At 39.3% G+C, this 136,771-nt stretch overlaps 3 protein-coding genes and 2 pseudogenes across 3 annotated transcripts; 3 read left to right on the forward strand and 2 right to left on the reverse strand.

The window, feature by feature from the left end:
- Positions 1-30,526: 30,526 nt before the first annotated feature.
- Positions 30,527-40,966, reverse strand: LOC120478410 (NACHT, LRR and PYD domains-containing protein 3). Its single transcript, XM_089128021.1, has 4 exons — positions 39,149-40,966; positions 38,378-38,551; positions 35,858-36,077; positions 30,527-30,735 (listed from the first exon to the last, which is right to left on the reverse strand). The coding sequence occupies exons 1-4, from the start codon at positions 40,879-40,881 to the stop codon at positions 30,565-30,567; spliced, it is 2,298 nt and encodes a 765-aa protein (XP_088984147.1). The 5' UTR covers positions 40,882-40,966; the 3' UTR covers positions 30,527-30,564.
- Positions 40,967-46,571: 5,605 nt separating this feature from the next.
- Positions 46,572-53,509, forward strand: LOC148964937 (52 kDa repressor of the inhibitor of the protein kinase-like; annotated as a pseudogene).
- A 1,926-nt stretch (positions 53,510-55,435) lies between these two features.
- Positions 55,436-92,850, forward strand: pamr1b (peptidase domain containing associated with muscle regeneration 1b). Its single transcript, XM_039670273.2, has 14 exons — positions 55,436-55,800; positions 63,065-63,241; positions 63,886-64,011; positions 65,474-65,588; positions 71,740-71,957; positions 77,810-77,917; positions 78,061-78,231; positions 78,413-78,601; positions 80,406-81,260; positions 83,246-83,431; positions 89,343-89,409; positions 89,599-89,831; positions 90,482-90,825; positions 91,057-92,850. The coding sequence occupies exons 1-14, from the start codon at positions 55,677-55,679 to the stop codon at positions 91,597-91,599; spliced, it is 3,456 nt and encodes a 1,151-aa protein (XP_039526207.2). The 5' UTR covers positions 55,436-55,676; the 3' UTR covers positions 91,600-92,850.
- Positions 92,851-98,904: 6,054 nt separating this feature from the next.
- LOC148964938 (uncharacterized) lies at positions 98,905-100,586 on the reverse strand (annotated as a pseudogene).
- A 3,066-nt stretch (positions 100,587-103,652) lies between these two features.
- Positions 103,653-114,725, forward strand: LOC120478382 (polyunsaturated fatty acid 5-lipoxygenase). The gene is made up of 14 exons (XM_039670242.2): positions 103,653-103,825; positions 107,642-107,837; positions 107,976-108,054; positions 109,288-109,395; positions 109,515-109,624; positions 109,767-109,939; positions 110,093-110,227; positions 110,349-110,552; positions 110,786-110,872; positions 111,997-112,166; positions 112,292-112,404; positions 113,229-113,320; positions 113,429-113,599; positions 113,977-114,725. Exons 1-14 carry the CDS (start codon positions 103,670-103,672, stop codon positions 114,154-114,156), a joined length of 1,974 nt encoding a protein of 657 aa, XP_039526176.2. The 5' UTR covers positions 103,653-103,669; the 3' UTR covers positions 114,157-114,725.
- The last annotated feature ends 22,046 nt before the right edge of the window (positions 114,726-136,771 follow it).

Genomic DNA, 136,771 nt, shown 5'->3' on the forward strand with positions numbered 1-136,771 from the left:
AAAGACACTTGCGTTTGGCTTTGCGCTGCATCAGTGCAAGATAGGGCCCTAAACCTCAACATTTAATGTTCCCTGAACTGCAAACATTTGGCTAAAAAACTCAAACCAAGGATATACACTGACTCCTGGTTACCTAAAAATGTAACACATAGGCTCAGATTATTCACAAACAAATCTCATTTTCTCAGCTTAAAAAGTAGCAAATACACTTACATTTTTAAACTCCAATACATTGTTCATTATAACAAAATACTGAACCTCAACACTTAAACAACTAAAATTCAACATGTATGAATACAATAAAACCAGTACTTAACACTTAATGGAACTCTTCATCTTCATTCTGAAAGTCTTGGGTCTGTATATGAGAGAGAGAGAGGAGAGAGAGAGAGAGAGAGAGAGAGAGAGAGAGAGAGAGAGAGAGAGAGAGAGAGAGAGAGAGAGAGAGGGAGGTGAGTTCCATAATTTTAATAATTTTTTAATCCAAAATGATATCACATGGCTTGACCTAACAAAAGCTAATTTTAGAAACAGAGCACAAAAAATACAGGATGACATAAAATAATAGAAAGGGTGATGAGTACAATTTATTGAAAGGAAAAAAAAAATAATGGCAAAAGAGCATGGAAGAGGAGTTCAGTATTCTAACTTTGAAAGGCAGTTGAGAATGAACATTAGAATGAATTTACCCAGCCTCCTGAGTCATTGCTGTTTGAACATGTGTAATGCATATATATATATATTACTCACCATTTTCAAATGAAATCCCACTGAAAGTCCATGAGCTTGCGCAAGAGGCTGGCGACGTGTGAATTAACAGTTCTTCTTCTTTTTTCCCTTTGCAGTCTTTGTCCCTTTTTCTGGATTTATACCCACAAAGCGTCTGGAAAATTATACACAGGTTAAAAATCTAGTAATTCACACAGACTAACAGCACAACAAAGACAACAAATATAAATTAACTTTCCTCAACATGCACTATCTTCTTGCCTCTGGGAATGGTGTAAGTTGCACTAAAACTTTCTAAATCAAAGTTAATTGCTAAATCCCATCACCAGACCTATTGGGACCATGCTTGAGCCACAGCTAGGCCTGAAAAAATGCAGAAGTTAACAGACAATAGCTTACCTCTGGATGAATTCAAGCGTGCAGGCTGCCTCCTCTTGATGCTGTAGGTTAAAGTTGTAAAAACAGGAAAAAAGAGACGCCAGCCCTGTCACAAAGGTGGACTGGATCCCTTCGCAAATTATTTGGCCCTCAAAGCTGAGCATCCAGCGCTGGAAGCGGCTTCCCGTTTCTCCTGAAACAGAAAAGTTTTAACGGTCAAATTTCTGTTTTAGTTTTCATTTTGAATACAGTTTAGTTTGATACCACTCTACATACAACACTAAAGCCAACTGTCCTTTCTAAAACCAACTTACCAAGAAGAATCAGACGAGGAGTTGCGGGTATAGAGAGTGAACTCTCAAGGTCAGCTGCAGTGGCACATCCCTAGGACATAGAACAAATTAAACATATAATTAATTACATAAGGCTACCACTAAGTGAGATAGATAGAATGGAGAGACAGGAAGAGATGGATAAAGAGACAGTGGGGGATACACACATCCTGAAACACATTGTCAGTTTCTGTATGGGCATGAACTTGTTTGTACTGCTCAAATACAGACTGACTCTGAAAAAGAGAGTTGAGTGTTTGGCCTATTGGGACATAATGGGCAAAGCTGTCCTTGCCGGCTTCATTTTGTCCCAGGCATATTGGAACAGGTTCGACATATTTAAATTGACTCTTGAAAACAGTCTTTCTACGTAGATCTGTTTTTAATGCGCGTGTATTGTGAGTTCGGAAAAGATCTTCTGCTCTCGGATCATCAATTAGCCCTAATTGAATCATCTGACGTAACTTCTCATCCAATTTAGAAAATAACTGAGACTGGCTGAGATCATCTATTGACTGCATATCTTCAATGATTGTCTGAATGGTGGAGGCCGGAAGCAGTAACTTTGCCTGTAGCTTAAGATAAAACAGAGCAAGATTCCTCAAAAAAAGTGAATCTTCAATATTTTCTGGGCTAAACTCCAAATGGTCTGCATTATCAGCAGCATCAATCTCCACATCACACTGCAAATCACTGTCTCCATGACCATGAGGACCACTAGATCCACTTACACCAGCCAGACCAATAACAGAATCCGTTAAATTAACCTCTTCACTTCTTTTATGTTTTCGTGACAAATGAGATGTAAATGTAGAAATCACAGTAAATGTTTTATCACATTGCTTGAAGGGACAAACAATAGTTCGTCCTTCTTTGATGTGCAGTTTAAGATGAGAGTAAAACTCAGTCAAGGAGTCACATTTGGCACGGCAGGAGGAAACATGACATGTAAGATCCACTAGCCTAATCGATCTTTGCTTAACAATACTATCCTGATGATGTCTGTAAATATGTCCCTTCAGACCAGCACATTTTTTAAATGTCCTTTGGCAATTAGGCATACAGCACTGCAGTACTAAATTGGGTATGTTGCTGTGAATGCTTATGTGCCTCACATAGGCCACAGAGGTGGCAGACTGTTGTCCACAAATTTGGCAAGAAAACATTATGAAAGCCAATTAGATTTTTAGAAAGATTAGCAGTTAATTGCTAGATTAAAGCAAGTAAGAAACCATTTCAATTTTCACCTGGTTCTGAGAAATACATCCTGGTATATCATCTTGAACAGCATTGTGATCAGCATTGACACCCTGCATTTGCATCTGTAATAAAAAACAATAAAACAACAAATTTAAACATCAATGTACAACTCAATGATAATCAAAACAGTTTTTAACAATAACAGGTTAATCATGTTGGAATTTGGGTGTAAATTAACAGAAACATTTAACAGTGCACATTTGTCCAGAATACGGTTTTAAGGTTAAGACGAACATTTGTTTTTATCTGGACGCCCTCCTGTGGTGAACTGTGTGAATTACACTGCTGTCATTTTACACATAAACATTTAAAGATTTGAGTCAGCGAAATAGATAAATCGACTCTGCAAGAATTCTGGTGTGTGTTCAAGTTCAAATGAATATTATTCTCTCCACGAGCCAAAAGTAACGTTAAGTTAGAGTATAATTTAATATTGAACCAAACATGTATGACGAGTCACGCAGGTCCTGTGCTCCTCCGCAGCTGTAAGACCAGAACCAGTACAAAATAGTCCGAATATAAACACTTATTATAGGTGTACCACAGTGATTCAGGATAAGACAAAGCACGATTTGGACAACTGATGCATGTACTCGCTCACTATATAACCTTTGAACATTTTGAACACAAAAAGTTAAGCACTAAAACTTTATAACAAGGCAACTTAGCCAGTCGCCCTCCTGTGGTGAATTGTGTGAATTACACTGCTGCAACTTATTCCTACAGCCGTGACTGCAGTCAGAGGAAAACTTTGAGTTACAATATTTTGTAATATTTAATAAATTGTTGGTTGCCATGTGACGCAGTAAAACATCTGGCAATTACCTTTCAAATTTTCTATAAATATATTTTACATCTGCGATCAGGGGCGGTTCTAGGGTGAGTGGACATCCGGGGCTTAGCCTAGAGAAATCCATGTATGGGTCACGATACAAGGAATAAACTTTAAATACAATTTTTATATTTTTTTATTTATTGTTTTTTTTTTTTTTTTTTTTTTAACAAGGTGGATCTTTCTTGCTAATTAAAATTAAAAATCACAATGTCACACATCCTCTTCTTTCCTTGCTGACTCATCTCAGACATGGTAAAATAGCAAGCTCAGCTCTATTATTATTTTAATAAATAGCATTCACTTAACAACATGATTTTTGTGAGAATATATAAAAAGAGGTGACTAAAGAATCTCTATAATAACAAAAAAAAAATCTTAACCCATTCTCCAAGCACACGTTACATTTTACACATTACATTTTACTTTATACATAATACAAACAGAAAGGCTAAAAGCCAAGTAGGCCTATAATTAAAACACATGGGTCTACACACTTATATTTTTGAAGGAGCACTTGTAGATGCATTTTACACAGCACTTACAATTTGCATAAATAATGGAGTGAGACTGATGGATCAAATATCAAATTTGGAATACAGAAATATGAAATATTGAAAAAATGAAAATGGTACTTCGTTCGATCGATTCGTTCAATCGATTCGTTCAAATCAGATGATTCATTTAGGAAAAAAGTAAGAAATGATTTTGAATGGTGGTCAGTGAATCGTTTACAAGCAAATTCAATTAATAAACACTGTGATGCTTTGTTTGAAACCATTTTCGTTAGCGAAATATTTTCTTTACGTTTGGCCATGCTGACCAAACATATAACGCTCTTAAAATGCGTGTGTGCGCGCGCGCACGTGCACGTCCTATTGACTGTGCTGCACAAAGTGTTCGACGATCAAAATGTAGCATATCTGACAATCTAAAGAATGAAATCTAATACTATGATTAGAAGTTACCTGCTGAAGCTGTTGTATCTTGTTTTAGTGATGGCTGGGGGTGTTTTACTTCCTTTTTTTTGGGGGGGGGGGGGGGACTTCGATACCATCCATTTTACTCATTCATTACTAACTTACACATCATCAACAAACACCTGGCTCCAAAATATTTAATTTCATTGGCTGGATCGTACAGACGCGTTGCTTCTCATCGATGGTTGGCCAGTTTACATGTCAGTCAGAAGCACTAGCCTGAATGGGCGGTTCTTGTCGGTTGTGAATGACAATGCGTATGTTGACGGACGCTACGATGCGAGAGTCGAGAAATATACATTTAATTAATTAAATTCTCTCAGTGATGGTGTGTACAATGCATGGAAATAAAAAACATTCGGGGCTTTACTGAAAACAGCCCCCTTAGCCCACCCCTATGCTGCGATATTCTTTAAAATGGAGTTTAATCGCCCTCCTGTGGTGAACTGTGTGAATTACACTGCTGCACCGTATTCAGACTCAGAGCGCCAGAGGAAAACTCTGCACTAAACTCTGCACTTACTTTGCATTTATTTCACATTGTTTGATAAATTATTAATTTAAAGCGAAATAGTAAACATTTTTAGAAAAGTTCGCTTTTGTTTAGTGGAAATATATTCTTATATATGTAAAATCAATTTAAAGACTCGCGTTTAAACGCCCTCCTGTGGTAAAATGTATTAATTACACCACTGAAACATTTTTTCTACAGCAGTAATTCTAGAGGAAAACTAGTTTGATTAAGAATTGTTCTTTTAAAGCGCAAAAGAATAAATATGCAGCGAGAACATTTTAATGTTATTTATTTTAAGTTATTTTGTGTTGAATGTAACAAAATGTGGACTTTAATACACGATGTAGTATTTGTTGGCAAATGTAAAACCTAAAGATGAAGTGACTTTAGTTTGCTGTCACCCGGTGTCTTATTTAGGCTTATTTTAGAATGCTCTAAATTACAGTTTTCCCCCATTCATTTCTATGGGTGCCCATTTTTGACCCAAATACAAGATTAAAGAGGGTTTTTTTCACCCATTTAACATTGTAGAATTGAGTCAAAAAAATAGTGTGTGCTCAGGAGGCAAACTTAGGAAAAGCAGCCAAGTCTTGTACCGCTCAGATCAAGGGAAGTATTTTTTACAAATAAATCAAAACTAGTTTGTGCACTGTTAATTATTTTCCTGTTAAATAACAGGAAATTACTGGCAGCAGGGTTACCATTATTTTCCCGTCCTTTTTAACAGTTTATTCCTGTTAATGTTTTTTACAGTGTTTCCCATAATGTTTTTGAACAGTAATTTACTGTGAAACACAGAAAAAAACAGGAAACAACTGGCAGCAGAGTTACCATTATTTTCCTGTTAAATTTATTTTATTTAGTAATAAATTTGTTTTATTTTATTAATAAATTTAGCATTTATTTAGTTATATTAATTATTAATATAATTATAATAACATTTATTAATTATTCTTAGTGTGTACCACTGATTGTTAAAGAGATATTATAGCTTGAGTTAATACAATAATAGGCATAATTCATCAGATAACACTTAAGAGAAAGAAAACTAATAGTTTGGTCTAGAAATTAACTTTTTTATTGTAATACAAACACACAAAATGTAGGAATACATGGCTCAGACCAATCACAGAAATATACTGTATATAATATATATGTTCATTGCTGACATCTGTGGAAAATAACAACTGTGTCTTGTCTTAAGCTAGCAAAGACACTTGCGTTTGGCTTTGCGCTGCATCAGTGCAAGATAGGGCCCTAAACCTCAACATTTAATGTTCCCTGAACTGCAAACATTTGGCTAAAAAACTCAAACCAAGGATATACACTGACTCCTGGTTACCTAAAAATGTAACACATAGGCTCAGATTATTCACAAACAAATCTCATTTTCTCAGCTTAAAAAGTAGCAAATACACTTACATTTTTAAACTCCAATACATTGTTCATTATAACAAAATACTGAACCTCAACACTTAAACAACTAAAATTCAACATGTATGAATACAATAAAACCAGTACTTAACACTTAATGGAACTCTTCATCTTCATTCTGAAAGTCTTGGGTCTGTATATGAGAGAGAGAGAGGGAGAGAGAGAGAGAGAGAGAGAGAGAGAGAGAGAGAGAGAGAGAGAGAGAGAGAGGGAGGTGAGTTCCATAATTTTAATAATTTTTTAATCCAAAATGATATCACATGGCTTGACCTAACAAAAGCTAATTTTAGAAACAGAGCACAAAAAATACAGGATGACATAAAATAATAGAAAGGGTGATGAGTACAATTTATTGAAAGGAAAAAAAAAATAATGGCAAAAGAGCATGGAAGAGGAGTTCAGTATTCTAACTTTGAAAGGCAGTTGAGAATGAACATTAGAATGAATTTACCCAGCCTCCTGAGTCATTGCTGTTTGAACATGTGTAATGCATATATATATATATATATTACTCACCATTTTCAAATGAAATCCCACTGAAAGTCCATGAGCTTGCGCAAGAGGCTGGCGACGTGTGAATTAACAGTTCTTCTTCTTTTTTCCCTTTGCAGTCTTTGTCCCTTTTTCTGGATTTATACCCACAAAGCGTCTGGAAAATTATACACAGGTTAAAAATCTAGTAATTCACACAGACTAACAGCACAACAAAGACAACAAATATAAATTAACTTTCCTCAACATGCACTATCTTCTTGCCTCTGGGAATGGTGTAAGTTGCACTAAAACTTTCTAAATCAAAGTTAATTGCTAAATCCCATCACCAGACCTATTGGGACCATGCTTGAGCCACAGCTAGGCCTGAAAAAATGCAGAAGTTAACAGACAATAGCTTACCTCTGGATGAATTCAAGCGTGCAGGCTGCCTCCTCTTGATGCTGTAGGTTAAAGTTGTAAAAACAGGAAAAAAGAGACGCCAGCCCTGTCACAAAGGTGGACTGGATCCCTTCGCAAATTATTTGGCCCTCAAAGCTGAGCATCCAGCGCTGGAAGCGGCTTCCCGTTTCTCCTGAAACAGAAAAGTTTTAACGGTCAAATTTCTGTTTTAGTTTTCATTTTGAATACAGTTTAGTTTGATACCACTCTACATACAACACTAAAGCCAACTGTCCTTTCTAAAACCAACTTACCAAGAAGAATCAGACGAGGAGTTGCGGGTATAGAGAGTGAACTCTCAAGGTCAGCTGCAGTGGCACATCCCTAGGACATAGAACAAATTAAACATATAATTAATTACATAAGGCTACCACTAAGTGAGATAGATAGAATGGAGAGACAGGAAGAGATGGATAAAGAGACAGTGGGGGATACACACATCCTGAAACACATTGTCAGTTTCTGTATGGGCATGAACTTGTTTGTACTGCTCAAATACAGACTGACTCTGAAAAAGAGAGTTGAGTGTTTGGCCTATTGGGACATAATGGGCAAAGCTGTCCTTGCCGGCTTCATTTTGTCCCAGGCATATTGGAACAGGTTCGACATATTTAAATTGACTCTTGAAAACAGTCTTTCTACGTAGATCTGTTTTTAATGCGCGTGTATTGTGAGTTCGGAAAAGATCTTCTGCTCTCGGATCATCAATTAGCCCTAATTGAATCATCTGACGTAACTTCTCATCCAATTTAGAAAATAACTGAGACTGGCTGAGATCATCTATTGACTGCATATCTTCAATGATTGTCTGAATGGTGGAGGCCGGAAGCAGTAACTTTGCCTGTAGCTTAAGATAAAACAGAGCAAGATTCCTCAAAAAAAGTGAATCTTCAATATTTTCTGGGCTAAACTCCAAATGGTCTGCATTATCAGCAGCATCAATCTCCACATCACACTGCAAATCACTGTCTCCATGACCATGAGGACCACTAGATCCACTTACACCAGCCAGACCAATAACAGAATCCGTTAAATTAACCTCTTCACTTCTTTTATGTTTTCGTGACAAATGAGATGTAAATGTAGAAATCACAGTAAATGTTTTATCACATTGCTTGAAGGGACAAACAATAGTTCGTCCTTCTTTGATGTGCAGTTTAAGATGAGAGTAAAACTCAGTCAAGGAGTCACATTTGGCACGGCAGGAGGAAACATGACATGTAAGATCCACTAGCCTAATCGATCTTTGCTTAACAATACTATCCTGATGATGTCTGTAAATATGTCCCTTCAGACCAGCACATTTTTTAAATGTCCTTTGGCAATTAGGCATACAGCACTGCAGTACTAAATTGGGTATGTTGCTGTGAATGCTTATGTGCCTCACATAGGCCACAGAGGTGGCAGACTGTTGTCCACAAATTTGGCAAGAAAACATTATGAAAGCCAATTAGATTTTTAGAAAGATTAGCAGTTAATTGCTAGATTAAAGCAAGTAAGAAACCATTTCAATTTTCACCTGGTTCTGAGAAATACATCCTGGTATATCATCTTGAACAGCATTGTGATCAGCATTGACACCCTGCATTTGCATCTGTAATAAAAAACAATAAAACAACAAATTTAAACATCAATGTACAACTCAATGATAATCAAAACAGTTTAACAATAACAGGTTAATCATGTTGGAATTTGGGTGTAAATTAACAGAAACATTTAACAGTGCACATTTGTCCAGAATACGGTTTTAAGGTTAAGACGAACATTTGTTTTTATCTGGACGCCCTCCTGTGGTGAACTGTGTGAATTACACTGCTGTCATTTTACACATAAACATTTAAAGATTTGAGTCAGCGAAATAGATAAATCGACTCTGCAAGAATTCTGGTGTGTGTTCAAGTTCAAATGAATATTATTCTCTCCACGAGCCAAAGGTAACGTTAAGTTAGAGTATAATTTAATATTGAACCAAACATGTATGACGAGTCACGCAGGTCCTGTGCTCCTCCGCAGCGGTAAGACCAGAACCAGTACAAAATAGTCCGAATATAAACACTTATTATAGGTGTACCACAGTGATTCAGGATAAGACAAAGCACGATTTGGACAACTGATGCATGTACTCGCTCACTATATAACCTTTGAACATTTTGAACACAAAAAGTTAAGCACTAAAACTTTATAACAAGGCAACTTAGCCAGTCGCCCTCCTGTGGTGAATTGTGTGAATTACACTGCTGCAACTTATTCCTACAGCCGTGACTGCAGTCAGAGGAAAACTTTGAGTTACAATATTTTGTAATATTTAATAAATTGTTGGTTGCCATGTGACGCAGTAAAACATCTAGCAATTACCTTTCAAATTTTCTATAAATATATTTTACATCTGCGATCAGGGGCGGTTCTAGGGTGAGTGGACATCCGGGGCTTAGCCTAGAGAAATCCATGTATGGGTCACGATACAAGGAATAAACTTTAAATAAAATTTTTATATTTTTTTATTTATTGTTTTTTTTGTTGTTTTTTTTTTTTTAACAAGGTGGATCTTTCTTGCTAATTAAAATTAAAAATCACAATGTCACACATCCTCTTCTTTCCTTGCTGACTCATCTCAGACATGGTAAAATAGCAAGCTCAGCTCTATTATTATTTTAATAAATAGCATTCACTTAACAACATGATTTTTGTGAGAATATATAAAAAGAGGTGACTAAAGAATATCTATAATAACAAAAAAAAATCTTAACCCATTATCCAAGCACACGTTACATTTTACACATTACATTTTACTTTATACATAATACAAACAGAAAGGCTAAAAGCCAAGTAGGCCTATAATTAAAACACATGGGTCTACACTTATATTTTTGAAGGAGCACTTGTAGATGCATTTTACACAGCACTTACAATTTGCATAAATAATGGTGTGAGACTGATGGATCAAATATCAAATTTGGAATACAGAAATATGAAATATTGAAAAAATGAAAATGGTACTTCGTTCGATCGATTCGTTCAATCGATTCGTTCAAATCAGATGATTCATTTAGGCTAAAAGTAAGAAATGATTTTGAATGGCGGTCAGTGAATCGTTTACAAGCAAATTCAATTAATAAACACTGTGATGCTTTGTTTGAAACCATTTTCGTTAGCGAAATATTTTCTTTACGTTTGGCCATGCTGACCAAACATATAACGCTCTTAAAATGCGTGTGTGCGCGCGCGCACGTGCACGTCCTATTGACTGTGCTGCACAAAGTGTTCGACGATCAAAATGTAGCATATCTGACAATCTAAAGAATGAAATCTAATACTATGATTAGAAGTTACCTGCTGAAGCTGTTGTATCTTGTTTTAGTGATGGCTGGGGGTGTTTTACTTCCTTTTTTTTGGGGGGGGGGGGGGACTTCGATACCATCCATTTTACTCATTCATTACTAACTTACACATCATCAACAAACACCTGGCTCCAAAATATTTAATTTCATTGGCTGGATCGTACAGACGCGTTGCTTCTCATCGATGGTTGGCCAGTTTACATGTCAGTCAGAAGCACTAGCCTGAATGGGCGGTTCTTGTCGGTTGTGAATGACAATGCGTATGTTGACGGACGCTACGATGCGAGAGTCGAGAAATATACATTTAATTAATTAAATTCTCTCAGTGATGGTGTGTACAATGCATGGAAATAAAAAACATTCGGGGCTTTACTGAAAACAGCCCCCTTAGCCCAACCCTATGCTGCGATATTCTTTAAAATGGAGTTTAATCGCCCTCCTGTGGTGAACTGTGTGAATTACACTGCTGTCATTTTACACATAAACATTTAAAGATTTGAGTCAGCGAAATAGATAAATCGACTCTGCAAGAATTCTGGTGTGTGTTCAAGTTCAAATGAATATTATTCTCTCCACGAGCCAAAGGTAACGTTAAGTTAGAGTATAATTTAATATTGAACCAAACATGTATGACGAGTCACGCAGGTCCTGTGCTCCTCCGCAGCGGTAAGACCAGAACCAGTACAAAATAGTCCGAATATAAACACTTATTATAGGTGTACCACAGTGATTCAGGATAAGACAAAGCACGATTTGGACAACTGATGCATGTACTCGCTCACTATATAACCTTTGAACATTTTGAACACAAAAAGTTAAGCACTAAAACTTTATAACAAGGCAACTTAGCCAGTCGCCCTCCTGTGGTGAATTGTGTGAATTACACTGCTGCAACTTATTCCTAAAGCCGTGACTGCAGTCAGAGGAAAACTTTGAGTTACAATATTTTGTAATATTTAATAAATTGTTGGTTGCCATGTGACGCAGTAAAACATCTAGCAATTACCTTTCAAATTTTCTATAAATATATTTTACATCTGCGATCAGGGGCGGTTCTAGGGTGAGTGGACATCCGGGGCTTAGCCTAGAGAAATCCATGTATGGGTCACGATACAAGGAATAAACTTTAAATAAAATTTTTATATTTTTTTATTTATTGTTTTTTTTTTTGTTGTTTTTTTTTAACAAGGTGGATCTTTCTTGCTAATTAAAATTAAAAATCACAATGTCACACATCCTCTTCTTTCCTTGCTGACTCATCTCAGACATGGTAAAATAGCAAGCTCAGCTCTATTATTATTTTAATAAATAGCATTCACTTAACAACATGATTTTTGTGAGAATATATAAAAAGAGGTGACTAAAGAATCTCTATAATAACAAAAAAAATCTTAACCCATTATCCAAGCACACGTTACATTTTACACATTACATTTTACTTTATACATAATACAAACAGAAAGGCTAAAAGCCAAGTAGGCCTATAATTAAAACACATGGGTCTACACTTATATTTTTGAAGGAGCACTTGTAGATGCATTTTACACAGCACTTACAATTTGCATAAATAATGGTGTGAGACTGATGGATCAAATATCAAATTTGGAATACAGAAATATGAAATATTGAAAAAATGAAAATGGTACTTCGTTCGATCGATTCGTTCAATCGATTCGTTCAAATCAGATGATTCATTTAGGCTAAAAGTAAGAAATGATTTTGAATGGCGGTCAGTGAATCGTTTACAAGCAAATTCAATTAATAAACACTGTGATGCTTTGTTTGAAACCATTTTCGTTAGCGAAATATTTTCTTTACGTTTGGCCATGCTGACCAAACATATAACGCTCTTAAAATGCGTGTGTGCGCGCGCGCACGTGCACGTCCTATTGACTGTGCTGCACAAAGTGTTCGACGATCAAAATGTAGCATATCTGACAATCTAAAGAATGAAATCTAATACTATGATTAGAAGTTACCTGCTGAAGCTGTTGTATCTTGTTTTAGTGATGGCTGGGGGTGTTTTACTTCCTTTTTTTTGGGGGGGGGGGGGGGGGGGACTTCGATACCATCCATTTTACTCATTCATTACTAACTTACACATCATCAACAAACACCTGGCTCCAAAATATTTAATTTCATTGGCTGGATCGTACAGACGCGTTGCTTCTCATCGATGGTTGGCCAGTTTACATGTCAGTCAGAAGCACTAGCCTGAATGGGCGGTTCTTGTCGGTTGTGAATGACAATGCGTATGTTGACGGACGCTACGATGCGAGAGTCGAGAAATATACATTTAATTAATTAAATTCTCTCAGTGATGGTGTGTACAATGCATGGAAATAAAAATCATTCGGGGCTTTACTGAAAACAGCCCCCTTAGCCCACCCCTATGCTGCGATATTCTTTAAAATGGAGTTTAATCGCCCTCCTGTGGTGAACTGTGTGAATTACACTGCTGTCATTTTACACATAAACATTTAAAGATTTGAGTCAGCGAAATAGATAAATCGACTCTGCAAGAATTCTGGTGTGTGTTCAAGTTCAAATGAATATTATTCTCTCCACGAGCCAAAGGTAACGTTAAGTTAGAGTATAATTTAATATTGAACCAAACATGTATGACGAGTCACGCAGGTCCTGTGCTCCTCCGCAGCGGTAAGACCAGAACCAGTACAAAATAGTCCGAATATAAACACTTATTATAGGTGTACCACAGTGATTCAGGATAAGACAAAGCACGATTTGGACAACTGATGCATGTACTCGCTCACTATATAACCTTTGAACATTTTGAACACAAAAAGTTAAGCACTAAAACTTTATAACAAGGCAACTTAGCCAGTCGCCCTCCTGTGGTGAATTGTATGAATTACACTGCTGCAACTTATTCCTACAGCCGTGACTGCAGTCAGAGGAAAACTTTGAGTTACAATATTTTGTAATATTTAATAAATTGTTGGTTGCCATGTGACGCAGTAAAACATCTAGCAATTAACTTTCAAATTTTCTATAAATATATTTTACATCTGCGATCAGGGGCGGTTCTAGGGTGAGTGGACATCCGGGGCTTAGCCTAGAGAAATCCATGTATGGGTCACGATACAAGGAATAAACTTTAAATAAAATTTTTATATTTTTTTATTTATTGTTTTTTTTTGTTTGTTTTTTTTTAACAAGGTGGATCTTTCTTGCTAATTAAAATTAAAAATCACAATGTCACACATCCTCTTCTTTCCTTGCTGACTCATCTCAGACATGGTAAAATAGCAAGCTCAGCTCTATTATTATTTTAATAAATAGCATTCACTTAACAACATGATTTTTGTGAGAATATATAAAAAGAGGTGACTAAAGAATCTCTATAATAACAAAAAAAAATCTTAACCCATTATCCAAGCACACGTTACATTTTACACATTACATTTTACTTTATACATAATACAAACAGAAAGGCTAAAAGCCAAGTAGGCCTATAATTAAAACACATGGGTCTACACTTATATTTTTGAAGGAGCACTTGTAGATGCATTTTACACAGCACTTACAATTTGCATAAATAATGGTGTGAGACTGATGGATCAAATATCAAATTTGGAATACAGAAATATGAAATATTGAAAAAATGAAAATGGTACTTCGTTCGATCGATTCGTTCAATCGATTCGTTCAAATCAGATGATTCATTTAGGAAAAAAGTAAGAAATGATTTTGAATGGCGGTCAGTGAATCGTTTACAAGCAAATTCAATTAATAAACACTGTAATGCTTTGTTTGAAACCATTTTCGTTAGCGAAATATTTTCTTTACGTTTGGCCATGCTGACCAAACATATAACGCTCTTAAAATGCGTGTGTGCGCGCGCGCACGTGCACGTCCTATTGACTGTGCTGCACAAAGTGTTCGACGATCAAAATGTAGCATATCTGACAATCTAAAGAATGAAATCTAATACTATGATTAGAAGTTACCTGCTGAAGCTGTTGTATCTTGTTTTAGTGATGGCTGGGGGTGTTTTACTTCCTTTTTTTGGGGGGGGGGGGGGGACTTCGATACCATCCATTTTACTCATTCATTACTAACTTACACATCATCAACAAACACCTGGCTCCAAAATATTTAATTTCATTGGCTGGATCGTACAGACGCGTTGCTTCTCATCGATGGTTGGCCAGTTTACATGTCAGTCAGAAGCACTAGCCTGAATGGGCGGTTCTTGTCGGTTGTGAATGACAATGCGTATGTTGACGGACGCTACGATGCGAGAGTCGAGAAATATACATTTAATTAATTAAATTCTCTCAGTGATGGTGTGTACAATGCATGGAAATAAAAAACATTCGGGGCTTTACTGAAAACAGCCCCCTTAGCCCACCCCTATGCTGCGATATTCTTTAAAATGGAGTTTAATCGCCCTCCTGTGGTGAACTGTGTGAATTACACTGCTGTCATTTTACACATAAACATTTAAAGATTTGAGTCAGCGAAATAGATAAATCGACTCTGCAAGAATTCTGGTGTGTGTTCAAGTTCAAATGAATATTATTCTCTCCACGAGCCAAAGGTAACGTTAAGTTAGAGTATAATTTAATATTGAACCAAACATGTATGACGAGTCACGCAGGTCCTGTGCTCCTCCGCAGCGGTAAGACCAGAACCAGTACAAAATAGTCCGAATATAAACACTTATTATAGGTGTACCACAGTGATTCAGGATAAGACAAAGCACGATTTGGACAACTGATGCATGTACTCGCTCACTATATAACCTTTGAACATTTTGAACACAAAAAGTTAAGCACTAAAACTTTATAACAAGGCAACTTAGCCAGTCGCCCTCCTGTGGTGAATTGTGTGAATTACACTGCTGCAACTTATTCCTACAGCCGTGACTGCAGTCAGAGGAAAACTTTGAGTTACAATATTTTGTAATATTTAATAAATTGTTGGTTGCCATGTGACGCAGTAAAACATCTAGCAATTACCTTTCAAATTTTCTATAAATATATTTTACATCTGCGATCAGGGGCGGTTCTAGGGTGAGTGGACATCCGGGGCTTAGCCTAGAGAAATCCATGTATGGGTCACGATACAAGGAATAAACTTTAAATAAAATTTTTATATTTTTTTATTTATTGTTTTTTTTTGTTGTTTTTTTTTTTAACAAGGTGGATCTTTCTTGCTAATTAAAATTAAAAATCACAATGTCACACATCCTCTTCTTTCCTTGCTGACTCATCTCAGACATGGTAAAATAGCAAGCTCAGCTCTATTATTATTTTAATAAATAGCATTCACTTAACAACATGATTTTTGTGAGAATATATAAAAAGAGGTGACTAAAGAATATCTATAATAACAAAAAAAAATCTTAACCCATTCTCCAAGCACACGTTACATTTTACACATTACATTTTACTTTATACATAATACAAACAGAAAGGCTAAAAGCCAAGTAGGCCTATAATTAAAACACATGGGTCTACACTTATATTTTTGAAGGAGCACTTGTAGATGCATTTTACACAGCACTTACAATTTGCATAAATAATGGTGTGAGACTGATGGATCAAATATCAAATTTGGAATACAGAAATATGAAATATTGAAAAAATGAAAATGGTACTTCGTTCGATCGATTCGTTCAATCGATTCGTTCAAATCAGATGATTCATTTAGGAAAAAAGTAAGAAATGATTTTGAATGGTGGTCAGTGAATCGTTTACAAGCAAATTCAATTAATAAACACTGTGATGCTTTGTTTGAAACCATTTTCGTTAGCGAAATATTTTCTTTACGTTTGGCCATGCTGACCAAACATATAACGCTCTTAAAATGCGTGTGTGCGCGCGCGCACGTGCACGTCCTATTGACTGTGCTGCACAAAGTGATCGACGATCAAAATGTAGCATATCTGACAATCTAAAGAATGAAATCTAATACTATGATTAGAAGTTACCTGCTGAAGCTGTTGTATCTTGTTTTAGTGATGGCTGGGGGTGTTTTACTTCCTTTTTTGGGGGGGGGGGGGACTTCGATACCATCCATTTTACTCATTCATTACTAACTTACACATCATCAACAAACACCTGGCTCCAAAATATTTAATTTCATTGGCTGGATCGTACAGACGCGTTGCTTCTCATCGATGGTTGGCCAGTTTACATGTCAGTCAGAAGCACTAGCCTGAATGGGCGGTTCTTGTCGGTTGTGAATGACAATGCGTATGTTGACGGACGCTACGATGCGAGAGTCGAGAAATATACATTTAATTAATTAAATTCTCTCAGTGATGGTGTGTACAATGCATGGAAATAAAAAAACATTCGGGGCTTTACTGAAAACAGCCCCCTTAGCCCACCCCTATGCTGCGATATTCTTTAAAATGGAGTTTAATCGCCCTCCTGTGGTGAACTGTGTGAATTACACTGCTGTCATTTTACACATAAACATTTAAAGATTTGAGTCAGCGAAATAGATAAATCGACTCTGCAAGAATTCTGGTGTGTGTTCAAGTTCAAATGAATATTATTCTCTCCACGAGCCAAAGGTAACGTTAAGTTAGAGTATAATTTAATATTGAACCAAACATGTATGACGAGTCACGCAGGTCCTGTGCTCCTCCGCAGCGGTAAGACCAGAACCAGTACAAAATAGTCCGAATATAAACACTTATTATAGGTGTACCACAGTGATTCAGGATAAGACAAAGCACGATTTGGACAACTGATGCATGTACTCGCTCACTATATAACCTTTGAACATTTTGAACACAAAAAGTTAAGCACTAAAACTTTATAACAAGGCAACTTAGCCAGTCGCCCTCCTGTGGTGAATTGTGTGAATTACACTGCTGCAACTTATTCCTACAGCCGTGACTGCAGTCAGAGGAAAACTTTGAGTTACAATATTTTGTAATATTTAATAAATTGTTGGTTGCCATGTGACGCAGTAAAAAATCTAGCAATTACCTTTCAAATTTTCTATAAATATATTTTACATCTGCGATCAGGGGCGGTTCTAGGGTGAGTGGACATCCGGGGCTTAGCCTAGAGAAATCCATGTATGGGTCACGATACAAGGAATAAACTTTAAATAAAATTTTTATATTTTTTTATTTATTGTTTTTTTTTTTTGTTTTTTTTTAACAAGGTGGATCTTTCTTGCTAATTAAAATTAAAAATCACAATGTCACACATCCTCTTCTTTCCTTGCTGACTCATCTCAGACATGGTAAAATAGCAAGCTCAGCTCTATTATTATTTTAATAAATAGCATTCACTTAACAACATGATTTTTGTGAGAATATATAAAAAGAGGTGACTAAAGAATCTCTATAATAACAAAAAAAATCTTAACCCATTCTCCAAGCACACGTTACATTTTACACATTACATTTTACTTTATACATAATACAAACAGAAAGGCTAAAAGCCAAGTAGGCCTATAATTAAAACACATGGGTCTACACTTATATTTTTGAAGGAGCACTTGTAGATGCATTTTACACAGCACTTACAATTTGCATAAATAATGGTGTGAGACTGATGGATCAAATATCAAATTTGGAATACAGAAATATGAAATATTGAAAAAATGAAAATGGTACTTCGTTCGATCGATTCGTTCAATCGATTCGTTCAAATCAGATGATTCATTTAGGCTAAAAGTAAGAAATGATTTTGAATGGCGGTCAGTGAATCGTTTACAAGCAAATTCAATTAATAAACACTGTGATGCTTTGTTTGAAACCATTTTCGTTAGCGAAATATTTTCTTTACGTTTGGCCATGCTGACCAAACATATAACGCTCTTAAAATGCGTGTGTGCGCGCGCGCACGTGCACGTCCTATTGACTGTGCTGCACAAAGTGTTCGACGATCAAAATGTAGCATATCTGACAATCTAAAGAATGAAATCTAATACTATGATTAGAAGTTACCTGCTGAAGCTGTTGTATCTTGTTTTAGTGATGGCTGGGGGTGTTTTACTTCCTTTTTTTTTGGGGGGGGGGGGGGGGACTTCGATACCATCCATTTTACTCATTCATTACTAACTTACACATCATCAACAAACACCTGGCTCCAAAATATTTAATTTCATTGGCTGGATCGTACAGACGCGTTGCTTCTCATCGATGGTTGGCCAGTTTACATGTCAGTCAGAAGCACTAGCCTGAATGGGCGGTTCTTGTCGGTTGTGAATGACAATGCGTATGTTGACGGACGCTACGATGCGAGAGTCGAGAAATATACATTTAATTAATTAAATTCTCTCAGTGATGGTGTGTACAATGCATGGAAATAAAAATCATTCGGGGCTTTACTGAAAACAGCCCCCTTAGCCCACCCCTATGCTGCGATATTCTTTAAAATGGAGTTTAATCGCCCTCCTGTGGTGAACTGTGTGAATTACACTGCTGTCATTTTACACATAAACATTTAAAGATTTGAGTCAGCGAAATAGATAAATCGACTCTGCAAGAATTCTGGTGTGTGTTCAAGTTCAAATGAATATTATTCTCTCCACGAGCCAAAGGTAACGTTAAGTTAGAGTATAATTTAATATTGAACCAAACATGTATGACGAGTCACGCAGGTCCTGTGCTCCTCCGCAGCGGTAAGACCAGAACCAGTACAAAATAGTCCGAATATAAACACTTATTATAGGTGTACCACAGTGATTCAGGATAAGACAAAGCACGATTTGGACAACTGATGCATGTACTCGCTCACTATATAACCTTTGAACATTTTGAACACAAAAAGTTAAGCACTAAAACTTTATAACAAGGCAACTTAGCCAGTCGCCCTCCTGTGGTGAATTGTGTGAATTACACTGCTGCAACTTATTCCTACAGCCGTGACTGCAGTCAGAGGAAAACTTTGAGTTACAATATTTTGTAATATTTAATAAATTGTTGGTTGCCATGTGACGCAGTAAAACATCTAGCAATTACCTTTCAAATTTTCTATAAATATATTTTACATCTGCGATCAGGGGCGGTTCTAGGGTGAGTGGACATCCGGGGCTTAGCCTAGAGAAATCCATGTATGGGTCACGATACAAGGAATAAACTTTAAATAAAATTTTTATATTTTTTTATTTATTGTTTTTTTTTGTTGTTTTTTTTTTAACAAGGTGGATCTTTCTTGCTAATTAAAATTAAAAATCACAATGTCACACATCCTCTTCTTTCCTTGCTGACTCATCTCAGACATGGTAAAATAGCAAGCTCAGCTCTATTATTATTTTAATAAATAGCATTCACTTAACAACATGATTTTTGTGAGAATATATAAAAAGAGGTGACTAAAGAATATCTATAATAACAAAAAAAAATCTTAACCCATTCTCCAAGCACACGTTACATTTTACACATTACATTTTACTTTATACATAATACAAACAGAAAGGCTAAAAGCCAAGTAGGCCTATAATTAAAACACATGGGTCTACACTTATATTTTTGAAGGAGCACTTGTAGATGCATTTTACACAGCACTTACAATTTGCATAAATAATGGTGTGAGACTGATGGATCAAATATCAAATTTGGAATACAGAAATATGAAATATTGAAAAAATGAAAATGGTACTTCGTTCGATCGATTCGTTCAATCGATTCGTTCAAATCAGATGATTCATTTAGGAAAAAAGTAAGAAATGATTTTGAATGGTGGTCAGTGAATCGTTTACAAGCAAATTCAATTAATAAACACTGTGATGCTTTGTTTGAAACCATTTTCGTTAGCGAAATATTTTCTTTACGTTTGGCCATGCTGACCAAACATATAACGCTCTTAAAATGCGTGTGTGCGCGCGCGCACCTGCACGTCCTATTGACTGTGCTGCACAAAGTGATCGACGATCAAAATGTAGCATATCTGACAATCTAAAGAATGAAATCTAATACTATGATTAGAAGTTACCTGCTGAAGCTGTTGTATCTTGTTTTAGTGATGGCTGGGGGTGTTTTACTTCCTTTTTTTGGGGGGGGGGGGGGGGGGGACTTCGATACCATCCATTTTACTCATTCATTACTAACTTACACATCATCAACAAACACCTGGCTCCAAAATATTTAATTTCATTGGCTGGATCGTACAGACGCGTTGCTTCTCATCGATGGTTGGCCAGTTTACATGTCAGTCAGAAGCACTAGCCTGAATGGGCGGTTCTTGTTGGTTGTGAATGACAATGCGTATGTTGACGGACGCTACGATGCGAGAGTCGAGAAATATACATTTAATTAATTAAATTCTCTCAGTGATGGTGTGTACAATGCATGGAAATAAAAAAACATTCGGGGCTTTACTGAAAACAGCCCCCTTAGCCCACCCCTATGCTGCGATATTCTTTAAAATGGAGTTTAATCGCCCTCCTGTGGTGAACTGTGTGAATTACACTGCTGTCATTTTACACATAAACATTTAAAGATTTGAGTCAGCGAAATAGATAAATCGACTCTGCAAGAATTCTGGTGTGTGTTCAAGTTCAAATGAATATTATTCTCTCCACGAGCCAAAGGTAACGTTAAGTTAGAGTATAATTTAATATTGAACCAAACATGTATGACGAGTCACGCAGGTCCTGTGCTCCTCCGCAGCGGTAAGACCAGAACCAGTACAAAATAGTCCGAATATAAACACTTATTATAGGTGTACCACAGTGATTCAGGATAAGACAAAGCACGATTTGGACAACTGATGCATGTACTCGCTCACTATATAACCTTTGAACATTTTGAACACAAAAAGTTAAGCACTAAAACTTTATAACAAGGCAACTTAGCCAGTCGCCCTCCTGTGGTGAATTGTGTGAATTACACTGCTGCAACTTATTCCTACAGCCGTGACTGCAGTCAGAGGAAAACTTTGAGTTACAATATTTTGTAATATTTAATAAATTGTTGGTTGCCATGTGACGCAGTAAAAAATCTAGCAATTACCTTTCAAATTTTCTATAAATATATTTTACATCTGCGATCAGGGGCGGTTCTAGGGTGAGTGGACATCCGGGGCTTAGCCTAGAGAAATCCATGTATGGGTCACGATACAAGGAATAAACTTTAAATAAAATTTTTATATTTTTTTATTTATTGTTTTTTTTTTGTTGTTTTTTTTTAACAAGGTGGATCTTTCTTGCTAATTAAAATTAAAAATCACAATGTCACACATCCTCTTCTTTCCTTGCTGACTCATCTCAGACATGGTAAAATAGCAAGCTCAGCTCTATTATTATTTTAATAAATAGCATTCACTTAACAACATGATTTTTGTGAGAATATATAAAAAGAGGTGACTAAAGAATCTCTATAATAACAAAAAAAATCTTAACCCATTATCCAAGCACACGTTACATTTTACACATTACATTTTACTTTATACATAATACAAACAGAAAGGCTAAAAGCCAAGTAGGCCTATAATTAAAACACATGGGTCTACACTTATATTTTTGAAGGAGCACTTGTAGATGCATTTTACACAGCACTTACAATTTGCATAAATAATGGTGTGAGACTGATGGATCAAATATCAAATTTGGAATACAGAAATATGAAATATTGAAAAAATGAAAATGGTACTTCGTTCGATCGATTCGTTCAATCGATTCGTTCAAATCAGATGATTCATTTAGGCTAAAAGTAAGAAATGATTTTGAATGGCGGTCAGTGAATCGTTTACAAGCAAATTCAATTAATAAACACTGTGATGCTTTGTTTGAAACCATTTTCGTTAGCGAAATATTTTCTTTACGTTTGGCCATGCTGACCAAACATATAACGCTCTTAAAATGCGTGTGTGCGCGCGCGCACGTGCACGTCCTATTGACTGTGCTGCACAAAGTGTTCGACGATCAAAATGTAGCATATCTGACAATCTAAAGAATGAAATCTAATACTATGATTAGAAGTTACCTGCTGAAGCTGTTGTATCTTGTTTTAGTAATGGCTGGGGGTGTTTTACTTCCTTTTTTTGGGGGGGGGGGGGGGGGGACTTCGATACCATCCATTTTACTCATTCATTACTAACTTACACATCATCAACAAACACCTGGCTCCAAAATATTTAATTTCATTGGCTGGATCGTACAGACGCGTTGCTTCTCATCGATGGTTGGCCAGTTTACATGTCAGTCAGAAGCACTAGCCTGAATGGGCGGTTCTTGTCGGTTGTGAATGACAATGCGTATGTTGACGGACGCTACGATGCGAGAGTCGAGAAATATACATTTAATTAATTAAATTCTCTCAGTGATGGTGTGTACAATGCATGGAAATAAAAATCATTCGGGGCTTTACTGAAAACAGCCCCCTTAGCCCACCCCTATGCTGCGATATTCTTTAAAATGGAGTTTAATCGCCCTCCTGTGGTGAACTGTGTGAATTACACTGCTGTCATTTTACACATAAACATTTAAAGATTTGAGTCAGCGAAATAGATAAATCGACTCTGCAAGAATTCTGGTGTGTGTTCAAGTTCAAATGAATAGTATTCTCTCCACGAGCCAAAGGTAACGTTAAGTTAGAGTATAATTTAATATTGAACCAAACATGTATGACGAGTCACGCAGGTCCTGTGCTCCTCCGCAGCGGTAAGACCAGAACCAGTACAAAATAGTCCGAATATAAACACTTATTATAGGTGTACCACAGTGATTCAGGATAAGACAAAGCACGATTTGGACAACTGATGCATGTACTCGCTCACTATATAACCTTTGAACATTTTGAACACAAAAAGTTAAGCACTAAAACTTTATAACAAGGCAACTTAGCCAGTCGCCCTCCTGTGGTGAATTGTGTGAATTACACTGCTGCAACTTATTCCTACAGCCGTGACTGCAGTCAGAGGAAAACTTTGAGTTACAATATTTTGTAATATTTAATAAATTGTTGGTTGCCATGTGACGCAGTAAAACATCTAGCAATTACCTTTCAAATTTTCTATAAATATATTTTACATCTGCGATCAGGGGCGGTTCTAGGGTGAGTGGACATCCGGGGCTTAGCCTAGAGAAATCCATGTATGGGTCACGATACAAGGAATAAACTTTAAATAAAATTTTTATATTTTTTTATTTATTGTTTTTTTTGTTGTTGTTTTTTTTTAACAAGGTGGATCTTTCTTGCTAATTAAAATTAAAAATCACAATGTCACACATCCTCTTCTTTCCTTGCTGACTCATCTCAGACATGGCAAAATAGCAAGCTCAGCTCTATTATTATTTTAATAAATAGCATTCACTTAACAACATGATTTTTGTGAGAATATATAAAAAGAGGTGACTAAAGAATCTCTATAATAACAAAAAAAAATCTTAACCCATTCTCCAAGCTTTTACTTTATACATAATACAAACAGAAAGGCTAAAAGCCAAGTAGGCCTATAATTAAAACACATGGGTCTACACTTATATTTTTGAAGGAGCACTTGTAGATGCATTTTACACAGCACTTACAATTTGCATAAATAATGGTGTGAGACTGATGGATCAAATATCAAATTTGGAATACAGAAATATGAAATATTGAAAAAATGAAAATGGTACTTCGTTCGATCGATTCGTTCAATCGATTCGTTCAAGTCAGATGATTCATTTAGGAAAAAAGTAAGAAATGATTTTGAATGGCGGTCAGTGAATCGTTTACAAGCAAATTCAATTAATAAACACTGTGATGCTTTGTTTGAAACCATTTTCGTTAGCGAAATATTTTCTTTACGTTTGGCCATGCTGACCAAACGTATAACGCTCTTAAAATGCGTGTGTGCGCGCGCGCACGTGCACGTCCTATTGACAGTGCTGCACAAAGTGTTCGACGATCAAAATGTAGCATATCTAAAGAATGAAATCTAATACTATGATTAGAAGTTACCTGCTGAAGCTCTTGTATCTTGTTTTAGTGATGGCTGGGGGTGTTTTACTTCCTTTTTTTTTTGGGGACTTCGATACCATCCATTTTACTCATTCATTACTAACTTACACATCATCAACAAACACCTGGCTCCAAAATATTTAATTTCATTGGCTGGATCGTACAGACGCGTTGCTTCTCATCGATGGTTGGCCAGTTTACATGTCAGTCAGAAGCAATAGCCTGAATGGGCGGTTCTTGTCGGTTGTGAATGACAATGCGTATGTTGCAGACGCTACGATGCGAGAGTCGAGAAATATACATTTAATTAATTAAATTCTCTTAGTGATGGTGTGTACAATGCATGGAAATAAAAAACATTCGGGCTTTACTGAAAACAGCCCCCTTAGCCCACCCCTATGCTGCGATATTCTTTAAAATGGAGTTTAATCGCCCTCCTGTGGTGAACTGTGTGAATTACACTGCTGCACCGTATTCAGAGCGCCAGAGGAAAACTCTGCACTAAACTCTGCACTTACTTTGCATTTATTTCACATTGTTTGATGAATTATTAATTTAAAGCGAAATAGTAAACATTTTTAGAAAAGTTCGCTTTTGTTTAGTGGAAATATATTCCTATATATATGTAAAATCAATTTAAAGACTCGCTTTTACACGCCCTCCTGTGGTGAATTATGTGCATTACACTGCTGTTAATTGTCTCATTTCTGTTAAATCTCTTTATTAAATTATTTGCATTGATTAAAATCATTTGATAAATAATTGAAAACATCTGGCAAACATGTAGTTTAATATGAAATATATTGATGGATGTATAAACTAAGGGAAAATTATGAAAAATTGATTGTATCATTCTCTGTGTATGTATACTGCCTCCCGATTTGTTAAAGTAAACAAATACATTATATAATTTTAAAAAGTCCAATGTCTTGATCGAGCTGTGGTGAATTCATGTGAATTACACTCCAGTTAATTATTTCTAAAAAAAATTCTACCTACTTCTAGTTAATTCAAGTCAAAGAAAAATTTGCATTACATTATTTTACATTGATTTCATGTTAAATAAATCGTTCGTTACCACATGAAACACATGACCCCTTTTATTTATATATTTAGTGGTATAATAATTGTACATACTTTTAAATTTGAATTGAAAACGCTCTCCTGTGGTAAAATGTATTAATTACACCACTGAAACATTATTTTTTCTACAGCAGTAACTAGTGAGGAAGTTAAGCAGAGGAAAGCAGAGAAAAACTAGTTGATTAAGAATTATTCTTTTAAAGCCTCGTTGATTCAGACGTTTTAATAACAGAAAAAATATAAGCGCAACAGAATAAAATATGTAGCGAGAACGTTTAATGTTATTTTAAGTTATTTTGTGTTGAATGTAACAAAATATGGACTTTAATCCACGATGTATTTGTTGGCAAATGTAAAACCTAAAGATGAAGTGACTTTGCTGTCACCTGGTGTCTTATTTTGGCTTATTTTAGAATGCTCTAAATTACAGTTTTTCCCCCATTCATTTCTATGGGTGCCCATTTTTGACCCAAATACAAGATTAAGAAGGGTTTTTTTTTCACCCACTTATCATTGTATAAAAATGTGTGTGTGTTCAGGAGGCAAACTTAGGAAAAGTAGCCAAGTCTTATACCGCTCAGATCAAGGGAAGTATTTTTTAAAAATAAATCAAAACTATTTTGCCCACCTTTGTCCAGAATACGGTTTAGAGTTAAGACGAACATTTGTTTTTATCTGGACGCCCTCCTGTGGTGAACTGTGTGAATTACACTGCTGTCATTTTACACATAAACATTTAAAGATTTGAGTCAGCGAAATAGATAAATCGACTCTGCAAGAATTCTGGTGTGTGTTCAAGTTCAAATGAATATTATTCTCTCCACGAGCCAAAGGTAACGTTAAGTTAGAGTATAATTTAATATTGAACCAAACATGTATGACGAGTCACGCAGGTCCTGTGCTCCTCCGCAGCGGTAAGACCAGAACCAGTACAAAATAGTCCGAATATAAACACTTATTATAGGTGTACCACAGTGATTCAGGATAAGACAAAGCACGATTTGGACAACTGATGCATGTACTCGCTCACTATATAACCTTTGAACATTTTGAACACAAAAAGTTAAGCACTAAAACTTTACAACAAGGCAACTTAGCCAGTCGCCCTCCTGTGGTGAATTGTGTGAATTACACTGCTGCAACTTATTCCTACAGCCGTGACTGCAGTCAGAGGAAAACTTTGAGTTACAATATTTTGTAATATTTAATAAATTGTTGGTTGCCATGTGACGCAGTAAAACATCTGGCAATTACCTTTCAAATTTTCTATAAATATATTTTACATCTGCGATCAGGGGCGGTTCTAGGGTGAGTGGACATCCGGGGCTTAGCCTAGAGAAATCCATGTATGGGTCACGATACAAGGAATAAACTTTAAATACAATTTTTATATTTTTTTATTTATTTATTTTTTTTTTTTAACAAGGTGGATCTTTCTTGCTAATTAAAATTAAAAATCACAATGTCACACATCCTCTTCTTTCCTTGCTGACTCATCTCAGACATGGTAAAAAAGCAAGCTCAGCTCTATTATTATTTTAATAAATAGCATTCACTTAACAACATGATTTTTGTGAGAATATAAAAAGAGGTGACTAAACAGTCTCTCCAGAAAAACGCGATTATGCGATCGCTGAATTCAATGCAAATCAGCCAAAGTCCGCATATTTATGCGGGGGGGGGGGGGGGGGCGCATTTTTTCAAATACGCCGCACTTTCGCCGCATAAATTGCCGATTTCCGTCCAAAATATGTGGGGTTTGCATAATTTCATAATCCTCGCATTTTCGTTGCAAAAAAAAAAAAAGTCACATGTATCTTAGCAGAAAGTTGAAAAATGTTGCGTTTGCGTCACATAAGAGCAGCCATTTTCCCCTGTTTCCATGGGAACGTTATGAAGTGACGCAATTACGCGACGCCAGACAGACTCACGGAGGCAATCGACATCTCACAAATCGAACTTGTATAACTGTCTGTCGAACGTTCTACTGTCACATTGTTACTTAATAAACAACATAAGATAAAAGTAATAGCATCAAACAGAAATTACCCGCACACATGGGGTGTTCGACAGTTCAACAGGGAGCGCGCAGCTCTTAAAGGGGCCACACCTTATTTACACTCTTACAGTCTGAAATAAAACAAGATGAGAAATTAAATATTCCCAGCACTTTCTATGATGTAGTATGCTTGTTTATCAAAGGAAGTAATAAGAAATGACTCTTATATTAACAGGATGTTGGGGGAATCACTTTTTTTTCTCTTTTTCATCAAACCGCAATTTTTGCAAGTTCCCTCAATTTTTGTAAATTCCAGCAATTTCATCGCATAAAATTGCATAAATATCCCACATATTCCATCGCATTTTTAAAGAAAACTGGCCGCATAATCAATCAATTTTTCCCCGCAACAATCACAAAAAACTCCGTGTTTTTCTGGAAGGACTGAATACTATTGTAAATGTTAAATATAAATCGCAAATTTTTTCACAAATTTTTGGAAATTACCACCACAAAATCAGTCATTTTGATCGCAAAAATCACAAAAAAAAATTGTGAAATCCTGGAGGGACTGATTCATCTTCTCGAGATGTTGAAGCCAAAAATGATCCTTAATTTTGTATTCATTGTCCACACAGTGCAGCAGCTAGCAGACCTACAGCGGGCATTCTAGCGTCCTCATAGGCTGCTCTGTGGAAGCTGCACAGCCTACCACTGAGCCCGACGTGACGTCACGTCCAATCAAGGGCGCTCACGCCCTCACAGCATCCTAGACCGCCAGAATGGGCGCGGCTTAGCGTATATAAGCAGGGTCTGAGGCTGTTTCTCTGATTTTCATCTCTTCAATAGAGGTGGGAAGATAGATACTAATATCGATAATATCGATACCAACGTTGGTATCGGTATTGATCGATACCAACGCAAAAATATCGATACTTAAGTTTCAGTTTCTCTCGTTTTGCGACCTGACCGTGTTTGTCAAAATGCTGCTGCTGTCACAGAGCAGAGCAAGCTCTTTGTAATCCTAGTGCTGCTCTCGTCCCCCTCTCCTGTGTTGTACCGTCACGTGACTCACCACTAGCTAGCGTGCTCCAGGACTACCACCAGTCAGACGCGCGTGGCCGCGCATTTATAGTCTACAGCAGCACAATCAGAGACGGAGAACTTGTGACTTTGTTTATTTAAGAAAAACATCCTGAATAGAAGTGCACTAAAGAAGAGAAACATTTTTTGTTTACATGCTACTTCAAAAGAGAATTTGTTTTTAAATTTTTTATATTTGTGAAGTAATCATTTTGTAACTTTGTTTAAATAAAATAGAAGTAACCAAAAGTTGTTTCTGAACAAAAGCTTTTGTAGTACTGATTTTAACTGATTAATAACCCAAAATACAAATCACAAAAACAAATTAAAAGTCATGAAAATTCATTTAGATTTAGGTTGAAGAGGCATCCACCTTAAAGTCCCTGTGAAATCAAAATTGAACCTATTTACTTTGTTAGCGCATATTACTAGTCTTGTGGTGAACAGTTAATCTGTGCAAGTAAAAATATATTAAAAAATGTTTTACCTTGGTAATCTTTAATCAAAATCTGAAAAGTTACTTCCGGTCTGGAACGGTTTCTTTTTCTGATGACGTAGGTTTCACAGCTTGGGTGGGGAAACGCTTAACCACTCCCCTCAAACCGAGAGGAGGAGCGCTAGAGTAAAACCCTGCCCTCTGTTCAACATTCCCTTTCACTTGGAAACGGAACAGCACTGGAGAAAAATCGTTTGCAACTTCCGGTTCACGGGGACTTTAATTATTAAAAAGTATCGGTATCGGTATTGGTATCGGCGATACTGGCCCTGTATTTACTTGGTATCGGATCGATACCAAATCTAGCGGTATCGCACACCGCTACTCTTCAGCGCATCGCTGGATGTTGAGAAGCTGCCGCCGTTGAAACAGCGACAAGCCAGCTAGGACAGTGACTGAGGAAGCCGGCCGTCTTCACCACCTTCAGCCTTCCGAGGCAAGCTTTGCTATCCTGCGACGTATTATTTTACTGCATTACCAAGCATCTAAAAGAGTCGAGCGTCTTTTTAAAGATGCCTCATACCGCCTGCGGCTCATGCAGAGCCTCGCTCAGCGTCGGAGACCGCCACATTATTTGCGCTCTCTGCCTGGGCCAGGAACGCGCTGCTCTTGCCCTCTCTTCGGGAGGATGTGAACATCGCGAGGAGCTTCCGATGTCGACCTTGCGGGCTCGACTCGAAGCATTCCAAGATAAAGCTGTCTCTCCACCCTTTGTTGGACAGAAACGCCGTTCTCAAAGGCCGCCAGAGCATGTGACACGCTCCCTCCCACGGTCCCTCCCTCGAGCCACGCCCTCGCCTTCTCCGCCTCTTTAACTTTTGAGAAAACTTTTACTCTTAACTTTTTTAAATGCAACACGAAGAACATATTAAATTTCTTCTACAAAAGAAGTTATTAGCAAGATGGTAGAAAACTGTACATTTCTACAAACCACCCACTGCCACTTACACCAATAACAGAAATAAGCACAGTTACAATAGCTAAATATGTGGAAGAGTGTCACTATAGAGAGTGAGAATGTTGTATTGCAATAGGTAGCACTTCAAATTCAATGCAATATCAAAACTAGTCAGCGCATTATTTGTAACTGAAAGGGTTCAATGATAATGTGGTTATGGTTACATTTAAAATTGTTACAAAATAGATGTGTGAGATGATAAAAACTTATGCCATTAATTGTACCCAGCATATATGTAAAATGTTACCTGAGAGATAAAAAGAGTGGGAGAGAGAGAGTGTACAGAGATCCAGAGCAACAGCTCCAATCAGCGCACAGACCAACTGCAGGTCGCTAAATCTGACACAGAGACACTGAGGCATCATAAACCCTAAATCCAGCATAGAGGGGTTCAGTGAATGTGGTGTGTAATGTGTCTATGTGTGTGAGTGTGTTTGTGCCAGAGATGCTGTAGAAGGACAGAGTGGCGGATGGCCAGTCCAGATACACTCCTACTCTGACAAACTAAACAAGTTTCACAAATATTTGATGAACAGAAATCGGGGGGAGGATATATCAAAAGTAGCACTCAGTATCTGGTGTGTCCAGGGGAGCTTTACGCCCTACAGAGCATCAGATTGGCCAGTTCTAGCGGTGAGATTTCACCTCACTCTTCACCAAGGCACTCGCAACACGTCTGGGAGGACACGTGGGTTGACCCTTCAAGGATGATTAGCTGCCCTTCTGTCTCCCTGCAGCACTATGTTAAGTGTTTTACAGTACACACACTGCAGTTAATTGCTGTGTTCTCATATGTAGTCCTCATGCCTCCTGAAGCAGGTCTATGGCATCTTCACACAGGTGATCAGGGGCCATGGGTATCTTGGCTCAAAGTCAGAGTCAGTGGAAAGGTCTCTTTAAAATTATTGGAATTGTAGTAACACAATTATTTCTGTAGTCTTCCAAAGGTCCATGTGCAATAAACTTTGTTTAAATCATTTCCAATAAAGACCTAACAGCTAATTTGGATTTTACTAAATTATCTTTAAAATACAGAATCATAAAATGGGATGTTTATTTATTTTTTTGCCGAGTTGTATATATTACTTTATAATATATTATATTTATATACATCTTTTATATTTAAAGTGAGGGTTATGTTTAGAGGTCGGGGTTGAGTTAGGGCATATTAAAATATAACCACCTGATGATAAACAATAGAACAATTATTCCAATAGTCAAACAATTGGAATGAGATGTCTTCAATAATATAGTCATTAACAAGTGTGTGTGTGTGTGTGTGTGTGTGTGTGTGTGTGTAAGTGAAAGAGAAAAGTCCTACATTTTCTCAGTCCTTGTTGAATTCTGAAATGTTCTCCATGATCCAAACTATAAAGAGACGTACAATGTTAGTGAGAACTTCAAAATAAATGGGTATTTCTCAATATGAGGTATTCAAAAATGGAGCCAAATAGAGAATTATTTTGGGAATACAACGTGGCATGAGATCGAAGCACAAAGAGACAGAGGTCAACAACAATAAACTCTAGTGTCACACATGTGGTTGTATCAACACACACAAAGAAGATGATGTAGGTAATATTTAACAATTTAATATTGTTTCTGCATGGTTATTGAAAAAAAACTAAAAATGAAAGTTTCTGAAATATGTGTCACAAAACATACTAAATGTGTGTCCACAAGACTTTTGACTAATGGATGTTGTCGCCTAGAGTTTCTACTTAAATGATCTGAAAATCATCCTGCCTAATCATTCACATAAAACAATACATTGATTGCAAATTGCATGCAAATTGTATAATTTTCAAGGTAAACATTTCTAGTAACTATGCAGTTAATTCTCATACTTTATTTTCAGAAAGTTTCGGAATATATCCTCTCCCCAAATGTGTCACTAATAAAAAACAATAATGTATAATTTAATGAGAAGGCGTATTGACCTATTGAGATGTTTCTTACATCTACTTTGTACATATTTTTTTTGCTATTTTATTAAAAAGTTTTCTTACTTAAATCAACAACAATTACAATTTTAACAATATTTCAAGTGTAATTTTTCTTTGTAAAAAGTATGCATTTTATCATACGTATTTCAAAGTTAAGGATTTATTCATTTGAATGTTGGAACAAACACTATAAAAACATCTTAGTTGATAATTCAATATACTTTATTTATGCCAAAACATCGCATACTATATATTTAACATATGAGCAGAAATTGGTGAACAAAAGCTTATTTGATGTGACAGTAGTCTTTTTTACAGTAAGACCTATCTATCCAAAACTAATCAACGAAATCTTGTCTAAACATTCATATTTTGTCTGTTAAATATTCCTCTGTTTTTATGATATATTAGCAAATAAATGTTATTTGCAGTTTAATACGTTGCTTATATAGCACAGATGCAAGCTGTTCTGTAGAAAACGATATCTGTGCAGTTCACACATAGACACGCAAATCATTTTTAAGCAGTCTTTTTGCAGTTTACAGACACTATTGCATATCGCGCTTAGAACAAAGCACTTAAGAATAAATGACTTACTACTCCACCTCAGCTGGATTCGTTGCTCCTCGAAATGAAACTAAACCGGCACCGATTATTATTACAATAGTATTATTCCTCATAGTGTCGTGAAGTACATGAGTCTGATTAAACTTGATGTGTTTTATCCAGCTGATGTGGGCATTGACACGTTTGCATCTTGCCTCAGATTATTTGTGTTTTATATAGCGCGCTCTCAGTGAGTGTGGTCACATAAGCACTTTATAATGAGCTGAAATGAGAATGACATCTTTCATACAGATTGCATAAACTGAGAATATTTGTTTTTATATAAATTACTTAATTTAAAATAAGAGAATCCAAGCTTAATGCCTGTGTGCCTGTATGCCAGCGTGACTGACTATTCGCTGAGTTACAGTTCACTTTCGGGTGTGTTACAGACTTCACATTGAGAGAGATGGCAGAACGCGCCATCTTTTTCTCTTTTTTGATAAAAAGCAGAACACTTTGTTTTTATTGTGAGTATACACAAAAAAATAGACGCTTAACAGGATCGAATGATGTATAACACTTATATGTAAGATCAAAATCAACAGAGTAATTTGAGTCTCTTTTGCACAGATAAGAAAAAAAAGCGAGCTGGTAATCGCTGGCACGACCACCGACCCCAGAGGGTTAAACAACCTTGAAAACTGTGTACGTGGGAGAACTTGTGCTGTTTTAAAGAGAAAGGATGTTCAAACCAAATATCGATTTGATTTTAGATTTCTAATGTTAAATAATAAATACTTGTTTTTGAGAACGTCTACACAGAAACTTTTGTACGGTATTGTATTTATACATATTCTTTAATTTATTTCACTCAGTTTCACTGAGATTAGCAGTAATACTGATCCTGTGTAAAACCCTGATTCTGTCCGACATACTTGAGTATCTGCAGAGAGTAGTGTTGTCACGGTACCAAAATTTCAGTATTCGGTACCAATACCAGTAAAAATTCACGGTTCTCGGTACCAATTTCGGTACCAAAGCTTAGTTTAAATTTACATATATTTAAGTGTTTATCACGATTACAAGTATGGAAACTGTAGCCTACATTTGCATTATAAACACTTTAGAAAAATATTAGATAAAATAACCTAAAATAAACAATAGTATGCACTAACACATTTTTTAAAGTTGTTTGTAAAGTTTTAATCCGTTAACATTTATTTAATGCACAATGAATGAAGTGAACAAACATGAACAACCAAGTGTTTGTATTAAATAACATTTACAAACATTAATTAATGTTGTAAAAATACATTGTTCACTCAATGTGTTGATGTGAACTAAGTAATGTTGATGAATGGTATCTTACTGTAGCATTACCAAACTATAGAGGAGATAAAACATGTTTTATTTGACTTGACTGTACTTTTATTTAATCTAAAACTGCATTCACATTTAATTTTAAAAAGGCTTTTTAAACCTGCTGACTCTGAGTTATAAAGGGGAGAATACGCCTAGAACTGGCACTGACATTAAATGACATAGGGATGCGTCGATACTAATACCAGTAGTATAAGCCTACTCTGGTGTCGGGTGGATACTACTGTGCTCATGTACTCGTAAAACTACCCCGAAAGCACTTTAGAGGCCGTTCACATGTCGCGCGTGTTTTTTATTATATTTTTGCGCGTGCTTATTCTTTCCAAAGCGCTTGCTCTCACGCGGCGTCTGTCGTTGCTATGCAACGAGTTTTTATTATGAGCGCGCTTGCCTCGCGCCTATTTTTGAAATTGCGAATTTGCATGTAATCGGCCTCTTATGGCGACGTGACATTAGCCTTATCCAAAATATTTCCATATGTGGCTCTTTCCTCCTTTCGTGTCAACAAGTGGATTACAGAGAGAGAGCCATATCAGCGTTATGAAGAGGACGCAACTGTGCACCTTTCAGACAGCGCGTCTAAAACTGGATTAACCTGGTACTCGGTACCTAGAAAAGCTGGTACCGTAACATTTTTTTTTTTTAGTACCGACTTGGTACCGAAGTACCGAGTTGTTAGGGGTTAACAGTTAAAGGACCCAGAACCAGATATGAAGAATGAAGACCCGGAGTCGGAATTATAAAAATTAAAGAAAGTTTTACTGAACATAGTTTGCCATTTCATCAGCAGAAGTCAGCTTCAAGACTCACTCAGGAGTTCGTAGGCCGCCCCCCTTACAGTTACCACAATCACAGCAGTTATACCATTTTCAAGGTCTAAGCTACGTCATTGCTTACACGTTGAATGATTCTCATTGGCTACGATATAGATAAACACAGTAATTTTCCACACATATACAGATAGATGAAACATATCTCCATCGATGAGGCACGTCATGACCTTCCAGGTCATAGATTTGGGTTGCTGGCGCCATTGTGTCCAGAACAACAACTTATTCAATCTCCAATAATGGCAGTGGTTCCTTAACCTGCAACTAAGAAGACTAGCACTGAACTTTAGTCTAACTGGAGTAAGACTTCAACAAAGAAATAGTGCCTTAAACTGTTGGACTCAATGACCCCTTTATGTTTTAACACTCAAACATAAACCAAATCCCTATTTCCCTATTATTTTCACTGTTACTGCATTCACATAGGACACTAGCAAATAGGAGCTCCCATCAAGGCTGAAGAGAGTCTGAGCGTCTTATTATCAGTTAAGTGTACCAAAACATAATGGTAAAACATTCACTCGTTTGGGAGAAAAACAGATAACATTTGCTTCTCAGAAAGCAAATATAATAGAAAGAATACAGTTTAATATAACAATTAAAGTTCAATAAAGCAATGCTCAATATAGCTTGACCATCTGTACAGAGAAGTATCATATGTGTTGGACATATGTGTTCACGACGCCTTTATGATCCATAAACCTTTCTCCTGAGACCAGAGAAAGAGACAAATGGCCTTGTGCACCTAAAAGAAGCTGGTGACTTGTGCATGTACATCAGCATGCATTTAAGAATATTATTTCACAAGCAAAAGCACAAAGAATACATTTATGTCAATAAATGATTAAGTAACAATAAACATACTTAATTATTGATTTTATAAAAGAAATACATAATCATTCAAAATGATATTATGAAATATATACTGAAGAGGCAAGGGATTTTGACCACCCCTTCAGAGTTTTTTGACAACACTAGCAGAGAGCAGTTTGGATCCTTCAGTTTGTCAGAGAGCAGCTGGACTCCTGATTGTCCTGGGTGATTGTAGCTCAGATCCAGCTCTCTCAGGTGTGAGGGGTTTGAACTCAGAGCTGAAGACACATAACCACAGCCTTCCTCTGTCACCATACAGCCTGACAACCTACAGACAACACAAAACAGTCAGATAATCTTAAACACAAGATTAAGAATTGAAGTGAAGACTCAAAAACATTACATAGACCTGACTGGACCTGGCTTGACATACTGATATTTTATTTAGAAAAGCTGACAAAACATGGGAAGTGGGTCTTCTGTGTCTAGATGTGCTACCATCTTATCTCACTGTCATACCCTGTCATAAGTGTCTGGCATGTTGAACTGAACTCTGAACCTTTTATTTTCTCGTTATGACCACTGTAACAGAGAGGCCAGCATTCATCCTGCTCTACCAGAGAACTTCCCAGAACTTCATTTAGACTCTGGTTCCTGCGGTGTAAACACACCGAGAACCACCCCAAAGTCCCTAGTTCCTAGGGTGGAAACGCAGCTTTAGTTCTACGTTTTCCTGGTTGCATTCGCACCGTCAGTAAGAACTCTGAAGTAACGTAAGCCATGCTTGTTGTTGTGACATTTATTTTGACGACGCAGCAGACCTTTAATTTAATGGCACTGAGAACACAAGAGCCACAAGATTTAAAAGATCCAAGATTTATAAGATTAAAGGAACACTCCGACTTTTTGGGACTTTAGCCTATTCACCTTACCCCCCAGAGTTAGATAAGTCCATACATACCTTTTTCATCTCCGTGCGTGCTATAAGTCTGTTTGACGCACCCACCGCTAGCCTAGCTTAGCACAAAGACTGGATGTGAATGGTTGCAGCTTTCATACTAATCCAAATGAGTGACAAAATAACGCAAACGTTTTCCTATTTACATGTTGTGGCTTGTATAGTCACAGAGTGTGCAAATATCAAGGCCATATGAGACACAGACATCTTTTGACCGTATAAATACTATATTTTCTGAAGGGGAAGCACTGCTACTTGGGCAGAGTGATAACAATCACCTGAGACGCACCGTGACGAGGAGCAGAGAGTTCGCTTCGCTCAGCGTTGGAAAAAAAGAGTCAGCAATTACTAACGTTAGATAGAAAAGCAAGGTTTATCATGGGTGTTTGCTTTATTGTATGAGCTGTGACAATAAACAGGGGAGACCAGGTAATACAGTACCATGTTTCATTGATTTCCAACCAAAAACGCACCCAGATTTATAAATATCACATGAATAAATAATTATTATTACAGGAATCAATATATTTTAAATGCAATTTATTAGCTGAACCAAATGTATTCAACAGTAAATTGCCTATATAATATACAGTATTGCATTACTATAGGATAGAATAAGGGGAAAGTAATAGCACAAATTGTTTTTGCACAATGAACTCACAGCCTATCGTACCCTTTTGCACGCTCAAGTTCGTTATTTCCATGGTTATTTCAAATTTAGGCTACTAGGCGCGCCGCGCGCAGGGTGCAAGTTCAACGCGGTATACGCGCTCGTTTTTTTTTCCCAAGCGCGTCCGCACCGCATCAAGATAAAAACATATTCATACCCTAATCATATAATAGTGTCACTAACGTTACATTAGCTCTGGCTAATGGCACTGTTACAGTAGGTCATCTAAAAACATAACGGAACACTTACCTCAGCCGCAGGTGATCCACTTGTCCTGTCTGTGCTATCGATGGGATGGCCGTATCCTTCAGCACATTATGGTCCGTGTGGCAAATTCCATTTTTTCAAAATAGTCGTCCTCATTGAAATGTACCGAGCAAACATAATGTCCCTTGATAATCTTAGGTGTGTTTGGATAAATATCCAGAGTAAGTTAGCCATTTCTTCATCCAGTCAGCGTTTTTAGTTGGAATTCTGTGAAACATGGTTACCTCCCCTGTTTACAGTCGCAGCTATTTACAATAGAGCGAAAACCCATGACTCTAAACTACGCTTTTACTATTTATAAATTGCTGACTCTATTACCCAAACACCGAGCGAACTCTCCGCTCCTCACCACGACGTGTCTCCGGTGATGCGGTTATTACGCCGTCAAAGTAGCAGTGCTTCGCCTTCAGAGAATAGTTCCCAGGTTTTATACGGTTAAAAGATGTCTGTGTCTCATTTGACTTTGTTATTTGTACATTATGTGACTATACAAATCACAACATGTAAATAGGAAAACGTTTGCGTTATTTTGCCACTCATTTGGATCAGTATGAAAGCTGCAACCAGTCACATCGAGTCTTTGTGCTAAGCTAGGCTAGCGGTGGGTGCGTCAAACAGACTTATAGCACGCACGGAGATGAAAAAGGTATGTATGGACTTATCTAACTCTGGGGGGTAAGGTGAATAGGCTAAAGTCCCAAAAAGTCGGAGTGTTCCTTTAAATGTTACATACCTCAGTTTCTCTAGCTGACAGTTTGGACTCTTCAGTCCGTCTGAGAGTAGCTTCACTCCTGAATCATGCAGGTCGTTGTTGCTCATGTCAAGCTCTCTCAGGACACAGTTTGAGGATTGTAGAGCTAATGATACAATTTCACAGGACTGATGAGTCAGATTCAATTCAGAAAGACTGAAACAGACCAGAGCACAACAGAGTTTCATGGTATCTTCAACAGGCTAATAAGTCAGTTATGGTCTAAAAAAATAATAATAGCAGAACAACTGCTGCTGTAAAATATAAAAGATAGACCTTAGTATGTATACCACTATACTAGATGGATTCATGTATAGTCTTTTATATTGAAAATGTATTATTGATTTAGCAATTTTACTTGGTAGTCGCCGATGTGATGTCGTAATGGGCTCTATGCATGGTGAAGGTGTAAGGATGATCAATAACTTCCGCCGATCGTAGAGTCCAATGCAATACCGAGAATTTATATTGAATTTTATACTCCATGATTATACTAAAGAAACGTTAGTCACAAAAACAGGCAAAACAGACACCCCTCATTGTGTTTATGCTTCTTTTTAAAATTATATTAAATAAACTATATAAAAATTATATTAAACTTTTTTAACTAATTTAACTTCAAACGTATGAAGTTTCGTTTCAAAGACGGGAGGCCAGTAAATCTTGAAGATTTTACTGATTTTTATACTAAGATTAAATCTACTGACAGACATATAAAAAAAACTTTTGTCTCATAAGTGAGCACAAACTCACAAAACTTTGTGGCAGTTGATCACAACTGGTATCAGCCTTCTTCTACCCTCATCTGATGTGTTGTATTTCTTGAGGTTCAGCTCATCCAGCACCTCCTCTGACATCTGAAGCATGTAGGCAATTGTTGAGCAGTGAGCAGGAGAGAGTTTCTTCTCTGAGTGTTTATCTGATTTCACAAACTCCTGAATCTCTCTGGACAGAGTCTGATCTTTCATTTCCAGCAGACAGAGGAACAGATTGATGGATCTTTCAGTGGGGAGTCCATGTCCATATTTGATTTTCTGTTTAATATACTGTGTGGTTTCTTTGATGCTCTCTGAGCTTTTAACTGTGTGTGTCAGTAGATCCTTTAAGAGTCTCTGATTGGACTCCAGTGAGACGCCCAGCAGGAACCGCAAGAACAGATCCAGCTGTCCGTTTTCACTTTTAATGACGGCATCTACTGCTCCTTTGAGCAAATTATGCAGTGCAAAAAAGGTTAGTGTCTCCATAATAGTGAACAAATTGTAGTAAAAAACATAGAAAGCTGCAAGAAACTCCTGAAAGCTAAAATGAATGAAGCTGTAGACTTTCCTCTGATGAATCACAGATTCCTCCTTAAAGATCTCAGTGCAAATCCCAGAATACACTGAGGCGTCAGTGACGTCTATGCCGCTCTCTCTCAGGTCCTCCTCATAGAACATCACATTGCCCTTCATCAGCTGCTTGAAAGCCACTTCAGCAAGTTTCACAATCACTTCTCTGTTGGACTGCAAGACCTTCTCTGGATCTCTCTCTTCATACTTTTGATTCCTCGAGTTGATCTGAATTAGCAGGAAATGGATGTACATTTCAGTCAGTGATTGGGGGATTTCTGCACTCAGATCTTCTTCCAGGAGCTTCTGAAGCACAGTGGAGGAGATCCAGCAGAAGACGGGTATGTGGCACATGATGTGGAGGCTTCTTGCTCTTCTGATGTGAGAGATGATTCTGCTGGCTTGATGCTCGTCACTGATTCTCTTCCTGAAATATTCCTCCTTCTGGGTCTCATTGAATCCCTGAATCGCGGTCAGACGGTGGATGTATTTGGAGGGGATCTGATTGGCTGCTGCTGTTCTGGAGGTGATCCAGATGAGAGCCGAGGGAAGCAGATCTCCTTTCATGAGGTTTGACATCAACACACCCACTGATGAAGACTCAGTCACATCAGAAACTTCCTGAGCGTCTGAAAACATCAGTGTGATTCTGCTTTCATGCAGACCATCAAAGATGAACACAACTCTACACTCCTCATAGATCTTTGAGTCCAGATCTTGAAGTTCAGGATGAAAGTCCAGCAGAAGTGTGTGAAGACTGTACCGATGATCTCGGATCAAGTTCAGCTCTCGAAATGGAAGCACAAACATGAAATCTACATTCTGATTGGCTTTCCCCTCGGCCCAGTCCAGAATGAACTTCTGCACAGAGACGGTTTTCCCGATTCCAGCGATGCCTTTTGTAAGAACAGTCTTGATCTGCTGTTTCTCCTGGTGTCCTGGTTCAGGAGAGGCTTTAAAGATGTCATTGCAGTGGATTGGAGTGTCTTGTGAGTGTTGTGTTCGGGCTGATTTCTCCATCAGTAAAACCTCATGCTCTTCATTCACTCCTTCACTCTCTCCCTCTATGATGTACAGCGGTGTGTAGATCCTGTTAAGATGGGTTTCATTCTCTTGGAATTTGGTTCCCTCATCTAAGTTCTCATAATTGCTCTTCATTCTGGTTTTGAGTTGGTTTTTGGCTCTCTTAATGACATCATCCACTGATTCCTGCAAGTCTCCAGTCTGCAGGGATGCAGTGCATGTCGGAAAGGTTCTGTCAAAAAGACAATGATATTATGATATGAATGATTGAGTTTCTGACATTTTTTTCCTATGAAATGCAGTACAGTAAAGTAGCTACTACATGTGTATACTAACAAAGGGTCAGAGGACATGGGACCACTGAATGAAAGGGGTCGATTCATGGTACTCCTCACAGACACACCACTGGGTTCTGGAGACTCGTCTCTTCCTCCTGGTGATAATGACAAGAGACAAACAAAATTACATTATACATATTAACTGTAGGGCTGCATTATTATTCACAATTTACAATAAATCACACTTAAATCGAGTTGGCTTATCGCGATTTTGAAATCGCAAAGGCTGCAATTATTTTTTTATGCACAGCTTGTCATTGATGTCCGGTTCTTGAAACTCTGCTCCTGAAAGCACTGTGAGTTTGAGACACTTTTAACGTGCATTTGAAAAAGCCCCATTCGTCAAACATCTTTCCAAACACAAGAAGCATTAATGAACCTCTTGTCCAACAAAAGACAACATTTAATAACATGCTTTTACTCCAAACTCACTTCATAACGACAGTTGGGCATCCTTCTGTTAGATGATGTGGCTTTGACACAGAATGAGGTAGTCGTGTGTTTATTAGTCTTGTTTAATGCAGAGGGGTGCCGTATATTTGGCGTCTCTGCGTGAGACTCCTTTGGCGTTCAGATGGAGCAGCATTTACTATGAATGGAATAAGTATGACAGCATGATCGCAAATCAAATGCGTTGGCGTGTCTCAACGTCTCTCAGAACAGCTCTACCAAACCAGCTCTAGTAGCCTATGATCAACTAAGAGGCATATACAATTTCTTCGAAATTGTCAATTTAAAACATCATTTAAAATCACTGCAAGAAGAAACTGAAATTCCCGTGCACAAAATTCAGAAGCAGAAGAATGTGAAAAAGGAAAAATATTTTTTCAAAGAAGTCACTAGGTAAATGCACAAGATGTGGATACAAACACGTACCAAAAGAATGCCCTGCATACGGACAAATATGCAAAGCCTGCCACAAAAATAATCATTATGTAAAGAAGTGTATGACTCGCGCACAAACAAAGAAATAACTAAGAATTCATTGAATCGATCAAGACGATGAAATGTTGCTTGGAACCATTGAGATGAACAGTGGACCGAAACCCTCAAGGTAAACAAGCAAAAGCTGATTGTAAAGATAGATACAGGTGCAGACTGGAATGTCAGACATAGATTGACAGAATGACATTAAAAAATCACGATATAAACTAGTGACGTATTCAGGCCACAAGATGTCGCCCTTGGGTCAGCAACACCTTGAATGCCAGTATAAAGACAAGCTATACACTCTTGAATTTCAGGTCATAGAGCAAAAAGCCTGTGCATTTCTGGGAGAATCATGCAACACTTTGGGAGTGCTAAAAAGGATGTATGAAATAACAAGAGACACATCAAAAGATATTCTGAGTGAATTTGAAGATCTGTTTACAGGACTGGGTTGTGTTCCAGGGGTCCACCACATTCAGACAAATCCTGAGGTCATGCCAGTGATTCATGCACCCAGGAAAGTTCCAGTGGCCTTGAAAAACGACATTAAAAGAGATCTGAAACGTATGGAAGAGATGGGTGTCATCAAAACACAGACTGAGCCAACAGAATGAGGAAATAGCATGGTGACAATAGTAAAACCCAACAAGATTAGGATATGCACCCTCAAGATCTAAACAGAGCAACACGAAGGTAACATTATCCTCTTAAAACACTTGAGGAAGCTGTTGCAGAAATGCCCAGAACCAAGATATTTTCTGTGGTGGATGCAAATCAGGGATTCTGGCAGATCCGCCTGGAAGATGACCGTTCCAAACTCTTAACACACCTTTAGGGAGGTGCAGTTTTACAAGGCTTCCTTTTGGGATTTTACCCAAAGGTGTTTGTCTCAGCATCTGGAAGGAATGGAAGGAGTTGTTAATGTAATGGGTGACATTCTGGTGTGGGGAGAAGACAAAGACTGAGGAAGTTGTTAGAAAAAATGAGAAGCATAAACCTGAAACAAATGCAAGATTGGCCTAAGTGAAATCAGCTACATAGGTCACGTGCTGAGAAAAGAGACTGAAACCTGACAATGAAAAAGTGAGAGCTATTCTTGAGATGCCGGATGGTGAGATTTGTTCCAGGAAAAGAGTTGCACATTGTGTATGCATTGAGCAGAGCTTACCTTCAAGAGCATTGCACTCAGGACAGCAGAGAAGAGGACGAGATACAAGTGAGTTTTATATTTCAACAACTACCTGTTTCAAAGGAACAAAAGAACAGTTTCAGGCAGCAACTTTAGAGGATGAGGAACCGAGAATAGTCAGAGAAGTGGTTCAGTCAGGGTGGAAGACAAGTACCATAATCTATACCACAGGGCTGGACTTTTAGAGAGGGACTGAGTTACACAGATGGACTGTTGTTCAAACATGGAAAACTAGTAGTGCTGATTACCTCCTCTGTGTGGACTACTTTACCAAGTAGCCTGAAACCACTAAGTTAAATGATATGACAAGTAAGCAAATCATTGCGGTTCTCAACCAAGATCTTACAATGTTTAAACACCGGACAGTCGCATCTTCAGAAGGAATAGAAGAGACTTGCTGAAAACAAAGGAGACAGTGTGTCCTTCACCTCCAACTGAAGCTGTGGAAGACTTACCTGTTGCTTCACCAGAGCAGAAAACATCTTCTGTGAATGCCAACAGTTGTCTGAATTGTAAAATCATTGGTTACCGTAAGCCAATCACATAACGCAATCACGTCTCTCTCCAACTTAAACAACCTCCAACCTCCATTTAAAATGTTTAACAAACACTCTTCTTGTTCAGGCTTCAGTTTGCAAATGCCGGGAATATTCTCCAGAACAGTGCGAATTACATCCCGTATCTCCATATCTGCGATCGTTTTCGATTTCCCTAACCTAAAATACATTCTTAAACTCGGTGCTTAGCGTGTACGTCACAGCTCTCGGTCCGCCCTCTGTTCGTTGATTGGCCGGCTGAAACTGAGAGATAGGTCGCTTTCTCATACTGAGTACAGAAGCGAAATGAAATAGAGCGAAAGTACGAAGTCTGACGTAGTCAGGCCAACAGATTTACTAAATCGTGTTAAACTGTGTTTGTGTGTGTGTGTGTGCATTTATTACTTCCTCTATTCATGACTTTTATGTTTACAAACAGGAAGAATGTCCAGAACCACAACACAAAATGTCATCTTTATTGTTTTCAGTTACTAGGAGTATGCAATGGAACAGATTGTTGTCATGTAAGCTATTTAATATATTGGTATATATATATTTAATATATTTTTGCTTTTAAGACTAATGCGTTGGTCGGTTGTGAAACATTTTGTGACATGTCGCTTTCCCTCTCTTTCACCAGCAGAGGTCCTCGTGGAGCTCGGATCTGAAAAGCTTTGAGTTCAGAAAGCTTCCCTTCGCCAGCACTAGTAATGAAGTCCCCAGCAGACAAACTGACAGTGCAGCTTTATCTCCCAAACATGATCAAACTTAAAACAAACAAAGGCTTGGCAATCATGGCTTGAAGAACATGTACTTACCAAACAATGGTTACACAGACAATACTGGACAAGACATGATCACAGGACAAAACCAGGAACATGACATTGGGCATGAATACAAAATAAAAGACATGAACACAAACAAAACCCAAAACAAACGGTGATAGTAGGCTAAGAATGTTGCATATACATTTTTCCTTAGCCTCAAATTTTGTTTAGGCTAGCTTTACGCCTGCCCTTTGTATATAATAACAATAGCTTACTACGTTGAAAAAAAAGTATGTATGACTATTAGTCTATAATATTTAATTATATATAACAATTAAGTTATTTTAACAAATATTATAATATAAAACATAATATTTAAGTGTAAATGTTAAAAGTGATTTACTTTGACTGCAATAATCAGCATTTCGTCAGTAGGTAGTCTGCATATTAAACAGCTGAAATGAAGATCTATCCCATGTAAAAAATCAGCCAGTTTAATACAGTATGACAGCTTACATGAAGAATCATTTCTGAACTTACCAGCTGTTTAAATATTCGCTGTAAAGAGGTTTAAAGCTCCGGAATGGAGAAGAGGTACAGCGACTGCCACTGAAACTAAATATCCCAAAACACACGACGTCCACTTTCATTTACAACCAGAAGTAGGAGGTTCCTGCAGATGAAGGCAAATAATGACAAGAGAGTGATCATACTCAATTAATGATAACACTTATAATTGTGATTGATTTTTAATAATTAAATCATTTAAATTATAGCAGTTTTTATATATCAAATATATTTATAATATTCGTTATTACATGTTTTTTTAATAAGATGTTAGTATATGTTCAAAGTCATCAACCTGCAGCTGAGTGGTTTGTGTCTGTCAGCTCCGTATTGGTTTCTGTATTGAATTTTATTTACTATCATTCTGTGTTGTTTATATTGCATATTATATCTTACTCATCACCACACATTAATCTGACATCGCTAGCTTCTATCTAAACCTTTATAAGTAGCACAATAAGCTATTAATTTCACTAGCGTGAACAACACGCTAGTAGCTCGCTAGCCTGTTAATGCGCCCTCTATGCCTGTTGTCTTAATTTTTTTTTTTTTGCGTGCACGCGCTCGCGCCACCCATGCCTGTGGTCTTTATTTATTTATTATATTTTTTTTTTCAAAGAAACAACAAACACAATTCTGTTTTTCTGACGGTAGACTTTTATTTTGGAAGACGTGGAAGCGTTTGACTGTTCTTTCAGTGCCTGAGAAAAATGTCGTCATTTAGACCCCGTTTACACCTGGTATTAAAATGCGATCTGTATCCAGATAAGTTATCCGGATAATAAGTACTGATTCCATTTACACCTGGCCACATAAATGTGTTTTTGCAAAACGGATATAAATCTGATCTTCACCTCCTGCGTTATATGCAGATTTATTGGATTGCACGCCACCAAAAGCAACAGATCTGAGCGGCATTTTATTGATCATCAGCTAATTTCCAAATCCGAGACATCAATAAGAGAGAGTGGCAACAGGCCTGGTAAGATAATTTCGTTTCTTTACTTGAAGATGTGTTAACTGCGTCTGTGACTTACTTTCACTTTTATTTGCGATGTTTGCACGTTGAATAGACGCTCAGCTGCTCATCTGCGGTGATGCGTGTCGCGTGTCGCATCTGACTAGGCTATAACATGACATATAGCCTATATAACACGCTCTCACTCGTTTATTTTTTAGCATTTTTGGGAGGAGTAAAATATACATATGTGGTTTCAACAACCAGATTGCGTTTACACCTAGTAAAGATCCGGACACAATGCGAGCCAGACTACCTCCAGATGTGGTCAGGCAGATCCGATCACGATCCGATCACAACGCGTTTACACCTTGCATTAACATGCGTTTTTTATTATCCGGATAACTTATCTGGATACAGATCGCATTTTAATACCAGGTGTAAACGGGGTCATAGTATCTACGGTAAAGATGAGATGTTGTTAATGTCAAGTTTTTATGTCAGTGTCATTATTCTAAAACAAAACTAGATCAAAACGAGATGGAGGAGAGCAACCGAAAGGAAGAGGAGAGAGATGAGAGGGAGACAGAGGAGGAGGACAGAGAGCTGAGGAACTTCGATGAGGATGACATTAGTGATCAGCAGGGCAGCGAGAACCCTGAGGAAGGGACTCTACATCATTTTGACCCTGTGAGAATAAAGAATAAAATAATTAAGGAGGAGAGACTCACAGATGAAGATAGAGCCAGTTTGCTCCAAAATAGATGGACACCACCAGAGCAGCATAGCTATCCCTATCGGACATTTGCCGCAAAACAACAAAAATACAATGTCCAATGAGAGAAAAAGTATGAATGGCTTCACTACTCACCATTTGAGGATTTAGTATATTGTGCTCACTGCCTCAGCTTTAATAAGTTAGGGCTAGGTTAGGGTTAGGGCTCAAACTTTAGTTTTATTACAAAGGGCTTCACTGACTGGAAGAATGCTGTGGGTGAAAAGAGAGGTTTCATCCCAAGACACTGTTTAACAGAAGGACACAGAATAACCACAGAAAGGGCAGAAAACTTCCTTTCTGTTGTCAAAAAAAGAGAAAGGATATTAGTTTAATTATCAGCCAGAAGTATGAAGAAAAGATCATTGCGAATCGTAACAGTCTTCTATCTATTATTGACATAATTGTGTGTCTTGGCCAGCGAAATATAGCATTCCGTGGGAGCTGGGAGGGGGACAGTGAGAATGGAAACTTTAACCACCTCGTTAACTGGAAAGCACAATTTGATGTGGCCTTAAAGCAACACATGCAGACTGCACCCAAAAATGCAATATACCTTTCCCCGCAAATCAGAATGAGCTAATTTAATGAGTGACGCTAATCAAAAGGATAAAGGCAGCCAGGTACTTCACTGCATTAGCTGATGAGTCCTTGGATACAAGTAGGACTGAACAGATGTCCATATCTGTCCATTACGTCGATGAGGAGGAAGAAAACCTAGAGATAAAGAAGGATTTTCTCGGCTTCTGTCCCTTGCCCAAACAAATAACCTCAGCCGTTCTCAATCAGCTGACAAAGTGGGGTCTTCGGACAACTTTCCTGAGGGGTCAGGGCTATGATGGGGACGAGTGGCAAGGAACTGTTCCCCAGGGCAGAGTACACCCATTGTAGGAGCCATGCTCTTAATTTGGTTGTGATGCATGGCTGTTCTGATCTTCCTTTAGTGAGAAACACAATGTCAATTGTAGAAAAGATTGCAGTATTCTTCTCAGCCACAGGGGCCAGGAAAGATGGCCAGTACAAGAGAAGGGCTACCAAGAAAAGCTGGGATCCCATTTATGTCAGACACTAGATGGGGTAGCAGAGCAGACACACTGAGTGCTTATGTAGACCATGGAGGCCGAAGTAACCACCACTTCTGGAAAGGCCAGTACTCTCCGGCATAGTATTGGGACATTTGAGACCATCATTACTGCTGTGATAGCCAAAAGAGTGCTGAGTTATATGCTACATCTAACCAGACAGCGGCAGTCTACCAACTTCATACGAGGAGGCAAGAAATGTACGGCAAGTCATAGCCAACCAAAGAAATGAGCAAGGATTCATGTTTTCAAAAAGCCACAGCATTGGCCAACTCGGTTGATGTGGTCTCAGCAAAGCGTAGAGTGTCTGTAAAACAGAATTACAGATCAAACATATCCACAGAGTCTGTGGAAGACCACTATTGGGATTCGGGTGAAGCTCTACTACCCCTTTTTAGATCACATAATTAGTGAGCTGGATGAGAGGTTCTCTGAAAGTAATGAGCCTGCATTACTAGCAGCTTACCTGGTGCCGAAATCTTTGAAGAAGCTCATAGAAGAAAGAGAGAAAAGAATGGTAAAGTGGTACCATGAAGACCTTCATTACCCAAACACAGTAGAGCAGGAAATACAATGCTGGAGGCATCATAAAGCTGACTCTGAAAACAACACAGATGGCCTTCTTCCCCAACATCCAGTGCATGCTGAAAATCTTCCTTACACTTCCTGTGACAACATGTGAATGTGAAAAATCATTCTCTGCAATGTGAAGGCTCAAAACATGGCTGAGATCTTCCATGTCTAGTGAAAGGCTCACAGGACTGGCGTTGATGCATGTTCATCAAAAAATGAAGCTGGACAAGGAGAGAGTCCTTAGATGGTGGGATGCCTCTGGCCACAGGAGGATACAGCTAGCCTTCAATGGAAAGGTAAGGCATGTTGTATAGAGTGTACTAGTGTCACGTTGTGGGTTTTGTTTTGCTTTGTGTATCACGTGTTTCCTTGTTTGTCATGTGATCCTGCCATGTGTCTTGTCTTTTGTTATGATTTTGCTCAGTGTCCACAGGTGTTTCTTATTTACCACACCCCCTTGTTAGCTTGATTAGCTTGTTTTGTCTGTGTATTTATACCCCTGTGTTTCAGTTGTTGGGTGTCGGTTGTTGTTTAATGTCACTCGGTTCCTGCCTGTTCATCTGTCCTGTTCTGAGGTCCCTGGATTATCTGTTAGTGTAATTAATAAAAGCTTGCGATTGGATTCACTCTCTGTTTCGTTCCTGACCGGATGTGACAGAACAACCGACCTCCAAATGAATCCAGCAGCACAGATTATGTGTCTACGTCAAGGAGATCAGTCCTTAGGGGAGTATATTATGGACTTTATTAAGCTGGCACCTGTCTCATCTTTTGATGAGGTATGCCTGATGGTATTCTTCAGAGGAGGGCTATCCGAGCCACTCTACTCCTTTATGCCACTCCATCACCCTAGCTGTAGTCTGAAGGACTATATCATCCAGGCTGTTTTGCTGAACGATTCTCTGTCCGCCAAGACCGACCTGCCGGAGCTCAGCCCTGCCGAGCCTGCGCTCACCGTCAGCCCTGCCGAGCCTGCGCTCACCGTCAGCCCTGCCGAGCCTGCGCTCACCGTCAGCCCTGCCGAGCCTGCGCTCACCGTCAGCCCTGCCGAGCCTGCGCTCACCGTCAGCCCTGCCGAGCCCGAGCTTTCAACGCTGGTTTCGTCCAGCTCTCCAGAGATTGAATGCTCTTCGCCGCTGGTTCCGTCCAGCTCTCCAGAGATTGAATGCTCTTCGCCGCTGGTTCCGTCCAGCTCTCCAGAGTCTGAATGCTCTTCGCCGCTGGTCCCGTCCAGCTCTCCAGAGATTGAATGCTCTTCACCGCTGGTTCCGTCCAGCTCTCCAGAGACTGAATGCTCTTCACCGCTGGTTCCGTCCAGCTCTCCAGAGACTGTATGCTCTTCACCGCTGGTTCCGTCCAGCTCTCCAGAGATTGAATGCTCTTCGCCGCTGGTTCCGTCCAGCTCTCCAGAGATTGAATGCTCTTCACCGCTGGTTCCGTCCAGCTCTCCAGAGTCTGAATGCTCTTCGCCGCTGGTCCCGTCCAGCTCTCCAGAGATTGAATGCTCTTCACCGCTGGTTCCGTCCAGCTCTCCAGAGACTGAATGCTCTTCACCGCTGGTTCCGTCCAGCTCTCCAGAGACTGTATGCTCTTCACCGCTGGTTCCGTCCAGCTCTCCAGAGACTGTATGCTCTTTACTGCTGGTTCCGTCCAGCCCTCCAGAGACCGTCCAGCCCGTCCAGCCAGAGACCGTCCAGCCCGTCCAGCCAGAGACCGTCCAGCCCGTCCAGCCAGAAACCGTCCAGACCGTCCAGCCAGAGACCGGCCAGACCGTCCAGCCAGAGACCGTCCAGACCGTCCGGCCCGAGACCGTCCAGACCCTCCAGCCCGAGACCGTGCCGACCGTCCAGCCCGAGACCATCCACTCCCCATCTGCCCTTCACCCGGGGACTCAACCCAAATATTTTTTGGGGGGGGGCCCAGTGTCCCAGCCACGGCCGCCTGAAGGGCTCTCACCGCCGTGGCCGCCCGAAGGGCTCTCACCGCCGTGGCCGCCCGAGGAGAATTCACCGCCGTGGCCGCCCGAGGGGTCTTCACCGCCGTGGCCGCCCGAGGGGTCTTCACCGCCGTGGCCGCCCGAGGGGTCTTCACCGCCGTGGCCGCCCGAGGGGTCTTCACCGCCGTGGCCGCCCGAGGGGTCTTCACCGCCGTGGCCGCCCGAGGGGTCTTCACCGCCGTGGCCGCCCGAGGGGTCTTCACCGCCGTGGCCGCCCGAGGGGTCTTCACCGCCCTGGCCGTCGCCTGATCCTGCTCCGCCCTGGCCTTCGCCTGGTCCTGCTCCGCCCTGGCCTTCGCCTGGTCCTGCTCCGCCCTGGCCTTCGCCTGGTCCTGCTCCGCCCTGGCCTTCGCCTGGTCCTGCTCCGCCCTGGCCTTCGCCTGGTCCTGCTCCGCCCTGGCCTTCGCCGGGTCCTGCTCCGCCCTGGCCTTCGCCGGGTCCTGCTCCGCCCTGGCCTTCGCCTGGTCCTGCTCCGCCCTGGCCTTCGCCTGGTCCTGCTCCGCCCTGGCCTTCGCCTGGTCCTGCTCCGCCCTGGCCTTCGCCTGGTCCTGCTCCGCCCTGGCCTTCGCCTGGTCCTGCTCCGCCCTGGCCTTCGCCTGGTCCTGCTCCGCCCTGGCCTTCGCCTGGTCCTGCTCCGCCCTGGCCTTCGCCTGGTCCTGCTCCGCCCTGGCCTTCGCCTGGTCCTGCTCCGCCCTGGCCTTCGCCTGGTCCTGCTCCGCCCTGGCCTTCGCCTGGTCCTGCTCCGCCCTGGCCTTTGCCTGGTCCTGCTCCGCCCTGGCCTTCGCCTGGTCCTGCTCCGCCCTGGCCTTCGCCTGGTCGTCTGCTCCAAGTCTGGTCCTGTTCCCCTGCACAGACTTGGCCCTCCTTCCCTCCCCCAGGACCACCTCCGCGTCACCACCCTCTTGAACTTGTGTTTTGGGTTTTGTTTTGGGTGTTACACTAGGGGCGTCGGGAGCCGCCCATAGGGGGGAGGCTATGTCACGTTGTGGGTTTTGTTTTGCTTTGTGTATCACGTGTTTCCTTGTTTGTCATGTGATCCTGCCATGTGTCTTGTCTTTTGTTATGATTTTGCTCAGTGTCCACAGGTGGTTCTTATTTACCACACCCCCTTGTTAGCTTGATTAGCTTGTTTTGTCTGTGTATTTATACCCCTGTGTTTCAGTTGTTGGGTGTCGGTTGTTGTTTAATGTCACTCGGTTCCTGCCTGTTCATCTGTCCTGTTCTGAGGTCCCTGGATTATCTGTTAGTGTAATTAATAAATGCTTGCGATTGGATTCACTCTCTGTTTCGTTCCTGACCGGATGTGACAACTAGTCATCCAACATTCATTTTATTTATCTTTTTTATTTTGTCATTTCAGTGAGCCAAGGATTGAAGAGTCCACACACACACACACACACACACACACTATAGCAAATAGCCTGTAAATAGTTTGTAACATGTCTGTAAAATGTAAAACATAATATTGAATAAAAAATTATTTCACAAACATCTACATGTCTGTCTTTTTTTAAAGTTTAGGCTAAATGGAGTGTATGAGTTGCATTTGTGGATGTTATTATAGCACAAATCTTTACAGATCTCCCCGGACCTCACTAATTTTCAAACCCTGGTTACGGCCTTGCTTGTAATGCTGCCTGAATCATACACTGTTCGATCATTGGCAGAGGACAATGAACACACACCCTCACCACTGGCTCCTCCTCATCCGCTCGTCACCACGGTGCCAGCTTGGTCTCTTGGTCCATTGGTGTCTCCTGGTCTCCCGTTCCATCAGATTCCTCCTGGCCTCCACATCTCCCGGCTTCACCTCTGTCGCTTAGTCCCCAAAACTCTACCAGGATTTTTTTGGCTGCAAGGCCCAGGTCAGTCCAGAGTTTGTGGTGAGGTAATAAGGCAATATTAAATACATGAAAAAAGTTTTACACATATATACACACACTACTCCAAAACATCTATAAGACTTATCGGCGACATCACAGATGAAGTCATGCAGCCTTCAGATAATTTGTATAAGGATTTCCAATTTCAGACCAAAAGGGAATTTCTAAATAGACATCAAGCATGACCCCTCAGTCTCCATAGAGAAGCAAAACAAACTTTAGTGGGTGAAACATCTGTTTATTCCATTTGCCTCTGGCTGTGTGTGCAGTGTGTTTGAGTGTGTTATGAATGGGGAATGTGTGTGTATTTTGTATATAAAATCTCCTGTTCTCTGGGCTTTTCCTCATTGTATCGTGTCTGTGGTTTCCATTATTTCACAGACATTTGCAAAACACAGCATGCCAATACAGCATGCCACAACACTTAAGAAGGGTTCCAGTCCAGCATTTCTTAAAGGCAAAGCACTTGAAGACAAACAAATAAATAAATGCTAACACTTTAAAATAATCATTAATCTTAGATCTCGATTACTTGCTTTTAGTAGTACTTAGTAAGAAAGACATTTCCCATGTCCCGGAAATTTCTATAAAAGGGATAATCCGTCGTTTTTTCATGTTAAACTATGACGAGTTGATACATATCTCTCTCAGTGCATGCACTTAATCGCTCTGGCGCGCGAGACACTTTGATGGTACTTAACTTAGCCCAGTTCATTCATTAGGATCCAAGCAGAGAAGCGACCAAACATCTCCACGTCCTAAGCATGGGAACTGGAACTTCTAACGTCAGCTGCAGTGATGTTTTACCTGCCTTTTACTTAGAAGGCAGGACATATTTTGCCATATTGCAAGTCAAAGTTTCTCCCATTCATAAGTAATAGGAGTGAACTGTCATTCTATTTCTTTAGTGTTTGCCAAAACCGAAATGTTTTCTCCAAAATAGCTGGATGCTGGAGGAATATATGGAGGGCTTCCTTGAGCTCTACAACGAGGCATGTTGGGATGATGAAACACTCAACCATCTCTTCTGGAGAGGAATATCCTTGGTGCTATTGGGGGAGGATCACTGTCCTTTCACTGAGTTCGCCGACTACACCTTGCAATCCTCCCTCCCTTTAGTTGTTGAGGACAGCAACAACATCTCTGACTCCAAAGCACATGTTTTTTGATAGAAGTGATCTCTCTGCCTTCTCCAGACAGGACTCCCCATCCTGAGCCACAACGCCTGAGCCTGCCACGAATATTGAGCCCAAGCCAACTCCTTGCATGGACCAAGTGCGAGAGCTGCCTACCACAGTGGAGCCAAACCTGCCAACGTATCCGTCCAGGAGCTAGAGCCGGAAGCCATCTCTTTGGCCAGAGCCAGTCGAGGATCGCTAGCTCATCAACATCTTGTCTCCATCATGTTGGCTTTGCGTAGTCTCTTGAATTTCCTAGATGATCCACTCCCACCCTGTCACCTGTCTAACCCATTGTCCTTTTTCACCGATGGGGTCCAGTCCCGAGGGCTCACCTGCTCCGCTGGTGTCGTCCAGCTCCTCAGCTCTGCCCCCACTGCAGCCTCCCACCAGCTCTCCGGCACCGCCTCAGGTCTCCTGTCAAACAGCCAAGCTCTACAATATGGATCCCCTGACTTCATCTCAGCCTGTTCACCCCTTCATCTTCACCAGGTTCCTCCTTTCCTTCCAGTCTCACCCCACTCTACCAGGCAACTATCTTTGCCTCAATCACCCGATGCGGTGGTGTTCCCTTCTGGCCTGTGACTTCACGATTGGTAGTTGTCATCACGCATTTGCAGGGTCTCCACTGTCGCTTGATCCGTCTCCGTTTGTTGGCCCCAGGCTCTGGTCAAGAGACCCATCAGGGCTCCGCCTTGGCCTCCGTCAGTGCCGCTATGGTATTCCCATTGACTGACTCCTCCTGTTTTGTGTCCTACACCTGCCCCTCATCCTCCTCCGACATCTCCTCCCTCCTTCCCTCCCTTTATCATTATCACTGTACTGTTAGGTTTGGTGCCTTAGGTGAACTGTTAGGGTTCTGTCTTGTTTCATTGTGTTATTGCTCATGTGTCTTGGTTTAATGTAACCCTTTTAGTTTAGTCTTCATTGTGCCTTAGTTTACTTTCTGATTACGTTTACCTGTTTCTCATTTGGTTTCTTTGTTTACTTGTCTATACATACTCCCTGTTCTGTTCAGTCCTTTGTCGGTTCTCATTTTTTATACATGAGGTTAGTGTATGTCTCCTCTGTGTATATTCCTGATTCTACTCTCTGAGTTCATTAAAGTTTAAGTTTTCCCGCAACATGCGTACTTTGCTCACTACCACAATGTACGGACCATACAGAGAACCCTCTAGAGCTACAATAATTTTAAAGTATTAGTATCTACTTTGACTTTACTTAAACTTCAAAGCAGCACTTTAACTTAGATGCAACACCCTCAAACATGCACTATCTATCTTGCGGAGTGCACTGAAAATTATTTTTGCAATCAGGTTTGTGCGTGTGACCAAAAAAATATATATTTCTTAATCAGTTATTTTTGTTTTATTTTTTTATCTTAAATATCTGAACATCCTAAAAACAAAATAAATGTGCTTAATTACAAAATTAGAACTCATTGGTAAATTCATTTTTCTTGTTTTATATACAAAGCAGACTACACTTTGTATGATTCAAGAATTGTTTATTTTTATATTTATTTATTAAAACATTGCTAATCAATGTTTTTGTATCATTGAATATAATAGAAATGTGTGTGTGTGTGTGTGTGTGTGTGTGTGTGTGTGTGTGGTTTATGGGACATGTTATGTAACAAAAATGTCCCCACAAAGATGGCAATATCCAAAATCCTTTCCTTTTATGAGGAAAACAGTAAATCATACTAACTGAAGTTTTTTAAAACATGAAAACCCAATGTGTGTATGTGTGTGTGTGTGTGTGTGTGTGTGTGCGTGTGTGTGAGTACGTACTTTTATTCTGTAACAGTAAGTGTTCTAACAGCAGAGCTGATGATTAGTGCAGACTCTTACAAAGCTGGACTCTGAAACCTGAAACCAAGGGAGGGGAGAGAAACAGAGAAAGAAAAATCTCAGAAAGAGAGAGACACAGATAGGAACTTTCACTTTTGAGTATAGAAGATTTAAAGAGACAAAGAAGATGTGCTGAATGTGTAAAGAATGCAAGAGGTTTGGGACAGAGAGAAACTGAGGGGAGTATGCAGAGCGAGAGAGAGAGAGAGAGAGGGAAAATGTGAGTCAAGAGGGAGGGAAGTACAGAGGAGAGGTGATGTAAAAGCAGCTGAGCTCAAAGAGTAAACAGAGCTTCAGACTTCAGCATGTGTTTATCTGTCCCGCTGCACGGCCGCAGCCAGCGGAGCCGTCACAACCCTCTCTCTCTGCCCGGCTTCACCCTCCTCATCATCTTCCTCCTGTTGGCCCCGGGGATGGCTTGGCCTTATGGTAAGTCCATTTAATTGCTTTCAAAGAGTCATGGAGAGTCACACTCTTTTGTTGTCTGAGAGTCAATGTCATGAACTGAACTGTTCCTCTCTATTTATGTGTTTAATTTCTACTCTTTCTCTCTTTTTTATGAGGTACTGTATAGAAACTGTTCCTTGCGATTGAAAACCCTGTTTAATGTTACAGTTATTTGTTGTTTTGCATTCCCTTAATGAATTATATTCTCTTTTGTGATGCTTTAATATCGTCCATCTGATTTAATGTAATGTGAAATTTTAAAAACTGAATGTCAAATTTCAATGTGGTCAAAAGGCACATATTTAAAAGTGAAATTTGTCAACTCATATTAATGAACCCTTAAAAATCTGTGTAAAAGACAAGACAAGATTTTCCTGGATTGATCTTACAGACCCCAAGATGCTATTCACACTGAGACTCTTTCTGCCTCAGATAAAGAGACTCTGTATTCCTATGCTCATCGCCCTTCAGGAACAGATCAGGCAAATAAAATAAAAAAGTAAATTTTCAATGAACTCTTCACATTCACATCCACACTTTGAAAACAAGTAGGTCAATTAAAGGTCATGCCTTACCTCAAGAATACACTGGCGGGACATTTATAGAGTGCTACATTTGCACATAACATTCCCCAGCAGAGGCTAGTTAGGCAACAAAGACATTCATATTGCGCTGTGGTTTCCTCTATGCGTGGGTGAAAGTATACAGAGCTCAGTGGTGGTTATTCGGAGTGAGGGTTTTTTTGTTCCATGGCTGCTAATCCGTTCAGGCCTGTGGCATATCCAACTGCTATCTGAAAATGTGAACACTACCATGTCAAGAAACATTGATATCAATAGATGCTGCAGTCGCACTGCATTAAACTCAATCAGGGATGATTCACTTTGAATTATTACGCTTGCTAAAAGCACAGTTTGTTTGCGAAAACATCATCTCTAATTCCTTAAATTGTGTAGATCAGGGCATATATCTTAAGGAAAGAGTTTCTCAGCCCTGTTGCTTGAGCTCCAGCAATGCACATTTTGTATGTTTCCCTAATCAAACACACCTGATTCAGGTCATCCGGTCACTGGTTAAGATCTTGAATTGCTTTAACAGAAGAATTAGACATTTAGAATAGTCCAGGAACAGTAGGGTGACCATATTTTGATTACCAAAAACCAGGACACTCGGCCCAGCAAACACATGGGCCAACTCAAATGATACATGAAGTTTACTCAAAGATACCTTATTAATTTCAATACATTTAAAATAGGTTATGCCTCCTCTGTATGGATAGAAAATTGTTATATGAAAACAGGACAGTTGGTCACCCTAAGGAACAGGGTTGAGAACCAGTGCAAGGAAAGGAAACCTCTGGGTCGTATTCAGAAAGTTGATAGTTCTCTGACTGCAAGTACTACCCGAGAACTGCCAAAAACAATGCAATTATATATATATATATTTTTTTATTAAGGAAATATGGAGTAATGAAGAAAATGGTTTTTGCAGTGAGGGAAGCAAACCTATTATTTTAATCTTTACTAGAAATTGGACAAGAACCTACTGACGGCTAGACTGACGGCATTACAATTCAATATAGCAATACTTTGAAAGTTATAACTGCATGTGATTCTCTCTGTGAGATAAACTGCTCTTCCTAAACTCTGAAACTCCTGTGGTCTTTTTGATAACACACTGAAACCGCCCACACTACTGTTCCCTGTTTCTCTGAAGAAAACACACACAAACATGAGGTCATCGGGCGATTAGATCAACACACTGGAATATTTACTCTCTTCCATGTCTAATGAGCATAAAAGTGTATTTTGAATTCACTCAACCATGCAGACTAAACTTATCCTGGACGTTTTGTTGTTGTTTTTTCCCTCGTCTGTGTGCGTGTTACAGTTTGTCACGTAAACCCACAAAAATGTTGTTGTTCAGAAAGTTTTTGGGGGAGTCAGGGGTTGTGAAAGATTGTAGTCAGCTGAGCAATGTTTTCATCCAGCTTGATTTATTGGTAAAGAAATGATTGGAAATCATTTCAACACCAAAGCACCTCAAGAAACTACCTTTAAAGACTAAACAGCAACTGTTAATTTCATTATGTTCTCCAAAAGAATTCACATTCATTCCTGAGACATCCCCCTGGAAATACCAAAGAAAACCTGGCAAAGTTGTCTCAAAGCAACACTCCGGCTTTCCACTGAAGGCTTCACGTTTCTGGTTCTCTAGAGGAGAATGAATCCACCATAACACAACAAACAGCTGTTACCATGGAAAATACCACAGCGTCTACAACTGCACTACAGTCTGACATCATGTAGTGTAAAGCAGGAGTGGCCAGCCTGGAGGCTTCTCTCGGTCCCAAATCTTTCTCAAAGCTTCAGTTCCAACCCTGATCCAACATGACCTTCCACATAACCCAGAAAGCCTTGATTGGCTGATTATACTTGTGTTTTATTAGGCTTGGGGTTGAACTCTGCACCATGGTGCTCCAGGAGCAGGGTCGATATAAAGAAAGATCCTCATATAAAGTACTGTAAAAGCAAATACTGTAAATACTAATCTAAAATATTTTAAACAACAAGTCATTTAGTCTTGTTGTAAAGTATTGCCATCTAATTTCCCTTACAAACACCTTTTGATGATGCTTTGCTGAACTAATGTGTGTTTCTGAAGTGTTGGCATCTACAGTATATTTCCTCTAAAAGAAGCGGCAGCTTTTGCTCGCTGGATATTCTGCTACCGACTCGGACAGAAAGGGTCGGCACTAGCAATAGGAAGAGTAGGCAGTTGCCCTATAGCAGAGGTGTCAAGCTCAGTTCCTGAAGGGCCACAGCCCGGCCCGGTTTACCTTTAGCAGTTAGTGGTCTTCAAATGAGCCTGACGGACTTGATTAGCTGGATCATGCCAGTGTAATGAGGGTGAAAGCTAAACTCTGCAGGGCAGTGGTCCTCCAGCTGACCTCCACATTAGGGAGGGCCTCCATTCATATTTGGTAACCCACCAACTAAGACAGGTTCTTTGTACATAAGATTGTCACTCACAGATTAACAGATAAGACAGATTCAATGAGGGTCCCACTCTCTGAGTGCGAGGTGGGGGAAGCGTGCATTAAAAATGACCAAAAACTTTACTGTTTGGATGTACAATTTTTTTTTTTTTAATTTAGATGCATTTCCTAGTCTAATATGATCTCAAAATGGAGCCTTGACAGCATGTAACCTGACATGTGCTAATGTCTCCTTCACTTCCTTGTTGCCAAAAATGTCAAGCATGTGATGTAATATGATAATACTACATTTATTTTGGTTGAATATTATTATAGTTTTTTAATGCAATTTTCACTGTGTAATTTATAAATGATGATACTGTACACCATAGATGGTAAAATGTATGTATTGCTCTTTATACTATATGTATTTATTTCTAGATTTATTTATCTATTTTTTTGGAGATGAGGTTTGCTACAGGACGAGCCAGATCAACTGGACAGTGATTTTTCTCGATTCTCATCTTTATCAAATACATTAATTCTTTACTTTCCTATATTTTACATTTATTTATTTATATTTGGGCTCCTAACTAACCTGATTTACTTTTAATAAAGTATTTATGTACATTTATGAAACTTATTGTAAAGTGTGAAATTTCTCCATTACCTGATGTGTAAATAATGTTTGCAATTTAACATAGCTGAGGAGGACATTGACGAGCTTGCAAACCAGGAACAAAAACTTAACTTGGCAATGACCTGGCACATTGAAACATGGAACTGCAACTTACTTCGATAAACGACCAAGAAACAGGGCAAACATGAGGGCTTATACACAAAGACCAATGATAACAAGGAACACCTTTGAACAGTAATTAAGACAATTACCCAATGACAACATAGAACATATGACAAGACTCAAAACTAGACATGCCATTTAGGCCCTTTACTAACATTATTGATAATAAAAGAGCACATTGAGGAGAAACACTGGACTTATTGTAAAGCAAAAGTTGCTTAACATTTATTTGCTTTACCCATAAATCAACCATAATTAAAACCATACAAACATGTCAACATTTTCTGAGCCAAATCTTTAATACATAATGGGAAAACTGCCAAGCCATCATTGCTGCCAGTTTTGCACAGACAAAATTGTAAAATAGACTGAAATTGTACATACAAAGTCCTTAATTTGTCCCACGTTGGCCGTCTCTTGAAATAAAACGTTCAGTGAGGAAGGAAATATTCCATTTGTTTCCTTCATGATACATAGATTTTTAGCAATGACATAAAAAACATTCAAGGCAAAAATGTTCCTAATCTTCAAAGCGGATAACATATACATGTGTGTTTTATAGTAGTAAGTTTTATATTCACAAAAAAATCAAACAGCTGATTACTGACACAGATTATATGTATGGCCATATATAAAATACGGCCATCCACTGAAAGACTACGAGAAGGAGTCCTCGAGTCAGCCACCTGCTGTCCTGGAGCGATAGCACCTTAAAGTGTCATGAAACCCCCTGTTTTAGCCTGGTCCTTCACACCTCCACCACCAGAATAAAGCAGCTCGGGTAGTCTTAGGTTGCCCTTTTAGGACTAGTGTTAGAGAATTGAATACTAGGTTAGCTTGGTTAAGTGTGAAAAGTAGACTTAATTATAGTATTGTTAACTTTGTTAGGAAAATTATTGTTACAAAAATGCCAGTAATACTACACAGCAGACTGTCTCTCTTTAGTACTGTACATCACTATTCCACTCGTCAGTCAACTGGGAGTCACTTTTTGTTACCTCTGTGTCGAACTAATTTTGGACAAAAGATGGTGCTGTATAGAGCAATGGTGGCATGGAATTCTCTTCCTCAGTTTTTGAATTTGGGAATAAATACAATGAATTTTCGTAAAAGATTAAGACTTTATTTATTTACATTTGAATAATTTTTGTGTTGTTCCTGATATTGAAGGTTGAAAAAAAACATTGTGATATCTATGAACCCTACGACTACTGTGTATTGTGTTAAGGTATAATGTAGAGCTGTTTTGTTGTTGTTTTTTGTTTTGTTTTTTTTTGTGTTTCTTAGTACGTTGCAGTGTTGTTATGTATGTATGTGTACACTCCTTCTTGTCTACAAAATGTATGGTTTTATGTTAAGAATATTTTTTGTGTTGAAGTATAGACCCCAGGAAGAATAGCAACTGCTTTTGCAGTAGCTAATGGGGATCTTAATAAACAAACAAACAAACAAACAAACCTCAAAGTTGGAAAAAGTCTCAAAAAGTGGGAGTTGTTCTTTGAATTGTCGGCCAAACACGGTGAAACACGGTGCTGGTTCATGTTTGGAGCACTAGAGTATATGAAATACGTGAAACACACTTGCTCTGCTCAATATGAACTGCGTTGTGAGCATTGTTGAACTCATCGCAGCTCTTCCGCGCAGTAACTGTTCTCATGCACGCAACGCATATTTGAATTCTCCGCTGTAATGCGATCTCGTGCGTAATAATACAACGCAGTGATTGGATTGAACAAGCTCTTTCTCATGAATAAATGCAGAGATTATCTCGACAGTCAGCTGACGTAGAATCGTGCCACAACCAATCACACACTCCGATGGCGCTTCTACCTCACATTCCCTGACGTTGCTTCGACTTTGCTTTTCAACGAAATTGAACGGAAAAAATGCAAAAATAACCAATTTCCACTTATTTATAAGATTTCTGAGTGCTGTTAGTGTTTTCAGTGATGTGCAACCTGTACATCACATCTAAAATGTGTTTTGGGGTTTCATGAATCTTTAAAACCTGGGCTGGTTGACCACCTATTCCAAATGCTGCCAGTGGGAGATACCACATGCACATACTGTATGAACAATACTTGGACTGTGTGCTGAGGCTGAGCTATGTGCTCTGCAACCTGCCCAGCCCACGTCCAGCATCGTCAATTCTCATTCGATTTACCCCAATCTCCTCTGAACACCTCCCTAGTCCTTCCCCAGACCTCCTCACCCCGGCTGCAAGTTAAGAGCCAGCCCCTGTGGCTGACATGGACCACAGCCAGAGCCCACCACAGAGTCAAAGCTGAGTCTGACCAGGTGTGTGAGCGGGCCCATTGTCTGTCCCGGAGCCTGAACCTAACTTCCAAATACCCACGGATACTAAGCACGAGCCCACTGCAGACACGGAGCCAGAGCCTGTTGGCATGATCAGGTGCGAGAGGTCCATCCCTATAGGACTTTCATTGGAGCCAGATGGCACAGAGAGCTTTCCCATCAATCCTCTTTGATTTCCCCACGGTTGGACTATTGGATTCCCTGGTCACCTCCTGTTCCCAAGCCTTCCCAAACCTCCTCCATTGATGAAACTCCAAACTCCTTTGTTGCCGCTGGTTCTGCTCGGCCCCGTGTCTCTTTCATCGCTGCTGGTTCTGCCCAGTCTCCCTCTCCCTCCTTCTCTGAATACACCTTCAAGCTCCTTGGCCCTGCCTTCACTGATCCCATCCATCACTCCTCCTCTGGTTCTGCCCAGCTCTGCCTCCTTCCCTCCAGCTCCACCATTGTCCTCATTGGCTTCACCCCGATCCCGTGAACCAGGGGTTCTGCTTTGGCCCTCCAGTCCAGCGGAGTCATCCTGGGTCTTTGTCTCCTTGGCTCTGGCTGGGTCTCCACCTCTCCCACCTCCACTTCAGTCGGTTGTGCTCCTGACTCCTCTCTCCGTCTGTTCCGCCATGGGTCTTCATCCTAATGACTACTCCCAGTCCACTCCCTACAACAGCAACACACTTGTCATCCAATCACAGTCCACACTCAGGCTCAGACTCCCACATTCCGGGGGGGGGGGGGGAAAGCTTTTTTAACATTATAAATATGATTGCTGCCACTTTTGATTACTTTATTGCGTCCTTTCAGAATAAAAGTAGGCTATTACTTCGCTTTAATTTCTTTAAAATGTAGTGTGTAATGTTACAAAAGCTGTATATATCAGATGCTATTATTTTGAACTATGGTTTGTGTGTAATGTGACATTTTGTGTGACCTTAAACTTTGTTTTAGAATTAAATTGTACATAAGGTGAAGCAAAACAAACGTGTTTATGTCTGAGAACCTTTTAAACACACATGAACCTGAAATGACATACACTGTGTGATACAGTACAAATATTTTGAGTGTTCCTGTAAAGAACCACTGAAGTTCTGAAGTTGGCTTTTAACTGGTAAAGTTACAAGGCTATATTAATTTTGATGATATTGTGCGCTGCTTGTTAGATTACAGGTTCCTGTACAGCTACTGTCCAGGGCCCGAGTGGAGTGTGATGTGCAGGGGATGCTGTGAGTATGATGTCATCCGCTGTAAATGTCCTCTTCAGGGGTCTCCCGTGGGGTACGCCGTGCCCTGCTGTCGTAATGCGGTGAATGAGTGCGATCCCTGCATCATACATCCAGGTGACCAGAGATTTCTCAATATTCTCCTCTTGTGATGTATGTCTTGGTTTGTTCATGGTTTTTCACTCTTAATGGCTTCAGTTGATCCTATATTTTTAATAATTTTGGTGCTCACAAGCAATCAAACCCCTGGCAGAAATATTTTAGTCCATCCTGGTTTATGATTTGTTGATTTTGTTATCATTTTTCTCTGGAACCTTGTAAACAAAGAAAAGAGTCAGTGCATTCCTTCCATTTGGATTTAATGGTTAAAGGATTTTTTTCCCCCTGAGCAATAATGCTGGTCACATTCTAGACTGTGTGATGTCTATAAAGGATTTTACAGCAACAGGAAAATTAAATTGTCTGGCCTTAAATATGTCTGTACATGCGAACAGCCAGATGTTTGTAATCTAAAGAAATGCCTGAACTGCTGTTTACAGTCAGAAATGTGGATTCAGGCTCAAACTTTGTCAGTAGGTCTCATAGGTTCTCCTGTCTCAAAGTGTCAGAAACATGTCTTGGCCAAAATGTGAGGCAGCAGTGCACCATTCATACAAGAAAATCACGCAAGCTCTTTGCATCTTCTTTGCTAGTTCATAAACCTAAATCCCAATCTCCAATGCCTCGTTCTAAGTCTAGGGCTTCTGCTTTTTCCACTTCAGGCTGCAGCATATTTGAGAACTGCAAGCGCTGTAACAACGGCACATGGGGCCCGAGGGACGATTTCTTTATAAAAGGGCAGTACTGTGCAGAGTGTCGCCCAGGATGGTCCGGTGGGGATTGTTTAAGTAAGTTCCTTACAATTTGCAGTGTTCATGCATTCAGAGTAAAATTCATCTGGGAATTTCTTTCTCTGGAACATGACTGTGAAATGCTCAGTCTTTGCTTGCTTGTTTAAAGATGATTTGTGAAATGCTCGTATTTTAATGCTGTTTTTCCGGGGCTAAACCGGCCGTGTTGAAGTAGGCGTTGATCTTCTTCTGCGGTGGTGGGGTTTTATCCGCTTTGACGTCATAGTTCCCCACTTTGAAAAACGAGTCGTTTGCAGAGGCTGGTGTCAATAAAAGCTTTTATTGGACTAACAAGAACGTTCTCAGTTCTGAAACTTACAGGATATTCTTATAATATCATGACCTCTTAGATGACAAAAGCTTTAAGGAAAATTTGATTTCTCAGTTCATCACCCCTTTAAGAGATACGGTGTACAGTCATACCACTTATAACAGCATTTTAACATAAATAATTATGGGGATAAGAGATATAGATTTCAGATTAAACTGTTTTAAATTCGTACCTGTTTGTATCTTATAGTAACAATAGTCACAAAATGGCCGCCGCTGCGTTTGTACGAAACAAGAGAGAGCGAGTACACGATACTGGATTCGTGAATTCGACTGAGTTTTAATGTTTTATTTGGTCACTAAATGCAAAACATCCACAAGCGTATAGCTCTGCTGACTTCAGTAACCCGGATGAGCCTGTGTTTCTGTTTTCAGCGTGTACCGCTGGATGGCACTATTGACCAATCAGAATCAAGTATTCCACAGAGCCGTGAAATAAGCGTCATTATTCTTAATCTCTTTGCTCATATTCACTCATATTCACCAGCTGAGATGTAAAAACATACAAATCTTCCATGTGGAGCAGCTTTAAGGCTAATTCACACACACACACACACACACACACACACACACACACACCGACAGAAGCCGACCAGCGCTGCCAATCACCAGATTAGTGTGTCACTTCTCAGACATTCCACAACCCAACCAACACAGACTGAACTTGTTCAGCTGCCGAAAAACAAGCGCTGAGCAATGCCGACAGGAGCAACACGTTGATTTGACACAACTTGACAAACGTCCTCTCCAAAGGGAGTCAATCTCGCCAACAGAAAACACCTTGTTTGTTGTCCTGCCATTTGTTTCTTTAACGTTACTCACATTATTCACCAGATTTACATAAAGCCACCTGCTGCCTACTTTGGCTCGCCATCAAACAAAGGTAGTTATGTGTCTGAACTGACGTCATAGTTAGCTAAATTACAGTAGTGTTTACACTCGCTGGTGAGGGGTGTTCTGACACACCCTCTAAGCAGTAGACCAATCACAACAGACTGGGGGCAGCTGACCAATCAGAGCAGAGTTTTAAACGATAATGTTTTTGTACCTGGACAGTTCACAAAGTTGAGTATTTAGTTTTTTTCTGTGTACATTTGACATCAATTTGACTATGTCTCTACCTTTTAAGCCTGTGGAGGGATGATTCATAAGAGGCAGGGTCACCTGGTGCTGGAGAGTTACCCAAACAATGCCCGCTGCGAGTGGACGCTGAAAGTGGACCGGCCTTACACCATTGATCTGAGGTGAGATGAGAACTAAAATTACACACACACGCTGGGTTTTGCATGTTTTATGGGACTTTCCATTCTGTAACCTTTTTCCCCAAATTCTGTAACCTTCTTTAAGTTCACTTTTTAAACCTCTTTTCACTTCAGCAATAATTTTCCAAGTGTCTTCTTTGAGAAGAGATCAAACTTCAGTCTGTGCTCTAAAGAATACAAGATTTACCACAGTTTAAGTTGGAAATTTAATTTTTAGGTCTATGCTCAAAAAGTGAATAAATGGATTATAAATACAGCAAAAATATAATTTAGTACCATAAAATCCCCTAAAAATACAAAATGTTAAATAAAAAAAATTATCGACCTAAAATATAGTAACTTCATTAAAAAAATTATAATTCTGTCATTATTGACCGACACGCGAAGAGGACCAGAGGGCAATATATATTTAACCCTAGACCTACCCATCAGAATATTCGTTGGGAGATTTTGTCTTCAACTTACAGTAATGAACACCTGAATTCCCCCACACACAGACGTTATCTTAGCTATGGGAACATTCTCAAGGCTTCTATATACAGCTAATATAAATACTGTTACTTAACCCGAACAGAAAACGTTCGGCATTTTTACAATTAAAAAATCTGTATGCATTGCATTTCAACAAATAAGAACACCCCCAAACTGAGTCTTTTAGCTCATTCCCAAGTACAAATTTGTCCCCTAAATATGGTTTTAGGTAATTAGGTACATGCGCACACACACACACACCAAAAACATGGGGAAACAATTTACTTGGTCTTAGTCCTATCTTTCTAGTGAGTTGAAAATCGTGAAACACTGAGAGAGCTGTTTTGTTTACACTTTTTTATGGGACGTAGTTACAGTGGCCCTCATTTATCAAAAGTGCGTACACCTAATTTCCAGCGTACACCCAAACCCACGGTGACTTTGAGATGTATCAGTATGGACCGTACGGCACGCTCAGCTACATGTACGCACGTTTTGAGTTACTGCGGAAATGCGCAGAAGAACAATTCCAAACACCACAAAACATACTGACAAACTAAATGATATCATATATTATGACCCACTGTAAAAACAACATCAACATAGTAATTATAAACATGGACTTCTATGTTTAATTTGTGTGACTTTACCAAAGCATTTGATTTGTAAGCATATGTATTCGTTCAGTTGCGAGCCTGTGCGCTTTACTGGCGTTTCAGGGTTAGACCCGGCAGGTGCACACAGACTCGGTAATGAAAGGCGTTCAATGACCAAAAAATAATTCAGACTTTTTACATTCTTCTTCTTTCAAATAATAATAATAATAATACAAATAATAATAAAGACATTCTTCTTCTAAATAACAATAAGCGTCTAATGACGATCGTTTTCGGCCGCGGGATTTATTAAGGGCAGGTATCGCGTACACCTGGATTTCAAAGGAATGCACAGCTTCATAAATCAGGTGGTGAGAGGAGTGTACGCATAATCTTACGCCAACATATACGCCTGTTTCTACTCATAAGAGCTGAGTTAGATTGATTAACTACAAGTATTTACTTTAGAGTTGGTTTAAGGTTAGTTACTTGTAATTGTGTATAGTTTAGTGTTATTACTATGATATGTACATGTAGCATGTAACCACGTAACTTTAAAGTGTTAACGCTGTTTTTTTAATTATTAAATAAAAAATACAAGTTAACAGTAGCTTGTTTGCACTAAAAACTGTCTTTAAGTTCAAATCTTTATTCCATAAATGAATTCTCTTTGACAGACCTATGGAACATAGCAGTCTCTTTCATGCTCAGACAAGACTTCGGTGCCAGCAAGCCTTATGTTTTCAGTGCAAATGACAGTTTACAATCCTAATGATTATCCCATCGTGGATTCTGCCGGCACTGGGAGCCTGTAGCTCTTACTGAACGAAACCTTGCAAAAACATACATATTTGTAAGTTTAGACAGATCTAGAAATGTACAATATGCACTATGTACAAATGTACAAATACTGCCAATAACTTTCAACAACACAACTGTATATAGATATTTTTGAGCCGCTTATCCCTCTCCTATCTCTAAACCCAGCCACTTGTTTTATTATCCTGATCCACTCATATCTCTTTGAGCATATATCATTCGAAATATGTGTCGCAGTTTCCACTCAGAGGAGTATGGAAAGCTATACAACTTATCATTCCTTACTTATGGAACCAAAGTTACATACAAAATATCTTCTGAAGACACTCGAGCCAAAGCCTTAGAGGAATCTCGAAGGGACCTCTTCCTCATAGACCTTCGGAATAGCACCTCTTACCCAATGCAACATTCTTTGCTTGGTAGACACAAAACCTTTGCTACGACCACCAAAACAAACAAACAAACAAACAATTAGCAAAACTTGTGAAATCTTTCACTCTTCTGTGACACAAAGGTTGGAGGAGAAGAACTGCAGTGTGGTTTTTCAACAACTTGAGCAACCTTGACTACATTGGGAGCAAAATCCATACAGGGTGAGCTCATGGATAAATCACCCATTTTAAACCGGGCATGGCAACTCTGGCCCTCGAGACCCATATCTGTGCCTCTACTGGAGGCTGACCATCTGGAACGGAGCCCTGAAATGACACAACAGCAGGGGATATCCGACCCATGGCCGGGTCTAACACAAGGGGCCCGATGTGAGCAACAGGAGCACCACCTGTCATAATTACAGGGCCATAAACACCCAAGTTGTGGCCTGACTCTCATACTCTGAAGGTAAAGTTACATGGAATGTGAACTACTCAAGTTAAGACTTTTAAGCATTCTGAACATAATAATGTAATGAAAGAGAGCAAAGGATTGCTGTTGGTCCCATGTTTTACTACATTTCCATCTAACTTTGGTTACAATTAACATCAGATATCCAACAGTTACAGTGGTGAGATATTGCAAGAGAGCAAGATAAATCTGTAGACTTGCTTATCATAGCTTCATGTTCCAACATCGGATCCCCAAAATCCTAACGCATGTGGTGTCTCGACAGCTGCAGAGCTAGAGTAACTGGGGAAAACTGAAGCCAAGAACAAAGTCCTTTCATCCTGAAATTCCCAGACAGTATGATAGCCTACACTATTAAGAGTGACCTGAGTGTGTTGCACACCAAGCACTTATCACACTTATCATGTGTGTCTTCACTCATAATAAAGCAAGGACAAGAAACCTCAAACGTACAGAATTGCATCGCTTTCACCCTGAAGAGTAATAATCCACTGGATGATTCCGGAGAATAAGAAAATAGAAAATAAACTCGTTCAGATAGATCGCCTTCCTGAGAAGATGAATCTGAAGAAAATCTGAGTGGATGCAGATTGAATGAATGATATAGATTTAATACACACACAAAGAGAAAACACAAGCAACACACAAATCTATGTAACGTTAACACGAGACAATGAAGGGCAGAGGGCTTAAATACTCAAGGCTAGGTGATTAACGAGACAAGGAATAGATGTGTAACTCATTAGGGACTTTGGCAACTAATGAACAAACTAGAACAGAGCCAAAAACTAACTCTGAAAACTAAATAAAACATGATTGTGACATCACTCCCCTGAGGAGTAGATTGAGGAAGACACAGAAGAGTCGACGACCAGGGAGGAGATGAAGGTGGAAGGAGTCAGAGCGGAGACGAGGCGGGAGGAGCAGGAGGATGACTCCCAGCAATGACATGAAGGTCCACGGAGCTGCAGGTGGAGCCAGAGCGACGATAGACCAAGGTGGAGCCAGAGCATTCATTTGCACATAGAGTCTGGCATCGCTCCATTGACGAGCATTAACTTCCTTGTAGGTCCAACCAATCGCTGACGTTTTGTTGTGACGTAAGACGACTCAGACTGGCACACGACATCAACATCATCGTTCTCAGCCACTCCCTCTGTTCTCTGATTGGCCCGGTAAAAAATGACCAGAGAAAACCAAAGAATACAGCACAATCCCAGACGTAGTACTGAAGGGAAGTTTTAATTGAGCGGAAGTATGTAGGAGGGCGGAGCCAGGCTACACCTGCACCGCAAATGTTAATGTTTTTTTTTCTACATTAGTGGTATATTAATATATTAGTGGTTCATCCGCAGGATTTTGGACTCTGCCCTCCCCAAACAGAACCATCCTGTGCCTGGAGTGTCCCAAAAGTCTAGAGTTGTCTAGATACCCTCACTTTTGATCTCCAAAACAGTTGATATAGAGTTGTATTGAGTGCAACAGTCAGATGAATCTGACACATTCAGGAAGTCTGGCAGGAGTTAATCACTCGCCCGCTGCGAGGAAGAAACGAACGTCATGTCAGTGCTCCAACGTTTGAGAGCCAGGAAAACATTACCTCTCCATTCTAGAGAAAAACAAGACAGCTTTTGTCTTGAAACCTAAATTGGGATTATTGAAAGACAAGAAATTTTTTTTTAAATATACTTTGTGTTCTCTATTTATATTCTACCAAGTTTGCATAAATAACATTTTTATGAGAGACGAGATGATAAACGGGTCAGGAAAGTAGTGGGACACTTGTGTGTTTGATTCTAGTGAATTGTAATAGACATAGTGTGCGCTGCCTTTCTCGTCCAGAGTGCAACCGCTTCTGAGGCTTCATGGTATCTGTGTTTTAAATGATCTTACATCTCTGAAGTTGTGTTCCATTCGACAGGGTCCCTACGCAGTGTTCACTGCTCGCTACTCCCTGAACACGGTTTATCATTTGAAGTGGACTTCACTGACTTCCTGTGAAGTGATGTATCGATGTTCCCTTATTCCCTATGCCGTTTTCAGTGCCCTTCGAACTGAACATGTTTGTTCCCTTCGAATTGGAATCTCACTTAAGATGGAGAAATACCCTGTGAAGTCCACTTCGCAGTCCACTTACGGTCGAATGGAACGCACCTCCTTAGACCCCATTAAAATGCGATCTGTATCCAGATAAGTTATCCGGATAATAAGTACCGATTCCATTTACACCTGGCCACATAAATGTGTTTTTGCAAAACGGATATAAAGCCGATCTTCACCTCCCACGTTATATGCAGATTTAATGGATTGCACGCCACCAAAAGCAACAGATCTGAGCTGCATTTTATTGATCATCAGCTAATTTACAAATTAAAGAGTAAAGACATCAATAAGAGAGAGTGGCAAAAGCCCTGGTAAGATAATTTCCTTTCTTTACTTGAAGATGTGACTTACTTTCACTTTTATTTGCGATGTTTGCAGGTTGAATAGACGCTCAGCTGCTCATCTGCAGTGATGTCATATCTGACTAGACTATAACATGACATATAGCCTATATAACACGCTCTCACTCGTTTATTTTAATATATAAAATATACATATGTGGTTTCAACAACCAGATTGCGTTTACACCTAGTAAAGATCCGAACACAATGCGAGCCAGACTACCTACGGATGTGGTCAGCCAGATCCGATCACAACGCATTTACACCTTGCATTAACATGCGTTTTTTTATTATTCGGATAATTTATCTGGATACAGATCGCATTTTAATACCAGGTGTAAATGGGGTCTTAGAGACAATTCCACATTTTATAAAGCACATGTAAAAACAGCAACGTTGACCACAGTGCTGTACTATATAATAAATAAAACAATACAATTATTTCAAGCAAGAATAAACACAAATTAAAACCTGTACCTAAACTAAAGACCCGTACCTACGGCAACAATGCCTCGTCACTCATATATGATTAAAGCTAACGTAAACAAATATGTTTTTAAATGTCTTTTAAATGCACCCAAGGTTGGTGATCGATTAATATAATCCCGTAGACTTTGGGGTGGCTACCGCACATACACGGTCACCTCTAGATTTTGATTTAGTCCTAGGAACAAATAGGAGATTTTGCATATGAGATAACAGAGATCTGTCAGGAATATATCAAGTCAGCAACATATGTAGAGGCTGTACCATGCAAAAATGTAAGAACAAACATGAATACATTCTTGGGTTGACCTGACTTACTGATGGAAATGATTAAAACCTTTACAAACCTTCCCACCCATTCGGTGTTACTGAACTTGTAGAGAATGCATTACGTCACTGTACCTGTCCATCGTCACGCAATCACTGCACATCAGGCCTGAATCCCGTCCTGAACATGTGTTCTCCGTGTCTCAGGTTCATGATGCTCAGCTTGGAGTTCGAGCACAGCTGTCAGTATGACTATGTTGAAGTGAGGGATGGAGACAGCTTGAGCTCGCGTGTGATTGGTCGTTATTGTGGAAATGAACGACCTCCTCCAATCAAAAGCACTGGCAGTTCCCTGCACATTCTTTTCATCTCAGATGGTTACAAGAACTTTGATGGGTTTTTTGCCACCTACCAGGAGAGCTCAGGTAAGACCAATTAAAGACAATATTATCAGTGCGCTCTTTAAAAATATAGTTCATTACATTTGCTTTCAATCATTTAGCAGATGCTTTTATCTGAAGTGATAATACCATAGGCGATTCATCTGAAAGAGGAAATACTATTCTGAACGATGTCTGAAGCTTTGTATTGCTAGTATAAACTGGAACAGGGAGAGATTAAGGAACAGTGGGACTAAATGAAGAGTTCAGATGCAAAAGCCTCTAAATGCCATTTGAAATTTTCTTCTTTAATGATGATTTTTATCAAACTTCATCATTAAAGAAGAAAATTTCAAATGGCATTTAGAAGCTTTTGCATCTGAACTCTTCATATATAAGTTTTTCAGCAGGATGCAGTTTAATGTTTGTGGAAGGGGTGAGTTTTGAGCTTGTTTTAGTTATTGTTATCTTTTATCTAACCCTAACCTTCACCAGTGTAAATGCTCTTGTCCATTCTTGGATTTAGGAAACTGGTATTCTGAACAACATGCCTATAATACTACTTCGCTGCATAGATATCTGTTCAACAGTCGAGGCTAAACACTTTTGCTGGGGCTGTTAAGAGGGGAAAAGAGAAATGAACAGTCCAGTCCAGTCCAAAATGAATCTCCACGGCCAGAGATAAGACTCCAAAGAAGCTCAAAGGAAATCCTCAGCTCGCACGCCACCAGCTGAATGATTCCTCCAGACTCTGTAAGGTCATGAGCTCTTCTGTGGCAGATATTCACTCACCTAAAGGATTATTAGGAACACCACACTAATACTGTGTTTTGACCCCCTTTCGCCTTCAGAACTGCCTTAATTCTCCGTGGCATTGATTCAACAAGGTGCTGAAATCATTCTTTAGAAATGTTGGCCCATAGTGATAGGATAGCATCTTGCAGTTGATGGAGATTTGTGGGATGCACATCCAGGGCACGAAGCTCCCGTTCCACCACATCCCAAAGATGCTCTATTGGGTTGAGATCTGGTGACTGTGGCGGCCATTTTAGTACAGTCAACTCATTGACATGTTCAAGAAACCAATTTGAAATGATTCCAGCTTTGTGACATGGTGCATTATCCTGCTGGAAGTAGCCATCAGAGGATGGGGACATGGTGGCCGTAAAGGGATGGACATGGTCAGAAACAATGCTCAGGTAGGCCGTGGCATTTAAACGATGCCCAATTGGCACTAAGGGGCCTAAAGTGTGCCAAGAAAACATCCCGCACACCATTACACCACCACCACCAGCCTGCACAGTGAATCAGTCGGCCCATTCTCCTCTGACCTCTCGCATCAACAAGGCATTTTCTCCCACAGGACTGCCGCATACTGGATGTTTTTCCCTTTTCACACCATTCTTTGTAAACCCTAGAAATGGTTGTGTGTGAAGATCCCAGTAACTGAGCAGATTGTGAAATACTCAGACCGGCCCGTCTGGCACCAACAACCATGCCACACTCAAAATTGCTTAAATCACCTTTCTTTCCCATTCTGACATTCAGTTTGGAGTTCAGGAGATTGTCTTGACCAGGACCACACCCCTAAATGCATTGAAGCAACTGCCATGTGATTGGTTGATTAGATAATTGCATTAATAAGAAATTGAACAGGTGTTCCTAATAATCCTTTAGGTGAGTGTATAGTCCTGCTGTACTGTCTCCAGTGTGAAGTGAAAAGTTCCTGTTTGCTTGAGTGCACATCCAAGCCAAAGCTTTGTTCAAGGGTTGCTGAATGCGTCTCTCAGACACTCAAAGAATTCATTCAAGAAAGAGGAAACACATGTAACCATGCTGCATGATAGTCCCGTTATACAAAGTCTTACACGCACTGTGTAGATATTTAGTATCAGGTTTTGTGGATGATGTGTGCATTACAGCCAATGCCCAAAATCCCCTTCGGCTGCAGATTTCTCCAGGCCTTGCCTTTACAAGCTCTCCTAACACCGCCAACACTTCAGCACACAGAGCAACTAGTTTTTGATCAAGGCCATATTTTACAATGAAGCAGGAAATATATTTTTATGTCTCACCTGGCAGAGATGAGAATTAAATTAGCTTGACTTTTACACCCTCTAGTGGATTGAAGTATCGCACAAGTACAGGGAAGAATTGAATGTCTTCGTGGTTGGACACATTCTCAGGTAATGTGAGAAAGGAGCACTTTTCCAAATCACGCTGAACTTCAGATTCGCAAGTTTTCTTTACAAAAAAAAAAAAAAGAAATCACTGACACTGAGATTAGAACACTTACTTTTAGCAGCGTCCACATGCTTTTGTCGTGTGCACATGCTGCATGATGTCCTCGGTGAGCAATAGAAAAACAAGCTCTACAAATGTCACATCTTAATTTACTTGGCTGAAATTTATGTTCAGTTAGCAACACGCTGATAAGACCTACGGGTGAGCAAATGTTGAACACGTTCATGGTGGAAGAACATCTGAGCTGGGAAACAAAAGTGCAGCTGTTTGCATTGATGGGGCTTTAGCAGTGACTAAGTCGTCAGCCGGACACAAGCCTTAAATCTTAAAGCCTTAAAGATCACAGCCATTCGTTGTAAGCTCTAATGTCATGCATGATGTGTTGTAAGCAGTTCATTAAGCCAAGACTGCTTAATTCCTGTCTCATAACTAAACAGTGCACAAACATATGAGGCAGCTGATCGGCAACTATTCCATGGTCATGCCTTTTTATTGGAGCAGCACATAAACCTGACCTGGCACTGTTCTTTCCTGACCAACAGTGGAAACTGGCAAATACTGGCCTACCTTACAGGCATTTATAATAGTCTCAGTGGACTACGTCTGTATTTAGCAGTCTTATTTTCCAAAATTGGAGGAAAGTGACAAAATAAATGCATTCAGGAGTTTCCAAATCCATCATCATTTTTTGGACACAAACGTAATTCGAGTGGACTTCATTCTCAACACCATTAACACTCACCTCACACAATTGACCAATGGCTAAGCCACGCCCTCAAATGCGATGAGCCAATCACGGTGAGCAGCTAACCCTCTAACACTCTCTGCTTCCTTGTCCATTGAAATGCATTGCAGTTAGTCAGTTTTCATTCGTTTTTTTAAAACTTAAAATTTTATACTTAAATTTGTAATTTTAAGTATAAAAAGGTCAAACGGTGTGCATGGGGTAATGGGGCGGCAGTGGCTCAGTGGTTCATGTAGATTGTCTACAAACCGAAAGGCTGGTGGTAAGGCTGCCGACTAATCTCTCTCGCTATTGGCGGTTCTATGGCGGCTATGGTTGTCAAGGAGAGACACCTCTGGCTGAATTTATCAGGCATCAAACAAAAAGACAGGGCTTTCCTCCTTGATTTGTCACAGTCGTCAACAGGTTTCAGGAGGTGAAAAAACAGTCAGCAACCTTTGAGCAAAATCACCCTCGCTGCTCAAATCCTAAGAAATCTGCTTTAAGTGGGCAGCCACAGCCATCCACCAGCTCAAAAAGAGAGCGTCGCCTCTAGAGCCCCTGCTCAATGAGCATTAGGGCATAGACAGCGCTCTCAATCAAAGCCTCAACAAAAGCATGGCAACCTGAGGGCCATCTTGCAGGCAAAAAAGGCTTCGGGAAGAGATTCATGCAAACGTAGGATCTCTTCGGGCTGCCCCGATCGAGGTCGTCTGCTCCGCGTAGCCCAAAGGAAATCAATGTCGCGTTCCGACGTCAAGTGCACTTCGGGACACATCAGTTTCCAGTGAACGAGTGCTGCACTGTGTTCCTCCACCGGGCAGGGTGTTCGGGTTTTACTTCATAGTTCTTCAAGAAGATAATAGATATTCAAGAGGTTCAAGATCCTCACTATTCCCATCATCATGAATCAAATTCAATCCGAGGATTGGTTTTTCACAATAGATCTGAAGGATGCCTAATTCCACGTTTACCAAATGAATGGATGCAGCTCTAGCTCCACTGAGGCTTCAAGGTATTATTGTTATTATTTTGACGACTGGCTTATTATGGCCTAGTCACAAGTGCTGGCAGTTCGGCATCAAGATGTAATCCTTGCCCGCATCCAGAGCCTGGGGTTGAAACTCAACACAAAAAAGGCGTTTTGGCACCAGCTCAGAGAACCACATTCTTGGAAGTTGTGTAGGACTCGATGTGGGCACAATTGTCTTCTACAAGGATCGAGTCCATCCTGGCCAAGGTGACCAGGATAGAGCTAGGCCAAGCCATCAATGTGAATTTTTTTTGAGAGTGTCAGGGCTCATGGCAGCAACGTCCAATGTCAATCCATTCGGCCTGCTGCACATGAGGGCCCTGCAGTGGCGCTTGAAAACCAAGGGGTTTTCCCGGAGGGAAATTGTTGTGTCACACAGAACCACATGGCCCAGTTTGTCGGGAATTTGGGTTGAATGAAGAGCAAGGACTCAAGGATGCGGAGTAAAGGGCTTTATTAAATAGCAAGATAAACGAAATAATAACAAACCACTCTACAGGAAAAAAAATGTGGCAGCTGGACTAGACAAGACTAGACAGGATAGAGCATGTAAACACAGAAAATAGGAAAGTAAACCAGTAGGGGAGAGCAGGTGGGGCAAATAAAGCAATAGTAGCAAGACGGGCATGTTTAAGATGATAAAGAGTGGAGCACATGGCTTTGTTTTGTTTGTTTATTGGTGCCACACAAAACAACACGAACACGCAGCCAATGAGAGCTTTCACCGACTGCAAGTCCACACTGAACATGGCAACATGTAAGCGAACGGCCCTATGAAACACCCGACCTGTGTGCTACTACAGCACAAGACAACAAGAAAGCATGCAGCCGATTATAAAAAGCATTGTCCATGTTGGGACCCTCGGTAACACTTTATTTTACGACCCGCAAACAACTGTGTAAGTACACTGAAATTACGGTGTACGTTTCTGTAATTATAGTGTACTTACGTGTAGTTATAAGGGAACAATATGTTAAGTTTGGGGTAATAAAGGGGTAACAAGCAGATATACAAATAAGCAAATTATTTAATTAGTTAAAAAATAACAGGTACTTATTCTGTTAATATATTCCAGACAAAAATTGTACGTCTGTTTTTTATAAAACATATCACATTTCTGGCAAAATATGTTCTTGTGCAATGTTACAGGGTAATTTTGACATCTGTGGGTTAAAAATTACACACACACACACACACACACACACACACACACACACACACACACTATGATAAAAATTAAATTTATTGGCATTTCTTACTAGATTACTTTTTAATCTAGTGTTTTTGCTTTGATTTTAATTTAGACCGTACCATGTGGTAATTAGTACTTACCTTATCCCATTGAATTGCAATGACACTTAAATGTCAGGGCAAATATACTGTGTAATTAAAACGTTTTTGTTTTGTTTTTGATAGCAGTACCTTTCTCTGTAATTATTACAGTGCATATAGTGTTGTTTCGTTTTGCAACATAGTAAAGCGTTTGTTACCCCCTTGTTCTGCGTAGTTACAGAATAAGTGTAACTCCTGCGGGCTGTAAATTAAAGTGGTGCTTGTTACCCCTTTATTACCCAAAACTTAACATATTGTTCCCTTATACCTACACGGAAGTACACTATAATTACAGAAACGTACACCGTAATTTCAGTGTGCTTAGACAGTTGTTTGCGGGTCGTAAAATAAAGTGTTACCGGACCCTCATATTTCGGACGACTACATAACATCTGAATAGCAGTTTTCTTGCTAATGATCATTGCAATTTTGTCTTTCAAGAAAACTTATTTTGATATCCTGCACAAATTAATGTATATACTGTTGTGTATGTTAAGGTGTGTCTACAATATACAATGTATTAATGACGGATAACTGACATGTAACTGTATCTATTTGTGTAGAATGCAGTTCCTCTCCATGTATGCATGACGGCACCTGCATCTTACACTCCTCTCATTCCTTCCACTGCGCCTGTCTGGCTGGATATACTGGAACGAGATGTGAACATGGTGAGAGCAATCTTTTTAAGAGAGAAATGTAACATTTAAGAGGATGCTTATCCATGTGTAACAGGGCTTAGGTATAAACTTGGATTGCAGCTGATTTGCCGTTGTTGGTAACATGTTACATTTGTATGTGCATGATCTCTCAGTGCTTGAATGCAGAAGGCCTTTGATTCCAGCCCACGGGACTGCAGTGCATCTGGATGTAAGGGTTGGAGGACATGTTCTGTTCCAGTGTGACCCTGGATACACATTAAATGGTTTCCAGATGGCCGCCTGTCTGCTGGATGGGTCATGGAGTACACCAACTCCACAGTGTGGTGAGCAACTGAAAACTCATTATGAGGTATAGATGCAGGGCTGCAGGGCAATAATAATAATGATGATAATTCAATTCAAATATGTTTTAATCAGTTTCTCTTAAAAAGTGTCATCATATGCAGCCTCTATTCAATATGTGTTCGCTAATATAGTTGAAGGATGAATGTATCTTTTCACCAGTGCCTGACCACAACTGTGGCATTCCTCCAAAGCCAGAGCATGGTGATCACTTCCTTGTTTATGGACCAAATGATATACTTATTGCTACACAGTATTTTTGCTTTAAGCAATACAAACTGAATGGAGCCCCTCAGAGAACCTGCCTGGGCAACAACACTTGGAGTGGGACGGCACCAACCTGTGTCAAAGGTACTGGACTCAGAATTTAGCTAGAAATCTATTTATTGAATCTTAATTAGTATTGGCAAATTAAGTTGTTATTGCTGTTGTTTCTTCAAGAGCTATAGGTCCAGAGATGAAGTTCTTTAAAGTCTTCTTCTGGTGGCACTGAACTACTAAATCATGCTTTAATTTATTTTTTAACTGAAATTAAAACCATTTCTTTGGACATTTTTTGGCAAATCTGTGGGTGACTAGATGGCCATTAGTCACTGCTTATTACAACTACCTATGCTCTCAAGCATACAAGATCTTCACTTGCTATGTTTCCATCCACCTACTTTTATGCATCGGGGTATCGCATAAAAAACACTGGATGAAAACTCTAAAAATGCACTTTAAAAACTTTGCACTCAATTGAGGAAGATAAAAAAATATCCGATAACAAAACCATAACTACATAAACTACGATGGAAACACACCTATCGATGATCAAATAAGTCACGCGAGTTTGCATGACTCGTGACATAAAATCATTATTGCTATATTTATCATTAGCGTGTATGCTAGGGTGACCACCCGTCCCGCGTAGCGCGTGCGCGCACAGCGTTTGAAGCCCAATTCATGCGTCCCGCAAATTGAGACCGCGTCACGCATAATCAATGCTTGCTCAAAAAAAAGTCGGTCACTCTTTATCCTCGAGACGCAGGCAGCGAAACGTTGTGCCTGAACACGTTCACGTTCATGAACTTGTTCATATTTTGGGTGAACTGAACGTATTTTTTAACTGCCTGTCCTGATGAACGTGTGAACTCGTTCATTCTGGTGTCGCACGCTCTCTCAGTTTAACTTCGTTCAATGGGGTGCCAGATTTCTATAGAGCCTTCCAGGCGAACACCCTGCTAAAACTCACCGTAAACAGGGCTCAATATGTAGCGAAAAAACACCAAATCTGGCAACACAAACCACCAGCCGTCGACAAAGGCGTCGTATGATAATTTAAACGGATTTTATAACGAGGTCGGTGAAGATGGGAAAAATCTTACATTTCTGTGTAAACTTGAACTTAACTAGTTCATTTTAAAATGTGTGAACTGAACTTTGAACTAGTTCATGTAGAAAGTGAACTTCATCAAGACTGGTTGCCACTCCCACGTGACCTGCTGACTAGGTTGATGTCAACTTTTTCATTGTTGTCATGACAGCGCAGCTTCTCATTCAGTGAACCTCTGGAGTTGTGAGTTTAGACTTTTTTTCGACTTTTTTTTAAACTGTTCCTGTGGTGTTGTTGAGCAACTATAATTCCTGTTAATCCTATAATTTTATACTTTTATTGATTTAAAGTGAATTAATTGTAATAAAAATAAATAAAATTAAATAGCTAAAGTAAATCGTAAGTGGAGTGCTGTCAATTCATTGAATGTTCAAAATATTCATCTTTATTTAGAAAACAAATACACATTGGTTGGCCTATTCATGAGAATATATCAGCAATTATACATGTTTAGGGAATAGGGCATTATTAATGCATGTGCTAAGGTATGTGCTTTTTTTTAACAATTATTTATGTACAAACAGTAAGGCAATAGTAACAATTCTAGATATGGGTAAACCTCTATCAGAGTCTGCCCGTGGGGTGGGGGCACCGCTGCGCCAAGCAGTGTCCCACATTGTCCCTCAGAAACATACCCCTTGTCCCCCCTTGGGCTTATTAGCAGGTGGTCACCCTAGTGTATGCTAGGTCTGGTTGCTATTTTATTTCTGTATTTTCATGAGCACTTTTTGTTGGTAGTGCAGTGCTTTTATTAATCCTTTGAATTTCTTCTACTTACAGAGCTGGACATCATTTCTGGAGCAGATAATGAACGAAACAAAGGCAAAGACAAACACAAACATACTGGACAAGATGAAGTGGGCCATTCCAAGAACAAAACTTCAGAAGAAGAAGAAAATGAGTCAAACCCAGACAAAGATAGACCAAAAAAACCTCCCGCTGGAAATGATGATGGGGGAATAGATGTAGAGCTGGGAAAAGATATTGGCAAAGATATTGGGAGTAAATTTGTACAAAAGCCTAAAGTTGAAAATAAGGAGACTGACAGCAACACGATTGGAAAGAAAGAAACTGGAGGGGATAATGACAATCTTAAACTCCTTGACAAAGATGGACACCTAAATATTAGAGAAAAAGATGGCAGTCCAAAAAAAGATTTGGACATGGATTTCATAGATATTATGTTGATAGACAATAATCAGACAGCAAAGGACAAAACCAAAGATGGCGGCATGGACAAAGGACAAAAAATAACCGATGGACCCCAATACACCATAAGCCTGACCGAGGATGAGAAAGAAAACATTCTTTATGAAATAGATATCACACATAGAGGGAATAACACTGAATTTTTAAATAGGAATGACATAGAAGAAAATTTGGGGACACTGCTTCAAAAAGAAACCAAAGAACTCCCAACAGCTACGACTGGGAATATCAGCTCAGGAGTCATACCTACAGCGATCAATAACAGCACAGCAGTCATACCTACAGTGATCACAACTACCGCAAGAGTGGCTACGAGGGTTAAACCTATGGAAAAGGTCAAAGAGGATACAGTAAATGAAAAGACAGAAGAGCAACTTTTGCAACAAGAAACAAATAGAGAATCTCAATCAAACCTAAAGAATGAAGGTGAATATCCACAAGCATCTTATTGAAACTCTATGAACATCTTTACATTCATTAGACCGTTTCTTTGAGTTAGAATGAAAACAAACACTATCTATACAGAGAAATGAACGCAACTGATAATATGTTAAGTGCTGGTTGAACATGTGTGAGAATGATATGCAAACACACGCTGACTGACGGGGAACACGTTATCCTTTAATTCGGACCAAATGCAATGATTGAAGGAACATATTATGGTCCTACTCCTTCCACAGATGATATATATATATATATATATATATATATATATATATATACTGTATATATTTGGGTGTGATGAGATTTCTTGTCGAGTGAAAAGCGATATCTTGCGATATAGCCATGGTGGAGCGTGAGGGTGAAATTAGCATAGAAAATACACCATGGCCTCCACTGTTGTTTCGCTGTTTTTATAAAAATAAAAACCCTTGTAAGCTATTGTAAACGTTTACTCTGCTCATCCAGCAAGAGTTGCAGTCGCACACAGGGCAGTAGGAATCACAGTTCACTGATCGACAGAGCTATAGACGTCCGATCAATGCCTTATCTTGTAGAATGTATGCTCAACACAGCTGCTCCCAGATACACAGAATACGTGCGATCGTGAATCCCAAAGAAAAAGTCAAACGTGAGCTAATTAGGCTGCATACAATAGCCTGTCTCCCAATATCAAACCCTCTCTGGACTGTGTAGTTGTGGCTCTGGTCTCTGAGTGCACTTTGAATATTGAGAGAGTACTTTGATTACGGTTTGCAGTTAATAAGACTAAGAGAAAACTTTATTTTATTTTAGTTAGTGACACAGTTTTTATTTCTTTGTTCAATTTGTGGAAAGGGGTTCAGTTAGGAAGTTCAATCAGAAGTTCTGGAGTTCATGAACAGTAAGGTCTGAAGAGACTCATTTGAAGTCATACTTGAGAGAAGCCACTCAGTTGAGTTTGTGGCAGAACCTTTTTACAGTGCTTGTATATTGTTGTCTTTCAATACTTTTGATAATTCATACTTATAAAGTAGAACTAAAATTACATTCATTATAAGATTATTTGTTAAAATATTTTAAAAATGCTCCTGCAGACTATTTTTTCAAGTCATGATTTTTGTCATTGATGATTTCTATTAAATATTATGCATATATGTATAAGTATATATACACATTTGGACCGCTCAAGATAGTGATTGCTATCAGGATATTACGAGACTTTCATCCAGCATAACAAAAACGGTTTATGTAGAGAATCGCCTATTGCACCTTTAATTAGCAATAATTCAAAATTAAAATACTCAGCACACCAGGTGAATATAAAACGCAGGAGCGAAATAACCACTAACCAAAGACGTAGTGATAGATGTAGGAATAGACTAAACAGCAGTATACACTGACTAAATGAGTGAGGGGCAGGTGGACGCTAGGTCGACTAAGGAAATAATCACAGGAACTGGGAACACATAAAACTAAACCAAAACTGAACAAACCTGACGTTGGTTAACGACTAAAAATAGTCGACCAAAAACATACAACACAACCAGTTTTGTCCGATTCCCAAAGGAAATGAAATGATCCCAAAAGTTGATCGTAGAGACCATCGGTGGCAATCTTTCTACAATCTACTTAGGCTTACAATGCTTTTGAGAATTGCAGCCCTGACAAATTAGCATTAGAATTGCATTTTTTCCCCCACCCCAACTTCTCATTTCTTAATTCTTTCTCAAGGTTTTTTATTTTAGTTGATACGTGGATGAATATGTTGGGTGTTATCCAATGTTTAAAACTCTTGACTGGACAGATAGTAGCCTCTGAACAGTCATGTTAATGGGACTAATAACATGCATAGGCCACACATAAGTAATACACATGCTTTGAGCACTGTTACTGTACTCAGATCACCCAAACCCAGATAACAATAACCATTGAAACCATTGCAATGTTTACATTTTCCACTCTCTCACACTTTCTCTTCTCTGTCTCAGGGGGTGAAGGGAGACTGTGTCCTCGACTGGCACCATTGTATCATGGTTACTATGAGTCAGTACCTGGCCTCACTCCTGAAACAGTGGAGTTCTTCTGCAACCAGTCGTATGCTCTGAGTGGCAGCCATCGCAGGACGTGTCAGACTAATGGCTCCTGGTCTGGCATACAGCCTGTCTGCATTAGAGGTCAGTGCAGTCTTACAATTTCTCTCTTTCAAATGTATAAAAGGGGGAAATTAACTACGAATGAATTGGAATAATTGAAAAACACATGATTAAGAGCCATTATGTTGAATGTTTGTTTTGATTCCATTGTTTGACACTGTGGGTCTACTTAGTATATACTGTAAATGAATACGTATAAATGCTAAATGAAGTCACAATCACCTTGTTGAAAGCCCACCAGCGGATGGACATTCTCAAATCATTCCTAGTCCTGAAATTGACACGCAAGCTGGTGTTGGGATGTGCCCATTGAAACACTCTCGGCCTAAGGACATGCCACTGGGCTTTCTGTATGCACCAATAAAAACTGCTGGCTTGGGAATTCCAAATTTTGGGACCTCAATTCCATTACTACTGAAAACTGGATTAGGCAAACTCCTCTCGCGAAATAACTCCATCGAAAGAGCCCTGACTGAACAACCATCTTTTTAGACAATTCCGTGCAAGATAAATCTTGGTTGGTTGGTAAAGAAACTGCAGAGGAAGCAAAGACAGAGTGGACGAAACAGCTGGATGGGAAAAACTGAATCAAGATGAATAGAACAAGTTATCACAGGCTCGAAAAACTTAGCAATGTCTTCTGCCGTCTTCATTTACAGAGGTTTTAACTTTGCGGGGTGTGCTGAATATAAAAGCAAAGGCTGCCAGAGGGAGGAACAAGATGTTGGAAAGATACAAGATGTCAAGAGGCCTGACACACAAATGAGACATTAAATCACATTCTCTAGGTGTGTGAAGTAACCCACGATGCAAGATGGACCCGACATAAACGGGTAGCAAAACAAATGGAGAAAATTCGGAGGGTAGAACCTATAATAATAACTACGAAAACAAGCTTCATAAAACCTGACATAATGGTAGATGACGGCTGTACCCTTGATGTATCCATAGTAGCAGTTTGTCGATGGAAAACAGTTATAAGTTGAGGATTGTAAAATATGGCTCCCCAGAAATCGTCGCTGTTCTTTAGTCATGGACTGGAACCAGCGCCCCGATCGAACGCCACCCAGCGATCATATCAAGTAGGAGTCTGATGTATGGCCCTTCAGGGGAGATGTGTGGCCCTTCAGTTCCACAGGTCTCGCCTGGAAATACTATGATCTATATACACGAGGAACTTGAAAACTTACGGAAAGTACCTTGGCATCATTCTAGATGACCTGCAAGAGCAGCGACGACCTCGCCACAGTGTACTATTAGCACCTCTTTAGGCGTCTCAGGCTCAAGTGGAATGCCATTGCCACCACTAATGATGGAGACTTGATAACTTGATGTCAATTGCCAGAGAGTAAGAGAAGTCATGTGTATGGAGGGAAGCACAACATATTTTTATAGTGTCAGGACGTGTGCCTGTGGGATTACAAAGTGTTTGTGTATCGGAACTGTGAGTTTAAAATGACATCTTGAGCTTTGTTATAAATAAATTTGATAAACTCAGTACTGGACTGGAAGTGTGTGTTGTTTCTGATGTGTGAGATCGAACAACACCTCAAATGCCTGCTATAGACTGCAATTTCGACAATCCTGTAAGATCATTACAAATATCAGGGCAACATGGTCTGATGTCGCTTCACATGGTTCTGCTCTGCACCAACCACTTTAGTGTCTGGTTAAGTTAGACTTTCGCACTGAAACTTACAATGTGCACCCAAGTGTGATAACAGACTAAAATACGGATTTTCACTTTAAAATAACTGATAAACGGGTGTAGATTTGGGGGTGATTAGAAGGTTATTATAGACAGAGACTTGTGGGCAAATGTTTCCCAGATTCAAAGATTACTACACTTTTCATAAGTAATCCTGAGAATTTTTATGACCACAGACCAATCAGGACCTCTGTAAAATGTCTCACCTGAAAGACTATAGTGTGCAGTGTAACTCTACTGAGGCATGAGGACGTACAGCGAGACGCCTCCTGTTGGCCTCACCCGCACCTTAGTTTTCCCAGCAGTTTCCAGTCCAGATACTGACCAGCTCAACCACGCTTAGCTTCGATGGGAAACCAGGCGAGGGTTACAGAGCGATAGATATTGGCAAATGTAATTGAATTAAAGGGGTCATGAACTGGCTTTTTAAATTTAATGAACTGGCTTTTTAAACATAAGTCAACTTATGACGTTCGCTTGGTTTTTGCATTCAAAAACATCCAAATGAACCAGTAATAGGCTATTTTCTACCCTAGTTTTGAGGCTACCTGAAAACGCTGGGTTTTTATGGGCGTCTCGCACTGAAGACTTGGAAGTAAACGCCCACTGCTGTGAGTAGGGGTGCACGATATTGAAAAAAAAATTATAATGCGATATCAATAATGAATATTGCGATATCGATATTAATTTAGATATTTTTAAAATATGAAAAATTACTAAAGTTATGGGAAAACGGAAAAATATATATTAATAACAATTAAAACAAATTCTTAGAACTCAAGGTTTATTTCAACAGACAGTCATATTGGACTGGTGCAACATGAATAAATAAATAATAACCACGTCTACTACAGAACAGGACATGTTTTACTGGTTGTACAGTATAAAATAAATAAATGAGCATGTTAATAGAACAGAAAATGTTAGAAAAAATAAAATGAATCCAAAAAAAAAAAAAATGTCAAGAGAAACGAGGCCCATCAACAACCGTGTATCCGCCTTTAGAGGGCAATTTGCACTTTCCCCGGCAACTCACAGGTAGACTACAGATTGCAAGTCAAAAAGACAAGCATGTCAACCATAGCTGGTCTAAGACGTGAACGATGAGCCGTTGTTCTGTCGATCTGTCCTACCTTGTCAGATTTTCCTACCGTAGCGCAAAATTATAGCCATATCTATCGGTTCATACTACCTCGTCGTAAAATCCTACTGAGCGTTTCTGCTTCGCGTCTGTGACTAGTACATAAAATATTTCAGTGTAACTTTGCCGAATTTTCTTATTAGGCTATGTTACGGTGATTTTACAGTGAAAAGTAAGTTACCTCTTCAGATTGTCCTATGAAATAAACGGTAGGATGATTTTACGTTGCAAAATACCTCATCAGATTGTGCTACCAGTATGAAATAAACGAGTAGTATGATTTTACAGTGCAAAATGCCTCATCAGATTGTCCTACCAGTATGAAATAAACGAGTAGTATAATCGTGTGTGTGTTTATATTTTACACCAAACAATCAAATCAATTCGCCGCCAATTCATCAATTTAATGTGAGAGTAAACAGTTCTCATTACTGCTATTATATCTTTGTATAGTAATAATTGACATAAATAGTGAAAAAAGATCTCGCGCAAGTAGTAAAATATTATGGGCGTGTTGTTCAGCGTGACAAAAATGACGTATTATTGATGTGCGCATGCGCAGTAAGCCTTGGTAGGACAATCTGACGGGTAGGATGGAATGTCAGAACACCGTCACTATGTTTCCCCCTGTACTAAATGTTCTCTCTGATGGGGAACTAGTTGCAGGAATACACAGATACTTTCTTGCCAGCTTGCTCAAAGTGGGGTAGCTCGCTTTGTGACACTTCCACCAGGTTCACTGTCAATGGAGGGGGTGAGGAGGTAGCTATTGAGCTTTTTATCAAAAACATTTACCTTTCTTGCGATTTCTTTCATCTCTGATTGTACCCTGGTCGTGAGAATTGGGACGCGCTCCTCACTGATATACTTAGTTTTAAATCTTGGATCCACAAAGGATGCCATGTCCAGCAGATCTTCTGTGGCCTGATCCCACTTGGCATTCAGGTACTGGAGGATCTTTGATTTGATGGACTAGGTGAGCTCAGTGTCCTCTTCATCTCGAATCAAAGCTTGAGTGTTGAGAAGATGAAGGACCGGTTTAACAGAAGATACACTGACGTAGCTCTTCCCCGACAGTGCATCAGTGAAGTCCGGCAGGGGAGGGGCCTTGTTGATCGATTCGAGAACGTCAATGTCCTGCCATGACGGTATCAAGTGCCTGTGGTTCTTGTCGGCCGAAAGAACTGAAGCCACCGCCTTCTGCTGCTCCAGCACCATTTCAATCATGTGCTGCTTGGATCCCCATCTGGTTTGGCAATCTGTAACCAGTGCTTGCTTTGGAAGGTTGAGCTCCTTCTGTGCCTCTGTCAAAGCTCTCCTCTTCTTCCAGGAGTGAGAAAAGTGGCCCACAATCTTTTTGCACAGTCAATGCGAGCATCATCTTTAATTGCGTTTTCTAGAACTAAAATGAAGTAAAGACAAAATCAGAATGTTATATGAAATTTTTTCCTAAATAAACACCAAGTCATCACCAGTGGTGGAGAGAATTACTCTGTTAGAAGTAAAAGTCCTGCAAAAGTATGCAAGTATATCATCAGGTAAATAGTTAGTGTTAAAGTAAAAGTCCTCAAAGCTAAAAAAAATCATCACATTTTAGAAAGTGTAAAGTTGTGTGTTTAATGGTCTAATCATTTCAGGTGGACTTATAGGCCGTTATATGGCTGTGTGTAGTTACATTTATAATAAAACATTTTAATTTATGAACTGTTTTGTGTGCAGAAAAAAAGTAACAAGTAACTAAAGTGGAGTAAAAAGTGGCATGAAAAGGAAAGACTCAAGCAAAGTACAATTAATTCAACATAGTACATGTACTTGAGGAAGTCTACTTAGTTAAATTCCACCACTGCACATTAAATGTATAGCAGTTTGTATCTATTAAAACAAGTTATAGCAACACATACTAGTGAAAAAGAAAAAAAGGTTTATTTAAATGGGTCTATTTTTTTCAGTTATTGCAATGTATCATATAAATTAAATATGATTGTGTCAGCTTCGAGATCTATACAATATAATGTCAGTGTATACACTAATAAAAATTCTATCCCTTATACATTTAATGAAAGTAACAAATAATTTAAGAATTACCAACAGCATTGTGCAACAGGTCCAGGTGTCCAAAACATTGTAGCCTCTGCCATTTGTTGAGTTCTGCAGCCTTCTTCACATTGCTCCCGTTGTCAGTCGTTATAGCCACCTGATGCTCTGGACGCAGCCCCCATGAATCCAGCGCATCCCTTAGGCCAACGGAGATGTTTTGTCCCGTGTGGTCCTTGGGGAAGTAGGATGTCTGAAGGCATTTGCTGACGAGTTCATACTCGGGCGTAATAATGCACAGTGAGACTTATGTACGGTTCCGTAGTGCGACTGGACCAAAGGTCGGTCATGGATGAAAAATATTCAATCTTTCCGACTCCAAACTCTGCCTGCACCACCTTTCTGCACTGTTCATAAGGTTCCGGGATAGCTATCTGTGAGAAATATGTGCGGGATGGGATTTGGTACCGTTTGTCTACATCCAGAAGCTTCTTGAAGCCTTTATTTTCCACTGCGTGGATGGGCATCATATCTTTGGCCAAATAGTATGTTATAGCATTGGTGATTTCGGTATGCCTCTTTGAGTTTTTCTCGTACTTTGTGCCACCAGCAAAAGCACTCGCTAGCGAGACGGGGCGCATTAAAAAAAGAAAAACGCATAATTATCGCGAGACTTTCGATAATGATATCGATCGAGCGACGTAATATCGCGATAACGATATTGATTCGATATATCGTGCACCCCTAGCTGTGAGTGGATAACAGTTTTGCATATTATAATGAGTTTCGACTCACCCGTCGGTGCACTTGGGGGAAATTATTTTGAAAACGTCCAATGTTGTAAAATGGCGACCGGAATGATTCGCCCATACATGTTCGACCCTTAGATGTCAAAAGCTCAAGATTTCTTAGTTCATCACCCCTTTAACAACACACATTTTTGAGAAACCCAAGATATTTAGAATACTACAACTCAAAGTATTTTCATAAATACTGCACTGACATCGGTATTCATAAAAGCTGTGTTTTGTTTGCATTCTTATTTACAGCATGCCGAGAGCCCAAAGTATCTGTGCTGGTCAACCAGAGAGTTCTTCCTCCCCACATCCCTTCCAGGTACTATTTCACTCCATACATCAATGCATATGCAAATTTAGTTTTACTGGTTTTCCATTAAATAATGTGATATAATTCTCCCATTCCTTCCAAAGCCACACTTTCAAATAATACAGTTTATGTAAAATGTGAACTGTAAACTTCCAGGGTGCTGGTAGCATTTCATTTATTCGGTATGTTTCTCTTTAGGAAAACACCTGTGCATAAGTTTTATTCTTCTTCTGGGGCAACCAATTTCTTAAGGGAAGTGTGGCCCACCCAGACCCCTTTCAGCCTCCCCCCACTCCCACAGGGCTTTCACCATCTCTACACACACATTGAGTACGAGTGTATGTCCCCGTACTACCAGCACTCTGGAAGTGCGCGCAGAACCTGCCTGAAGATGGGGAAGTGGAGTGGACGTCATGTCTCTTGTTCACCAGGTGAGGGCACACATGACCCAAAACATACAGCACTGCAGGAGGTGTAGCGGGCGCTGCTGAAAGGATAACTCATTCAGAAAATCTTTATTCATTTAATCACCCTCACATCCTTCCAATCCTGTATGCCTTAGAGCAGCCTAAAAGCACCATAAAAGTAGTCCAGTTATAACTTGTGCATTATATTCCAAGTCTTGCTTCATGTTTGCACATATTCAAAGTCTTGATGCACAAGATCTCCTACAACAAGTTTACATGCATCCAAGGATAAAAAACACCTTCATGCTCTCATAATATACATATCACATCACCACATTTTTCATTGATTCTCAAACGACTCAACAAATCCAAATCCAGTCTCTCTAAATCTCTTCTTTCTTTGAACCCTAACCCAAATTTTGTCCCCACAACATTGAACATTTCTAGTGTTACTATCCTTGTGGGAACATTTGGTCCACAATGTAGGGAATGCACACTCTCACACACACAGGAAAATGCATGAGGTAGTGAGGAAGTAATAAAAGACTGTATTGAGATCTCCATAACAATCCAAATCCTCAAAGTGCTCTTTTATTGATAACTTCCATAATCTGTCAAGTATTCCTTGCTTTTGTTTCTTCTCTTAGTTTCTTTTCTCTCTCTCTCTGTGCCAGTGTGTGGGAAGCTGACGAACTTTGACCCTCAGAACCCAGCAGAAACTAAATGGCCCTGGCTGGCTGCCATCTACCGTTTGCCTGTTGCAAGCAAACTAGGGAAGTTAAGTGTGACAAGGACAATGGGGAAAAGCATTGGGCCGATGGAAGAAGAGAGTGACATGGATGGTTGGCAGCTTGTTTGCAGCGGAGCCCTGGTGAACCAGCGCAGTGTGGTGGTCGCTGCCCACTGTGTCACAGAGCTGGGGAAGTTATATCCACTTGACACGGCCAAACTCCGAGTCGTGCTCGGCAAACAGTATCGCAGCGATCTGAGGGTGACCAAGGGACTGCAGCGATTACGGGTCAGTTTGAGGAACACCAACAGCTAGAAGTTTGGACATTGTTTATTATTGCTACATTCCACATTTTATACTAAAATTTTATATTTACACACAATTTAAATCTCCAAAACACTGCTGGGGGCCTCCAGGACACCCTGGCCTAGAATACAGCTCTCTGTGTAATAATCATATGCTGCCAAATGTTTTTGTACATTCTGTTATTCACTCCACGTCTCATCTCTGATTGGCCAGGTTTCCTCCATCACTCTCCATCCAAACTATGATCCCCTGGTGCTGGACTCGGATGTGGCCGTACTGAAGCTCTTGGACAAGGCTCGTATCGGAGAACACGTGAAGCCGATCTGCCTTCCGAACGCTCAGGATCCGGTAGAAGACTCCGGGCCGGGGATGGTGACAGGCTGGTCCCTCGTACCTGACCGAGAGGCTGGAAATGTTGAGAAAGCACGCGTGGGCCGTGTGATTCTGGGCGATATTGTTCACTGTGAGCAGCAATATGCCAATCACGGTGTTCCTATCAGTGTGTCTGAAAACATGCTGTGTGGGCGCCAGGGTGCGGGCGCTGGTCAGTCCAACATCTGCCCTGCCGACACTGGAGGGATTCTCATCTTCCCAGTCTCCAGTCCCACATCTCCACAAGGACAGGGTTCACAAGAGTGGAAACTTTCAGGGTTGGTCAGTTTCGGATATGATTCTTCAAACTGCAACCCAGAGCTTTACACCGTGTACACTAACGTTGCTAATTTTGTCAACTTTATAGAGGGGAATATGACATAGGCTGACATGCAATATTACATCTAGTCTCTGTCTCATTTATATTACGTCATGCATTTCCTTCTATCCCTTATAATTCTGCATAATGGGGTAATGTATACACTGGACGATGCAGTGCACAGATGTATAGGACATGGACTTGTACTTTAAACATTAAGTCCGAACACAACATGAACATCTGCCAGCTCTTTCTACAGTATGTGCTGGCCTCGACTTCTCAGGTGATGTAAAATGAGTCACATCTAGTGATAGTTGGTTTGCCTATAAATCTTTAAATTGTACATAAATTGTAAAATTGTATTTACGAAATGTAATAAGCATTATCGAAAGGTGTACATATTTACATATAATAACATATATTGAGTGTAACTCATAGTAATATGGACTGCAGTGACATTGTCTCTGAGGAGGCAAGTGAAAAATAAAAGGGGAAATAATTAACACAACAAAATGAAAACTAATCAAAATATTACAACACATTTTTCTAAAATGACAGTTCATCTGCTACAATTTTAGAGCTAATTCTTAGAAGTCGTTAAAGTGTGATCAGAATATGAGGAAAGCAGCGCCTCTATTGAGCTAGGATTGGCCTCTTGTCCGAATCTAAATAAACTGGAAACCGTTTTAGCAAGCGTTCGTCTCAGTTCAATGAATTGATGTACTTCATTGCCTGTGACTACTTCTGATGTCTACAGAGGATGTATTGTGTAATGTTTCAAATAACAGTGCAAGTTAACACTCTCATATAATACTTTACTGAGGTCCATGATGGAGGCTTGAGACTCAAGTCGATTATCTAGTCATTCTTATCTAATCGAGCTGACTATCAACTTGACATGACCATCTAACCAAATTGGGACCTTTTTTTTTTGCCAATTTTTCTTTTCAAAGCTAAAGAAATGAATCTGCAGCCATCTGCATGTTTGAAGTGAATAGAAACTGAGGCAGTATTAAGGTGATGGAGGCATGCTGAGATAAGTAGCTGTTTAAAAGCCCTTGTGATGTGATGAACATTTGAATCTTCTTTTAATAAAAAATGTAAAAACTTTAGAATATTAAGCAATATAGAATTGGTTGCTTGTTGGTAGTGTAAGGTAAACGTTACTTTAACCAGAAACTGTGTAAGTAACACCAGCATGTTCTTTATAGACAGGTTACAGTCAAATGCATATGCATTCGAGCAGATCCATGCAAATGTCAACCTTAGCATGAAAAAATAAAGTTTTTACCAAACAAAACCCTTTTTAAACCCTTGTTTCTCCCTCTCTATGACATTTTTGGTGTTAACCACTTACGTGTTTAAGCCTGCCTTTCACCTTCCCAGTTTTCCTCTTTGCTCATGTCATCTCTCAAATACTAAGTACTTAAACCTTCCTCTTTTCCACTAAACCATCAGGAAGGCTCAGTTTCCTTTTTAACCAAATTTTAAGTAAAAGTGATTCACTGATAAGTCATGGTTGCAATCAGCCATAACAACAAAATAAGAAGGAATTGTGGCAGAACGACGCAGTGTCTCGTTCCCTTCTCAGGGAACAAGGGTTATAGTCATAACCCGAGACGTTTTCAAGTCTATTTAAAAGAATGTTGCGGTCGATATAGTATCAAATCCAGCACTAAGATCGATTAATCGTGTAACACTAATATATAGATACAACCACGATCGGATGATAAGAGCAGATCATTTGTGACTGCTGTCTCAGTACTATGATGACTGAAAATCCTCGCAGATATCATTTCTTTCTAAAAAGGAATACAGTGGTGAGGATACTGCTTTTTCTAGTATCTTTGACAGAAAAGGCAGATTCGAGATTGGCCTGTAATTGACTAATTCTGTAGGATTAAGTTGCGTTTTTTTAACAAGCGGTTTAATCATAGCCAGCTTATAGGTTTTTGGTACGTATCCTAGAGACAAAGATGAATTAATGATATTTGGAAGAGGATTTGACGTTTGCATAGTTATAATTTTGTCCCTGATATTATCGATCTTATAAGTAAAGTAGTCATTACTGCTGTGTTTCTTGGAAACTTCTGGGCTTCATTAGTTTAGTCACTTTTTCAAATAATTACCTAGGATTATGTTTATTTTCTGAAAAATACCTCTAGTGAAATACCTCTAGTTTAGTTTTCTACGCTCCATTTTTCTGGCTGCTCTATAGGGGCCCGAGTGTGCTCGTTGTACCACAGCGTTGGACTATATTCTTTAATCTTCTTTAAGTGCAGTGGAGCAACTGCGTCTAAAGTGCTGGAAAAGAGAGAGTTAAAAGTTTCTGTCATGATATTGAGTTCTTCTAAGCTATCAAGGATTCTGAGATGATGAAACTGATTAGGAAGATTATTGATAAAGCAATCTTTAGTGGCAGAAGTTATAGGTCTAACATATTTATAACACGGAGTCGGCTTCGCAGCCTTGTACAGGAAACAGGCAGGGATACACTCGCAACACGAGGTAACATAAACATCGACCGACAAAGACTGAATGGAACAGAGGGAATTAATACATGGAAGAATCAAACATAATGAGGTGCAAACAGGTGAAACAGATGAAACAGGACGCTGAACGGGAGGCTGATGAGGGAGTGAGTTCAGGTGTGCAGACGAGAGGATCATGGGAAGTGTAGTGCAGGAGACGCAGACAGGATGGTGCAGACGCAGACAGTAGCCAGCAGAATTCTCAAACGTGATTTATCATTTACACTATATATTTTTACACTAAGCACCAACACTTCAAAAGAAGTATATTTTGAAGACTGTATTTCTTAGTGGTTTTGAAAATATTCCTATAAATTACAGCAACACCTCCCCCTTTGCCTTTCAGACAAAGTTCATGTTTATAACAGTAATGTTGCGGGGTGGACTCATTTAAAGTTATGTAATCGTTTGTTTTTCGCCAGGATTCTGTCAAACACAGCACATCTAGGTTACAATTTGAAACAATATCATTAACTATGAGTGATTTTAAAGTAAGGGATCGAATATTCAGCAACCCAAGCATTATTGTTTGCTCATCTGTATTATATATTTTTTTTATTTGTTGAACATCAATTCAATTTTTAACCTTAGATAGGTTTGGACCAGGGCCGGATTGGGACCCATTTTCAGCCCTGGAGTTTCATGCCTTAGACCGGCCCACTTTAGTTCACGACTGACTATGTTAAAATAATGTAATTAAAACCTCAGAATATAAGTCTGCAATAGACACACTGTTCTCTACAGCCTTGTAAATTAATTCATTTTATTTTTGAAAAATATCATCATTTCCAATTCAATGCAAAAACAGAAGCCTAAGTTCTGCTTCACAGTGAAGATTTATTAGAACAGTAAATAACAGGATAGTATCAGAATCTATTTTCTTTCAGATTTAGTATTCATAAATATCCAAACATTGAAATGAAGAAAAAAATAATAAAAACAAATATATAAAACAAAATAAAAAATAAAGATTAAAATAAAATGTTTTTTCCTTTGCAAAAGTTTAGCTTCAAGCAAGGAAGGACAACCCTAAAACAGGCCTGAGGAGAGCACTGGTCTCTGCAACTTTATCTATCACAGTGTCATTGTCCAAAGACATGAGAATTTCTTTCTCAGTGCACATGAGCATGAATGCCTCAAAGTTCTTCTGGGTTAAAGTGCTCCTGAGTCTGTTTTTTATGAATTTCACTGTTGAGAAGCTTCTCTCACAGGCTACTTGTGTGATGGACAGTGTTAATAGCAACTTGTAGGCAAGTCCAATCACATGGTAGGCATCAGTTAGAAGATTGTACTGAGATGAACACAAATAACACAGTTTTTACAGGAGGAACGAGTTTTGCTCTCTAGTTCGACATCCTGCAGTTCCATGGAAGGATCCTCATCACCTCCTTGTGGGATTTCACTAGCTGTCCTAACAACGTAACCCTCCAGAGGGGACATCTTTAGTCTGTTCCACTGAGATGTTGTCTCTGCTAGTACAAGATTCAAAATATGTGCATAACACCAAATATGAACCTGATTGGGGGAATGCTCAGAGAGGAGTGTAGACTGACCCTGCATATTAGCTGCACCATCTGTTGAGTTGCCCACACATGTGCCAATGTCAATATTAAGGTTCAGTAGCACTTTTCCCAGAAGCCCTACAAAATGCTGGCCAGTAGATGACTCACAGTCTACCAAAGCAATCAGTCTTTCGTGAATGACATCTGTTACATATCGAAGTATAATTGAACACTGGTCTTTGGAGCTGATATTTTGCGTTGTGTCAATTTGAACTGAAAACATGCCAGCTTGTCTCACTTCTTCTGCTATAGTCACCTTTATCAGTTGGCTAATGACATCCACAACTTTATTTATTGTCTCTTTTGACAGCAGAGTAACTAGTGCACCTCTGCCTTTTGCACCAGTTTCATGCTGTTTTTTGCTGTTTTCAATGCAATTATTAACATGCTGTTGGAGGCAAATGTCAAGAGTAGAATCAACTCCAGGACGTTACCATGATTAACAGCAATGTTTTCTAAGCTAAAGGCTCCCTCTTCTTTATCTCCCCTGTAGCTAAGCCCACATTTGCCTATGACTTTAAAGGGTTAGTTCACCCAAAAATGAAAATTAAGTCATTAATTACTCACCCCCATGCTGTACCAACCCCGTAAGACCTTCGTTCGTCTTCGGAACACAAATGAAGATATTTTTGATTAAATTTGAGAGAACATGCGCGAGAATTGCGATCTGCTTCAACTACTTCAGATCGCAATTCTCGCGCATGCGTCGTGGAAACCTAAGGAAGTCTCGTTTCTGGCCTACAAGGAAAAAAAGGAATAGTCGAATAAACTCGTTATTTTTGTTTGTTTTTTCGCACAAAAAGTATTCTCGTTGCTTGATAAACATATAGTTGAGCCACGGTAGTCACTTGGGATATTTAAACATTTTCTTCATTGACTTTCTGGGCCGTCAAGAGGCAGTCCCTTAGGCAGCCAATGTGGTAGTTATACAGCTCTCAAATTTAATCAAAAATATCTTCATTTGTGTTCCGAAGACGAACGAAGGTCTTACGGGGTTGGTACAGCATGGGGGTGAGTAATTAATGACTTAATTTTCATTTTTGGGTGAACTAACCCTTTAACAACGTCCACTATACGCTCCATCACCTGACGTTTCTTTTTCACTTGCTCAGCAAGTAATGACATTTGGTTGCCAGTCAACAGGCTTTTCACATCTGCCTTTTGTACTTTCAGAAAGTAAGCATCTGCACTATCTCTGTGTGTCTTACTTATTTCATGTTCCACTATCCTTTGGTGAATGTGTTTCCAGTGTTTCATGCCTCCCTTTATGAAAGGTCCATCACTTACTAAAGGTGCAAATGCCAAACAAACTGAACAGTACAGAGATTTTTTTTTTTTCACAGTAAGTTAGCCACTTGTGGTTTGTTCCATCTTTGCTATTGAAAACCTTTGGTATAGGAACATTTGGATTTTGTTGAGGATGATAAGAAAAAAATTTATGTATATCCTGTGACTGAGGTCGAGCAAAGTAATCACAACTATCAACAGAATCATCTTTATCTGCCTTGTGGTTCTGGGTTCTGTTGTGGAGTTGTTGCCTCTGCTATCTGTCCCTGAGTCGACTCTGCTCTCCCTTTCACACTTCCTTCTGTATCCCTAGACTCGAATGCACCTGTATTTAATCACAATTAAAGCATATTGTAATCTTTAACATATTTGACATGGAAAGCACATTCAAATTAAATTGAATCAAATCAAATCAAATTAAACGTTTCCAAATGGCAAAATATGCAGGCTTAATTCATATTACTTTTATCCTATTCCCTTTCAGTCGTGGGCTTTGTATATTCACTATTATCTGATTAAAAACATAATGGGTCATGTCACTAGTAACACCTGGGCAGTGGGCATATAAAGTTGTTATATCATAACTAATGTGATCACTGCAAAAAGAAAAGCTTTTCTTACATAGTATTTTTGTCTTTTTTCCAGTCCATATATATATATATATATATATATATATATATATAAATAAATCTTACATCAAGATGAATTTACTAAACAAGTATGAAAAAACATCTCAAAATTAAGTGATTTTTTTTTTTTTTTACTTAAAACAAGCTATGGTACATTATCTACCAATGGGGTAAGACATATTGTTGTGTTAAGCAACAACAAAATCACTTAATTTTTAAGGGGGGGTTCTCCAGAAAACAAGACATAATTTCTTATGCCATTTCACTTATTTAGTATGTATATTGAATTAAGAATATTAGATAATATTTAGATATTTGAACTGTAAACAAGTAAGAAAAACTTTTTTTTTCCAGTGATAATGTTTGCTTCACACACTATGATACAACAGCAGCTTACCTGTGTCTTTCACAGTGAGAGGATTAACGTTAGTCTCTTCACAACTGGGTCCTGGCTCTGTTTCTGACACTAAAATAATTTTTTATATATTTATTTCTCACCACAAAAATCTCCTTTTTACAAAGCTTTCAAATCAAATCAAGGCAGTTTCATTAATTTATTGCTGAATCATGAGGTATCATTAATTATCTAAGGGAATTTTTCATTGAGCAGGGCTCTTCATTACTAATAGTTCTTCTGAATGACAATCCTTCCTACCTGCCCATTCTGATGTGTTAGGCTCATCATGACTGGAGCTTGGTAACGTTACTGTGCCTTGCTCTTCACTGTTAGCAGCAGCAAACTGGACTAGAGACGGCGGCTGCTGAAGAGCTACAAGAAAAAAATTGATACATGAACGGTGGTTTGCAGACAACGTTGTTTTGCACAGTCGCTGGCATCTTGCACTGCTCCTAACTAAACTTAACGTTTTAGCTTAACTTACCGGCCTCGTCGTCTTCGTTTGTTTTTTTGAGGAAAAATGTGCTCAGCTTAGAACATTTGGCTGCGTCAGTTTCCAAAGCTTTCTTCTTTTTTATTCTGGCCTTTTCAGCGCCGCCTTTGCGCTTTCTGTTATCCATTTTTACCTGACTTTTTTATTTTGAGAAACTTGCAAGGTGCCGTCGGGGGCGGGGCAAGGGAGTCAAAAAATAATCACTTCATCATTATTCTGCACTCTGCGAGAAAAATGTTCAAATAAAAAAGAATGGGGCCGCGGCAAAATAATAAATAAAAATAGTAGGGCTGCAGTAAAAAAAAACAAAAAAAAAACAACCCAGTGCCATGACAACAACGGCCCTCGCGGCCAAAAAAACATACCGGCCCACCGGGACCTTTCCCGGTGCTCCCGATTAGCCAATCCGGGCCTGGTTTGGACGTTTTTTGGATTTCCAAATTCGGGGAACAGACACAGTCTCTACACAGTCTATATCGGTTTAGCCAGTCTGTCTGCTTCCTGACCTGAGCTAAGACTATGAGCCAAATTACTAGAGAGAAGAGCAGCACCAGCCCAGGAGGGATGAATACCATCTCTTTTCAACAGGTCAGCTCTGCCCCAAAAACTTCTCCAATTGTCTATGAATTATTTTGCGGACACCACTTAGACAACCAGCCATTGAGTGAACACAATCTACTAACTATCTCATCACTCGTTCGAACAGGAAGGGGGCCAGAACAAATTACAGTGCCTGACATCGTACTTGCGAATTCAAAAACCTCTTTAATATTAATTTTGGTGATCTCCGACTGGTAGAGTCAAACATCATTTGTACCGACTTGAATAATAATCTTGACAATTTAAGAATTTACGATTAGCATTAGCCAGCACTTTTAAATTTGCTGTGATGTGACTATGGTTGCTGGTGTCTCTATTTTCACGTTCTGTGTGATCGAATCAGCAATTACCAGGGCACAATCATCAGGATTCTCCGTGGGTGTTTCACTGAGAGGGGCAAATCGATTTATTATGGGAAGCGGAACGGAAGAGTGGTTCTTTGATCCGCGACGAGAGCGATCTCTGACAGTCACCCATCTGCCCTGCTGCACGGGCAATAACTCAGCCGGAACCGAATCATGTACAGAGTCATTTACAAATGTGTTCAATGCAGCTTAGTTCAACAACTGAAGTTCCGTCTTATAAAGTGCATATATATATATATATATATATATATTATTTTTTTTATATATGTTCTTCCAGAGAATGCACCCAAGTGACATGCAGATTACATCAAGGAAAAGGATGTCGGTTTCAGATTACGATGGTGGTGGTGAATGCAGTTCCATCACAAACTCCCCATGAGGTCTTCCTGTAGAACAAGCAAAACTTGATGTAGCAGCAATCTCCACTGAATTTTGACTTCATAACTGAAAATATGCAAGCATTCTCGTGTTTCCTTCCGCAAGCTTATACAGAGTAAGTAGAGGGAAAACCCCTATGTGCAGAAAACGGTATGAATCATCCCAAAGCATGAAAGAATCATTGTTTGAAAACTTCAGGGCATCGAAACTGTGTCCTACGGCAGATCGATGGACTTTTCATCTGACCTGTCATCGGAAAGAACAGGAAACACTGAAGAGGAAACCAGCTGCCATAAAATATTCTGAGGATGTCACATCTATGATTTAAATGCAGGAAAAATAAGTGAGATTCTTGCTGAATTCAACATCCAGTGTAAGAAAAAAATCTATTCAATTTGGGGAAATGTGGGAATGTAAATTTACGGATTTTGGCTTGTTCTTTTTCGCTTCCAAAAACTTTAAATTTAATGTTATTTTACTATATCTATCTCAGTTATTTAGAGTATATAATACATAAACTTTTTTTTAACCATTTAACAGTCTTTTACCATTAAAATCATGATAATTCTTTATGGTGTAAGCGAGTCTCACTGAAGCCGTCTAAGTGTGGCCAAACTGCACCCCGAGAGATTGCATTTCTCAAGGAGCACACAGCAGTTCTGAAACATCTCCTCTGCAATTGATCTCCTCCGGGGGAAAATGGCTGTTTTCTGTAATAGTATTTTTAGCTGACTGAAAAGATCTCTCAGGTACAGTTAATCGATTGTCAAGTCCATTGATACTTGGCTCAGAGGAGTACTGGCCTCCCATGGTGCTAGATCAATGCTAATATAAATGATACATAAAAGATAAATGATATATAAATGCCTCATTCATTCATTCAAGAATGGAAGCATCTACCAAACCAAAGTTTAGGCTGGCTTCCTGCTGAAAAGAGGGAAAAATATAAGAAGGATAATGGTCCAAGAGGCTGCTCCTCTAATGCCATGTTTTGCTTTTGATTGCAGACTTTGGTATTTTGGTGAATCTGACAAAAACTTTATCTTTACCTTTTAAAACTTTACCTTGGTTTTTCCATCAAGAGAAACTGAAAAGTATAGATTTTCTACCAAAGTGTAGAAGTGATCTTTGATAGCAATCTTTCTTTTGAAACCCACATCTCTGGCATTTGTTACACTTAATTTTAAATCTTAAATTGCATCCATTAGCGTTTCACTCCAGCCTAGCACTTCTTGGGTTGTTATTGTCTCTTCACGATTGGACTTGTTTGGTTTAGTCCTCAGATGTAAATTGCTTTGGATAAAAGCTTCTGCTAAATGACTAAACGTAAATGTAAATGGTTCCTAAACGTGTCCTGGTGCCCCACCAAAACTGCACGTTTTCTCCCCAATCAAACATACCTGCTTCAACTCATTATCACATGGGTTAATGAGCCGATGAGTTGAATCAGGCGTGTTTGATTAGGCAGACAAAGAAAACCTGCAGTGTTGGTGGGGCGCCAGGACAGGTTTGGGAATAGAGGGTTAAATCTTCATGGGAAAAAAATGAAAGTTTTGACAGTTTATACCTTTCCATTACACAATATATGGCATTGCATTATTGCTTAACACCTTTGTGTATCTCTTCTAAGTCTATAAGTAGAATTATTGAGAAATACAACTGAAAACGTTTCAGTTTAGTGCAAACGTGCACCCATTGTGTGTCAATCATACTTGCAACACACTCAAAAAAAAAAAAAAAAGATGTGTTGGCTTTACTTAACATTTTTATGTAAACAGGTTCCACCGGTTCCACATAACTGGATTTCGTTAAACAAACGTAATTTGTTCATGTCACTTCAACATCATGAAATTCATTTTAAGCCTTCCAATTAAACTCTGAGCTGAGTGTCAAATGAACACGGAAGCAGTGTTAAAGTTAATGAGACAATTAAGTGAATAATTGAGTGATGATTGAGCAATATTGAAGACACCTGATGATAACAAGGAGAATCACTGAAGGAGAAAACCGGAATTTCAGGTCACCATTATGGAGATCAGTGTTTGATTTCGTTGGGCTGGTGGAACCTGTTAACATAAAAAAAAGTAATGAAAGCCAACACATCGTTATTTCTTGAGTGCATATGAAAATGCGAAAAATTAAAGAAATAATAGTAATAATATTTTTTTAATTATTGAATAAATGAATACATAAATAAATGAATGTAGGAATGAATCAATGAAGCTGTTAAGAATAAAATGAGTAAAATAAAATCAATACAATTTTAAAATATGTATGAAATAAACATTACAGAATTTAAACCAAGTAGCTTTATGTTTACCTACTGCATTAACTAATTTCTGCTAATGACTATTAATATAATATTTATAATTAGTAGTAGTTATTTACCTCAGATTCTCTGAACCGTTAATCAATGCTCTCTGTGTATGTTTGTAAACTAAATACAATAAAGAAAAATATGATATTTTTATGACCCTTTTTGGGGTCCATTTTTAAAGGTTTGTTCAAAAATACAAATTCTGTCGCACCCATGTTGTGTGACTCATTCTTCCATGGAAACTCTTTTTTTTAAAGAATGTGTTAATGTTTTTTTTGCACATACAATGGAAGTCATAGGGCAAGAATATTGGTTCTACTGGTTCCCAATATTTCCCAATATGGAAGGACATAGACCTGATGCAAAGCTCAAGTAATGTACTAACTGAACAGTTCCCACTAAAGTTGGTGACACCAAGACGTGAAAACTCTCCGCTTTAGTGCTTATCATTTCATTTCCTAGTAGCTGGAGCTTCTGGAGCTTAGGATGGTCTCAACACTCTCTCTATGAGTTTTGCCCCCTGCCTGAGACAGAAGGTGTCTCCTCTCCTCGGGATCTCGAACGGAGATTTGTACCCTTTGTTTTGACCCACATTTCGGTAACACTTTAGAATACGGTTCCTTCGTTAATGAATAACTACACAAGAACCAATGAGTAACACAATATTAACAATCTAGTAACTATTATTAACTAACAAGAAACTCTGATTAATGAACTAGTAAGTAATAGCGCACAGATGAAAGTGGTAGTTCACTATTAAACTAATCAATAACTTCTATTTTTTTTAATACTTCCCAGAGAACTACTGAAAAAGTTTATTTATAATCTAGTAACTACTATTGACTAAAAATAAACTCTCATTAACGAATTAGTAAGTAATAGCTCACAGATGAAAGTGTTACTAGATACTTCTGTGGGAATTACTAATTATTTGGATCCGTATTATAAAGTGAAGATCATTGGAACTGATTAGTAATGACTCAAGAGTTACAACATACTTCTAAAGAAATCTCAAACGCTTGAATGACTTTAGTGTTTGGTTGCACAAATCATCACTAGATCATGTAGTAACACTTGAGTAATTACTAATCAGTTCCAATGATCTTCACTTTATAATACGGATCCAAATAATTAGTAATTTCCACAGAAGTTCTTGTGTAGTTATTCATTAACGAAGGAACCGTATTATAAAGTTTTACCCACATTTACTGCAGGCTACATTGCGGGAGGGCATTTTGAACATAGTATATCCAAATTAAATTAGAATTAATGTACACTCCTATATTACTCTTCACTTTTATATTAATGATGTTATTAAGAAGGGTAGGAATGGCAATTGTGATTGTGTATCAGTGAAAGGGCATTGTCTGTACCCCTGGACACCCCTAGGCTATTCATGTCTCTTCTAGAAGTTCAGAAACTTGATATAAATCACATATGCAGGTATGAACATGACATTTTTGAGTGATAGATAAGGTCACAGGAGGTGGAGAGTAGCGCCGGAAGTGAACTTCATATAAAGGTGCTTAAGGATAAACTGAGGATCCAGAGATTTTACATCTTTCATTCAGGCAAGATGTTGACCTACAAGGTGACTGTTTATACTTACAGACAGATTATTGCTGAGAAAACGAACAGCATTTACCTGACGCTGATAAACTCAGATGAGCAGAGCAGTGACAGAGTCCTGGTCAACAAATCCTATCTTGATGTTTTAGTGCCGTCTAAAAGGGTAAGTAAAAGACTTGGTTATTTTTATTTTAAGTTATTATTATTTTTTAAATTTCCATTGGTCAAAATTAAATTTTTTAATGGTTTTAAAAGTTTTTTTAATCATTTTTTTTATTTTATAAGTTTCATTCAAAAAAGTAACTTTTTGAGCACAAATTTAGAAAATCACGTGTTAAAGGCTACATCTGCTTCAGATTCAGACACAGTCCTAAAGCTCGCCCTGGGCAGGCCCGGTTCTACGGGGGTGCTTAAACAAAAGTGAAAGCACCCTCAGATTATTTTTTTATTAGCACACATGTAAACGAGATTTTGCCGACAAAAGAAACGCAGACGGATTTCACACTCATACAAATATTAGATTACACAAATTAAACCCATTAACGTGATTTTTCACATCAGAATTTATTTCAGTATTTCATGTTGGATTGGTTGTCCTTTCGCGATCGCAATACGCAGGTGAAGCTGTCTCTTTAATTGCCCACTTTGTTTGCGTGTTTGCGTCCCACTCGTGAAATTCTTTAGAGACGGGGCTGCCTTCATATTAGATGAATAAATACGTGCAAATAAATGTATCTATATATATCGGAATGAATAGAGAGTCTCTGCAACGGCGGTAGATTTAAGTGCGCGTCTGAGTGAAGATTGCGCGAGCCACAAGAGAACTGTATCCATAAAACTGACAGCAGTGGCAACAAGCGCTCAGCTTGATTTCAAAAACATCAAATTTAACCGCTAAGTAGATCTCTTAATTAAGAGCGAACTAAATGAATGCTCTGCTAGTTAACTGGAGATGTTTTATTTGTAGTAGGTAAATCCGTGCCTCAATGTTTCCAAAAATGGTGGGTACAAAATTACTAATGACGAAATCTGGTGGGGACGCGTACCCACCATCCCCACCAAAATCGACGCCTATTCACCGCATTATACCCATTCAAACACTGGCGATAAATCCCAGCAAGTGCCGACGCCGTCGAGTGACCAGCATTTAATCTTTAAATCAGCTGTTTCGTTTAAAAGGACTGATTCATTGGCGTCAGAAACTAAATGTCTAAAATGTACGTTACTTATATTAACTTATTTATTTAACTGCAGAATAACATCAGTTTCAATACTTCACACATTTGCAATACTGCTGTTATGTGGGGAAAAAGCACTCTGTGTGTAACATTTCTTAACTATACGAAATGATATGTAAGGGACAAAAACTCATACAGGGACATAAGCTACTCGGTCATGGATATCGCATATTGTTTAACATTTGAGCACCCTCACTATTTTCAAAAGCACCCCTCAGTGATTTGGTTCTAGAACCGGGCCTGGCCCTGGGTAACATTAACATTAGTAACATTAGGCCGTTTTGTTTAACTCAGTCTCATCCCAAGAAGTCATATAACTGACGTCTTGGGACGTCTTTTGACAACACATTCTCACCCCAAGGCGTCACCTTTGACCATGCTTCAATATTTGACGTTTTAGGCGCCCTTTAGCGTCACTTACATGGCGCGATCCTACAGCGTCATCTAACTGACGCTAAAAGGAAAGCGTCAGTTAGAGGACGCGGTTAGGTTTAGGTGTGGGGTGGGGGTAGGGTACACGCGATCCTAGGGCGTCATCTAACTGACGCTAAAGGGCGCCTAAAGCGTCAGATATTGAAGCATGTCCAAATGCTTCCCAAGGCGTCAGTTAGGTAACGCCTTGGGAGAGAGAATGGGCTGCTTTTGACCATACGTCAACATCCGCCTTTTTAGGGTACCCTTAAACGTCGGTTACATGGCGATCCCGGGTCGTCATACAACTGACGCTTGACCTTTAACGTCGGTAAGGTGACGGGATAGGTTTAGGTCTGGGGTAGGGTTAGGATCCGATAACGTCATAACCGACGTTTAAGGGTACCCTAAAAAGGCGGATGTTGACGTATGGTCACAAGACGTCCCAAGACGTCAGTTATATGACGTCTTGGGATGAGACTGCTGTTTTGTTTTATATGCTGTTTAATGTTGTTGATGCGTTATTTTACATAAGCATTCAAGGAAAACATCTGCCTGTAGAGAGACTGAGCGCTCTCTGATAACGATCTATTGTCATGCAAAGTATATAGGCTAATAGGCTATCTTTTGTTATCAACTTATTATTTGACAACATATTATTTATTATTTGTATCATTCAATTATATATATATATATATATATATATATATATATATATATACGGTATATGTTTTTATTCATTAAAACGTTGATGTATCTCAAGGGATTTCATTTGCATTTCAAAGCGCACAGCACATGTATATATTCGTCTTACCGTCACTCTTATCAGTGTGCACAGTAGGTGGCGCTAGAGGGTTTGAGATAGACATTCCAAACGTCCTATAGTTAATATTGAGACTGTCCTTTATATGTCTGCCAAATTTCATAAGTTTCCCGCAAGCTGTGCTTGGCCCCTAATAAATAACAAACATTACATGGTCAGAGGATGAATGAGGTATTTATTGAAAGTTTCAAATATTTAATAGGTGCGCTTGGCTTTTTGGTTTATAAGGTATCAACTCAATATTGGGCATCGGGTCTGTTTTATACGTTTCGATGTTGGGTTTAATATTTACCCATTTACCAAATGTAATAAATGGATTTATCAGGGTTTTATTATCCTTTTTATTAAGTCGTCACTATTCCATATCCCGACCGTTTGTAGAGTTATAGCAGACAGGGTCGGCGCTATGGTGGGGCATTCGAGGGCCGTGCCCCCCCTAGCGCTCATTGATGCCCCTCCTACCACAGTTTCTAATACAATGCTAAATCATAAATCAGATGTAGGCTATACAATACCAAATGTCCAGCAATCTATTTGAATAGCACATTGTGTTTAATTTGTTGTCTAATTGGATGTAATGTGTTGGTGCCAAGAATTTTCACGTGAAGAAATACATGCATCCAATTCTATTTTTTATCGCAAGTGTTGTTGGTCCAGTGGTAGAAATTTAGACTGGTATCCATGAGATTGTGGTTTCGAGTCCACACTCGTTTAGATATTTTTTTTCCCCATCATTATAACCGATTATGTTTATCAGTGGTTGTCAAGCAGGGACATGTTTGAGTGCATTTTACTTGTACGAATAGAGATTTCGCCGCAACAGATCAAGCGCGCGTCCGTGTGAAGATGTTTATTGTGGCAGCGCGAGAGAACACTTTATCAGCACCACAGATCGAGTCAACGAGCACTTTGATCACTTGATTTAAAAAACAACACATTTCAGCGTGCTATATCGCCTCTTATTTAACAAATGAATGCTCTGTAAACCGGATATTTATTTGTATTGGTACATCCGTGCCGCGAGATGTATAAAAGTGCTGGGACAACATCGACCCTGGCAAAAAGTGGTGGGGAAATTCGCAAATAATAATTTTAAATAATAATTATAATAATAAAAGGTGTTTCGTTTTTTTTTTTTTTTTTTTGCTTAAACGGCAGTGCCCCCCCGCTGATGACCCAATGCCCCTCCAGTAGATCTGCTCTGGCGCCGACTCTGATAGCAGATTAGTTCATTTCCTCAGCTGATGATGATGCGGACAAATGATTCGATCCAGTGAAATTAGCGCTCCTCCAATAGCTCGTTCTGACCGTGTTCAGTATTCGTGAACACAACTTTAATAATCTGCAACAGTAAACATTGAGATAAAGGGTTGACTCTAGTGGAGATATCTTTATTGTGTGTGTGTGTGTGTGTGTGTGTGTGTGTGTGTGTTTGTTTGATGGTTTGATGCCCCAAAAAAAAAAAAAAAAACACATATATAGTGTCTAATAAAAGTTGTCATTAAAGGAGTTCTCCGTCAACGTCTGTGTGGAGAAGGACCTTGGAGACATTGTCCTGGTGAAACTTGTAAAGAACTGCTATGTCAATTATCAGTGGTTTTGTGAGCATATCATAGTGGAAACACCCTCTGGAAAATGCCTTAAGTTCCCCTGTCAGTCCTGGATACTTGACGAAAAGCCAAGGTTTTTCCGAGAAGGCACTGGTAAGCTACATTCATTTTAAATGAAGCATTAGTATTTTAAAATGTAGTTGTTGTTCAGTTGTTATTGAATCGTGATCTTAAATGCTGTCTTTTCTATGTGTAAAATGTGTGCTGTATATTCTATGTGCATTCATTTAGCTCGATTGGCTCAGGATGACAACAATTTTCTTAAAGAGAAAAGAAGACAACAACTGGAATTTAAACAGGAACTATTCAGGTTTGAAGACACAATTACATTCTTGAGCAATATGCATTTGTTGCCGTTTTTTCTTTATTCCTTCATAGATACAGTTCAGTGTGCGTTGCAAATATATTGTCACATATACAGTATGTTGTCATATACATAGGACCTTAGCAGAAGTGTGTGTGTGTGTGTGTGTGTGTGTGTCACATTTAGGTTTGGACTCATTATGTTTTGTCTTCACCTACTTTCGTCACTCATTTGTTTTCACGGACACTAATTATTCTCAATTGTGCATTACCATCATTATCACCTGCATATGTTCAGTTCAGTGTCCGGTGTCGTCTATGTTTTAAGTGTGTGTTGCTCTCGTTCGCCATTCTGTTGGAGCGTTTGTGAATAAACCTGTGTATAGGATTGTATTCTTCTTCCAGAAACAACCCGTGGCAGAAACAGCCCAAACAAGTGAATGCGTTTGTAGAAATGTTCTTTTCAGTTTTCGTGTTCAGTCTTTGCTATTTGACCAATGATTCAGGTGATGCCAAAGGCAATTTGCCAGTTTGGAAACTCTTCCCCCTGCTCAACGTTGGTGCGTTGGGAGGATTTCCCAAGCTCGGTTTTGGAAAGTTTTTCCCCTTTTTAACCAGTTAAACTGAGTCTTAAATGCCATGTAATCACTCCGGAAAAGCAAGAACATTGGTTTCTGGCAATGCTGACACTATTTAGAGTATTCTCAAAAATAGGCCATTGGTAAAATATAAAATATTTTAAGGATTGATAGCAATTTATTGTATTTTTGTAAAAAAAAAAAAAAAAAAAAAAGAAATCAAAAGCTGACTGACAAAAGTCTTATACTTGTAATTGTTTCTACACATTAAATTGGACTTTAAGAAAAATAAATAAAAAGTTTTTATGTAATTCTTGGTATTTGTCACATTAGTCCAGAAGAAGAAATGCCAAAAAAAGGATCAAAATAACACAAGGTTCGGTAACTAACTCAGAATCAGGTCATGCTAAAAACAATGTAACATGAACAAACAGTGTGCTGTGCACAAACAATAGCGGACAATAAGGGCGATATAGCATATATAAGCAAGATAACAAACCAAAAGCCTAACTGGTGTGATAGATGATAATCTTTTGGAAACTAAGACAAATTGAGGAAACAGGAAACGGATGATAAACAAACTAAAAGTCCATGAAAGTGAAACATAAGTGTACATGACAGTGTAACTGTTGCAGTAAATGTTGTCATTTCTCTTGTTGAAGCTGGAAAGAGTGGCGCAGAGGCTACCCGCTCAGCATGGAGGACCTTCCTCCAAAACTTCAGTTCGATTCAGCAAAAACTATTGAGTTTCGTTCCAATTTCCTGAAAGTGTAAGTTTGTATCCACAGTCCTTGTTGATTTGTTACTGAGATTTTCCTCAGTTCTCCAGAATGAAGTTTATGCAAATAGTGTTAATGTCTATAATTATACAGTATGCTCTCTGTTTCAGGATGGGGGAATCACTTCTTGACAGAGTGAGAGGTTTATTGAATTCCTGGAAAGACGTGGCTGATTTTGAAAATTTATTGGGAAATTTCAATTACAAGGACACTCTACTAGGTTTGTTTCTTCATTTAAACAAATACTATATATCTCCCCCAAAAAAACAATCAATTGTTGTAAGAAACCAACAAAGCAGAGGCATTTTTGTTTCATACCTGTAAAGACAGTTGACTAAATTTCCCTTTTGAAATCTGGACAGAGAACGTGATGAAAGACTGGAGAGAGGATTCAATGTTCGGCTATCAGTTTTTGAACGGCTGCAATCCTGTCATGATCAGGAAGTGCAAGGAAATCCCAGACAAATTTCCAGTCACACATGAGATGGTGAAGGGCTCTCTGGAGACAGGAGTCACTCTACTAAAGGAATTAAAGGTCAGAAACATTAAGACATGAATCACTTAAACGGTCAGTCAGTTATCTGACATCCTTCACATAATTTAGTTTACATAAACGACTCAAATCAATGTTATTTCAATCCATGAACTATTAGTTGTAAACTTTGCACCTGTGTACATGTGTTTACAGGCAGGAAACATCTACATAGTGGATTATGAAATACTGGAGGCAGTGCAAACACCCAAAACCCAGCACTATTTGACTGCACCCATCTGCCTGCTGTACAAGAACAAACTGGACCAAATGGTGCCAATTGCCATTCAGGTATCTGTCGCATATAGAATCAGTATCAAATGAAAACATACATTAAAAATAAAAGTGCTTTTGCTGTGAATCTACTCATGAAGTAAAAATGTCCCGCTTGGCTTTATTATATCTGAATCAGCTCAGTCAAACCGCAGGGGAAAAGAGCCCGATCTTTCTCCCGAGTGATAATAAACATGATTGGATGCTTGCCAAGATGTGGGTGAAATCTGCCGACTTCATTGTACACCAGTTGGTCACGCACCTTCTCAAGACACATATGATATCAGAGGTTTTTGAAATTGCCATGCACAGACAGCTCCCTCCAGTCCATCCTGTATACAAGGTACCTGTCTCTCAATACACAGTCATGACATTTAGATTCAGGGCTAAACTAAAGACTGTAGGTTCACATTTATTGATGAAGGGTTGCTGGTTCTGATATCCTCGCCTTCTTTTCATCCATGGTTTAATGTTAACCAAAAACCTCCAGGGAATGACATGGAAACCACTTTTGCTGTTTCAGGTTATGCTTTTAAATCAGTTTTTATGATGCACATGTTTAAATGCTTCTTACAGTTACTGAAACCTCATGTTCGTTTCACAACTGCAATCAATGCAGTGGCTCGTCAAAGACTCATCAATGAAATCGGGATCATCACCCAGGTAGCTTTACACCTAATTTAATATTTCCACACATAAACAGCATATTGCTAGAATTCAAAGCGATTCTGTTCATATTTGATTATTTAGTCTTTGTCTGGCAAACCATAATCTCTGTCCTTGATATAGGTTTAAAGACACACACATGTGTTAACAATCCTTCATAATGGCCTGAGCCATTACCTGACTTTCTGGCTTGTGATATTCTGTCTTTTTGCTGAATGCTCTTAAAGGGATAGTTCACCAAAAAATGAAAATTCTGTCAGTATTTACTCACCCTCATGTCGTTCCAACCCTGTAAGACCTTCGTTCATCTTCGGAACACAAATTAAGATATTTAAGATATTAAGATCGCTCCTGCATACTAGTCCATAGGCTTCTTGAGGTATTGAAACTTGTCGGCCTCGAAAAGTCATTAAAGACATCATTAAAATAGTCCAAGTGACCACAGTGGCTCAATCTTAACTTTATCAAACGACGAGAACACTTTTGTGCGCAAAAACAACAAAAATAACGACTTTATTTCAACTATTGGTTTATTTCTCCCTCTGCGCGAGTCAGGTTACTAGTTTAATAGCGTAAGCTTCTGTTATTGTACGTCACACGCATCACACACATGACCAGCGTCGGCCAATAGTGAGCCTTCGTGTGACGTAGCTCTACGCAATCACACTACGCTAACTGACTACAGGCTCATGGAGAAGGAAGTGAATAGTTGAAATAAAGTCGTTATTTTTGTTTGTTTGTGCGCACCAATAGTGTTCTTGTCGTTTGATAAAGTTAAGATTGAGCCCCTGTAGTCACTTGGACTATTTTAACGATGTCTTTAATGACTTTTCGAGGCCGACAAGTTTCAATTCCTCAAGACTCGTCAGATTTCATCAAAAATATCTTAATTTGTGTTCTGAAGATGAACGAAGGTCTTACGGGGTTGGAACAACATGAGGGTGAGTAAATACTGACAGAATTTTCATTTTTGGGTGAACTAACCCTTTAATTAAATTTAATAGGCTACTTTGTATTTAGTAAACTGGTGTTTGCTTAAACCGACAGTTCCTACATTTCAAAAAGTCAACGAGTAAGCTAAATAAGTGGCAAAATATTAACTGAATACTTTGTATCCACAGATTACTAGCCTCACTGGAGATGGGATAGGTGACGTGATTAGAAGTGCCATGGAGACTTTAACCCACGAGTCCCTGTGCTTCCCTGAGGCCATAGAAGCTCGAGGAATGAAAGATACGCCCCATTACTATTATAGAGATGATGGCATGATGATCTGGGATGCAATACACAAGTAGGTGTTGCAACAGTTCAGATCCTGTACTACTAGTGCACAAGGACACATTAGTCCACATACACTCCAATGAAAAGTTATTTTTATTCATTTGTTAATTTTTCTTCTTTTTGATCTTTCTGTAGTTTTGTGTCTGCTGTGGTTGAAATCTACTATGACAGCGATAAGAAAGTTCAAGGAGATGAGGAGATTCAAGGATTTGTTAAGGATTGTCACGCCGGCATGAAAAAATCTCACAGTGAGAACAGGTTTAACTTATCAAAGGCCATGTTTACACAAGAGGATGAAGATAAACACAGGTGTAAATGGGGTCTAAATGTGTTGAGCTTGTCCCCTTTCGACCACTTCTGTCGAAAATCCATTTATTTGGATTGCTTTCATAGTGTAGACGCTCATGTTGTCGAATACATTCGTCAAGTCCACAGAGGATTGAAAGTGAGCGTAGGTTTCCGTCGAAAGATGACCTGTGATGAGGCAGGTTGAGGAGGAAGTGATCTGAGGTGTGCAGCGGACTGACCAGTGTATGGCCAGTGGAGCAGTAGCGTGTGTAAATAAGGTCCAATTGGTCACCTGATTTGTGAGTAGCCGCAGTAGATATTCGTTTGAGGTCAAATGAGGCAAGCAGTGTGTGGAAATCAGCAGCATGAGGTTTTTCTAGGTGGATGATGAAGTCTCCAAGAACTATGAGAGGGGAAGGATGAGAGTAGCACATCAAGCTCCTCCAAGAAACTGGACCTGGTGTGCAGGTGCGCAAATTTTCCTGACAAGTTAGTTTTTATAAATCACACTTATGCGTCGCAAGTGTCGTACGCCTCTTTCCTGGGCTGTTTTGTGCATACACAACGGTTTTAAATGAGGCCCCAGGTGTAAACGTGAATCTGTCTCCATTAACTTCTTGTGATTCAATCAACCAAAACGCATCTTAATACCAGGTGGGCCTGGTTGGTCTGTGCAAGCATGCATAATTGTTTGTATTCTTGTATATTCTATATGCATCTTTGTGTGTTTCAAGTCACCCTTAAATGTGTGCACAAGTTAAATGCGTACTTCCACTGTTTCCAGTCTCTCTGAAAACTCGAGAGGATTTAGTCAAGTTCCTGACCAGTGTGGTGTTCATAACTTCAGCACAACATGCTGCGGTCAACTTTGGACAGGTGAGATTACACACTTTCATATTATCTTCAGGAGACTTAAAACTTGCAAGGCAACATTATGGACAACATCTATAAGATAAAAACTGTGAGTAAACTTTTACGTTCCAGTTTGACTGGTATGGCTGGATCCCCAACAGTCCCTCCACCATGCGCCAGCCGCCTCCCGAACAGAAGGGCCAAGTGGACATGAAGTATATCATGGAGAGTCTGCCTGATCGTGGATGTTCCAGCAAGGCTCTAGGAACCGTTTGGGCCCTCAGCCGCTTCCAGAAGAAAGAGGTTTGATGTCTCATTTGAATAGAGAACATGACAGCAGTCTATGGAGCTATTAATGTGGAGCATTGCAGTGATGCAATTGGCTTCTCTCTGTTCAGCTGAATGTAAATAGCAAATAGCACTGATTCTGATCTCTGCTGATCTGCAGTTCTTAATCATGTTACCAGATTATTTTACAAGTTATTTAAAGAAACACTGCAAATAAAAATGCTTTGCAATGTCAGACTTCCTTCCCAGAATAATCCCCAATTCTTTGTTAGTTTTATAAGCTTGTCTGGGTGATTGACAGTAGGGGGCGGGGCTTAGAGAAGGGTCAGTTAACCTTGTAAAAAGAAAGAAAGATGTTGTTCTGCTTTCTGATGAACTTACTTTTCCCCCAGCGGTTCTTAGGCACGTATCCAGAGATGTGCTTCACAGAGGAACCAGTGGAGGAAGCCATTAAGACTTTCCGCAAGAAACTATATGAGGTGACCTATAAAATCAAGAGCCGGAATGAGGACTTAGCATTGACTTATGGTTATTTGTCCCCAGACAAAATCCCCAACAGTGTGGCAATTTGAAAAAACATTTTGCCAGGCCTATAAATAATGTTAATGGCCAATGTGTGCTTGATATAAGAGAGAAGAACAGCTCTACTTAAGCATCGTAAAGCACAGAGCATTCTGCTTTTTATAGAAATTGTATTTGCCTCAGTTAATGGGAAATAAGGCATATTACTTTCTAATGCCATCTGTGCACATATATGAATGTTATCTGATGGGTTAATGTCTGGTTCACGCCAGGAATGCAGAACAGGTTATTTGACTATATGCTTTAAAGAGCCACGCTTGTGTTATCATCCATTTATTATTGTCTTTCTTTTTTATTCTTTTCTTTAATCATATAAACTTGCAAATTTATATATCCATACTGTGGTAGTCATCTTTTGATTCATTTATTCATATTCTTTATTGCTCAGATAATCTATTGTTTATAGTCTATTTTAGATAACCATTTGACTTATTGAGATTGAGATTGTGAACAACTCTGACAACACTTCAAATGGTTCTTACATTTGCTCTTTTCCCCTGGAAAGCTCTCATAATAAAGAAAGCTTTAATAAAATAAAAATAAATCATGTTTTCCATTACATCTATTACCAAGATAATGTTTTCTTTGTGATATCATGACAACTGTTTTCTTTTTTCATTATCAAAAAAAATGCACATTTAAAGGCTATTATTCAGGTTATAATTTACAGTTAGTTTTATTCATTTTGGTACTATTTTAAAGGTGTACATTTCAAAACTCTTAATATTACAACAGATCATCAAAAGGACACTTTTCAATTTGTTTTAAATTGTTTTACATACTCAAAATCACAAATGATCCTTTTCACAAAACAAAATAACTGTTTCATCTATATAAATGTTTCATTTAAAGTAGCTGCCTTTCATAGTGCCATTACTATCACTCTTTTGATTTACGTCTCTTCTTATTCAGTTTAATTCATGTGTCTATTATTTAATCCAACTGACCTTAATGGTTAATCAATTAATCATTTGGTACACATAGATTTCTATAGATACAGATTCTATACGACAATTCACCATGACGTCACAACAATAATAGACGTTCTTCCGGGTGGCAAAAGCCGAAGCGTCCCTATGGCAACACTAGTAAATTGCATGGAGGGAGACACACCGCCGGCAGAAGCCTAATCTACATTTCAACAGTTGATTCAAGAACAGACGTGGTGGAAATTCGGACATAGTTAACATGATCATTAAAGCTTAGATTCTTTGATCTAGAGACGTGCACTCTCAACGCACCAGACCGCGGCGCGGGACTAGATCTGATGGCCGAGTGCGGGCGGTAATGCACTCTGTGTGTGCGGATTGCAGGAGAATAAAACGATTCGCGGGACTCCCGCAAACTAGAAAGCCTTTTTGGCTGCCAAAATGTTTCTATTGCCGTATGATTTCTAAACGGCAAAGTTTGCTTGGCCAAAAATCATGTTAATCTCGCAGTAAAAAAAAATAATCGCGAAAAAAATGAGTTTGCATTAACTACCGTTAAAAACACGTTTAACTGAGAGTCCTACTTTATTTTGATAGCCCCTCTATAGATAGTCTATTGATAGTCTGCTGACTATACGTTACTTCACAAGTACATATCTAGTATCTGTAGATTCTCTATTAAATATTTTGTAGCAATCATTACACTGTATGTAACATGTAATTTGCTATTAAACATTCCGTCAGTAAAGTGTTTTCAATTTAGGTTGCAGATGTTCAACAGCGTATTTGTAGACAACCCCTCATGGTGTACCCGTAGTAACATTAACGTTAGAAGAGCTTAGATTAGTATAGTATGTAGTCTTACCTTTAACGATTTGTGTAGCCTTCGTTTTCCCCAGAGAGTATTTCTTGGCAATCGCTGAATCCGGGAACATGTCAGCCACACTACGGTTGAAGTCGTCCAAAAAACTGAACGCGACATTATTTTTGGCAATTAGCATCGACATTTTCACCTCAGCTTTCAATATTTGTTCAGCTTCAGATGAGGCACGTTTCACCACGAATGATGCTAAAGATGTCGTGTGGCTAGCCGACTCACTCGCGCGCTTGTGTTTCAGTGATTTGTCGTGCTGTGAAACGTCATTTTTCCCTCCATGACCAAGCGACAAATTTTGCAGAGGGCATAACTTGGACAACATGGCTACTTGTCAGGTAGTGGAAGGTGGTCTCCCATTTACTTAAATAGCAGCATAATGTCCGCGGTTTTGGTTGGTGGGTGTTTCGGTGATTTTGGCCGTCGGCGTCCTCCTGATCCATCATCACACTCATCTAACGTTACTCTCCTTAAAGTTCACCCGGGAGGAAAGCGGGAAAAGAGTTAAAATACGTGAGAAACAGGGGTAAAATGGGAGGGTTGACAGCTATGACCTCAGGAACTATGGACACTTGTGTAAAAGTCCAACATGAATCAGTGTAACTACAGAAAATGTCTGTAAAAGTATAAAAGTGAAAGTGTCCCGAGTCTCTCTGTAAAGCTGCACTCGCTGCTGGTTACTCCTGAGATTTTGGATGACTAAAATTGGCATGTTTTGTTATTGTTTGTATCTGAAGCTCGTGATTGGACCTCTTCTGAATGGGGGCGGAGCTGCAGCACATTTGCATTTAAAGGGACACGCAAAAACCAAAACAGGGCAAATTAGACAAGCTGTAATACATTATCTGGGGGTATTCTGAGCTGACTCATTCTGGAGACACAATATAGATTGATATTACATCTTGTGAAGAGGGGCATAATATGTCACCTTTAAAATATCTTTTTTTTATGAACAGCCATGTTCAAAGCAATAAAATGAATCATTTGCTAATCACTCAATTTCTGATGTAATTCTATATACGACCATTATTTTTAGCAAAATAAAAAAAATGCTTAATTGTTCAAAATGACTGTTTCTAATCAACCCTCTCCATCACAAGCAAGTCAATGCTCCTGGAATTATTCTAATACATCTGGATGAGGTCATTTACTATAAATAAAATAAAACTGCAAAATCGTATCAACAAAAGTCGAGGAGAAAGTTTCTTTCGTCAAATTAACCGACAACAGCTTTAATGCCTGAGCGACAGCGGAGCGTTCTGTGGTCGCGCACAGACCTAACACACGAAAACAGCTCTGGTGGGAGACTCCTGTTACTGAACCTGTTAATTACATTTTGTTACATGTTATTACAATGTTTACTACTAAGTAATTAATAGAATATAGAATTGATATAGAAGTAATCTGAAATTGGCACGTATGGTACATGCAGCGAGATGGCAACATGCTTGTGGCTGAACATGGTTGGATGGCATGTGGGATGAGGCGGGATGAGTGAAGGGTCCTGGAGGTGGTCGCGTCGACGTAGAGCCGTTACATTTGTAAAAATAACATAAATATTAGGGTAATGCAACCAAAGCCAAAAGCAACTGAAATAACTGTATTAAACAACAAACACACTCAATTATTTTTGTATTGTGGCATACGGACTCATGTCACTTTTGTGTGTATCTTCACTTCCTGCTCAGCTACTGTTCGGACGCTCCTGCTTACTGCTCCGCGCTTTGCTCTATCGCTTTAATATTTTTTTCTATATTTTATCTCCTTTTCACCTAATTTTAACTTCAGCAAATCAGCACAGTGCTCAGACGCTGGGATTACTTAAAAAGTCACACTTTTATTCAACCAGCCTCTCACTGCTTACATTCCGGGGAAGAGAAAACACAACTCCCTACACTCATAAGGATAAGAAAATGCCTCTTCGGGAATCTACTTGCTGCTCTAACTGCCACAGACTTTTACAAAGGATTGCAGTTCTTGAAACAAAGTTAAATTCGGGACCGACAAACCAGACGGAAGGCACAATAGAGCTCCGTCGTGGACGCCCTCAGCGCACAGCCGGTGAGTCCCATGAATCTAGTGCTCCTCGACAAGCTATACTGACTGTAGAGAAACAAGCCGATCGACTTACAAATCGATGGCACAAACAGGGAGCGAGACCCAAAGGCACTCGAGACATAAGATTGTCACGAGCACCACATATTTCAGCAGTAGCATCATCTACCCCAGATATGACTCTGACCAGGATTGCAACCACTGGTCTCCTACCACCGCCTATTCATCTTGAGAACAGATTCGAAGTATTAATGAATGAAGAATCCCTGAATTTGACGAATGTGATCGAACACAGACTGAGTCAGCCTGTAGCTAACGCTGATGCTAACCGGCGCTCAAGGTCGAGCAGACAGCGGCACTCAGCTCAGAGCACAGCGGGGCCCAGGACTCTGATAGTGGGCGACTCCATAATCAGAAACATTAGTATCAGGGATACAACTACATGCTGCCTTCCACAAGCAACAACTTCTGATGTAAACAGGGAACTTCAGAACATTCTGGTGAAACATAAAACTGCAAATCGACTCATCATTCATGTGGGGAAGAACGATATTCATAAAGAGCAGTCAGAACTCCTTAAGAAGGATTTCAATGAACTTTTTGAAACACTTAAAAGACTGAAAGTTGAAACATTCATCAGTGGACCACTCCCAGCAAGAGGAACAAACAGGTTTTCACGGTTGCTTGGGCTCAACACATGGCTGCAAAAAACCTGCAATATAAAAGGAGTGAACTTTATTGACAACTTCAATCTTTTCTGGAGTCAGAGGCAACTGTTTCAACGGGATGGCCATCACCCAAACAAACTTGGTTCAAGAGTACTAAAGGACAATATCTACTTCTCCCTCCATCATCCTTCTGCAGTGTGTGCCAATCCATTCAACCTGAATGGCACTCACACACCTGGACACAGTATGAACGACCACAGGACTTCACTTCAACACCTAAATGGACATATTGCTGACACATCACACAAGGACAATGATAACATCACTCAGCCACAACAACAACCACTGCTCACGGATACAATCACAGCAGAGCCCTGCCCACAGAGCTCACCACAGACAGACTGTGACATATCAGATCTGCTCCCAGATTCAGCACCCAAGGACGACTTTCTGGAAAACAACGAGGGAAACCAGGACAGCATTTTACACCCTACAATAACACCAGAGCAACAGCCCATCTCACCTGACACGTTATCACTCTCTCCAGCATCTCCTCTTCTGTGCTTCTCAGAGAAAATGGAACAACTGGTGTCTGCTGGAACCAAACTATCACACTCTTTTGCTGCAAGCCCCCAGATACCAACCAAAAAACGGCAGGCCCCAAAACCACCAAAGCTTTCGGGCCCAGCTCGCCCTCCCCCTCCGCGGAGAGCTCTTCGGCCTCTGCCACAGCGCCAGGGCCCACACTCTCCCCCATCGGCTCGAGGTGAACCAAAAACAACTGATACCAGCTCTAAGTGAAATATTTCGGTTCCTCGCTATGAAAACAATAACTTTATCAAATGTTTACAGAACAAGCGGGAACCCAGTGTGCCTGAATCTTTCTCTATTGCTGTTCATTTACATGATAGAAAATCTAAGGCCTTCAACAGCCGTACAGCAAACCCATCTAATCTGGTGCCCATTACACGCCAAACTAAGACTGCTGTGAGGACAAAAAGTAAGACTATAAAGTTAGCACTTTTAAACATCCGCTCCATTAAAAATAAATCACTTCTAGTCAATGACTTAATAACCACACACAACCTGGACTTCATGTTTCTAACTGAAACTTGGCTAGAAGACAGCTGTAGTGCAACGGTCCTAAACGAAACATCCCCTCCAAATTTTACTTATATGAGTGTCTGCAGAGCGGGTAAGAGAGGTGGCGGCTTAGCTGCTCTTTTTAAAGATGTTTATCAATGTAAGCAAATATCATTTGGGAATTACCCCTCTTTCGAATATCTGGGTATTGTGTTAAAAGGTGCTCCACGTATTTTACTTATCATAGTTTACAGGCCTCCAAAATACTCTCCAGCCTTTGCTGAGGATTTTACTGAATTGCTATCAACAATTGCCTCTGAGTTTGACTGTTTTGCCATTGCTGGAGATTTTAACATTCACATAGACAACGCAGAAAACAATATGGCAAAAGAAATCAAAACTGTTTTAAAAACTTTTGATCTGACACAGCATGTACACGGTCCCACACACAATCGTGGACACACTCTAGATTTACTTATCAGTACGGGTTTAAACATCTCATCGATTGTTATTAAGGATGTAGCACTGTCTGACCATTTCTGTATTTTCTTTGATATATTAATCTCTCCTGCCGTTGAAGCTAGAGCTGTGTCTGTCAAGAAGAGATGCTTAAATGAAAACACTGGTGTGCTATTTATGAAGGCTATAGCTTTAAAACCAAGCATATCTGCTGACTCTGTTGATTTTCTCCTTGATTCTTTTAACTCAAAAGTTAAGAGTGTAATTGATGATATTGCTCCTGTTAAAGTCAGGAAGAATAGTGGCAGACAAAAAGCACCTTGGAGAAACTCAACAGCTGTGCAAAATATGAAAAGACAATGCAGAAGAGCAGAACGCATGTGGCGGAAGACAAAACTTGTAGTCCATTATAACATCTACAAAGACAGCATCCACGCTTTCAATAGGGAACTAGGCAAAGCCAGACAGACTTTCTTCTCAAATATTATAAACAGCAATATAAACAACACACGCACTCTTTTTGCTACTGTAGAGAGACTGACAAACCCCCCAAGCCAGATTCCCATAGAAATGCTCTCAGACAGCAAGTGCAGTGAGTTTGCTTCTTTCTTTTCTGAGAAAATCAATAACATCAGAAAGGTGATCAGCACATCCTTGAGTTGCTCTGGGGTCAGGCAGATCAGACCACAACCTGAGAAAGTAGTTACTATGTCTGATTTCGAAGAAATTGATGACACAATTTTGGTAGAAACCGTACAGCACCTTAAAACATCAAACTGCGCCCTTGACACACTTCCCACATCTTTTTTCAAAAGTGTGTTAAACTGTTTAGAAGCAGATCTCCTAGAAGTGGCAAATGCCTCACTTCGCTCTGGGAATTTTCCGAACTCCCTGAAAACTGCAGTTGTCAAGCCCCTCCTGAAAAAGAGCAATCTGGATAAGACCACCTTGAGCAATTATAGACCGATCTCAAATCTTCCTTTCATAGGCAAGATCATTGAAAAGGTTGTCTTCAATCAGCTGAACAAATTCTTAAGCTCAAATGGATATTTTGACAATTTTCAATCTGGTTTCCGATCGCATCACAGCACGGAGACAGCTCTCATAAAGATAATAAACGACATTCGCTTAAATACTGATACAGGCAAATTATCCGTGTTGGTACTACTCGACCTCAGTGCTGCATTTGACACTGTTGATCACAACATACTTCTTGACAGGCTGGAAAACTGGGTGGGGCTTTCTGGGATAGTCCTAAAATGGTTCAGGTCATACTTAGAAGGGAGAGGTTATTTTGTGAGTATGGGAGAACATAAGTCTGAGTGGACATCCATGACTTGCGGAGTCCCTCAGGGCTCGATTCTTGCGCCACTCCTATTCAACCTGTATATGCTCCCAATGAGCCAAATAATGAAAAAGAACCAAATAGCTTACCACAGCTACGCAGACGACACACAGCTCTACTTAGCCCTATCGCCTAACGACTACAGCCCCATTAACTCCCTGTGCCAATGCATTGATGAAGTAAACGGTTGGATGTGTCAAAACTTTCTGCAGTTAAACAAAGACAAAACTGAAGTTATTGCGTTTGGAAACAAAGATGAAGTTCTTAAGGTGAATGCATACCTTGACGCTAGGGGTCTAACAACTAAAAATCAAGTCAGGAATCTTGGTGTGTCACTAGAGTCAGACCTTAGTTTCAATAGTCATGTCAAAGCAATAACTAAATCAGCATACTATCATCTGAAAAATATTTCAAGAATTAGATGCTTTGTTTCCAGTCAAGACTTAGAGAAACTTGTGCATGCTTTCATCACCAGCAGGGTGGATTACTGTAATGGCCTCCTCACTGGCCTTCCTAAAAAGACCATAAGACAGTTGCAGCTCATACAGAACGCTGCTGCCAGGATTCTGAGCAGGACCAGAAAATATGAACACATCACACCAGTCCTCAGGTCTTTACACTGGCTGCCAGTTACATTTAGGATTGATTTTAAAGTATTATTACTGGTATATAAATCATTTAATGGGTTAGGACCTCAATATATTGCAGATATGCTCACTGAATATAAACCCAACAGATCACTCAGATCATTAGGATCACATCAGCTAGAAATACCAAGGGTTCACTCTAAGCATGGAGAGTCTGCTTTTAGCTATTATGCCAGCCGCAGCTGGAACCAGCTTCCAGAAGAGATCAGGTGTGCTCCTACAGTAGTCACATTCAAATCAAGACTCAAAACACATCTGTTTAGCTGTGCATTTACTGAATGAGCACTGTGCCACTGTTCGTCCGACTGTTACTGCACTTGATTTTATTCTAAATAGTTTTAATTTACTGTATTTTATTTTTCTAAACTGTTTTAATTATTCTGATTTATTTTGATTATTTTAATTTCTTCTATGTAAAGCACTTTGAATTGCCATTGTGTATGAAATGTGCTATATAAATAAACTTGCCTTGCCTTGCCTTGCCTTGCCTTGTATTTAATTGGAAAACAACTGTAATTCTCATGAATGTCCCCCACCGGTCACCGTGATTCTGCCCAGGAAGAAGTGTTCCTGTCCAAAAATGTAATCCCATAACTTATCCCTGAAATCTGAGGTAAATGATAGGTTGATGTAAACGTCAAGTTATAAACTGTGAACTTGTCCCTCAAATCTGATTTTTTAATAAAAGTGTTGATCAGGAACACGTTGTACTTGCTGAAATCACACTTGTATTTTGTGTTTTATGATGTATCGTAATTGTATTATGATGGATGACAGCATATTGATTGCGCTTGGGATGTGCAGATCAAATGAAGTTTGAGGCGTTCATCATGATGCCAGGCTTAAATACAGTGCAATTTGTCATCCTGACGCCATCTTGTGGTGGACCACGATTATTTCAGACACTGCAGAAGCACTAGTAGAACAGAGCAACAGTTCATCTAACCGAATATGTTGTTTTGTCTATTTCTGCCACTTTTAAAGCCCTGCACTGGTTATACGCTGGGATAGGCTCCAGCATCCTGACGACACTGCGATGGATGGATATTCATTATTACTCCACAACGTTACCTGAACATCACCCAAAAACGCCAAATGGGCTATATGCACGCATAAGTTCCGCATTTGACGTAAGGATGCTCGTCCATTTCCGGTTGTGTAGATTAAAGTGGAGGAAAACCGGAGAAAACGGGATTATGGCAGAGTCTCCAATATTTACTGTCCTCCCGTCTTTGAAACGAAACGTACGTTTAGATGTAATTTTATATATAGTTATGTTTATTTAATATAATTTTAAAAAGAAGCATAAACACAACGAGGGGTGTCTGTTTTATCTGTTTTTGTGACTAACGTTTCATTAGTATAACCATGGAGTATAAAATTCAATATAAATTCTCGGTATTGCATTGGACTCTATGATCGGCGGAAGTTATCGAGCATCCTTAATCCTTCACCGGAAATAACGCCGTGCATAGAGCCCATTAACCCTTTCATTAACACAGTCTCATCCCAAGACATCACTGTTAAAAATTACCAGCATTTCACAATAATTAACAGTATTATTTCACAGTAACTTGTTGTGATTACATTTCCCTGTAATATCCCAATGAATACCTGTAAAAACTACAATATCCTTGGATTTTACAGCATTTAACTCTTATTTTACAATAAAACATTGCAATTTAAAACCTGCTGTTATGTCACAGCAAGGTCTGTAATATCACAGCAACACAGTGAAAAAAAAATAAGGATTTCACAGCATCAAACAGTATTATTGCAGTGAAATACTGTAGCCTATGCCCTGGGAAGTCACGTGACATAACCGAACTGTTTTACAGGCTCCGTCGTCTCCCGCCGCCTCTTCTATTTCGGGCTTAATGGAGAAGGTGAGCAGTATGCATGTTTGCAGCACTTACACCCATTTTATTTTAATATGATAATATTTACTTTCAAATAAACGTTTATCGCATGACACAGTTCACATTTTGTTAGCAGCTGCCCGGAATTGTTGAAAGTTCTCACAGCATTTACTAATAGTTAGTAATGACGATCGAGTTTTGCTATTTTCATGTCTATCACCGTTTAGACAAATTTGGTTTTTGTAGAGTTTATAAAATCAGTGATGGGACAAACATTACTATTTATGTGTGCACATTTCTGTACTTAGTCAATGTTATCATAGATTAGCAGGGCTAACCGTTAGCTGTTTAAGTTAATACATTTCTGCGTCCCAATTCACATACTACCCGTCCTAAATAGTATTCGAAAACAGAATTAGTAACTTACGTCCCAAATCGCACGTTGAAATAAGTGTTTCAAAGATTATCGGGTGGTCTAATGTTACTATTCCCGGTCAGAATCCGAAGTGTAGATCCGTGCACACCTTGTGCGTTGGACCAGGATTCGGTTAGAACAACAAACACGAGTGAGAAGTGTTAAGAAGCTAACATTAAAGACATGGAGGACGCGCGGCGGGCCCGCGGTTATGTAAGGTTTAGATAAAGAGGTTTAAGTGATATATTATCAGTAGAGCTGCCAACTTTTGACTTTAGGGGGATGTGGGGAAAAAGCACAGCAAAAAGCATATGCTGATAAACGCTGTTTGCAATACATACTGTAAGTCTGTTTAAAACTGAAACTATCTTTGCTTATTAACAGGTGCTTCCTGGGCATCAATCCCGAAAGAGGATCGAAGACCAAGAAGCGGACCACAATGAACCCTCATATTAGCCCCCTATTGAGGAAACTAATTGACTTTGAGTGGGCGTCATAGTGTTTTTTAGCAGTGGTACTTGTCAGGCTCCGCTTTGAGTAGCTTAAAAGTTAAAGTTAAAAGTTTGCACAATGTCTCTGCATTTTCTGCATTTTAAAATGGCTTTTATGAAAACAATCTTAAAGTTGAACTTCTTGCTGTACATTGAAACATATGTGTTAATAAATATGCCATTAGACTAACATTGACTTAACCTCAGAGTTGTTTGTTTTTTTTTTTTTGGGGGGGGGGGGGGTTACATTGTGTGTGTGTGTGTGTGTATATATGTGTATATGAAGAGTTCAGATGCAAAAGCCTCTAAATGCCATTTGAAATTTTCTTCTAGAATGATCATTTTTATCAAGCTTGTATATTTAAGTTCAGTAATTTCACTTAAATGGCAATGATAATTACCTATTAATTGTTATTTAAGTGAAATTACTGAACTTAAATATACAAGTTTGATAAAAAATCATTATTAAAGAAGAAAATTTCAAATGGCATTTAGAGGCTTTTGCATCTGAACTCTTCATATATATATATATATATATATATATATATTGTAATTCCCCAGTAATGTACTGTAATATCACAGATATAAAATTACAGTAAATTGCTGTGAGCATATTTCACAGTATATTACTGTAATCCTTACTGTGAAAGTAATGCAAAATTTATCCAATTATTTACTGTAAATTCACAACGAAAATTTTAACAGTAATCATCTAACTGACCATACGTCAACATCCGACGTTTTTAGGGTACCCTTTAACATCAGTTAGATGACGATCCTAGGGCGTCCTCTCTAACGCTTTAGCTTTAACATCAGTTAGATTACGCGGCTAGGTTTAGGTCTGGGGTAGGGTTAGGATTAGATAGCGTCATCTAACCGAGGTTAAAGGGTACCCTAAAAACGTCGGATGTTGACGTATGGTCAAAAGCGTCACTTGGATGACGTCTTGGGATGAGACTGCGCTGCTTTCATGCATAAATTATGACAACCTCAGTCAAGATTTATTTGTTTTTATTGCTCTTTGGGCATGAAAACCAAGATTTAACATTTTTTAACAATTTTTCAAGAGATTTTCAGATGATCAGACTCTACTTGAGTGGACAATATGAATTTTTGATTTTACCTGAAGAGAGACTGCATTAAACATATAATATATAACCGTAATATTGTGAGTAACAAACCAATAAATAAAACTATATAAAATCATGTGAAAAGTATAAAAATATACCTAAAATATAATACAGCTTCAATTATTGAAAATGCAATTCTACGAGAACCTTCTGTGAGTTTGCAACCTTCTACAAGTTTGCATGTGTTCTCTTGATATGAGAACATGAGCTCATGAATCCATCGAAGATCTGATGGAAACTCAGTGCAAACCCAACGCAGACTCCAGAGTGTGTTTTACCTTTACCAGCTAATCATTCGGATCATGTTCAGAATTGAAACATTTTGGCTCTTCCCACCAGCCACAGTGCTTATCCAGTGAGTGTGCTTAGTAATACTGTAAATGCAACAATGTGATGTATAAAGTGCTTAGCCTTAAAGCTTTACAAACTCAAACTGTCCACTTTACAGAGGTCTGGCAGAACAGATAAAAGCGTCTTTACGTTTGTGTGTAACATCCTTTCACTTGTAATATCATGAACAGTGGTCAAATATCGAGGCTCAAGTCTTAAATCTTTCTAATGATGCTGAGTTTGTCCAGATAAGGTAAGTGTGTGATGTTTAAATGAGTAATAAAGGTAGAACGGTGGTAATCTGGGGTCACCGGTGATCTTTGACGAGTAAGGGCTTAACGGGGATCTTTTATACAAAATTCACTTTTATATGGTTTGAACATAAATGTGTGTTGGCAGTGTGTGTACACAACCACCTTATACTGATAAAAATCCACCCAGTTCTTTTTTCGAAATCCCCACAAATCATAAGCAGTGTCTCAGAACAAGCCGTTCGCAGATTCACAGGCCCCTCCCACGACTGTTGATTGACACTGCTGCATTAGCATAGACCCGCCCTGAGTGAGCTGGACACAGGCCGCCAGTGTTTCGACACTGGGGCAGATGTAGACAAGAATGTCTCATGAGCGACTGAGTGTTTTGTTTTGAATATAGACGTCTTCATATACTGAGACATCTGAAGCACAGTGGATTACTTTAGTTTTTGGAGGGAAGGTGACCTAAATTTGTTTATGTTGGCGCGAATCATTTTACACCAGACTACTTTGTGAAAGAGGGTCAGTACAAAGCAGGCCTTGCTAAAAAAGTTCTAGAAAGGGGGTCGGGAGTGTGGATGTAAATAAGTACAAATAAATAAATGTAAATAAGTACAAATAAATTAGTATTTATACTTGTATTTCTTTATTTATGTATAATTGTATTTTTTCACACATTTATTTATTTATTTCTACATTTATTCATTTATTTATTTCCACTTTTATTTATTTCTACATTAATTTATGTATTTATGTTTTTATGTCTACAATTATTTATTTCCACATTTATTTATTTCCATATTTATTTATTTCTACATTTATTTATTTTCACATTTATTTATTTATTTTTTATTTTATTTTTTTATTGGAATATACAAAAGGGTACAGCAATAACAATAACAGCAAAAAATTCCCTTTTTCCCCATATTTAACAACTACTAAGGGTGGACACAAACATGAACAATCAATAACCCTCAGTAAACCTCAACCCACCCACCCCAAGGAGGAAAATTAAACAGAAGTATGTTTACAAATTACACAATAAATAAATAAAATAAATATTGAAATTATATTTTTAAGTAAAAAAAAAAAAAGGTAAAAAAATGTAATAATAATACAATAAAAATAAATGGAAGAATAATACAACACCACCCAGATTACATCTTGGGTCTAGGAAATTACACACAGAAACCATATACATATTACAAATCAGCAAAGATAGATGGTGTTTTCTTGACAAAATTAAGTAGAGGGTCCCAGTTTTTATAAAATTTGTCAATGGAACCTCTTAGTGCGACCTTAATTTTTTTTAATATATAGAAAAGACATCAAATCCTCTAGCCAAGAGAAAGTAGGAGGAGGTTTAGTAGACTTCCAGTGCAATAAAATTCGTCTGCGAGCTATCAATGAAGCAAAGGCAAGAATATTAGCATATTTTTTTGTATAATCATCCAAAACTGCTGGGACACCAACGATGGCAATAAGAGGGCATGGATCGATAGAAACATTAAGGATGTTAGAAAAGGTATCAAAAAAGGAGGACCAAAAATCTTCCAACTTTGGACATGTAAAAAACATGTATTATCCGCAGGAGCCAGAGAGCATCTATTGCATGTGACATCCACGCCTGGAAATATCTTACTTAGTTTAATGTTTGTAAGATGAATTCTATGGAAGACCTTAAACTGAATCAGACTCAGTTTGGCACAGGATGACGAAGAATTAACCCTGTCAGCAGCCACTTCCCACCATTCCTGATCCAAACTGAAACCGAGTTCTGTCTCCCATTGATGTGTAAACCGAGCAGAGGAAGGCAAAATATAAGGAAGATTTAAATTGTATAAAATGGATATGGATCCATGTTTCTGTATTAAACACTTCTCGTATAAAGAAGGTTCAGACAAGTCTGGGAAGGAAGGACAGTGAGAATTAACAAAATTGCGTACTTGAAAAAAACGAAATAAGTTAGACTGTGGTATGTTGAATTTCTTTGATAGATCAAAAAAAGTTGTAAAAACACCGTCAGTAAACAGATCAGAAAAATATGAGAGGCCTCTATTTTTCCATAGAACACAAGCAGAATCTAAGGTTGAGGGCACAAATAAATGATTATTGCAAATAGGACCATAAAGAGAAGCAGCAGAAAGTTTAAAATGTTGTCTGAATTGACGCCAAATCCTAAGAGAAGAACAAACAACTGGATTGTTAGTGTATTTTGAAGGGCGATTGGACAAAGGAGCACACACCAAGGCAGAGAGCGAGGATGAAGAGCAAGACTGTGCTTCTAAAGCACACCAATTATAGCAACTGTGGATTTTGCTGATATTTGCTGCCCAGTAATAAATCAAAAGATTTGGCAGAGCAAGACCCCCAACTTTTTTATGTCTTTGAAGATATGCCTTGCTTAGCCTGGGAGGTCTAGCCTGGTTCAACCAGACTCTAGTTCATTTCATTTCCACATAGAGTCTGGAACCGCTCCATTGAGAAACGTTTCCTTCCTTGTAGGCGGGTTCACTATTAAAGTTCAAATCTATTGGATCTGCCCAAAGTCACTCACGATCTGCCATAGCCAATCGCTAACGTGTGGTCGTGAGTGACGTATGTCACGCGCCGAAATGGCTGGAAACAACAAGTCCGAATGATCAGAGGATTATGTTTACAATAGGATTTCAGTCAACGAGAGCTGCAGGTTTTGTTAATCTAGGAACAATTATTAATTCGAAATGTATATTTGACACGAAGGACAGTGATATATTCATTCAACGGTGGAAGCTGTGTCTAATCATTACAAATACGCCGCTGTGGTCGTTTTCTGATCTGCCGCACATGCTGTAGCAGCTACAGTGAATGATCAGTCTGTCTCTATCTGCAGATGTGTAATAAACAACAATTTTTCATATTACGTCTTATTGATTCTTAATTACCTTAATTATGGTCTTCAAAGTATGTGTTTGTACATTTTTATGTGGCATTTATTTTTTTTAGTAAAACAAATCAACCATTGCCATCTAAAACTGAAAATCAAATATCTTCAAAGTATGGTTTTTCACAATTTTATTTATGACAATTATTTTTTTTTAAATCACAACCAATTTGTATGATTTACAACATGTAAAACTGACACACCAACCTCCTGCACGAGTACACAAAGGGGCTCAAAATGTTCATCACAAGAATCAGTAAATATACAGTTGGGAATATGAGCGACTGACATGACTCCTGAGCGGATCTTCAACAATAGTTTAGCAGCCAGGACTCGGGGCTTCCGAACACCGCGAACACCAGGCTAAACCGTCCGTCCAAAATGTCACGGTCATCGTGCACGAGCTGCCCAGCACAAACTTCCAAACTTTCTGCCTCCTTCACTTGGTCCTCAGTTGTGCAACAAGAGATTAGACGATAACAATCCGGCTTTAAATTCTGTATATTCGGCAGTTTCTTTTCCAACAACGGACCGAATAGCTTTTCTCACGTCTTTCTCCGCTACCATTACTGAACTCAAACTGACACGCTTACATCAAAGTCATCGTTCTCAGCCACTCCCTCTATTCGCTGATTGGTCCTACAAAAAATTGGTTTCTGGAAACCTAAGGATATGGAGCGATCCCAGACGTAGTATAGAAGTAAAATGAAATTGAGCGGAAGTGCGTAGGAGGGCGCAGCCAGGCTATGGGAGGTCTGCCCTGCCATATAAAAGTAGAAATAGCCCCATCCAAAAGCTTAAAGAAGGACTTTGGTAAAAACACTGAAAGAGTCTGAAAAAGGAACAAAAACCTAGGTAAAATATTCATTTTGATTGACTGAATTCTACCAAATAGAGTAAGAGGTAACTTATCCCAACGTTGCAAATCTAATTTGACTTGAGTGAGCAGTTTGGAGAAATTATATTGATATAGTAGATCAAAGGAGTGCGAAATATTTACCCCCAGGTAGCGAAACTTTGTGGAAGAAACATGAAAATGCAGGGCACCACTGGGATTTGTTTAGCCATGTTATTTACTGGAAAACATTCACTTTTGTTAATATTAAGCTTATAACCAGAAAAAGAACCAAAATTGTTAAGAATATTCAAAAGATCTGAGACAGAGCCGACAGGGTTCGCAACAAAAAGCAAAAGGTCATCAGCGTAGAGTGAGACACGATGTTCTATCCCTCCTCTGACAATGCCTGAAAAAAGAGGGGAATTTTTCAGGGCTATGGAAAGAGGTTCTATTGCAAAGGCGAATAATAGCGGGGAAAGAGGACAACCTTGGCGAGAACCTCTTGAGAGCGGGAAATATTGGGAACACAAAAAAATTGTTCTCACACTTGCAACAGGAGCAGTATACGAAAGACGTATCCATGACGTGAAAGAGGGGCCAAAGCCAAATCTGTCTAATATAGTGAATAAATAATTCCACTCAACCCGGTCAAAGGCCTTTTCTGCATCTAATGAGATTTTAATCTCACTAGATAAAGAGGTGGATGGGGAGAAAATAATGTTTAAGAGTCGTCGAATATTTGATGATAATTGTCTTCCCCTAATGAAACCGGTCTGATCTTCAGAGATTATTTTAGGAAGACAGGGATCCAGACGGCAAGCCAGCACCTTAGCCAAAAGTTTAACATCAGAGTTTAACAAACTTATGGGTCTCCAATTGCCACATTCATCTGGATTCTTATCCCGTTTGAGTAAGAGTGAGATAGAGGCCTGAGTGAGGGTTAAGGGAAGAAAACCATTTGCTAAAGAATCATTATACATATCTAACAACAAAGGTGCCAGTTTTTTGGCAAACATTTTATAGAAATCTATCGGAAAGCCATCTGGACCTGCTGCCTTACCACTTTGCATAAGCTGAATACCTTTCAAAATCGCATCTAACTCTATAGGCTTGTCAAGATCATCTGCTACCACTACATCAATATGAGGGAAATTTAAACTGTCTAAGAAACTGTCCATGATGGAATCATCTTGAGGTGGCTCTGATTTATAAAGATTTGAGTAATAAGAGAAAAAAACATCATTGATGTCCGATGGATTTTTGGTTAAGGAACCAGACGAATCATATACCTGAGTAATTAAACGAGAGGCAGTTAATCCCTTAAGCTGGGATGCCAGTAACCGACCAGCTTTATCTCCATGCTCATAATAAGTAGCTTTAGTTCTTCGCAGCATAAATTCCGCGTTTTTTGTACTAAGCAAATCAAATTCCGTTTTTAATTCGATTTTCTTTGCACGCAACTCAGGGGTAGGATCGAGAAGAAGCTGCCTATCAATCTCAATGATGTAATTAACCAGGTCTTGTAACTTTTGTTTCCTTTGTTTGTACTTATAACCAGCGTATGAAATAATATAACCTCGGATTACCACTTTGAATGTTTCCCACAATAATGAAGGAGAAACAGAATCTGATTTATTAGTCTGAATAAACATATCAATATTAGTACTTATATACTTACAAAATATATAAAAATAGAAATAACTGACACCAAAAGTCATTTAATTGAGAAAGAATATTTTTTTTATTTTATTATTATTTTTTTTTTTATGTGAAATGTACTCCCTATTATAGGCTGAGCCGCTCAGCCTCCCATCCTTCTGACCGTGTGTCTGATGGGCGTCACGCGTTGGAGATCTGCTCAGCTAAATGCAGGTGTGAATATGAAAAATACTGATTCCAAATGTTTGAATTATTTATTTTACTACTTATTCACTGTAAGAATTAATGCACAAAATAAACTTTAAAGTGATGATGAAATTAACTGACAGCAGTTTCAAACAAAGGAACACCAAACACACTATATAAAAGGCACAGTGTCACAATCCTTTACCAGGGAGTCCACAACAGTGGTCATAGGGAAACAATACTTGACAAAGACACATAGCAAACATGAGGGCTTAACTACACAAGACTAATGACTAGACAAGGGACACCTGTGAACAATGAAACAATTGCTGCGTCCCAATTCGCTTACTTATACTACGCCCTAAAAGTATGTATTCTTTTTGTGAGGAAAAGAGTTGCCAGTGGCAACATGAAGTGCCGTGCACACCGCCAGGCTAAATGGGGTCTTCCCGCCCACACCGCAATTACGTCATTTTTGTCACACTGTCTGGTTCCTGATATTCTTCAAAATATCAGAAAATCGTCTGAATGCATTCAAAAACGATAAAACGATAAAAGAAATGAGCAATCCCTGGTCACATATAGACAATATGTTGACTCCATGATCCAAAGGTTCAAAGAAAGCTGTCTGGAGTTAAATATAAGTAAGACAAAAGAGTTATGTTGTGGGAAGTTAAGTTTGTCATTATCTGAACCACTTAAGCTGGGGGGGGGGGGGGGCAGGCAGTTGAACAAGTTGAGACCTTTACATATTTGGGCACTGAGATTGATAGTAGGGGTGTCACGAAATTAATTCAATGGTATCGAAATCGAAATAAAAAATGGTATTGTCGATACTGCCACGCCCCATGTCGCGTCCGTGATGGAAAGTTCGGATTGTTTTACTGACTCTATTGTTCAATCTCGTTCATCAAAATTAACTAAACTTTTTTTCTAGTCATTTCAGGGGCTTTAAATGTTATACTATTAACATGCAAATTCCCAGAACATTAAGAAGATGTACATATTGAATGCAGTGAAAAATAATTTACAGAGAACATAATTACTTTACCTTCCGAGTCTTTTGTTCATTTGTCGCGTGACAGAGGCAATGAACAGATTGTTTATGATGAATGACTCATTCATGATGAACGACTCATCACAGTGCGGAAAACAAAACACCTGTTGAAAGGCTGCGAGTCTTCTAACTGACACATATGGCAACTGCAGATATAGAAGACCGATCAACGGAACTTGAACACACTCCTGCTTCTCTGAAGTCGCCGGTGTAAAGGTATTTTGGATTTGCAGTGCGGTATGTTGACAGCGTTCGCATTGTCGACAAAACAGCCACAGTTTGCAAGCTCTGCTATGTGCGTGTACCATATTCGTGCTCTGGCAACACGATTAACATGGCTGCGCATCTCCGCAGACAACTCAAAAATATAGATTTGTCGGTCAAACCAACAACTGTACAAACTACTCTCCCGCCTTCATTTGGAATTAAACTTCCAAGTAACTCAACTCATGCAATTACAAGCGCCTTAGGAGTATTCATCGCTGCAGATATGCGACCTTATTCGGTGGTGGAAAACTCCGGATTTAGGGCCGGTTCACATATCGCGTCTTTTGCGCGCTCAAGTTCGTTATTTCAAATGTAGGCGCACACCGCACGGTATGCGCGCTCATAATGGAAGCGGTGCGGCGCGCTCGTTTTTTCCATGCGCGTCCGCGCCGCGTCAAGATAAAAACATCTCAACTTTTCAGAATACCACAAGCGCACCATACGCACACAATAGGTCATGTGACAAGAACCAACTGAAGCGCAACCGCCCTGGCGCTTTGCAAAATGAAGAATGCGGCGCGCCCAGCGTTTTCGACGCGTTTTTAGGCGCTATATGTGAATCCGGCATTTAGGCATTTAATTAGCGTGCTAGAACCGCGCTACGAAATCCCAAGTAGAACGCATTTCACAACTATGGTGATACCCTGATTGTACAACAATGTAAAGGAGAAAGTTATTGAAGGTCTGAGAAGTGCACATTTAGTGGCCTTGACTAAAGATTGCTGGACCTCCAGAGCAACACAGAGCTTCATGACTGTCACAGCACATTATACTGGGAAATGGTAGTGGAATGGAAGTTGGACAGACAAAATGTAACCATCCCTGTGAAAACTGATAATAGCAGCTCTAAACAAAACAACATATCCCTCTTTAGGAAGAACATAAAATAATGAAAAATACAGTCATCATTCTCAGGGGATAAAAAGTAGTTATTTGTGTGGTATATGTTTTTTTTTTTATAACAGAATATAACTGTTCGGAAATAGTTTAAGATGCTTAATTATTCAGAGAAAACTAGTGTGGAGTCTATGGACATTGCTGTTTTATTGCTTTTGTTTGTTTTGTTGTGATTATGAACATAAAGGTCATCTTCTGAGAAGACTGCAGTTACAAAAGCAAAGTAACCTGCCATTTAGTTTCTCTTAAGTTTCCAATTGACTTAATAAAGTTATTGTTACATTTATGATGTTACTTGTTTTTGTTATATTTTAAATTTGGCAATGGTGTAGTGTACATTGTGAACAAATTTATATTGCATAAATGTGTAGTCCAAAAATTGCATAGCAATCTGCGCTTTACATTTTTTTTTAAAATCGAGAATCGAATCGAATCGTGACCTTAGAATCGATAACTTAATCGAATCGAGGTTTTGGAGAATCGTGACACCCCTAATTGATAGGCATCTATCCTTTTCTCAACATGTGAACATAGTCTATAAGAAATCTCAAGAAGGTTGAAGAGTTTTAATGTGAGGAAAGAGATCATGATAACAGTGTATCGCGCTCTTGTCGAATCAGAATTGACCTTCAACATTGCATCTTGGTTTAATTTTGTTTCTGCTAAAAATAAGGAAAAATTAGCTAGGGTAATCAAACAGGCTTCTAAAATTATTGGGACCCCGCAGATTCGACTAGTAGACTTATATAATTGTGCAGTGAAGAGGAAAGTAGACTCCATCGTTACTGACCCCTCTCATCCTCTGTTCAGCTCGTTACAGTTGATGCCATCGGGTGGCCGCTTTAGAGCTCCTTTAGCCAAAAAGAAGGCATACAGGAACTCTTTTATTCCCTCTGCTATTTCTATTTTAAATAAGACTAAAAAGTGTCACGTGTGCTTGAGCCTTTTGTTTTGTGTATAGTGTAAGACAGGCCTACTTTTTTACCTTGTAACAATTTTTTAAATTGTGATGTATGTGTTTATATGTTAGCATTTTTAACCAAAGACAATTTTCTACCACTGGTTGGTAGATAATAAAGTTTTTGAATTGAATTGAACTCAACTGTTTAACTCTGGGGGAGTTGTAAAATGAGCCTATTTCCAAAAAAGTGGAGTATCCCTTTAAGTTATCTCATTCTAAATACAATAAAATAAACACTTGGTGTTTTTTCAAGATATTGACTGTGGACTATTTCTACTGTTTCCCCCCCCCCCAAATACAGTTAATTCATAGTTAGTTTCATTTCTACAAATGGTGCAAACTCTGCTAGATTATAGATAAAAGATTCCCAATCTACTGCCATTCTGTGATCGGCAGTGATCGGCAATCGGCAGATCATGATTTTGGTGATCGGTAATCGGTGATCGGCCTTAAAAATTCTGATCGAAGCATCTCTAAATGAAATGCTTCATGCTGCAGTGCATGCTGGGTTCCACCCTCCATCCCTCCAGCCCTCCAACCCATCCATCCACTCCATCCCTCCCTCCCTCCAACCACTCCATCCCGCCCTCCCTCCAACCACTCCATCCCTCCCTCCTGGCTCCCAATCTGTCTCTTTCTTCAGTCTTGCCTCCACTACATGGCCTGGCCCTCACTCCCTCCATCCCCTCCCTCCATCCATACCTCCATCCACTCCTTCCCTCCTTCCATCCACTCCCTCCCCCCATCCCTCCCCTCCCTCCCCTCCCTCCTTCCATCCATCCCTCCCTCTATCCACTCCCTCCCCTCCCTCCATCCATACCTCCATCCACTCCTTCCCTCCTTCCATCCACTCCCTCCCCCCATCCATCCCCTCCCTCCTTCCATCCATCCCTCCATCCATCCCTCCCTCCATCCATCCATCCCTCCCTCCATCCACTCCATCCCCCTCTCTCTCCCTCCATCCATCCATCCCTCCCTCCCTTCATCCACTCCATCCCTCTCTCCCTCCATCCATCCCTCCATTTCCAGCATTCTCCCCTGTTCCGCCTCTGCTTTGAATGACTTTATAATCAGCTTTTTTTCAATCAACTTCTCAGTGTGAACGAGACTGCTCAATCAGATATCAAATTGTCTTTTTTTAAAGGTGTAATTTATTTGTAGGCCCTGCTCTTGCCCCTGGGGGACCATTATAGCTTTATTGGGCTTTAATGCATCTTTAACACATCAGTCATTGATGTGATTGACACAACAACCCCCCCCCCCCCCCCCCCCCACACA

The sequence above is a fragment of the Pimephales promelas genome, chromosome 25 (assembly GCF_988280905.1).
Source record: "Pimephales promelas chromosome 25, fPimPro1.hap1.1, whole genome shotgun sequence".
Classification (NCBI taxonomy): Eukaryota; Metazoa; Chordata; class Actinopteri; order Cypriniformes; family Leuciscidae; genus Pimephales; species Pimephales promelas.

Excerpts from the sequence above, each read along its gene's own strand:
- LOC120478382 (XM_039670242.2), top strand. The coding sequence starts at position 103,670 with ATGTTGACCTACAAGGTGACTGTTTATACTTACAGACAGATTATTGCT. Across the intron at positions 109,940-110,092 it reads CTCTACTAAAGGAATTAAAG|GCAGGAAACATCTACATAGT; the intron begins GTCAGAAACATT and ends ATGTGTTTACAG. Across the intron at positions 113,600-113,976 it reads GCCGCTTCCAGAAGAAAGAG|CGGTTCTTAGGCACGTATCC; the intron begins GTTTGATGTCTC and ends CTTTTCCCCCAG.
- pamr1b (XM_039670273.2), top strand. The coding sequence starts at position 55,677 with ATGTGTTTATCTGTCCCGCTGCACGGCCGCAGCCAGCGGAGCCGTCAC. Across the intron at positions 71,958-77,809 it reads CACCTACCAGGAGAGCTCAG|AATGCAGTTCCTCTCCATGT; the intron begins GTAAGACCAATT and ends CTATTTGTGTAG. Across the intron at positions 77,918-78,060 it reads TGGAACGAGATGTGAACATG|TGCTTGAATGCAGAAGGCCT; the intron begins GTGAGAGCAATC and ends ATGATCTCTCAG.
- LOC120478410 (XM_089128021.1), bottom strand. The coding sequence starts at position 40,881 with ATGAAGAGCAATTATGAGAACTTAGATGAGGGAACCAAATTCCAAGAG. Across the intron at positions 38,552-39,148 it reads ATCAACTGCCACAAAGTTTT|TCTTTCTGAATTGAATCTGA; the intron begins GTGAGTTTGTGC and ends GGTCTGTTTCAG. Across the intron at positions 30,736-35,857 it reads TCCCTTGCCTCTTCAGTATA|TTTGTCAGAGTAGGAGTGTA; the intron begins TATTTCATAATA and ends AAACTTGTTTAG.